General features: G+C 43.3%; 7 protein-coding genes, 1 long non-coding RNA gene and 3 pseudogenes across 16 annotated transcripts; 4 read left to right on the forward strand and 7 right to left on the reverse strand.

Moving 5' to 3' along the window:
* Positions 1–6,643: 6,643 nt before the first annotated feature.
* LOC133908605 (uncharacterized) lies at positions 6,644–9,736 on the reverse strand. The gene is made up of 8 exons (XM_062350710.1): positions 9,432–9,736; positions 9,278–9,336; positions 8,647–8,815; positions 8,451–8,539; positions 8,014–8,146; positions 7,633–7,725; positions 7,429–7,531; positions 6,644–7,160 (listed from the first exon to the last, which is right to left on the reverse strand). Exons 1-8 carry the CDS (start codon positions 9,573–9,575, stop codon positions 6,787–6,789), a joined length of 1,164 nt encoding a protein of 387 aa, XP_062206694.1. The 5' UTR covers positions 9,576–9,736; the 3' UTR covers positions 6,644–6,786.
* Positions 9,737–15,081: 5,345 nt separating this feature from the next.
* LOC133906416 (uncharacterized) lies at positions 15,082–27,676 on the forward strand (annotated as a pseudogene).
* A 1,671-nt stretch (positions 27,677–29,347) lies between these two features.
* Positions 29,348–31,904, forward strand: LOC133906444 (F-box/FBD/LRR-repeat protein At3g26920-like). Its single transcript, XM_062348358.1, has 3 exons — positions 29,348–30,413; positions 31,387–31,554; positions 31,647–31,904. Exons 1-3 carry the CDS (start codon positions 29,406–29,408, stop codon positions 31,902–31,904), a joined length of 1,434 nt encoding a protein of 477 aa, XP_062204342.1. The 5' UTR covers positions 29,348–29,405.
* A 14,561-nt stretch (positions 31,905–46,465) lies between these two features.
* On the forward strand, positions 46,466–60,351 carry LOC133908600 (alpha-amylase 3, chloroplastic-like). Its single transcript, XM_062350705.1, has 13 exons — positions 46,466–46,842; positions 46,938–47,071; positions 47,855–47,909; positions 48,128–48,247; positions 48,596–48,713; positions 50,179–50,519; positions 51,470–52,101; positions 53,247–53,436; positions 56,943–57,049; positions 57,645–57,894; positions 58,694–58,816; positions 59,413–59,580; positions 59,685–60,351. The coding sequence occupies exons 1-13, from the start codon at positions 46,594–46,596 to the stop codon at positions 59,841–59,843; spliced, it is 2,646 nt and encodes an 881-aa protein (XP_062206689.1). The 5' UTR covers positions 46,466–46,593; the 3' UTR covers positions 59,844–60,351.
* Positions 60,237–65,250, reverse strand: LOC133908601 (uncharacterized). 9 transcript variants are annotated; one of them, XR_009908236.1, is made up of 8 exons: positions 63,914–65,250; positions 63,192–63,577; positions 62,682–62,773; positions 61,937–62,301; positions 61,279–61,426; positions 61,133–61,198; positions 60,885–60,947; positions 60,237–60,694 (listed from the first exon to the last, which is right to left on the reverse strand). It is a non-coding gene; the product is annotated as an uncharacterized LOC133908601 (long non-coding RNA). The 9 variants fall into 9 exon arrangements; XR_009908238.1 differs by having other exon boundaries at positions 60,237–61,198; positions 63,914–64,603; positions 64,962–65,250; XR_009908240.1 differs by having other exon boundaries at positions 60,237–61,198; positions 63,914–64,169; positions 64,439–65,250.
* A 2,683-nt stretch (positions 65,251–67,933) lies between these two features.
* Positions 67,934–71,162, reverse strand: LOC133908602 (mitochondrial outer membrane protein porin 4-like). Its single transcript, XM_062350706.1, has 6 exons — positions 71,010–71,162; positions 70,802–70,869; positions 69,361–69,471; positions 69,147–69,236; positions 68,855–69,063; positions 67,934–68,617 (listed from the first exon to the last, which is right to left on the reverse strand). Exons 1-6 carry the CDS (start codon positions 71,050–71,052, stop codon positions 68,311–68,313), a joined length of 828 nt encoding a protein of 275 aa, XP_062206690.1. The 5' UTR covers positions 71,053–71,162; the 3' UTR covers positions 67,934–68,310.
* Positions 71,163–72,683: 1,521 nt separating this feature from the next.
* Positions 72,684–75,253, reverse strand: LOC133908603 (probable auxin efflux carrier component 8). The gene is made up of 6 exons (XM_062350707.1): positions 74,706–75,253; positions 73,533–73,716; positions 73,357–73,442; positions 73,103–73,260; positions 72,925–73,001; positions 72,684–72,837 (listed from the first exon to the last, which is right to left on the reverse strand). The coding sequence occupies exons 1-6, from the start codon at positions 75,211–75,213 to the stop codon at positions 72,762–72,764; spliced, it is 1,089 nt and encodes a 362-aa protein (XP_062206691.1). The 5' UTR covers positions 75,214–75,253; the 3' UTR covers positions 72,684–72,761.
* An 18,144-nt stretch (positions 75,254–93,397) lies between these two features.
* LOC133908604 (putative pentatricopeptide repeat-containing protein At5g40405) lies at positions 93,398–95,317 on the forward strand. Its single transcript, XM_062350709.1, has one exon. The coding sequence runs from the start codon at positions 93,398–93,400 to the stop codon at positions 95,264–95,266; it is 1,869 nt and encodes a 622-aa protein (XP_062206693.1). The 3' UTR covers positions 95,267–95,317.
* A 900-nt stretch (positions 95,318–96,217) lies between these two features.
* On the reverse strand, positions 96,218–97,773 carry LOC133908606 (uncharacterized). The gene is made up of 3 exons (XM_062350711.1): positions 97,287–97,773; positions 96,906–97,131; positions 96,218–96,369 (listed from the first exon to the last, which is right to left on the reverse strand). The coding sequence occupies exons 1-2, from the start codon at positions 97,668–97,670 to the stop codon at positions 96,907–96,909; spliced, it is 609 nt and encodes a 202-aa protein (XP_062206695.1). The 5' UTR covers positions 97,671–97,773; the 3' UTR covers positions 96,218–96,369; position 96,906.
* Positions 97,774–98,250: 477 nt separating this feature from the next.
* On the reverse strand, positions 98,251–106,744 carry LOC133908607 (pentatricopeptide repeat-containing protein At1g08070, chloroplastic-like; annotated as a pseudogene).
* A 3,400-nt stretch (positions 106,745–110,144) lies between these two features.
* LOC133906451 (uncharacterized) lies at positions 110,145–112,049 on the reverse strand (annotated as a pseudogene).
* Positions 112,050–116,516: the final 4,467 nt, after the last annotated feature.

The following is a 116,516-nucleotide window of genomic DNA, read 5'->3' on the forward strand; positions in this document are numbered from 1 at the left end:
ACACAAATATATATTTAATCACACTTATAGAGGTGTATGTTCACATTTAGAGTGAACAACAATCTCAAAGAGTGTTATCCTCCTTTGTGATCACTCTACTGCCAATGCTATGCAATGCAAAATAAGTGCATGAAAGTAAACACGAGTGCACATTATATGACATGTGAATGCATAGTATGAAATAAATCTATCTTTTCATATTACTTCCCTTCTCAAGCTTCTTCATGGTGAACCCAACAACATGCCTTGAGAAAAACAAGGAGACCAGCATCTCAAGAAAAACTCATGTTCACCACTATCTTAAGAAAGTTAGACAAGAACCTATCATGAATACATCTATATGATAAGGCATCACATGACGTTTGAAGCATCTATTACATTCAACTCACTTCACAATCTACAAAATGTGGCTTCATCTGGAGATTTTATGAAGAAGTCTGTCAATTGATCTTCCAACCTTACACGAGTTAGAGAAATATCATTTTTAACCACATGGTCTCCACATGGTCTCTAAGAAAGTGATGGTGAATATCAATGTGCTTTGTGCGAGAGTGTTGAACGATATTGTTTGCAAGTTTTATAACACTCTTGTTGTCACAAAGGAGTGAAACTTTCTCTAAATGAATACCAAAGTCTAACAAGATTTGCTCCATACAAAGAATTTGAGCACAACATGCTCCTGCAGCTATGTATTCGGCTTCCGCGGTCAACAAGGCTACGGAATATTGCTTTTTGGAACATTATGAAACTAGAGATCACCCTAGCAAGTGGCACCCACCCGAAGTACTCTTACGATCCACACGACATCCGGCAAAGTTCGAATCCGAGTAACCCAATAGTAGAAAACTAGCATCTTTGGAGTACCACAAGCTTATACTAGGTGTATGATTTAGGTATCTAAGGATCCTCTTAACCGCACTAAGAAGCGACTCCTTAGGATTATCTTGAAAACGAGCATACATGCATACACTAAACATAATATCGGGCCTAGATATGATAAGGTAAAAAAGTAACACAATGATAGAATGATAAAGTTTTTGGTCAATCGGTTTACCCGTTTCATCCATATCAAGATGTTCATTGGTATGCATTGGAGTCTTGATTGGCTTGCTATCATCCATCTTAAACTTCTTAAGAATGTCATTTGTGTACTTCTCTTGATAGATGAATGTCCCTTCCTTCAATTGCTTGATTTGAAATTCAAGAAAGTAGTTGAGTTCACCAATCATCGACATCTCAAACTCCCTAGACATCATGTTACCAAATTCCTTGCAAATTTTTTGTTAGTTGAACCAAAGATAATATCATTAACATAAATTTAACACAAGAAAAGTTCATTGTCGATGATCTTTCTGAACAATATGGTGTCCACTCTCCTGATCTTGAATCCTTGATTGATGAGGAAGTCATGTAAGTGTTCATACCAAGCTCTTGGAGCTTTCTTGAGTCTATAAATCATCTTATATAACCTATAAACATGATTAGGATATCTAGGATCTTCGAAACTGGGTTGTTCTTCAACATAAACAAGTTCATTGATGCAGCCATTTAATAACGAACTCTTTACATCTATTTCATAAAGCTTAATATTATGATGTGAAGCAAATACAAGGATACGGTTGACTTCAAGCCTTGCCACGAGAGCAAATGTTTCGTAAAAATCAAATCCTTCAACTTGTGCAAATCCTTGCGCGACGAGTCTTGCCTTGTTACGTACTACTACACCATATTCATCTTGCTTGTTGTGGAAAACCCACTTAGTTTCAATGACGTTCTCATCTTGAGGTTTCTTTGCAAGAATCCATACTTCATTGTAGGTGAAGTTGTTGAGTTCTTCTTGCATAGCAATCACCCAATCCGAATCTTTAAGAGCCTCATCTACATATGTGCGTTCAAAACAAGAGACAAACGAGTAATATTCACAAACATCTACTCCCCTAGATTGACTCCTAATGATCAATTAAATAGGGTGATCCTTGAAAATATGTGTTTGCTTCACTTGTGATTCTTGAAATGTATCTTGAGGTGGCCCAACATCTTGAGCTTGAGCTTTCTCTTGAGAGATGTGTACATCATGTGATGAAAGTGGTTGATCATCCTTCTCATCATCTTGATCAACTTGGGACATCATGGAGGTGTGTGGACTGAAAGTAGAAGGTACATCTTCATCATCCTCCTTCGGCTTGATATCCTTAATTGTCATCTTCTTCATTGTATCTCTCAAGGATTCATCGTCTGCATCATCACAAGAAATATCTTCTCCTTATGAGCCATTAGATTCATCAAATTTAACATCACATGTTTCATCAACAAAACTGGTGGTATTGTTGAATACTCGATATGCTTTGGAGTTATATGCATAACCAATAAGAAAACCAATATCACAACAACACTCAAACTTTCCTAAACGTTCTCTTTTCTTTAAGATAAAACACTTACACCTAAACACCATGAAGTATGAGATATTGGGTTTTCTCCTAATGAGAAGCTCATATGGTGTCTTCTTCAATAGTCGGTAGAGATACACTCGATTGGATGCACGACACGCTATGTTGATTGCTTCAGCCTAAAACTTCTCCGGTGTTTCATACTCATCTAATATTGCTATTGTAAAAGTGATTAATGTCTTGTTCTTTCTCTCCACTATGTTATTTTGTTGAGGTGTATAGATTGATGAGAACTCATACTTGATGCCTCTATCATCACAAAATTCTTCAACTTGAATGTTCTTAAACTCCGTCCCATTGTCACTCCGGATCTTCACAAGTGTGACCTCAAACTCATTTTGAGCCCTCTTTGTGAACTTTTTGAAGATCTCAGAGGTCTTGCTCTTATCATCTAAAAAGAAAGTTTAAGTGTATCTTGTATAATCATCAACAATTACAAGTCAATAGAACCCACTAAAACTTTTGTAGGTAGTTGATCCGAAGAGATCCATATGTAAAAACTCCAAAGGTCTTGATATAGACATCATTGACTTATATAGATATGAGCTTGCAACTTGCTTCCCTGCTTAGCAAGCACTACGCAACTTGTCCTTCTCGAATATCACATCCTTCAAACCAAATATCATTCCATTCTTGAACACCTTCTTGAATTGACTCATTCTACATTTGCAAGTCGACGATGCCAAAGTCAACCCATAGATATTTTAGTGAAAAGACATGTAGTCAAGTTAGCTTCATTAGAGAAAAAATCTAAAAGATATATATGTCCACATCTAAAACTTTTAAAGATTAGATCATTATACTTCTTTCTAGTTATGATAACATCAACATCACTAAATAAACATGTGAAACCTAGGTCACATAGTTGAGCTATAGAAAACAAATTAAAACTAAGAGACTGACACCTTACCCAAACCTACCATATTTGTCTTAGAATTATCATCAAATGTAACTTTATCATGATCGTCCACTTCATCTTCTAGTGAGGTGAACATCTTTATATTGTCGGTCATATATTGTGTATATCCACTATCAAGCACCCAATGCTTACCACCTGCTTTGTAGTTCATCTACACAAAAGAGATCAAGCTTGGAACTCATCATGACTAGAACTAAGCTTAGCATTAGCATTTTCAAGAAATTTGATTTTAGCTTTTTGCTTCTTGATGATAGTATTATAGGCATTCATGAGATTAGATAGATCGTTAGACGAAAGACCATCATCATCACTATTATCATCTTCCTCACTACTCACTTTGTTGTTTATCTTTTGCCATGAGACACATAGGTGGTGAAGGTAGTGATAGATCATCATTGGTGATGGCGAGGTCCGCAAAGTTGTTGTCTTCATCATCATTTGAACTCTCACTAGAGACCAATTCACCAATAATATAGGTCTTGCAGCCTCCGCCTTTCTTGTTGAACAGCTTCTTCTTCTTCTTCTTATCTTGATCAATTTTCTTGTATTTGTCCTTATTCTCACGTGTATCAATCTTCTTACTCTTGTTCTTTTTTGTCTTATTGGGATGAGGGCAATCATATGACACGTGGTTATAGTCATCACAATTGTAGCACTTCTTCTTGTTTCCACCACCGGACTTGTCAAATTTCTTTGAGTAAAATTTGTTCTTTTTGGAACATAGTTGTAGCCCTTCTTACCCTACTTGGATATCATCCTTGTGGTTCTTCTCATGAAGAGGGAAAGCTCGGTGTCAGAGTCATCGTCTTCATCCCTCTCAATTGATGATAGAAGCTTCATCTTCTTCTACTTCTTCTTGTCAAACATCTTAGCCTTAAGAACAAGATTCTTCTTGGATGAAGATTGATCACCTTGATTTCCAAACAAGAATATCTCATGAGCACAAATCTTCCCAACTGCATCAATGACAGTCATGTCATTGATGTCCCTTTCATGAAGAAAGACGATAATATTGTATTGTGACTTAGAAAGCATCATCAAGATCCTACAAATAATGTCTCTTGAGATAATTGAGTAATCTCATGTGAATTAATTTTCTCAACAAACATATTCATGTAAGAACATATCATTGCATAATTTATTGAAAAATATCTTAAATTGATTAAAAGCATTTATAAGAATATGATATATTTCCTTTAAGACTTCCCTAAAACCCTCATGAATTTCACAAAGAGCGGTTTAAATATCACGAGCAAATTCCTTGCTTCTTACTCTAGAGAAAATATGTTCACTAATTTCCTCAAATATAATATTTTTAGCTTTAATATTTCATCTAACTCGTTGTTCGGTAAAAGATGATCACACCGGATAATCTGATGATAAAGATAGAGTATACACTAGATAGTTCGTTAACAGGTGATACACAGGTATCGATGGACAGCCCGTTTTGACCCCCTTTTGTGGGATAAGAGCACTTGGAAGGGTTCCCACACAGAGGAAGAAAGGTAAGCAGGGTAGGAGCTCTAAATTGTAGCTTCCTCCTCCTCCTGCTAGTTACACGTATCTATATAAGATGATTAACACCGAGTTTGTTCTTGAATTGAAAAGAGTCTACTTAGGAGCATATGACGAAGAGGAAGCAGCAGCAAAGGCTTAAGACTTTGCTGCACTAAAGTACTGGGGACCTACTACCTACACGAATTTTCCGGTATGAGGGTTTTGTAGTTTTACTACTGATAAGCATTTGCTACTTTCTATGTAGGATATGGAAAATTGAAGTGTTGGAGGATGAAATAGTGTGATGTCTTCTGTTGCTTACTATAAGCAACCAATGTTTTTTTTTTTCAAAAGCCACCAGCAGTGGACAAGCAAATGTTATACCTATATGGCTACTGAATTTGAATTAGTAATGTCAATTCATCTGATATCTTTCGGTTCATGGACTATGAGAAGGAACCGAAGATAATGGAGAACCTCACAAAGGAAGAGTACCTTGCATCATTAAGAAGGTGAAGAATTATTTGGAACATTCAGATTCCATCTGTATAATGCCTACTTATATTTGCTAACTGTCACATAAATACCAGAAAGAGCAGTGGTTTCTCAAGAGGTGTTTCTAAGTTCCGGGGGGTTGCAAGGTAAAACCAACAAAATATTTCAAATTTATCCATCAGGAGTTTCAAAAATATTTATAAACTGAAGATGAGAAACGCAAAACTGTAGGCATCATCACAATGGAAGATGGGAAGCAAGAATAGGGCCTCAGGGAACAAGTATCTCTACCTTGGCACTTACGGTGAGTATAAAAAAAAACTTAACCAACCTAGGAGGAACTAAATGGTATTATAAATAAGAAGAAATAAACACCTAAATTTGAATTGAAGATGACTCAAACCTAGATGGTGAGAGTGTACATCCACACCTCCCACCAACTGTGCTGGACTCACTTCCTGCACTTACAGTGAGTATATCAGTAAAGTTTCCACTTCTGACTCATCAATCATAAATCTCTACATCAGTTATCAAATCTCTCAAATATATATCACAACTTGATAACTCAGATTCCAATCACGTCATTTGTAAATTTTGCTACAGGCACACAAGAAGAGGCTGCACGTGCATACGACATTGCTGCAGTAGTGTATAGTGGCATAAACGCAGTTACTAATTTTGACCTGAGATCATACATCACATGGCTAAAGCCAAGTGCACCTCCAAATGCTGAAGTTCATGCAATACCAACACCTACTGGGAAGCTAATGACTATAACAGCCTTTTCCATGGAGGTACTTCAGACATGTTGGGCATGTTCCCGCCTACTGGAGGTTACAGTGATAACATCGGATTTCAAGAGAATATTCCGTATAATAAGAACAGTGAGAGAATGACTTGGAATGATCTCGCAAGCACTCCAGATTTACAATAATGGCATCAAATGATGCAACGAACGCAGAATAGCAACCGAAGTAAAAGCCTGTTTTTCCATAGAACAAATTTCCTTTTCATTACTTAACTTTTGTTTTGTACATCCCATTGTTCTGGCAAACAAAGAATGGTTCATGAAAATTATTATTGCAATCAGCAATTATTATCTCATAACAGTTTATGCAGCTGTTTTTATCACTTGACTCAAGATCCAATAGAAATATTTCTCATTATCTTTTGTTAGAAAAAAAACTCCGCCTATGTTGTACCAACATAGTTGGTCTCAAGCCCAGGTTAAAGAGGAGGGTTGTGATAGGCTTGGCGAGCCAACGTAAAAAAAATCCAGCCACTCTTATGGAGATAAAACCCATCTTTTGATTAAAAAAATAGAATATGGCAACTATATTCACGGGACGTATTAAGCAGAAAATATGTAGCAGGTATTCCACATGACTACAGTAAAAATTAATGTATAATTTTAACTGCTCACAGTTTTCATTTTCCTAAAGTAGCCTTTCTTTTTGGGCATGTTTGTCTATTATGTCCCTTTTCTGAGCAGAAACTACATGAATAAATACCTGAGTTAGGATCATTAACTTTGCTAACCACATAACCTGAAGCACCAAACTCCACGTCAGTGGATCTGGGGCAATTACGCCTGTTGTGTCCCTTTTCACCGCATTGGCTGCAGTGCCGAGGCTTCCGTTGCTCCTTTTCTGACTTTGGCCTTCCACATGTTCGGCTATTATGCCCCTTGCCCCCACATAACCGGCATCTGAACTGCACTCTGCCTGAAACTTTCCTCGCTGTTGGACAATAGAAGCTTCTATGTCCTTCTTGTCCACATTTGCTGCAGTAAAATTTCACCCCTGCCAAACATCATGTTTTAATGTTTCTTAGCATATATGATGTCCTCCTTTGGTGGAATTAAAATAATGCAGTAAAAAAGGGACGATGACGTAACCTACAAACAATCCTGGTGCTAATACTTCAACTCAGAACAAAGAGGGCAATCACACACACTAACTAAGAACGTAAGGACAACACCTAGCTGGCTAAAGGAACAACTGATTTATGTAAAACTTACCTAACTTTGATGTACAAATTTGTGAGTAAAAGATAAGGTATTTAGTTCACCTTTCATGGCAATGCTTCTTTTGAGACGATTCTCAGGATTTCTGAAGAATGCCTTTTGAGTTTCAGAAGCATGCATTCTTGCAGCAGTCATTCCTTTTGTTCTCTTCATGTTCAATAGCAGAGACAAAAAAAAAATGAGCATGCCAGATCAGCTGCTGTACTTAACAAGAACATACAGTTACACCAATTCTCATGGCATATTACCTTGATTGCAGCAACTCTTTCAGCATGCAGTTTGGGGTCTTGGTGTATAATCTTCATGCGCTTAGTAAACAATCCTGTTTTAGCATTCAGACTCTGCAATTATTATTAAGCTATTTAAAAGTCACAAGCAAAGAAAGCAATAAAAAAAGCAATTCCACAAAGGTGGAATGTTTCAGTATCAAAATAAAGAAACAGGGCTATGAACATATGTACTTCTTTTTACTGGTGCATGTAAATGTTGTCGACCTATCAGGTGTGGATGAATGATTGCATTGGAAACGAAGTTTGTTGACAGGAAACGTATAGTCTCATGTGTGCACTGCATTAATTGCAAGGAGGCTATAACATGTGTTTTTCAACACATAAGAACACAGCACTTACTCTTAAAGATCGGCTAATCTTCATGGCAACTTCTGGTGATGGTGATGGATAAGTACGTTTCGATCTTTTCGGAGTGTTGATCTTTATCTCTAACCTGTCGACTTCATCATCTTCCTTTACTTTCAAGGGAGAACTGCAAAAGCAAGGATGGATGACATTGTATGTACATGAATCTAAATGGATATTTTTGCCCTCATCGAGTGAAACAACCATATCGTGTATCATCATTTCAATCATCAGTACTGGTAAGTTTTTCTTTATACTTAGAACACTTAAGTGCCAATGGGCTATAGAAAATTGAAGCCATAGTGAAGTTTCAATTTAACCTTCACGAAACTTTATTGGCAACAACCTTTTCTGCAGTCAGTGTGACGGGAGAAGCAGATGACTACAGTGGACTAGGTGATAAGCGTAACAGATACAATAAAAAAGGATACCTTGACCGAACTTTCTCCCAGGGCTGTTCATCAATAGATTCTTGCCATATCACACATTCTCCACCGCATTGCACACACACCCTAATGCCCTGATAGAAACGCGAAACAAAAAACTGATAAGTTTTTGAAAGTTACATGTATTTAGGATTATCATTTTCTCTTTCACAACGACTCACAAGATATCTGGAAGGTTCACCTTGCCATTACACATAGGGCAGTCCAAACTTGATCTATCTATTCCGCATTCGTTGCATGGAGTGTAACCTCTACACCTACAGCTAGGGCAGGGCAGCTCGCGATAGTATTGCCCATTTGGACCGACCCAGGACCTCAGTTTACCCTTCTCTGCAACCGGAGCTGTATTCCTGCAGCCAAAAGTCAATTCTACCAGGGTGTCAAAATCTCCACATCTTCTTTTTAAGGAATCAAAATCTACAGTTCTCAAAGGCTTTGATGTTATGCACTACAAATGTCCAAACTCGGTTGGAAGTTTGGCATTTCCCATGGACAAAATTTGACCCTCACCAAAGCCACAGTTATATGCAAAACATCTACCATGACACACCTAAATCAATTAAAACAACTCGTAAGCAGTTAAGTTAAAGTTTGATGCTTAGTGTACAGATTAGTCTACAAGATATTATGGCAAATCACCTAATGGTGAAATCGAGTGATTTTTCCACAGTTCATACACAGAATTGTGTGTGCCATCTTCAAGACCAGTGCACCGCTCATCTGCAATCTGAATTCTACTATCACCTGACGCGCACGAACAGTCGAACACACACAGGCAAGCACATGCGGAACAAAGGGGGGGAAACACGTACTGTGAGCGTGAGGGGCTGTTGTCCAGGCCGAGGAGGTCGGCCAAAGGGTCGTACTGGAGCTGCAGCCGTAGCACAAGAACGAATGGCTCCAAGAGTCAGATCAAGGAATTACGAGAGAACAGGAACTTCGAAGCGCAAGCGGAGTTCTGTATACCGGAGAGCTCGGAGTGCCGGCGCCGTCGGCCGAGAAAGCGGCAGCGTGCCCGCGGCGGAGCCGCGTCGCCGGCCGCGCCCGCCCCGGCGGCCTCCACCGGGCGGTGGACGGCGCGGGGTGGGCGCTCGTTAGTCGCAGCAGCATCCCAGGTGAGGCTCGTGGAGGACGGGGCGCGGCGGTCGGCCTGCGTGTCCGTTGGTCCGTCTGCCACGAGTGCGGGGAGGGAGGTGGGTTGCGGCGGCGGCGGCGGCGGCGTGGGCTGGTGGGTGATTGCTCTTCTCGGTCGTGGGGTTTGTGGCTGTGAGTTTTTTTATTTTTATATTTTTTAAAAAATTTAAATAAATAGATTTCCGGCGAAATCAATAACGGTGGTGGAATCGCTGCACTCTCAGAGCCTATGCTACTGTAGCTGTGGGCCCTGTATATGTATATATGTGTATATGTGTGTATATGTGTACATATATACATATATACATACGTGCATATATATATACACGAATATATATGTAATTTTCTTTTTCAAGAAATTCTAGAAAAATGATTAAATGAATATTAGTTACATTAATAAATCGGCTGAAAAAATCTAAAATACAAAGAAAAATATCTAAAACTCAAAAAAATATGAAACAAATGTTTTTAGGTTTGTATTACTTTCACTACATGTTAAAACTATGTGCATGCATAAAAGTACTATTGTTTTCTCTATAATTAATTTAATGTGTTTAATATTAATAATTTCATAAATAAATATTAAAATGTATAAATTTTGTGAACTTAATTTTTTAGTCTTCTTTTGTCGTACTCTACACAGCAAAATAAAAATGGACGCGACATAGACGCGCCAATCAAACTAGTATTTGTAAAACTAGGCGCCTGCAGCCCTCTAAGAGGGCGGTTACGGGGCCTAACCGCCCCTTGAGAGGGCAGTAGGCCTAACCGCCCCCTCAGAAGGCGGGTAGGGCCTTCCCGCCCGGGCCGGAGCCTTACCGCCCCCTGAGGGGGCGGGTAGAGGTCCTTACCACCCTCTTAGGGGGCGGTAAGGGGTCCTCCCCGCCCGCCGCGCCGCACCGCCCGCCCGGCGCCCTTTGCTATAAAAAGGTCGAAAATTGGCCAAAAAATCATAAAAATCCGAAAAAAAAGGAAAAGTTGAGAAGAGAGATGAGAAGAGAGGAGAGGAGAGGGGAGGAAGAGAGGTCGGCGAAGCCCTGCTGCATTTGGGCCGCGGATTTGAAGGAAAATTTCGGGTAAATCTTTTTTTCCTTTTTATTGTTGTTAATTAGTGCAGTAGTAGTATATGACATAGATTGTAGACATTTATGACCTAGGGTTTAGAAAATTGTCAAATTTAGTTAGAAAATGGTACGATAGCAGTTCAATATAGAATATTATTTTTAGTATATTATTTTCAGTATGTTATTTGTAGTATATTATTTTTAGTATATTATTTGTACCTGCGGATGTAGGAGGCAACAGTAGATGATAATTTGCGAACCTAGGGTAGCATTTAAAAATTATTTTATCTGATAACCAGAAATATAGTTTGTTGTCTTAACATGAGTTATGTTTGCGGGTATTTTCAGGAATGGCAGATAAATTAATTTTTCAGATATATTATGGTGAGGGTGAATTTAGGTACGGTCTCAACGGTGTAGATCTGTCTGGATTTCGTCATGTCATGAAGGGGCTTAGTAAAGCTAATGAGAGGACTATTGTGGGTGTGTGCAAATGGCTCATGCGATTTTTCCAACTGGATCCGCAGCAATATGAGCTGAAGTTGAAAGCTGTCCTGAGCCGTGCTAGTCATGGATACTTTGGTGAGCTTGTTCCCATCGAAGCTACATCAACTTAGAGGCAGTATATAGATATATGCTGTGAACGTGGCATGCCGCTTGTTTTGTTAGCTGAGGCGTACCTGAAAGATCAAAATGAGGTAAACTCTGCAGAATCAGTAGCAGGACCAAGTGAGGCAGTGGAAGATGAGTCAGAGGCGGCTAATGTAGGGTCCAGGGAGGAGGTTGGTGATGTTCCAGAGCTGCAACCGATGGGTGTAGCTGATGAAGGGGAGCACATCCCTAGCATCATTGAAGATATAGATTTGGAGGATAAAGAGTTGGAGGAAGGCCTTGCCGATGGGGATTCTTCTGATGAGGAGGGTAATGCTCCAGTTCCTGCAGAGTGGCGGGATCATGAATTTTCAAAGTTGGTGGTTAGCGAGGCTGACCAGACACCGTGGCAGTACCATGAGAATGAGGTGTCACAGGGTGCTATGTATCCTACAAAAGAGGTTATTGATGTAGTGAAATTCTGGTCGTTGTCTTTTCGTAGGCAATTCAAGGTTGTTAAATCAAGTAAAAGAGAGTATGATGTGAAGTGCTTGGTGCCTCAGTGCCCTTGGCAGGTGCACGCATTCAGAGGAAAATAGGCAGACTACTGGTAATGCTCAATAGAAATTGTCACATTGAGGAAATAGAGTTCGCCCACCGGAACCTGTCTTTAGCTTTCATTGCAAATATTATGTACGGAGAGATTGTGGACAACCTAAGGTATGAGCCACGATCAATAATCCGTGCCATTGAGCAAAGGTTACAGTACACAATAAACTATGCGAAGGCATGGAGGGCGAAACAAAAGGCTATTGAGATGAGGTTCGGTACATATGAAGATTCGTATCACAATCTACCTCGTCAATTAGCCACAATTTGTGCAAGAAATCCAGGCAGCTACTATGATATCAAGCATTACCCCTTTACTGATGTGGAGTACAGCAGAAAAAGAGTGTTGCAGCATGCTTTCTTTGCATTCGCTGCAACTATCAAAGCATTATTGCCGACCCATCATATGCCTAGATCGAACATTCCTGACTGGGAAGTACAAAGGGCAGATTTTGTCTGCAATAGGGGTCGACGGTAACAATCAAGTCCTGCCACTAGGGTTTGCGTTCGTGGAGAGTGAGAACAGGGACAGCTGGTATTGGTTCCTAGAGCGGGTTAAATATGCAATTGTTCTTGAGCGACCAGATGTGTATCTCATTCATGATAGACATGCAGGATTGTTGCAGGCTTTGCTGGATATGCAACATGGTAGCGTGCGACGGGGTGTACCAGTATAGTGGCCCGATCTCAAAAGCAAGTGGTGCATGCACCATATGGGTGCGAACTTCTACAGACAGTTTAAAAATAAAGAGTTAATGAAGCTCTTCAAGAAGTTGTGCAGTCAGAACCAGCAACGTAAGTTCAATGCATTATGGGCAAGACTTGATGAACTGACTCTAAAACAAACTGCGGAGCCTGCATCTAATAGTGATTATTTGTTCATAGGCGCCTCCAGCCAATACACATGAATACCTGCCGAGCCTTCACAGTCCTCCTACCCTAGTCAGGAGGATGAGGCTGGCCCCGACACCGCATACGACATCGTCCGTGACTTCTTCGGAGGCACACCTGACTACGACATCCTTCAGCGGTCCCAGGTTTCCAGTGCTCCCCTTCGGACACAACCCACGCGGGACGAGCCCTCAACACCGGTGGTCCCTACTAGGCCTACCAGACACGTCGGTCTACCCGACCCCCTCACCTACTCTAGGGGTCACGTGAGGGTTAACCAGCTGTATCGAGACAATGATGGGGCACACGGGCAACGGCAACGAGGGAGGCATGAGTAGCATTTTACATTTTATGTAACTAACATATGCATATTCGCTTCGTGATGTACTCCTATATATTAAGACACATTTACTTTGTATGGTCGACTTAGCATTTCATAAATGCATTTCATATTCAGACACGTTCAACGAAGAAGTGACCACAACACTAAACTTTAACCATGACTTGACAACACATGCCTCCTGCCGCAGGCTTTAAACAAGATGTGACAACACTACCCAGCTTTTACCAATCAGTAAATGCCAACACGGGTACCAACAAACGTCGAATCTCTGACCATGGGCAATGACACAACTTTCCCATTCTTCAAGATTGAATCCGATGTTCCTCCCACCAGCTACGCCCATGTCCTCACTCCTTTCTTCACGAGCGAATCCAATGCTCCTGCCTCCCCCAACTATAAATAGCCGAACCTCCTTGCGGTGAAGCATCGCTCATTTCTCATATCTCTCAAGTGCAATGTCTTCCTCAGCTCCATCGAGCCCACCAAAGAAACATTGGGGGACTACCATACCTGAAGGTCTCGAATCACTAATGTGCTTCTGTGGTGACCTTTGTAAGCTCCGCGAGTCGCTGGACATCTCATACACCTATGGGCCGCGCTTCTTCATGTGTGCCAACTACGAGTATGACAAGCCTCACCATGCAAAAACTGGTTATCGACCGGTACGGTAACAGATATCCGCCTCATCTCTTCCGATTTTGCACCCTCTTTTACTAACCGCTCATCTTGTTCCATTTGTTCAATCCCCTCCACCGCTCTGTGATTTTATTCAGTGGCTCAACAATGAGCAAAATGACTCACAGAAGCAGTGAGTCGACATGAACATGAGGTGAAGAAGGGAAGCGTACGCACGTCGGGAGTACGGGCAACAGCAAGAGGAACTTCGCCTCAAGCGGGAGGAAGAAGAGCGCGTGAGGAAGGCGACGTATGACCGTACCGTGGCTCAGGCTCGAGAGGCTGAGAGGGAAAGGAAGCGGGAGAGAGCTCGCCGTGCTAAGGCGGCAGGTCCCGATGCCCTCCGAAAGGGAAATTATCATAGATGCACGCAGTAGAGAGTACCTAATGTAACTCGACATATTTTCCCTCCCTAAGGCATGCTATGATTAGGATCGGCGCACTAATAAGTAGGTCTTAGTGCGAATCGTACATGCCACCTTTGTTTCTTCATCGTGTCGTCGCGGTTACAGTGTATTGTAATATTTTCACCCTATATTTAATACTATATTTGTTCTCGTTCGCACCACATACCCACGTAAAATGTTGCGACTACTAATTACTGATTTTTTTCTCCCACTATTACATAACCTACTCCAATTTTAAATTCTTAATTTCCTTATACCCCTTCCTTTTTATTTCTTTAATTAAAAAAAATACATTTTTAGAGGACAAAATGGAAAAAAAACATTTTTAAGGAAAAAATGCCCCTAACTGCCCTCTCAGAGGGATGCAGAGAGGGCTGCAAGCGCTAGTTTTGCAAATACCTTCGCCGGGAATCTATTTATTTAAATTTAACTAAAAAAATAAAAAAAAAACTCTGTGGCTGTGGCGTTGCTCGCAAGGAGTCAGCTCGGCTGGAGTGGGCCACACCACGCGCGCGCCCACGTTTGAGTTCGGATTGGGCCGAACGACCCACGACTCGGCCTACAAACTTATCGTTCGTGCGCGTGCCGGCGATCCATTCCCAACACGGCAACACGCGGGGAGGTGCCCACGATGAACACGCAGCGTCGCAGCCGGCGATCCATTCCCAACACGGCAACACTCGATAGCATGCATGTCGAGTCCTCGCGCCGCCGCACGCGCTGGGTGTTACTTTCCCTGTGCAAATAGCGCGAATTCTGCGCGATCCGGCGGGGAAACGCAGCGTCCGTCGACAGAAAACCCGCCGTTCCTTCACGGCTCCATCGCCCAACCGCACACGCACGCACGTCGCGCGCGCCTGTACGTGTACCCACGAAGGCGAATTGAAGCGGCTTCCATAGAGATGGAGCAAGCGGCCCGGCCGGCGAAGAAGGCGAGGTCCTCGCCAGCGCGATCCGACGCCGCGGCCGCGGGCGACTGCGAGGACAGGTTTAGCGCGACGACGACACCCTCCGCGAGATCCTCGCGCGGCTCCCTCTCCGCGACGCCGCGGCAACCACCGCGCTCTCCGGCCGCTGGCCCCGCGTCTTCGCCACGCTCCCGCGCCTCCGCCTCGAATCCACCACCTTCAACGCTCGCGCCTCCCTCGAGCTCGTCTACTGCGACGACAACGGCCGCTGGGTGGACGCCCTCGACTGCGTCCTTGCCGGCCGCCAGGAGCCGATCGTCGCCTTCGAGGTCGACGTCGACATCGATCTCCTGGAGGGATACCACAACTGGTTCTACTGCTTCTTCCGCGAGGTCTGCCGGGGCGGCGGCCTGCGGGAGCTCAGGGTCGTGAACAATCACATCTACGAGTGCTACCTCTGCCCTCACCGGTGTACGCCTGCGAGACGCTCACCTCGCTGGAGCTCGACTTGTGCCGGCTCCGGGTACCCGGCAAGCTCACTGGCCTGCGCGCCGTCCGGTCGCTCCTGCCCACAAGGTCGTCGCCGAGGACGCCGAGCTCCGGCGCGTGATCTCGCGGTGCCGGGCCCTACAGCGCCTCGTGCTCAAGGCCTGCCACAGGGCGCGAAACGTGGTGATCCGCGGGCCGAGCCTGAAGGAGCTGGAGATCCGCTCGTACTGCCCGCTCCGCGTCGCGGTGAAGACGCCGCCGCGCCTAGAGTCGGTGAAGCTGACCCTCAGCTACGCCTTCCCCGACTGTTTCTGGTGCCAGTATGGCAACTCCGACGGCGAGATTGCCCGTAAGAGCGCAGACGGTAACGCAGTCCAGGAGTTGTTCGATTTCGAGGCGACGCAGAAACGGGAGCACGAGAAGACGGATGAGGCGACGAACATCGTGACGTTTCTCAGCGGAATCGGCTGCGCCAAAAGGAGCTCTTTTTGTACTTGTCGTATAAGTTTGCCAAGGTCAGTACTTTCCCCTTCAGAAATCAGGTTTAGCAGGTCATTTCTTGGTTACCCGTGTCACCGATTTCTTGGTTAGCCTATTTGGTTCACACTATGCAAATACGGCAAATGTTTGCAAGCTTGCATTACCAAATTTTGGTCATAAAAGTTCCTGGACTAAGATTTGACAAAAAAAAGTGAACTAGAGGCGAGGAAATATTATCAACTTTTGGCCACGAACGAAATAGGCTGCCAATCTGACAAAAGTTAGCAACCAAATACTTCAAAGCTAACACCGGACCCCTGATTGTCACGCAAGAAGCTTTCATATGTTACTGATGTACCTTGATCAGATTGAGTCATTTGACTTGAGTGAACTGTTATTCTTAAAATCATCTACTTCACGTACTAAAATGATCATAAGTTTGGACCATGATTAAATCAATCCACTATTAACTGAATTCGGTGCTCTGTCGTGCTAGTTTTCAAAATCTTTAAAAACGATAGCTTCAATTTATTGATCTATTGAGACACAGTACTAGAAAAGCACATCATCTCAGCATAATGATTTTTTAAAGGATTTTCCTATTCATTCTTTTCCGGATTGAGGATCACCTGTCATTCACTGCTCAAACTAATCTACTCCATTTATAAGCCGGAGGTGTGTGGATTTTTTTTTCTCGAAAAGACAGCTAGAATTGTCAAACATTTCATAGAAGAATAGAATTGACCGAGTTAAGAGAAACTATATCCGAAAACTATACAATCGCACGATTAATTATGGAAAAAACGGTCATAACCCGTAACTATGGGGACACCATGACTCCTAAAAATAAGAAGACCCACTACAGCACACCAATACAACAGAAACAACTTCTAACATTCTAAGTTTTAGTATTTTAGAAAATAGTAAAATTCACTTCTGTTTAAAAAAATTCTAATTATTAAACCAATATAAAATCAAAGAAAGATATATTTGATGTATATATACCCGTATGTATATATTCAAATATATTATTTTGGTTGGTATTTCAAAGAGCACCAAATTAATTTCTAAATTAACCCCTGCAATAAATTAAGCATATGCATTTTTGGTTTAATTGCTTTTATGGTTATTTGTGTGAAGATTTGAATTTTAATGTCTCTCAAATTCAAATCTAATTCTTAGATTCAATTCAGCTCAAATCCAAATTAAATCCAATTCTTTTGAATTCAAACCTATCAAATCTCGAGGTTTCCCATTCAAATCTTTTTCTTAATTCAAATACCCCTATTTGAATTAATGCCAAACTCCATTTCAAATCCAACTTCAATTATTCTTTTTCAATCAACCTCAAATCCAAAACCTAGTTCAAATAAACCTATTTGAATTAGTACCAAATCATATCAAAAGCTGGATTCATTCAAATTGTCGCCAATTTCGTAGTTGAATGCAATTCGAATCATTCAACGTATATTCAGATGATTTCCAGTTCAATCGCCACGTGATTCATTTCAATTCGATCTAAAATCCTGATTCAAGTTCGAATTCATATTTAAATCCTCATTCTAAAATTATGTCAATTCAAACTCATTTTGATTTACTCCAATCGAATTCAATTCAAGTTATTAAAATTGAATTATCATGAATCCCATTTCAATTCAAATCCAATTTGAATTGCCACCAAACCATTTTGAATTTGAATACTTTTATTTTGAATCATCATACATCCAGTCACAATTCAATTACATCAAATTGAATTGGCATTCAAATCTTTTCTCCCAGTTCTCTCTCTCTCTCACACACACACAGCTAGCCAAACCATTTTCTCCTTCCCCCTCAGATCTTTCTCTCCCTCCCGCTCTCTTCACTCTCACATGCACGGCACCCAAGACGATCACCTAACACCACGACTTCCAGGTCGCCGCTCTGATCACTGGCCAAAATCACCGTTGCCACTCTCCTCCTACATTCACACCCCCTCTCAGATCTTTTCACCAAAGGCAACATCAAACTTCCCCTCCTCCTTTCTTCCTTCACAGGCCTACACATGAGCATACATACACACAAGCATCCAAAACCGAAAGTACTCACAGTGAACACATCACACATAGTCGAGAGCATGCACAACCAGTTGCGTTGTCCAGCCCACCGGTCCTTTGCCCCATGTGCGCACCGTCTCGGGTTGGCCTCCTGCTCCAGCGCACTGGCCCACGTTGTCCAGGCCATCGTCGTCGTGTATTGCTCTTCCCCGTCGTGTGTGCCATCACCGTACACGTTGAGCCATGTGTGCCGTCATTGTACTCACCGCCGCTTCTCCACCTGTGTGTCTTCACAGTGCACGCCACTGCTGAGCACGCTGCCACCACGTCGAGCCGTGCCGTGCCCATCATCTCTCGTGCTATCGCCGTCCATCCACGGTGAGCACTGCACAACCATCCCCCTTCCGCTCCTTCAAGTCGTCCTCTGTGAGCTGCACCGTCCCATCCGTGCCGCCGCTGGTCCGTCCTCATGTCGTTGGCCCTTGCCACCATGCGTTGACGGACGTGCTTTGCCCGGTCTCACCGCCGCACCATCTCTCGCCATGTCCTTCACCGCTCGTGCTTGGTCGTCGAGCCGCTTGGCCCGTTTTAACTCTGTTTTCAGCTATTCTTTCACCAATATTCCTCTAAAATCACAATCTCTCCATGCCAGTTTTGTAATTTTTGGGGTTTATTTTATTTTCTCATCTGGTATTTATTTTTGTGTCGTCGTGTTTAATATAGAGTTAGTTTTGTCTTTATTAATTAAATTTGAGTTTAGATAATTCAATAACCATGTTTAGTTGTAGTCGTAGCTTAGTCGCCTATGATAATCTAGCTTAAAGTGTAGGTTTAATCCCTATCTTAATTAGAGAATAGTTTTTAGAATAAACTAAAGAATTAATCTTTTATTTAATGCTTAGAATATATTATTAATTCATGCTTTAATCCATAAGATTTAACCTTAGCGTAATTAAGGTAATAAATTAACCAGTGTAGAATGTAATAGAATAACTTAATGTTAGTAATTAAATATTCATTACTCTTTTAACAATTAATTAATTAGATTAATGTAGTAAATTAACCTAGTTAATTAATTACATAAATGTTTTTACCATAGCAATAAAATATAGCTTAATTAGAGTGGCAACTAAGCAACACTAGGTAATTAGGATTAATTACTAGATAACCTTAGTTTAGTGTTATAGCCTAGATTAATTAATGGACACTTGAGCACATATAGTTTTAATCATTTAGAGTTATACTTACGTATATATGTATACATGCTCACATACACATAGACATATGTATCGGTACACGTGCACTCACCTATACGTAAAAACCTTAATTGTAGTTTTTTGGCAGTTAAGCTAATAGACGCTCATCTAGTTGTTGATGGCTTGATTAGGTTTTCTCTTAGGTTTATAAAACAACTATGTTAACAACTTAACCTAGCCTTGCTAGATAACCTCATTAGACTTTGTATGATAGCTCTGCTTAGCTAAGAGTTGTCGATTGTCTTCTCGCTAAGTTAGCTTTCGTCGTTTTCTCAGTCATTCTTCTTCGCTTTGGTGTTTCCTTTAGGTTTGTTCTGGTGTTCCGTTGCTTAGTTGTTGTGCGCTTTTCGTTGTTAATCTTCGTAGGCTTAAAGTCAAGGATCTAAGCAAGAACGCGAGGAAGGAATTGAAGGCAAGACCCTATAATGAAAAACCCGTGAGACTCGAACGACAAGATCAATTGTGAATTGACCTTTATGAAGGCAAGTCATATATCCTTGATCATATTGAACCTGTGTTTTCAAATAATCTATATGATCAACTACAAATAATCTATATGATCAACTAAAAACTGAACTTATTATCGCATGTACTATGTATTGTGTTTTACAACTACTTATGGTAGTTAATCCTATTAAATAATTGTCATGTATTAAATATTATCATCTAGAATACATATCACCCTAAGATTTATCTGTCGTTATCTATATTAATGTTGGACAATGCCTTGATATCTAGCATGCTTATGATTGAATATGTCTCCCCGGAGACGTCATTTTCAAAATACGTCCCTTTGGAGACATCGCTTGATCGTTATCAATGTTAACTCATATATCATGAATCCTTGATGGCTGTGAATTCTTTGATGGTGGTGAGATCCTTGATGTCATGTGAGATATGGTGGGTGGTGTGTAGAAATGGGTGAAAATTATTTTGGTGGGGGCAGGTAGAGTAGTACTCTGGACAGGGATGCTCTTGGAGGTTTGAGTTACCTTTGTGGTATTCATAGGTAGAAGATGTATGCTCTGGCCACTTAAGGACCGAGTCATTTCATCGCCATGCTCAAGTCACTCCAGTGCAACCATACATCCTGTATGGGAATGACTTGACTTTTCTATCACCGGACTGGGTTGGGTATCATACTAGGACGCTGAGAGCAAAGAGAAGTCAAGTGACTATATGTCCCTCTGTTTGAATGTGCAGAGATCGACAAGTGCTTAAAATGAAACATGACATTTAGTATAAGGCCTCTAGTACTTAGGGTGTCTCGTAGAAAAGCCCGGCAGGAAAAGTGATTGAAGTGTCTCGGTATGATTCGCTCCTACACTTGCAACGGCCGGAGGCTAAGTATATCGTGTGGATACAAGTACAACATCTGCAGATTGTAAACCTATTCGAATAGCAGTGTACACAGTCATGGACATGCAAAGGCATAACCTTTTTGACTAGACTCAGGGTGTGTGTATCTTGATGAGTATGTGTGTGGATTAGATGTCCATAAAATGAGGTTGCTAGTTAAATTCGTCAGGATCTGTGTGGTATTAGAGGTACACCAAATATGATGATAGGAACTGTGGAGTGAGGTGTAGCCCCTTCTAGGACCGAAAAACCCCATAAATACTTGTTACTTAGTTTTTCTTATTCAAACTATTTTAAAGGTTAACAGTAGAGAACCCATTACCTGCATAAAACTGTTTTATGCTTAAACTATACCGTAAAGCCCTATCTTTGAATCATCCATTATGCATCTATCAACACCTTGAATTAGTATAGAACTTGTTGAGTACCTTCCATACTTAGTCATATTGCTTTCAGACTGTTGAGATGGAGATCAACATCAACCGAGATGAAGTTAAAGAGAAGAAGTCTAAAGTCGTGTCCGTACCTGAGTCACTTGTTACATTGGGTTGCACCGTTTGTTTTGCTCCGCTCTGCTGTATGCTCTTCTGCCTGGCTGGTCTGCTATGGATCCTTATCCATGAGACCATCTTTCACCCCCTTTTAATTAATTATTTTATTCAAGGTATGTTTTTGATACTGTTTTGTTGAATTCTGTACGTATTAGCTACTTGATCCAGGGACTGATACAGGAGGCACAGGGGAACCCGATGTCGGGTCCTGACACAATTGACGGAGTCCGACGTGAGTCATCATTGCCGAGCTCGCCATACTCGCGGCAACGCAGCAGCTTTGAATTCTCAAAGTGGACCTCAGTCACTACCTCAAAGCCGACACGCCTCTACCCAAGACCAAACACCGAAAATGCAAGAGAAAGCACGACTTCGTGTCATCGTTGCCAAGCTCATCAAACCCCTCAATGCAACAGCTCTGACTCCACCTCAGCACGGTCAACCAAGTGTGTTCTAGTCTTCTGCTAAGAGTTCGAGGCATAGCCTCAGCGAGGTAGAAGACTCACCATAACATGCCCCCAAACCGAGGCCAGGTGTGTGCAAAAATCACCGCCAATCGAAACCACACTGCACTCCAGCCATTAGCCGCAATGAGGGACCTCCACAACGATGCCTCCATGGAGGACGCGGTGCCAAATGCACCGCCATCACCGGTACAAGACTGGGTTTTCACCTGGAGAGTCCAAATCTGAGCGGGATGGGAGGAGGGAGTGTGAGGAACCGTCCAAATAATATTCTAATCAACAACCAGAAGGATCATTATTCATAATCACAACCTCGATGATTAACCAGAATATCATCCCGGTAGTCCTGACACGTGTTTTGTGTTCAAGATCAAAACGCATGCCTTCTAACATTTAGCATCACAACATAGCTTAAAAAAGAGCAAGTAATTAACATTTATATTATAAGTTTTTAACATGCAACCATTTTCAATAATTTACATCAAAAGGTAACAACAACTGTGCAGCGGAAACATAAACCTATACAACAAAAGTGAGTGGTGCCACATGCCCTTAGGCTCCACCCCAAAAGCACGACCTCTGAGAGTAGGATGCACTACTCTTGCCCGTCACCCTGATCAACAGGCACGAAGTAGCCAAACACCGGCTCTTCCTCACCAGCAGCACCTGAAAACGTATGCATGAGTACGAAGGTACTCGCAAGACTTAAACCATATAGAGCACATATACATAGCTTGACTCCAAGGATTATACATTGAGCCATTAGCAAGGAAAAGCCACATAATTAAGTTAAACATAAACGGTAAGCAACCTAGACATATAGGTTTAAGCAACTAACTTAACCAACAATAACATAACTCTACACTGCCATAACCAACTGAACATAAATAACTGGAACCATTATGAACATACATGTAACAAAGACCAACTCAATCATCTCCCACATATCCAACCATCAACCACAATGCAAAACTCTATGATCAATGCAGATGGACAGAAGCATGCTCATAACCGAGAGCGCGGTATTTCGAAATATTTTTACATTCTGCAGGGGATACTCCTGGACCCACACAACTTGAGGACCATACGGCTTGCATGACCACACAGATCCATACAAGGGGTACTCATGTTAACATTTCCCAATAAGCTTCAACCATTTGGATCATGCATCGCTCGACATGGAGGTACTAGAACTACTCCCGGAGAAAACTAGCACCTCTTATAAGCCCGCCCGCTTATACCGTCGATGTTCACGTCCAAATGATCACAGCTACTGAGGTATTCAGCTTGCCTTACCATTAGATTAGCATATGGTGAACAAGGTAAGTGCTAAAGTCAACTACACCGACGATCAGTGCTTAAACGACGCAAGCGGTTTAAGGTGTCCGGTTTCCTCTTCCGACCTACCTAGGGGAACTCCACATCCGAGCAGGATAAACACCTCCTAGCATCGCCCACGTCTCGTCTCATACTCACCACTCATACAATCATCATCAACCCATATCCAAAATTGTGATCATTACGAAAGTAAATAACACCTATGCTCGCGAACGATGAAACAATTCACCGCTCGACTTCTACCGAATGACCTATGCATTGCTAAGCATTTCGATTTAACTTGTAATCTAGACACCAACAACATACTCAAGGCGACAAGGAAAGGATGAACAATAATTCAAGGTAGAAGTAATGCATTCAACATAGGATCTACCCACTTGTACCTGATCTCGACTCGACACATGCAAACATACATAACCATAGTTTATCAATTTTAGACTTCATTTAATTGAACAAAGACGCAATATGCTTAGTTGCTTGCCTTGCTGCTCTGGTGACTGCCTAAAATTACCCAAACAACACTCGCAGAAATCCGGTAGGTTGGCGTCGTTTTCAACCACAGGCGTCTCCCGCTTCGGCTCCTTGTTCACTAAAGAAGAGCGCATGCAATGATGAGCATGAGTGAATGCAACAAGGTATGCCACAATGCTTAACAACATGCTAGAAGTATAAGACATGCGAATCAATGCAATACTAAATGATCTAAATGAAATCTAAAAAATAACAGCCACCCAGAGTATCCGGGTTGGTCCAGAGTATCCGGGTCTGGACCCTCCGGGTGAACCTCCGGAAGAGGCGCTCGGTTACTACCTTTTTATTTGATTGGTTCAGAGTATCCGGGTTCCGGAGCCTCCGGGCCATCCTCCGGTGAAGGTGCTCAGTTAGCCCCTTTTCTAACTAAACCCGGAACCTCCGGGCTGGTCCGAACTATCCGGGCTATGCCAGACACTCCGGGTGAGGCTCTGGGAGAGGCTCTCGGTTAATTGTTAACGCAATTACTCGGAGTCTCCGGGTTTACCAGGATTATCCGGGTGAGGTAGACTTAGGTTTTTCCACAAATTTTTTTTCGGTCGATTCGACTCACTTTACAAATCTGTGCTACACAAACTTGTATATGCCATATCCAAAGGATTCTAAACCCATCTTTCACTATAAACCCTAACAAATTTTGAACACAATTCGATGGACGATTTCTGCTAAACCCGGAGTATCCGGGTGAGGCCGGAGTATCCGGGTCAGCCAGAAAAGCTGTTCTCGAGTGGATTTTTGGTCGATTCGAGTTGCAATCTTCTCCAAGCTTAAAGGGAACATGTTAAGGATAGTCCATGGGTCCTAGAACTCACTCATCAACTAGCAACATGACTCTATAGCTCAAATTTGTCTAAAACTCCATTTTTGCTCCAAAAAGCTCAAAAACTTCAAGAACTAATCGATTCTTCCATGAAAACAAAAATGAATTAGATAGATGAGTAGCTCATGAGCTAGAGAATGCATAGATACCAGATGCTTACCTCAAATCCCTTTGTTGAGGTGAGATTTTGGAAGAGAAAGAGAGAGAGAGAGCTTGAGTGGGAGAGTGAGAGTGGGCCTCTCCTTGCCCTGGGCTAGTTGGAGGAGAGAGGGAGGGCGTGGGGGAGTGGGAAGGAGAGAGAGGGAGCAGTGGTGCTGCCCCTTTTGGTGGTTGGGATGGTGGGGCCACTTGGTTGGGATGGTGGGGCCACTTGTGGGGCCCACGTGTTGGAGAAAAGGGGTAATTTCGATACGATTTTTATTCTTTTCTTTCCCAAATTTTTTTCTCTTATCCAAATAATTTTAAACAAATTGCTTATAATTTTAAAACAAAATCACACAAAATTAAACATAATACTTAAAAAGCATATTTATGCTTAATTATGTAATTACGAATTTTGGGACGTGACAGGGAGCACTTCAACAGACGCTTCCATGGAGAAGAACGACGCCTGAGGGTGTCTCCATCGTGGGCACCGGTAGAAGCCAGTCTAGGCTTTCGCCCTGGCCTCCACCGACCCACTCGTTGCAATAGTAGCCCAACAAAGGCAGTGCTGCCACCGCTACAGCCACCAACCACACGAGCACCCACCGCCCCAAAGCCCCCGAGCGCCATAGATCTCCCCACAGGCTAGATCTAGGGGAAGATAGATCCAGCAAGGGGAAGAGACCGAGCGCCAGGGAGCTAGAGTGACCGCACAACAAGGGAGCCTGGCAGCCGCAACAGTGCGTGGCAGAGGCTGTTCAATGCGCATGCTGGCCGTGAAGTACGACCAGGAAGGTCACACTGGGGGCCAAGGCCACCAGCACAAACCCCGTCGGAACCCAGGCGTTCACCACGTGTAGTAGCACGTCACGCGCGCCACAAGCCCTGAGGTTCAATCCTTAGGCTCGAACGCAGAGGCCGCCTAGAAGCAGCACCGCACGTCGGCGGTGGGCAGCTCGACAGAAACTGCGTCGCACGCCCAACGACGAGCCAACAACCTCCACGCACCCATAAGCACAAAGCTGAGTCGTACAGGACGACCCATGGGAGCCTCATGCACCAAGTAGCATCCATGCTGGCCAAAACACCCAAATCTAGTCGCAACCACATGGATCCACACAAAAAACGACAGATCCAGCTATACCTCAACCCAATCTGCTGGATCTCAACAGCGTCCCACCGGAGAGGAGAGGGAAGGAAGAAGGAAAGGGAACGATAGGAGAAGGGTGGGAGCTGACGCAACGGCAACCGCTTGGTGCCATCGCCGGCCGCCGCCGCCTCCATCGCCGTTATCGGCCGATGGTGGTGGCAGCAGTAGCGGCCGCAGTAGGTTGTGATGGTGGGGAGTCTTGGCGGCGGTGGTGGTATCACCCCCGTGTCACCTCCTATTAGGAATTATGTTATCCTCGCATTTACTAGTTTTCTAGGGAAAAAATCTGTGATTTGACCTCAAGGACATAAGTTGGCACTTCAAGGCTCTCAGTTATGTGATTCTGTAAGCTGTCATCTGAATAGTAATCGTAGTAGTATGACTTTTCTCTCATCGATGCATCATATTCAAGTTGCTGAATTTCGTTCGACTGCAAGCTGTACTCTGCTTAGCATGATCTACCAATAGTTACATTAATGATTATATCTGTAGGTTTGTGTGACGAATATAGTGATGAATTTTGATTTCTATTATTTGCCTTGACTATACACATTCTGCTGGAGTACTATTGTCAACCATTAGTAAACTCTTGATCTTACGAATACAGGAATGAAGTAAGGATATTTTCTTTAGCCAAATCGTACGCCAAAAAATAGAGATTTATATAGGTTCATGCCTTCCGAAGGATAATAGCTATACGTCCTGTGGTTTTGTATTAATCTTCGAAACATATTACAATAAGGATCTTAGCTAATCTAGATGGTATCTAAATCTAGTCGATGGCTCATTGCATGTAGTCTCAACGAGACATAGATGTAGATTACGAGTATAGAAGGTTTGGGGCTCGTGGAGTGCTTAGGGCTTATGTTGGCTTGTTGTTGGTTCGATGGACTTGTCTTTCGCATGGTTCTCTGGCTTTGTATATATATTAGGTTACCGTTTAGCTTTTGGAGTCCTTTTAAGTAGGATTATGTTATTCTCAGATATATACTTTTCTGTTTATAAGATACTTAATTATATGTGAGCAGTTTTCATATATCTAAGGATTTATTTACCAGACATGAACATATACTATGAGAATATAGGAAACCCTAGTGGATCTCTATATCTATAGGACACTTGTATACGGTAGTTTTATACTACCTATTGTCAACTATAGTTTATACGGCAATAATCAAAGTATAAACTTCTATTTGTTTTTGCAATTTAACAAGGTTTTAAGCAAGACAAGCAACTCAATGCCAATGATTTTGCCCAAAAAAATGCTATTTGAAAGGGTTGCTGAAGCTGTCCCTTGTCCTGGACCACAACGACAGAAGCCTTGCTAAAGTGGTATCATGCCTGCTAAATAGCTCCCCAAACCTCAGCGATCTTGATATCCACGTAAGCCACAACGTGGATAAAGTTTTCCGGTTTCATGTTCAGAGTGAAGTGAAATTCTACATTGCATTGCTTCTAACTCTTACTCTGGCTCTCTATTCTCAGGATCCTTACGATGAATGTCGTGCAAGCTCTGTTGCGCCAGAAGTATGGGAGAAGCACGCAAGCACACAGTGTTTTCCAAATCACTTGGCAAATGTCTCCTTCTACATGTCCAGCAAGAGCATAAAGAAGTGCTCTTACATCGGCTTCTCCAAGTTCCTGGTGATGCACGCGTGGGCTCTCGAAAGATTGAGCACATCAAGTACCAACGCTCCAAGGACCAGCAGCATCTCTATGCAGCCGAGCTTGGGAGGGTCCGAGGGGAGCTACGGCAATGGCCAAGGGCTTCTCTGGGTGCCCTGGTGGAAATTTCTGCCGCTGATCGCCTCCCGTGGTTTTAGATGTGGAGGAGCTAGTGTGAGAAGGGCAGCTTTCGTTGCACGCTAAACATGAAGGAAAATGGAGAAAAGGGCCAGGCCAATAGGTAAAGAAGCCGACTCAACATTTAGTTAGCATTTAGGTGTTAAAAGTCAGTAGCAGATATCTTTCGAAAAAAATCAGCAAAAGGAGCCTCCGCCCCCTATGTTATTGCCATTGATGAACGCTATCTATGTTCTATGGTCCTACTTCTATTATCAGCTTGTGACCGGTTATATTGTCTTTTGCAAATGTTTGTTCAGTAAGACAGTAACTTGCGCGACCACCGTCTGGTTTGAAGAAAATTTTGCATAAGGGCGTGTGCTGGTTTATAACAGGTATGTCAGATGTCGTTGCTTGAGACCTCAGTAACCGGTAAGCTAAACGTATTGGCCTTTTTTTTTCCTCAAGGGGTGCGTAGGGCAAACCACTGACAATGTCACTTGGCAGCTAATGAGTGACGATCAGGGCCGGTCTGGAGAGGGGTCGAGCGGTGCGACTGCCTCGGACCCCTAAAATCCAAATGCCCTGTATGTATATCGGTTCAAAAGTAAACTGAAAAAATTAGATCTGTACGATTTATATTTAATAATGAAGCTCCATTTTTAATCTCGTCTCGGATCACCGAAATATCAAGATCGGGTCTGGTGATGACCTCCGAATACAGAAAGAATACAATATTTGGGTGTTTTTGGTGACCAAAACTTGGAGGGGGAAGGGGCGGCATCGTGGTGACGGTAGTCATGCCACCGACCGTGGGATCGGAGGAGAGCGATGGTAGCGAGCTGCACGAGGACCATGCATGATGAGTTAGGGTAGGCAGGCAAGGGGTCGACGATGGGGAAGAGGCAGCAGGTGATGAAAATGGCCGACAGGAAGCACTGTAGATATCCGTGATGATGATGACGGCACAGCTGCGAGGTGGTTCGTCGGGCTAGGATGGCGCCGGCGGCACGCACAGACCACCAGCCACGGAGAAGATAATGAGTCCCGGATAATAAGCCGAATGAAGGAATGAGTATTGGCACTAAGAAGTTCACCCGTTATGATCCCTTACCATAAACTAGTTTGGTCATTTGGATCAAATTTGGCCTTGCACAGCAAACTCGAATATATTTCATGGAGTAATCAATCATATCCATTGAAAAAAATTTGCGCATCAAGCTTTGTTGCTCAAAAATTATTGTTGTGTAGATATTCTGTAGGGAAGTAAGGGTTGATATGCCCGTCGATTAAATGATGGGAAGATCTGGATTTTTTTTAAAAAATAAACAAACAAAACGGTGAGTGTCAAGTTAACTAACTGGTGAATATTTTTGCTTAATGAAAAAGAGGAAAAAAATTTAGTGCAAACTAGCAAATAAGTGCAAATATGTAAATAGTAAATACCGTTCATACTATCTCTATCCGAAAGCTACGGTTAATCCGATCATCCTACCGGTGAAATGAGTTATTTCACGATATTTTACGACCCTAAGGTTTTTTTTTCTGCAAATCAGCACCAAAGATTTTTCCAATGATAAAATCAAACTTTTCAGCTTCGAATGTTAAATCCTAAGTAAGTTAAATCATAGCATTTCATCTTTTCAAGAAATGAATTCATCACCCGTACCCATCCAGCAAATGATACAAAAATCCACAAAGAAACGATTTGACAATTCGTAGATCCCTGCCACGGCCCACGGACACGGAGGCGCCAGTCAGAAGAGAGAGAAATAGAGGGGAAAGCTACCCGCGTTTCCTTCCCTGAAGAAAAAGGCGCGCTTTTGCACAATCTGGCGGGAAAACTACACCCATCGACAACAAAACCCTCTCCCATTCCTCGCGCTAACAAATCGCAAGCTCATCGCTGAACACTCCCATGGAGCAGACACAACCGGAAGCGAAGAGGGCAAGGCCCCCTTCTCCGCAAGCCCAAGCCGGTGAGCCCGAGGAGGACCGGCTCAGCGCGCTCGACGACGCCACCCTCCACGCCATCCTCGCCCGCCTCCCGCTACGCGACGCCGCAGCCACGACCGCGCTCTCACGCCGCTGGCCCCGCGTCTTCGCCACGCTGCCCCGCCTCAGCCTCACCTGCGCCACCTTCAACCGCCGCGAGACCCTCTACGAGTACAGGGACGGCGACGAGTACTGCGACGACACGAACCGCTGGACCTACGCCATCGACGGCATCCTCGACGGCCGCGCCGCTCCGATCGCCTCCTTTGAGGTCCAGATCGATTTCATGGACGCGTACGACGACTGGTTCTACGACTTGTTCCGCGAGATCTGCCGGAGCGGCGGTCTCCGGGAGCTCTCCATCTGGAACACCAACTCCACCGACTGCTACAAGGTGCCTTCCCCGGTGTACAACTGCCCGACGCTCACCTCGCTGGAGCTCTACTCCTGCAGGCTCCGGGTGCCAGGCAGTCTCCGCGGCCTGCGCGCCGTGCGGTCGCTCCAGCTCCACGAAGTGGTCGCTACGGACGCCGACATCCGGCGAATGATCTCGCGGTGCCGGGACGTGGAGCGGCTGGTGATCAGCGACATCCGCAAGGCTAGGAACATCGTTATACGCGCGTCGAACCTCGAAAAGCTGGAGATTTGCTCGTATCGCCCGCTATGCATCTCGGTAAAGAAGGCGCTGCGCCTTGACTCTGTAAAGCTGAGCCTCTCCTACGGCTGCGCTGAGCTCAATTGGAGCGTCCACGACAATGAGGACACCGATGGAGACCACTCAATTTCCGAGATTGAAGAAATGTTTGGGTTTGAGGGGATGGAGGAGAGGGAGCACGAGCAGACGGACGAGATAGCGAACATGGTGACGTTTCTCGGTGGACTCGGTAGCGCCAAGACACTCTCGTTGAACTTGGAGACTGAATATTCCAAGGTCTGTGTGTGTTTGCTCAATGTTCATGTGTTCTTCTCCGGGGTACTGACACTGCACATATTCGTATCAATTTTTTACGAAATTATTCGTATCATATTCAACAGTTTTAGGTGATTCTTGATGAAATGATCGTAGGCTGCAGCTGCCCTGATAAGATCAGAACAACAGCAAAATATTTATTTGTCCATAATTCATCTCTTAACAAAATTTCTCAATTTGTATTTTGTAGATATGTTGCACTTCATTTCACCGTGTAATGAGTGTAGACAATCCCTTCCAATCAGTGGCGATTGTTGTGCATTCTCATATTAAATCGATAGTTTATAACTCGAGGACACCTTCAGTAGAACAAACTCCCAAGTGATGTTTCTTTTTTGTTGTTGCTATGGAGATATGCTAGATTAAAATCTGCATGTGCTGTGCGGAAGAAAGGAGAAATGACATTTAATGAATGGTTATTTGCATAACATCGTTCAAATGTTTATTTGTGTGCATCCATGAACTAGCTAAATCGATCTTTATAATGTTCATATTCCTGAAAAAAATATTGTTGATGTTAGTAATGGTACCATTTGTCTAGTCTGTACGGATTTGGATTTGATCATGCAGAGAAATCAGATAGGCTTTGTGGTTGTCCCATTATGATTCTAAATCAAATACGTACATCGCAAATACAGGGGGCTTTGCTTTGATGCACACGGATTACAGTTCAAATTGCTTATTCTTCACTTGGTCTTCTAGACAGCTTATCATGATACAAAAACATAATGAACAAAATGTTTAGGTTAGTCAGTTTGTTCTTTTGAAAGAAATTACTAGGCTAAATCTCAATTTACTTTTACGTGATTGCAATTGAGTAATGCTATGATATCACTCCCTGAGAAGACAATCAAACGATATTGATTAATAGCAATCTAGTTTCGTTTTAAGGGAAAAGATGTATAATTTTGTCCTCTTTTTGCATTTTGATTAGGTCTTGAGCAAGGCCAAAAGTACAATGCCGAAGAGGTTGCTCAAGAAATGCCAATTGCTTGGATTGCAGAAGCTTACTCTTACTATGGATCACAATCATGAAGCCGTTGCCACACTAGTTTCATGCCTTTTCAACAGTTCTCCCAACATTAAGGATCTGGAGATCATTGTAAGCACCTAAGTAGATATTTAATTATTGAAGTTCTTTCAACAAAACTCTACTTTGCTGCCTCTAATACGGTTTTGTCTTTGTGCTATTAGGATCCTCTTGATATCCGCTATTCTGACCCCTTAGCTGCAAAGTTTTGGGAGAAGCAGATAAATGCAGAATGTGTTCAGAATCACTTGTCAAGTGTCACCTTCTTCATGTCAATATCGCTCTTCAAAGGTCGCCCTTGCTTGGGCCTTCCTCAGTTTCTAGTGATGAACGCGAGGGTTCTGAAGAGAATGAGCATCAAGTATCATCGGTCCAATGACAAGCCTAAGCATGCAGACTTGCTTGAAACAGTCCGAGAGTGAATAGTCGTCTCAACATTTTCTTACGAAATAGATGGTTTTCTTCTATTTTTAATCACTTAACGCACCTCAAAGCTTGAGCGGAAGTAAAATACTCAGATAGACAAACCGAGATGAAAAGTTTCAAGACAATATGACTCTACAGATTGAATATGAACCATAGGTTTCATTCAAAATCATTCTACGTGTCTTTGTGCCTAAAAGCTCATAACTTTGAAGATGAACAAAACGGAGATGAGATCATCAGACAAGTAAACTCTCCAAGATGATCTAAAGGCAAATGAATTCAAGACACTATCACATATGCATGTGTATGTAATTCTATGTTTCTAGCATCAAGAAGATTAACTTCTCAAAGTGCTGAAATTACAGCTCAAAAAGAAAAACGAAAATCAACACCAAAACAACAAAAACTTACAAACTTGCAAAGGAACCAACAGAAGGAAATTAGAAGTAGAGGAATTCAAGCATATGCAAAAACTTAAACTTCATTACTCAAAGAGTTTAACTCTATTTTAGACAGATTACAAAAATTTCTCTATTAAAACTCTCACCTATTACAAAGCCAAGCACTCCTCTCACTCTCCTCTAAAATCATAATATAAAGCTCTCATATGGATGGCTCAAAAGGATGGTTTCCCAACTAGCCAAACCCCTCTATTTATAGCATAGGAAACTTAACCCCCAAGTTTTCTTGATTGTTCCAAAAATACCCATCTCTTATAGTATATTCCTACCTACCACCGAGGGTATTTTGATCTATTTTCTCCTCCATCCATTAAACGACCGTGGCGCCTTAACAATTTAGCTTCGCCTCGAAGTAAGCTTCACGATGATGCCACGTGCACTCCATCGGCCCACAGTTTTGTGGCTAAACCGGGAAACCGACTCGCACGCTTCTTAAAGCGTGACATCTGCTTGCTTTGAACTTAAGCAATTCTTTCGATATTGACGCGTGTCCTCCATCTTGCGATCTTGACCACCGGCAAGTCTCTCCCGCTCCCGATCCCTCGGGCCGCCTTGTCACTTGCACCAGCATCCTCTTCGTTTGACTTTGTCAACACACCGTCTTTATCTATCTTCATCTCTTGCCTTGCTTGACATCCACGTGTACCGGTAGGATCATCCTTGATCGTCCGGCATCAAGCACCCCGCTTATCCCTAATCACTCATTGTCGAACATCAAGTTGCATCCATCACCTACACATCATGAAACCAGCAAATATGCATCTCCAGAACCATATAACATCATCACATGTTAGTCCAAATCGGAATCAAGATGAAAAAGATCAGACGAAACAAAAAATATGAACATTAGATGGTCCGACGTTCACACCAGTGCAACACCGGACCATCCAGTGAGTACAACTCCACTGGAACTCGGATTGCATTCCTCTCTGAAAAAATTAGTCCGGTGATCACAAAATCCTAACACCAGACAATCCTGTGAACACCTCAACATATGCCTCATAACTGAAAAGCTCTAGTGATACTCTCCGGTGTTCACACGCCTATTACCGGACCATCTAATGAGTACATCTTCACTGGAATTTAGTTTTTCATCCTCTCTGGAAATCTTTGTCCAGTGAAGCCTCCAGTGATCACCCATGCACACACCAGACCATCCGGTGAGGCTACCGCACCAGACTTCTATATCTGCACCCTTCTCTGGAAAAATTAGTTCGGTGCACACTCTCACCCACATTGGACCTTCCAGTGAATGAATTTATCTCTGCCTCTGCGCTAAAAAGCTTCGATGCTCACATCTACCACACACCGGACTATCCGGTGAAGTAAAAAACTCTCACACCGGATTATCCGGTGAGTGCAAACTTCATACACCAAGACACCGATATAAATTCCAATTCTTTTCAATTTTGGTTAGACAAAATCAATAATGCAGTAGATAACCATACATATGCTAACCAACAAAAGCCACATAAACATCAATCACTTATCACACAAGATAAACCAAGACACATCTCAACTTGGTCTCTCAATCTCCCCCCTTGATAAGTGTATTGACAACATCATAAAGAACAAAGAAAAGTTTGAAAATCGCACAAGAAGCTCATCCAAGTGACAAAAACTCGAGAAAGAGAAAGAACATGTTTGAAACGCACTTTCAAGTTCTCATCTAGCAACTGAGATACAGAGAGAAGATTGTATCATAGATGCTCCACCAAAGCCACGTCTTTGATATTAAAACTCTCACTCATCCTTACCATATCTTTGGCTTTTACCCTTCCTTTTCGATCATCCTCAAAAGTGATGTACTCGTGCCGCTTCGTCAGGGCGAGACTGGAGAACCATGATGCATCTTCGGTCATATGGCACGAACAAGCAAAGTCAACAAGCCTTGTTCTCCAGGCCTCCGCTTTCCACCTACATGCGAGAAGAGTAGTAGGTGGATAACTCAGTACTGGGGTTAGTCATAAACTTCTTGGAAATCCAGTACTAGGTCATCCGCCCTGAGGTAGTAAAAGCGGGTGCATTCAAATCACTCCTAGCACTACCACGCTGGGGGCGAGTACCACGTTGAGGAGAGCATGGTCCGCCAAAGCACTGCGACTCAAAGCCTTTTACACATGAACCAAAACCATATTAGTCATGGTAGGATCCACGCCGGGCAACACCTCTAGGCAGAGACTGAAAAGCGCTAGAGACTCGTGAGTGGAAGCGAGAAAAAAGCTCATGTATACCAACAGAGAGGCGGTACATGTCCCAGGTGCTTCACTCCCACTCACGTCACTCATCTCTCCTACGGTGAAAACAAAACCAAACCAAGTGACCCTCTCGCTAGCAGTAGGTGTAGTGGTAGCATCTCTCGGGAACTCGACTGCCGGTCACTCGGGGCTCTCTCATCTTGGGTCGTGGAGCTCTCTTGGGTTGTGATGCAGGCTTCTTCTTTGTGGGTTGTGGAATGGGTTTCTTGATGGTTTGTGGTGTGGTATTGATTTTGGACTTCTCAGCTTCTAGAGTAGCAGGTGTGATGAACACAATCTTACTCTCCCCATTGTAAGCCACCCTCACGAAACCCAACCCAAGAGCAAAACCCGCTTTATCGACACACATCTTGGTCTTGGCCAAGATCAAATTCATTTTGCCTTTGCCTTATGAGCATTTCACCACTAGAGAAAGGAGATACTCATTCTCAACCAAAAATTTCTCAACTTGCCCTCTAACCCAGCTGAGTTTGTCCTGAAAGATAATGTAGGTAGAACAATTTGGCTGCACATCCTTCAAACTCATATCACTCTCCATTCTAGATTCTAATTCCTTAATGTGCTTGGCTTTCAGTTCAACATCCTTTACAAGCAAAGGACAATTCTTACAAGCACCTAAGAAAGTGGACTTAGACTCCTCCTCAAGAGCCTTCTTCTCAGCAGTCTCAAGTCGACTAGAAACTTGAGCATGCAAAGCCTGAAGCTCGGCAAGTTCTGTTGTAACCACCAAACAACTCTCACACTCTTCATCATCACGCCTAGACCTAAGCAATGCAAGCTCAAAAGAAACAGAACTCATACTTAGACCTAAGCTCCTTCAACTCATGCATAGCTTTCTTAAGTAATCTATCTTAGCTAACGAGAGAATCATTCAAGGTATCGATTTGGATGGAAAGCTGATCGTAGGAAGGTAATACCTCGGAGGGATCAAGCTTGGACTCTTTGTCTTTGTTGTCACCTGCCATGAAGCAGAGGCATGTGAGGTCCTTAGCTTTCTTCTTACTCTTCATTTGCGGTTCATCCTCCTCCTCGCTCTCCTCCTCGCTTGAAGAGGTGTCGATGTCGCTGAGAGCTGCCAAGAACGACCTAGAAGCTACCTTGACTGTCTTCTTGGCCATCTTATCGTAGTTCTTCTTGAAGAATGGTTTCTTGTTTTTCTTCTTGTGCTTGTTGTAGTCATAGTCACAGTCTTCCTTCTTCTTGAGTTTTGAGTAGTCTGCCCTGAAGTGGGTAGTGTCACCACACTCAAAGCAGGCATGAGAACTGCCACTCCTCCGGTCTCGACGGTTGTTGTAGAAGCGAGTGAATTTCTTCACGATCAGTGTAAGATCCTCATCATCAAGCATATCCACCTGCTCCTCTATGATAGAGACCAAGGAAGACAAAACAAAACCACCAGATAAAATGTTATCACAAGAAACACCAATACCAGTCCGATTGCCATCGCTAGGTCCGAAAACCAACGCCATATTCTGAGACAAGGGGTTTCCGAGACCAATTCGAGCCGCCTTGGCTATCTCGGTGGACTTAAGGTTACTAAAGAGTTCATCACAAGTTAACGAATCGTAACTTGATGACTCTTCAATGCTCGAGATCTTCACTTTTCATATGCTACGATCTAGAGTATAGAGAAGCTTGATCGCTCTCTCGTGGTCAGAATAGGGCAAAACACCAGTTGATCGAAGATTGCTAACAATTCCATCAAAGCGAGCAAACATGACATCCAAAGACTCTCAAGGGCCTTGCACAAATTCTTTATATTCTTGGTTGTATGTGCTTTGGCGTCTGGCCTTAATCTGATTAGTGCATTCATGAAAGACACTCAAAGTAGTCTAGATCTCCTAGGCAGTACGGAAGTGCTAAACCCTGTCAAACTCATTTTGATTCAGGCTTGTGAACAAAATATTTCTGGTTATGTTATTGGTCTCATACTGTTTAATTTAAAGTTGAGTCGTGCAAGTAGTAGAGATCTCGTAGTTGGAACCAACTATCTTTCAAATTGCACTTTCTTGACTTAAGGGATAAACCTCCATGCGCACATTCCAATACCAAAAATCACTACCATCAAACAGCAGAATTTTTCCACTTCTCTCCATATCACATACGGATCACAAAGCCGGTAAACTCAATATGTGATCAAACTGGCTCGATACCAATTGTAGGATAGAAAATGGTGAGTAGAGGGGGTGAATAGGTGTCTCAACAATTTCTTATGAAATAGATGGCTTCCTCCTATTTTTAATCACCCACCGTACCTCAAAACTTGAGCGGAAGCAAAATACTCAGAGAGACAAACCGAGATGAAAAGTTTCAAGACAATATAACTCCACGGATGAAATATGAATCATAGGTTCTATTCAAAACCATTACATATGTCTTTGTGCTAAAAGATCGTAACTTTGAAAATGAACAAAACGAAGACGAGATCATCGGACAAGTAAACTCTCTAAGATGATGATCTAGAGACAAAAGAATTTAAGACTCCATCACATATGTATGTGTATGTGAATTCTATGCCTCTAGCATCAAGAAGATCAATTTCTCAAGGTGTTGAAATTACAGCTCAAAAAGAAAAACAAAAATCAACAACAAAACACTAAGAACTTGCAAACTTGCAAGGGAGCCAATAGAAAGAAACTAGAATGAGGGGAATTCTAAGTATATGCAAAAACTTAAACTTCATTACTCAAATAGATCAACCCCATTTAAAGCGGATTACAAATATTTATCTCTCAAAACTCCCACCTATTACAAAGGCTAAGCACTCATCTCTCTCTCCTCTAAAACCCTAACACAAAGCTCTCATATGGATGACTCAAAGATGTGGTTTCCCAACTAGTCAAACCCCTCTATTTATAGCCTAGGAAACTTGACCGCTAAGTTTTCTTGATTGTTCCCAAAATATCCTTCTCTTGTAGCACATTTCTACCTACTACTAAGGGTATTTTGGTCTATTTTCTCATCTATCCATCGAACGACCACGACACCTTCATGACTTAGCTTCGTCTCGATGCAAGCTTTGCGATGATGCCACGTGCACTCTATTTTCCCGTGGTTTTGTGGCTAAACCGGGAAACCGACTCGCACGCTTCTTAAGGTGTGACTCGCAGCTGTTTGCTTTGACCTCAAGCAAGTCTTCCGATGTTGACATGTGTCTTCTGTCTTGCAATTTTGACCGTCGGCAAGTCTCTCCCACTTCCGATCCCTCGGGCCGCCTTGTCACTTGCATCGGTATCCCCTTTGCTTGACTTATCAACACGTCGCCTTCATTAATATCCATCTCTTTCCTTGCTTGACATCCACGTGTACCGTTAGGATCATCCTTGACTCCGCTCGGCCTACTTGATCATCCGACACCAAGCACCCCGCTTAGCCTCGATCACTCGCCATCTACCGCCAAGTTGCATCTATCATCTACACACCATGAGACCAGCAAACATGCATCTCCACACCATATAATATCATCACATGTTAGTCCAAATCGAAATCAAGATGAAAAAAATCAGACGAAACAAAAATGTGAACACCGGATGATCCGACGTTCACACTAGTGTAACACCGGACCATCCGGTGAGTACAATTCCACTGGAACCTGGTTTGCATTCCTTTCTGTAAAAATTAGTCCGGTGATCACAAAATCCTAACACCGAACAATCATGTGAACACCTCAACATATGCCTTAGAACTGAAAAGCTTCGGTGATACTCTCTGGTATTCACACACCTACCATCGGACCATCCGGTGAGTATATCTTCATGGTGATCACCCGTGTACATACCAGACCATTCGGTGAGGCTACCTCATTAGACTTCCATATTTGCACCCTTCTTTGGAAAAATTAGTCTGGTGCACACTCTCATCCACACCGGACCTTCCGGTGAATGAATTTATCCCTGTCTCTGCGCTAAAAGCTCCGGTGCTCACATCTACCATACACCAGACTATCTGGTAAGGTAAAAGAACCCTCACACCGGATTATCCGATGAGTGCAAACTTCCTGCATCAAGACAACGATACAAACTCCAATTCTTTTCAATTTTGGTTTAAAAAAATCAAAAATACAATAAATAACTATACATATGTTAACCAATAAAGACTATATAAATATCAATCACTCATCGTATAAGATACAAACTTCAATTCTTTTCAATTTTGGTTAGAAAAATCAACAATGCAATAAATAACTATACATATTTTAACCAACAAAGACTATATAAATATCAATCACTCATCGTATAAGATAAACTAAGACATATCTTAACTTAGTTTTTTAATTTTTTTTCTAATTATTCTAATGGAAGTGCCTAACCCCATCTTAACTTAGTTTCTTACTTTCTTCTGATTATTCTAATGGAAGTGCCTAACTCTAAACCGGCCTCATCAAGCACGTTTAGTTGCTTTAGTTGATTACGGCGCGTGCTTGTTGTTCGTCGCTTTTGGGCCAACTAGTCCATTTCCTTCGAAGGATTTGCACGCAGGCTCCCTTCGCCACGGCCACTCGCACCTGATTCTAGTACCAATCTAGCCTTAAACCATTTACTACTGTTATCGACACTATTGCCTACTACTGTCGTTCGATACCAGCCCGTTCTGTGATACCATCGACATCCACCCTTCCTCTGTCTTTTTTGAGGGGAACCATGAGATTTATAGATTAAGGAGAACTATTGCACTCCAGAACAACTAGTTGGGCAATACAAGAGGGCACTTGCCTCAACCAGACAGCCGAATGTACATTCCTTGTAGCCAACTGAGCTAAGACATACGCCGCTGAATTTCGCTCACGATTTACCTGAACGAACTGCACCTCTTGAAGCAAATGTACCAGTTCTTTGCCTTCTCTGATCTGGAACGCAATCTCAGACCTGTCCTCCATCGTGCTTTTAAAAGCTTTGACCACTCTTGAGCAGTCGGATTCTAGCAAAACCGGTAGATGAACCCATTGAGACGCAAGCCTCAACCCTTCAACACAGGCTCGAGCTTCCGCTTCGACAGGACCCGAACAGTGGAACAGGACATGCCAAGCAGAAAAACAGACCGTACCTGTATGATCTCTAGCCAGCATACCAATCCCAGCCTCCCCAGTTTGCTCAATATACGCGCCATCAACATTTACTTTTACCCATCCATGCTTTGGGGGTATCCATGCGTTCCTAGAGAAGGCCACCAAAGGTTTGTGCATCAGAAGAAGATTTCCCCCTGAAATCCAAGCTAAACCTTTACCTTTCACATCCTGGGAGACGTTATATTGGCTGATATTCATTAGAGATTCCCGATACGACAGCAGGGAACGGACTGAACTATAAACTGAAGTAGGACCAGAGTTATGCACAATATTGTTGTGAACTGTCCAAGCTTTCCAGAATAAAAGTCTGAGCAGATCACGTTGTTCAACCGACACATTTTGGAGGAGTAAAAGAAGCCAATCAGGGCCCGAGGAGTTGAACAGCTCTTCATCCGGCAATGGCCAAAGCCCCCTCAAAGCCTGCCGGAGTGCATGCGCCCTAGGACAACGGACAACAGCATGGTGACTATCTTCAATTGCAGTACCACATAGATTACAGATACTATCCACTTCTAACCTTCTTTTATATTTGTTCTGCTTCGTTGGAAGGGCATCTCGAGAGAGTTTCCAAGCAAAAATTTTGATTTTCTGTGGTAAGTGGCCGGACCAGACATGGTGCCACAACTTTCGATCACCAGCAACTGCAGAAGTGGAACTCCCAGCCATGGAGGCCGCATTGCGTAGCTGTAGGCCCAGATTATAAGCACTGCGAACTGTGAAAATACCCGTTCTTTCCATATGCCAAGCAATGAAATCTTCATATCGCCTTTGTGGGAGAATAATTTTTGAGATAGCCTCAATATCAGCCGGGTTAAAATATGCAGTAAGGCGGTCCTTATCCCAGTCTGTTCCATTTGAATCCATCAGCTCGGAAACCCAGTGAAGTCTGCATCTCCGTCTTGTTGTTGTGACCCGAAGAGTATATTTCCTTGGGATCCAGGGGTCACGCCATATTCGAACCTGAGATCCAGAACCAATGCGCCATATGACTCCTTTTTTCAGTAATTCAAGTCCATGAATAACAGCCTGCCAAGTACTTGAAGCATTTGATCTGAAGGCTGTGTCGATTAAGGAGCCTCGAGGATAATACTTGGCCTTTAGAAGTCTTGCACACAAGCTGTCCGGAAAGTGAATAAGATGCCATGCCTGTCTTGCAAGCAGAGCTTGATTAATCAATCTTAGGTCTTTGAAACCAAGTCCACCACAACACTTCTTCTGAATCATACGATCCCATGCTACCCATGGCAATTTCCTACGGCCATTTTGTGTCCCCCACCAGAAGTTTCGGACTACACATGTTAACTCATCACAAAGACCTTCTGGGATATGGAACACAGACATGATGTAAGTTGGTAGGGCTTGTGCTACTGATTTGATCAAAACCTCCTTTGCTCCACTTGACATGCACTTCTCGGAATAGTCATTGAGTCTCTTATCAAGACATTGTTTGATAGATTGAAATGTAACCTTTTTCATGCGCCCTGAAGGAGTGGGAAGGCCTAAATATTTTGCTTCAAAAGAAGATATCTGCACCTTTAAGATTTGTTTAACCTGTTCCTGAAGCACCGTATCACCGTGTTGATTAAACATGATAGAACATTTGGTCGGATTAACCAACTGACCAGTGCACCTAACAAAGGTGTCTAGCACTTGCTTCACCATCAAAGCTTGTTCTGAGTTAGCTTTGAAGAATAAAAGAGTGTCATCCGCAAATAAAAGGTGAGAAATACCCGGCGCACCGCGACATATTTGAAGCTCCTGTAAGGCTCTCTCTTGGATTTTCTTATGCAGAATAGTAGTTAACCCATCAGCCACGAAGAGGAATAAAAACGGAGACAGAGGATCACCCTGGCGTAGACCACGGGTTGGAGTAAAGGATGCCGTCGGCACCCCATTGAAGTGAACTGTGTAACGAACTGAGGAAATGCATGACATTACCCTCTGAACCCATTGACCTTGAAAGCCCAGCTTCAACAACACTTTTTCTAAAAAACTCCAATCCACACGATCATAAGCTTTGGATAGATCCAACTTGTAAGCACAAAACTGACTTCTTTCATCTCGGGTAGTATGAATTGTATGTATGCATTCAAAAGCAATAAGGGCATTGTCTGTAATCAAGCGACCCGGAATAAAGGCACTCTGATTTTGGGAAATAATGTCCTGCAACAACGGCCTAAGTCGATTGACTATGCATTTAGAAACCACCTTATAAATAACATTGCATAAACTTATCGGCCGGAAATCCTTCAAGCTCTCTGGAAACACCACCTTTGGTATTAGCACAATGGCCGTATCATTAACACCCGGAGGCATGACTCCAGTGTGGAAGAAATCTTTGACCGAATTAACAATATCATCCTTCATGATCTCCCAGTTAGTTTGGAAGAAACGAGCAGGGAACCCATCAGGGCCCGGGGCCTTAATTGGTCCGATTTGGAATAGAGCATCACTAATTTCTTCATTGGAGTAAGGTTTAGCTAAGGACAAATTCATATCCTCTGTTACCTTTGATTGAAACAGGGCGATCAGCTCCTCAGGTTGAACGCTCTCATCCCGAGTAAACAGCTCACAAAAATATTTTTGTGTCATGTTTCTCATTTCAGATTGATCTTCACACTAGGAGCCATCATCTTTCTTCAACTTCCTTATTCTATTTTTTCTTGAACGCCAAAGAGCTTTCCTGTGAAAATAATGTGTGTTTCGATCACCTTCTTTCAACCATGAAATTCTTGAACGCTGCTTCCACATCATTTCCTCTCTATAGAGTAGCTCATCTAGTTTGAAAATTGTATCTCGAATGCTATCTCGGTTGCCCACCGGGTCTGCTCTTTCCAAATGAGCTAGCTGAACTTTCAATTGAGCAATCTGTTTTGTGACGTGACCAAAATTGACACGACTCCAGTTGCGCAAAGCACCCATCATTGATTTCAGATTCTGTGCCAACACACCTAGATCAGTACCTGGGTTTCGGCGCTCCCAGGAATGCTCCACCTCCGTTGCCAGAGAAGTAGACCGTTCCCACATAATTTCGTACCGAAATATTCTAGAGTGGTGAGAAGTATTTTGCTCTTGTTTCATCCGTACTAGCAGCGGCTTGTGATCAGAACGGGATGAAACCAAATGCTGAACTCTCGCTTCTGGAAACAAATTAATCCAACCTGTATCTGCAACACACCTATCAACACGCACTCTTACATTCCTCCGTCCCGGTTGATTATTATTACATGTCCATGGAATCCCAACAAAACCCAGATCATGCAAATCACAGTGACTCAAGACCTCTCTGAAATTCGTCATCTGACGCTCCGCCCGAGGAGTTTCAGAGAATGTTCATATTGCCACATCGCTTCATTGAAATCTCCAATCACCATCCATGGTTCCGGCCCGACCCCCCTAAGTCTTCTCACCAGGTCCCACATATGTTTGCGGTTCTCTACTCTTGGCTCACCATAGACAAAGGTAGCCCGCCACCAAACCTGAGTAGGGTCCTCACGAATCATGACGTCAATGTATCTTTCCCCTAACGTCAGCAGATTGACAGAAATGCTCTCATCCCAAAATAAAGCCAGACCACCACTAAGACCATTGCTGCTGACAGCTAAACAATTATGCAGGTCCAACCTCCACTTTAAATTCTTAACACGACTTTCACTCATCCTCGTCTCCGAAAGGAAGACGACCTTGGGGTTTTGGGACCTAACAAGGCCCAACAGCTCCTGAACTGTCCGGGGATTCCCCACCCCCCGGCAGTTCCAACATAGGAGATTCATTGCTCCTGACGGGGCTCATCATGAGGCCCCGTCAGTTCCTCGGTTTGATGAGCCCTGTCAGTTCCTCGGTTTGACCCATCAGTGCTTCTGTGTTCAGAATTACCAACCTCTTCTTGTTTTGATTACTAACATGTACTCCCTGTTCAGCCTCCATTTTCCTCTTTCCCCCTTCCTGAGCATGTAGAGGAGGGTTGCCTGTACCGAGTTGTCTCACTATTTTCTTATATGTTCTTACAAAGTGTTTTTCCTTTCCCAAATTCAGAGTGTTATTTTGGTTCAGGTAAACGCTTTGCTCCTTCAGGTGCAGGGTATTAACAGCATTGTCCCCTGGGCCAAAATTCTCTACCTCCATTGGTTCCACCTGCACATTATCATTTGACATAATGAGACTTGTCTTGTTTTGTTCCCTCTTTGCCACCCATGTTTTATTATCCCTGACATTTGGACCCACATTTTTACAGATTGGTTCGTTTGCTTTGTCCTCTTCGCACAAACCAGCCGAAGATTTATGCTCCGACTCCTGTACTGAGCCACCTGTGCCATTAATCCTCCCATCGTCATCTCTCTCCAAAGGCCAAGATCTTCCTGAAATAGTATGCTCTGTCCCCACCTTGGGTTGGAATGAATGAATTCCCGTTGTCCCATTAGAGTGCTTATTTACCTCATTCCTACGCCAAACACCATCAGCCTTGCTCCTAATATTATCACCCTTTTGACCCCAAGTTCTCCCGCCTTCAGTCCAGCCCGACCTTCCATCACTGCTCGTCGGCATTGGAGCACTTTGTCGACTGAAACTTTCAGGAGGTCGCCGGTGAGCAGGTGAAACACGCAGTTCATTGCTGTAGAGCTTTTCTTTGTTCTTCCAATCTTGCAGTTCGCAATCACGGTCAATGTGGCCGAGGATTCCGCACCCATGACAAAAATTTGGAAGGAAATCGTACATGAGGGGGCACCAGATGCTTCTGCTCTCTCCCGCATCCTCTCCTTCAACCACCATCGTAACACCTCGAAGCAGGGGAACTCGGACATCTATCCGAACCTTGATTCTAAGGAAGCGCCCAACCGCCAATTGCATCCGCGTCCACCTCCAAGGTTTTCCTCACATGATCTCCGATCTGCTGGCCCGTGACCTTGTTCATCATTCCAAGCGGCAAACCTTTCACTCGGATCCACACCGGAATCGACGTGAACTCGAAATCCTCCACCCTCTTCGATCCCTGATAATTGGTGACCACAAGAAGATCAGATCTGAACTCCCACGATCCATCCTCAAGGGCACGCCTGAATCCCCCAACACTTGGAAAAGTGAAAAGGAAAATATTGTCACCCAAATCCTTGCATAATAAATCCTTCCCTGGACACCAGGCTCCGCTTAGAGCTTGAGCTATCCCGTCTGCAAAACCTGGTTTGCCTGCATATAGCTTACCCACCACCTGGAAGACCGCGGCCTTCTTGCTCCCTTCTGGCATCTTCCCCACCCGAATCTCCTGCCGTTCTGCTTCAGAGAGACGGAGGTTGCCCAAAAGACCATTGAGGCTTGACTCCCCATCCATTCTTGACTTCTCCTCCAAAGGGAAATCACAGGGAAAAACCGCGCTTCAAAGATAGATCTCGATAAAGAAGAAACTCTTAGAGACTTCGAACAGATTACTCAGCTCTTCCACCTCTATGTACTTTTTTATTTTCTTTTTTCCAGCTTTTGTTTTTTCTTGTTTTTTTCCTTCTTTTTTATTTTTCCGGTCCATTGTACCCCCGGTGCCGCCGTGGAAGGCGGCGAGGACAGCGGAAGCTCAGCCTGATGAGGTCACGCCGAATAGAGAGCTAGGCGGGCATTAGAAAAGCGAGAAGCGAGGAGAACGATGAAAAAGGGGAAAGACGAAAATGACCGGCTCTGAGTCGCTTGGGAACCGCCCAGTCGCCAGACACAAATCGTGAAACGGAACTCCGCTCACGCACGTTGATTTCACCCTTCCCTTCCCTTCCCTTCCTCTGTCTAAAGCCCTAATCCCATGAAACCCAACTACAGTGACTTTTGGGTCATCATGCGGAGATGAAAATCGCACGAAGAAGGTGGGTCACCTCATTCACTCTACTCTTTCTAGATTGCCGGTCTCTGAACCATTGAAACTACTGTTACAACTTCAAACTAAACTCGTCAAACTTCTTGGCAAAGTTTAATTTCGAAATCTGCATGCTCATCCTCTAGCATTAGCTTGAATAAAGGGCAAGCTAGGAGACTAAGGATGTGATTGGTTATTTGTGCATGGCTTTATCCGTCATATATACAGGCTGAGGGAAAATAGTTGAGTGGAGTCATATTAGTTGAAAAGAAAAGTAATTAGTTGATTATGTCTGTTTGAACATGTTAAGAATAATTTCTATTTAATTGGCCGAAACTAAAACTATATAAAAGGTTGAATGTGCTGATATTATGTTATCTACAAGAGACTGTATGTTTGGTTCTATATATGTGGATATGATACAATTATATCTGTTGGGCTGATTTAAGAGTGAAGCTCGATGTCGCTATCACTCTAAAACTAAAACGAGGATATAGATTTGCAGTATCATATCAGACCGAAACAATATAGCTAACAAACTTATCAACGTGAATCAGCATAGAACTTGTTCTGGCGACCAATCGCACCATGTCCCGTACTCTCCCATTCCTTCCTGATAGAACCATCACCAGACAGCTTCGCATCCTTCCCGAACCACGAGCAGCCCGTTTAGGACAAGTTAAGGACACGTGGCGACAGACACCATCCCCGCGCGTCCCTAGACGCGCCTTTTTGTCTTCCCACGTCTTCTCCTCCCGCTAACCAACGGATGCGGTTAATTCCCCCCGCCCCCGGGACCCGGCGACTGCCCCACCGGCCCTCGTTATCGCCAATGACGCGTGGGCCCGAGAACCAATCTTCGCACGTCCCTTTCGTCTTTCCTGCCACGTAATCCGGACCGTGGATATCTCGCACCTTTTCCGAGCCATTTCTTATTCCCAACTCATTACGCTCTGCTTTTTCCTCTCCTCTTCCTTCCGTTCCCTTCCCATTCCTCCTTCCCCCGCACAGCTTCCGCTCCTTCACACACAAGCACGCAGAGTAGCAGAGAGAGAGAGAGAGAGAGTCATGTCGGTGGGTAGCTGGTGCATTCCGGCGATCCCGCAGGCGGCACCGCCGGCGAGGTGTGGGCGGCTCGGGGGCGCCTTCCTGGTGGCTGAGCGGCCGCGGGCGGGGCGGTGCCGCGCCACGCACGGACGCTTGAGGCTCGGCGGCCGCGTCGTGACCCGCGCCGGCGCGGCGGAGACGCCGGTGGCTGGTTCCGAGGACGCTGGGGTGGTGTTCTCCGAGAAGTTCCCCTTGCGCCGATGCCGAAATGTAACTTGCTCTACTTCCCGTTGCGTGATCCGAGCTAAGACGGTGTTTTTTTTTGGTTGTGGGGTTGGTGATGGTGGGTTTGTGGTGAAACGCAGATGGAAGGGAAGGCATGGGTGAGGGTGGACGCGGAGCCGGATGGGGACGGCAAGTGCAAGGTCGTGGTCGGATGCGATGTGGAGGGGAAGTGGGTGCTGCACTGGGGAGTCTCTTACGATGGTGAACAGGGAAGGTAATATCGTTTTCTTCTTTTGCTCCTTTTCTTTTTGGATCGCGCACAATGATTTATGCATCATTAAGAGCAGCAGATGGGATCAGCAATGGGGTCGGACTGGTACGTATGCCCACATTTCAGTGAGGTTCAGCTTACGGTATATGCATGACTCCAAGTTGAACGCATGAACAGTCGTGACTTGGTTGTCCATGCAACAATGTAATTTAGGTTCGGGTTCATTATGGGAATCCGTGAGTACGTTCACTTCAAAAAAAAAAAATTAACATGCGAGTGTGCCGGTGGAACTATGCCACCTGGAGGGCGCGAGACTTTTTAAAAAGTTTTTTGGATCGGTTAAGGGGTTGGTGTTGGAGCAGTTTCTGTTGGTGCGTAAGTGATCCAGTCGTAAATGCCTTAAATTACGTGTTTGTTTTTTCAGAATTTGGAATAGCATCTAAGCACAACCAATGGCTTCATAACATGTAGAAAACTGGGAGAAGTTTTCATAATCTGATTTTGTGATTTTAGGTTAGTGGTTGCTATGTTTCCTTGACTTTGACTCCTTCAGAATAGTCTAGATATCCTGACTTTCTATCAATTTATCAAAGAAGGAATTTGTCATGGCGCATTCATTAAGATTTATCATTTCTTTCGTTCCTTTTGTATGTTATCAAGCTTAAAAAAGGCCTTGCATTCTAGAAAAGGAAATGAAATAATTGGTTGTTTTTCTCTCTTCTTTTTTTTTTTTTTTTACTTCAATTGCGGCCTTCAGATCCTACTTTGTTATCTATGTATTTTCAGAGAATGGGATCAGCCTCCTTTGGAAATGAGACCGCCCGGATCAGTTCCAATCAAGGTTGTTTTACCATTGTGAACACTGCTCAAGCACTTAGAATAGGTTGCAGCTATTGTCACTTGCATGTGTGTATCAGTGTGATAAAAACATGCCAGGAATCTCCAATTTATTTTGGATATCTGAGACAGTCAAAACCTCATGCCTTTCTTATTTATCCTTTTCCCATTAACACTACTCATTTAGGTTTCCAATTGCTGGACAATATTTGAAATTTCCAGGACTACGCAATTGAAACACCATTGGAGATTTTACCCAATTTGGAAGGGCAGATGCTTTGTGAAGTGCAGATCAAATTTGATAAGGACACTCCGATTGCTGCTATCAATTTTGTCCTAAAGGTTCCAGCTTTCTCATAGCTTCCATTGTTATTTCCTAGATGACGTTGTGCTTCTAGACTCTTGTACTCTATAGGTGATGCCAATTGAAACAGTATCTGAACTCGCCTAAATTGAATTTTTTTGTTCACATGCTCTAGTTGTCTAGGAAAATGATAACATGCACAACGGACATGCATATCTGCACACAATAGGCAATACGGAACACATGCATCATCTGAGCTGAATATTTTGATAGATTCATAGTTTCATACGTTATTTAAATCCTGTGTTCCTTTGTCTCGTATAGCATTTAAGGGCTGTTTATTCAGCTTGCAATTTAACTGTCTCACTTCATTGTTGCTTTGTTAGGACGAGGAAACAGGTGCATGGTTTCAACATGAGGGCAGGGATTTCAGAATATCCTTAAGCGGGTCCTTTGATGGTGGAGTTCCATTAGGAGTAAAACAAGATATTTGTACCTGGCCAGGTTATTAAGAATTTCAATATCTATTACGTTCTTTTAGATCATTACAGTGCCTTGCCACTAAGTGATATGCACTTCCTTATGGTTTCAAACATTAAACTATTTTACAGGAGGTTTAGAATGCAACCATTAGTTATCTATGAGTGAACAACGCTGCACTGACAATTTGCTCCATTCTACAACCTTCAGTATTTTCATAGAAACAATATTTTATGGAAGTATCTTGCATCACGGATGCATGCACTACATGTTATAGCATCTAATTCTTCTCTGGGTTCTAATTCTTCTCTGGGTTTATTTAACATGTACAACTATGGATTTCCAGTAACACAAAGCCATAAACCGAAGAAATCTTCCTTTGAGCAATCATAATTGCAACTTGCAAGGAATTGTTATAAAAATTTCCAACATATATGATTTGTTACTCCGTATCATTCTATTTTCCCTTTCCCTGAAGACTAATGTTGTCTATGCTGATGACCTGTTTTGTTCCTTGAAGCCAGCTTCTGTCTTGATTACATATGTTCTTCTCTAAAAGACTAATACTTATGCATTGCTGTAGCATTCTCATGGAAGTACTACCTCCTTTCTCAAATGGATGTCGTTTTAGGAGCTTAGTTTTGTTCTTATATAGATGTCGTTTTATGTTTTCTAGGTGGTGTTTTCCCAAATAGCCCCTATTAAAAGCTATTGGAAGTAGGGATGTCAATGGGAACCCGATCCCCGATTCCCCGCGGGGAATTCCCCGCGGGGAATTCCCCTATTAGGGGACGGGGATGGGGAGACTTTATCCCCCGTGAACTCATATGGGGACGGAGACGGGAAGGCGCTCCCCGTCCCCGCTCTCCGCTATATCCCCGATATCACATATATACATATTTTTCTTATTATATAAATGTACAAACATTACATTACGTAGAGTAAATAATAAATTACTCTTATTCTTTTTTGTCTAACCTATAATATTTAATCAATCTTATATTAATTACCCTCGTATACATCAATAAATTACTTATTTATACAACATACATATTATTAATATATAAAAATAATCAAATATCATTCAATTTTATATCCCCGTTGGGGACCCGATCCCCGCAAATTCCCCGCGGGGATGGGGATGGGAGAAATCTTTCCCCCGATAGCTAAATGGGGACGGGGATGGGGAAGCATTCCCCGCGGGGATTAGCCCCGTTGCCATCCCTAATTGGAAGTTAGAGTTGAATTGAATGAGCATGGTGGATTGTGCGGTTTTGGTGCTATTAATTGGAAATGAGAGTAATGAAGAGGGGTAGACATGTGAAAGGTGGGTGTATTGATTGCCACCTTGTTCTATGTGCTAGAGCTAAAACGACATCTAAATAAGAATGGAGGTAGTTCATGACTGTCGGCATTTCGAAGTTGAGAATTCTAACCTTTTTGGGTGTCTAGGAAAGTTATCTAACATGTTAAATGTCTGATTTCTTAGGAGCTTTAGGGCATGTGTTGAACAAACTTGAAGGATCTAGTGCTCAGCCACAAGAAACTGCACCTGGGGATAAAAGTTTGAGTGGAAAGCATATTTCCGGGTTCTATGAGGAATACCCCATCTTAAAATCAGAGTACGTCCAGAATTTTGTGACTGTTACTGTGAGGAAAGATAGCGAAGCACATAAAAGGCTTGTGGAATTTGACACTGACATTCCTGGAGAAGTTATCATTCATTGGGGAATTTGTAAAGACAATACCATGGCATGGCAGATCCCTCCAGAACCACATCCACCAGCAACGAGAATCTTCCGACAGAAAGCTCTTCAGACCTTGCTACAGGTACGAGATTGAGGTTTAGCTCTTGAATGATCCAAAGGGATGAAATTGAGTTTTATTTATTTAAAAGAATAGACAAAATGTACTAGCATGTTGTGCTCTATTATAATTAACAAGCAAAGGAGTTTTGAAGTAGGATTACATGAAGCCCCACTTGCAGTTTCGGAATATATGATACCAACTTTAATCTCGAAATTTGGAACTATACCATTTGCATTTATGAAATTATATGAACTAGAATTCATCTCCGCCATAGACTAAAATTGTAAATTATGATGGTTGGATGCCCAAAGGAAATCAATTGGGTAGATTTGATAATTTTAAAGTGCATGAATTTTAAGTTTCAAGTACACATGAGAATTTGAGAAACTGAAATGTAAAGGTGGGTTTATGATTATTTATTATTCCACAAGCTTGTGTTGTCTCTTAAACATTTTCTTGAAAGAAAATTGGTTTCTTAGAATTATACTGTCCTGTGATCTGTGATATTATTCCGTTGTTAAGAGGGTTAGTTCTTTCGGCGCCCCTTTTACCAGAAAAATTGTGCAAAGCAAGTTCAGTTCTTTAAAATCTGAAGGAATTTCGGAAACTTTAAATTTACTTAAAATATAAACGTGGCGGTTTGTGCAATTCTCTGTTTTTGTACCCGGACTGCGTTATCCATGAGGTTGCCTTCTTTTTAGGATCATGTCTTCTGGTTAGTCAAGTGAGGACCAACTCCTATATACAGATACAATTGGTCGTCTTTCAATTTAAAGTATATCTCAATGTACACGCAAGTTTCGATTTTTGTTCTTTTGACATAAGCTCTGCTGGTGCTGCCAAAAAATTGCCTTTCTTATTACTTCTGTATTTCGTTGGCCAATTATATATTTCTCCTTGATGATTCAATGATTTAAGTGGTATGAATTCAGTGAAGCATTCCTCATCGCACATCTTATATAATGCTGCAGCAAAAAGCTGATGGGACTGGCAGCTCTGTATCCTTCTTACTAGATGCAGAGTATTCTGGTCTGTTTTTCGTGCTCAAACTTGATGAGTATACTTGGTTGAGAAATGTGGAGAATGGATCCGATTTCTGCATTCCTTTTACAAAAGTGGACCAGCGCAGAAGCACCCAAGATGCTGATAAGGTTGAGGCACAGAAAGTTGATGATAAGTCTGTACAAGCAGATGGTTTAATAAGTGATATAAGAAATCTGGTGGTTGGCTTGTCGTCTAGAAGAGGTCAGAGAGTTAAGAATAAAGTTCTGCAAGAGGGTATCCTGCAAGAAATTGAAAGGCTAGCAGCAGAAGCTTATAGCATTTTTAGGAGCCCCACAATTGATCCTGTAGAGGAGCTTGTTTACCTCGATGTCCCATCAAGTGCAAAGCCAGTTTGTTCTGGCACTGGATCTGGCTTTGAAATATTATGCCAAGGATTTAACTGGGAATCTCATAAGTCAGGGAAATGGTATGTTGAACTTGGTACAAAGGTCAACGAGTTGTCATCCCTGGGTTTTACCATTATTTGGTCACCACCACCTACTGATTCTGTATCACCTGAGGGATACATGCCAAGTGATTTATATAACCTAAACTCCAGGTATATTTATTCTGTGCAGAATTATTCCTTTAAGATTTGATAAATATAGTACTGTTAGTCCTTATTTGTTTGTCTTTTATATGATAGTACCTCCTTTGAGGCCTCTTATACTGGATATGATATATAGTCTATAAATGTGCAAACTAGAGGCACCTTTCCTTATTTTGAGCTTGATACTGATAAGTACATTTGATTAACAAAACTCACATGTTGCATGTCCTTGTACAATTTTGCGCAACATGCAAAATGTTGATGTGAGCAGTCATCCTTAAGATATGATCTTTTAGTTGTCTATGCTTTATTGTATAATGCCTTTTCAGAACTTGATTGGCGCTCAAGCTAGAAACTTATGGCTATTGGACCACTCCATTCGTACTAAATATGCGAAACCTTCCTTTCCTCCTGAGTTAAATGCAAACACTGCCATGATATTGTTCCCTGTGGGAGTCATTCTTTATTCTTCTGGCTAGAAGTTTGGCAAACCTAGGTTTCATATGCTTACAACCGAGCATATTATGATTTTTCTTAGTGTGATATGATTTTGCTCACAAAAAAGGAAGAAACATGGTTATTGCCAAGTAACCGACAAACGTATCAGCAACATTTCTTCTTGATGAAAGAACTAGGAAGGTCTTATTAGATAACTGATGTAGCTATGTAGTTATGTTGCATTACCAAAGAGAACATTCCTTTTGATGAAATAGCTGGGCGGGAGATATGGAGTGCTTAGATAACAGATGTTGCAGATCAATGATGGACCATACCCTTTCATATGCTTGGTCTAGAATGTCTTTGTGCATTGTAGTGAGACATTGTAGGTTGTAAACATCGTGACTCTTTGGTGTGTAGAGTTCTGAAGGTTTTGCTACAATTTTTTGTGTGCAGAAACATAACAAAGCTATTGTTTGCAGTTGGGGATAATAAACTATCCTCAGTTTACTTTATCCAGATATCTATAGCTCAATTTACTTGACTTTGGCTTACCTTAGAAACCTTGTTATTTTACTGTTTACCTTGCATAAAGGTCAATGATCTTCAGAGGGAAAATCGTGGAACTTGGAGAGTCCATTTTCTTAAACAGTATATATCATGAACCAATGGTGCAAGATGATGCCATTCATTAACATGATAAACCAATGTTTCAGATATGGGACCATGGATGAGTTGAAGGAGCTTGTGAAAAAATTTCATGAAGCTGGCATCAAAGTTCTTGGTGATGCTGTTCTAAACCACAGGTGTGCTCAGTTTCAGAACAACAATGGTGTCTGGAATATTTTTGGTGGGCATCTTAACTGGGACGATCGAGCGGTTGTCGCTGATGATCCACATTTCCAGGTAAGGCCTTTTCTTCCAAATTATATTCATTTAGAAGACTTAGAATATGATTCTCCAAAAACATTTTAAAAAGTTCAACAGTGGGCTAAAATTGTTAAGAAGACTATGGGCTTATTTGGCAGAGCTCCCAGAGCAACTTCCCGGCTGGAATCAGGGGAGCTCTACCAAACAACAGCTTTTAACTTTTAGCTCCCTGAGTAGAATCCGTGGGAGTGATTATCTGAAATGAACTAGAAACTGGGGAGCTGAAAAAAAACAGCTTCCCCTGATTCACTTCCCACACAGAATCACTTCCTTCATATAGTTTATTCTAGAGAATCACTTTCAGCCATATAATCACTTCCTCCGGAGAATCACTCTCCGTAGAGAATTTGAATCAGGGAGAACTCTACTAAACATGCCCTATATTGGACCAGTAGTTTTGGCACGCACGCGGGGGGAGGGGGAGGGGGGCTCTGGTCAGGTCTCAACACCGTTCATGCTAGTAAAATTTCTTTATACCAGTGATAACGCGGTTGAATCTGCTGGTTTCACACTGAACCAACACTAGACTGGGACTGGTTGGACCGTGTTATGGAGGTATCTTCGGCAGAAGGATAGAGATTCAATTAGATAATAGAGTTTGTTAGCTTAGTTAGATCGGTTAGTTAGTTGGAGATAAGAATTGTTAGCTTGAAGATTATATTTATTATTCAGTTTAGTTGGAGATAGAGTTGTTAGATGGATTGTAAGCGTCGGCTCTATTTAATGACCTAGGACTATTCGACATAGTCAAGTAATGAATCGAGTTTAGTCCACGCAACTAACCGCCAGAGCCTCCTTGAGAGGGCGAGTACATTCCACCAGTTATCCCTACCGATCCAGTCAACTAAGCCATATCATCTTTGGTATCAGAGACCTATCGCTCTTGCGTGCCTTCTGTCTACATGCTGTTGTCTTCCACATGCATCCGCACTCCATCGGCCAGCCATACAAATCAATGTTCCGTTTGTGCTGTGTGGATCTGGCTGCCCCCGTCACCTTGCTTGGATCCGCCTCCAACACATACGTCGGTCGCCTCCGTGCTCCCGCGCCGCTCGACGCTCGGTCACCCCCAACCCGCGTTGGGCCACCGTCTCGCACTGAGCGCAGATCCGGCTATCGACCGTCCTCTCCGCATCGTTTGCCTAGCCCGACATTGTCCACCCCTGCACCGCCCGGCCGCCCGGTGTCGCCCACCCCGAACCCACGCGGATCCGCCCGGTTTTGACGTCGGACGACCATTCTCCCGACTCTGCGCGGGATCTAGCCTCCGGCATCATTCTTGGGCCGTCGACCTTCTTCCTAGGCCGAGCTGCCCCATCCCCTTCCGCCTGTGGTTCCGCCTCCAAACCCGTCTGCCACACGTCCTCACTGTCGGCATCCTTCGCCGGCCGCCTCAGGCCGTCGCGCGCTCAGCTATTCGTGTGCGCCCAAGCGTCCCCTGACTAGAGCCGCTTCGTCACGCATGCACGACAGCATCAGTCATGTGGGACCCTATGACCATGTACGATCTCACATCCAAGCTCGATCGAATCTTGATCGTCGTCAAACGCAAAAACAAGGACATCGCACACCTTCAAACACAGTTCTCCTCCCCAACGTGGTTGTCTACCAGCTACTAAGCAAGCAGCTTGCGCTCGAGCCCGGCAGCTACGGCCTTGGTAACACCGGAGATTCTGCGCCACCACCGTCGAAGGCTGTTGTGGTGATGCGGCTGTCTACTGTGGAAGAAGCATCTATGGCCAACACCAAGGGCGTGGATAGTGAGATGGAGACGACTGAAGTCCATGACAAGGAGGAGCACCAAATCCAGCTCTTGCACACGGATATCAGCATCTGCGCCAACCATCGGGAGATCCCATCCATCATCGACAATCAGGTTGTGCTTCCCCATGTTGGCACCGACATCCACATCGATAGTTCACCGCCGATGACCTGTGCACGTTTGTCGGGATGACTTCGGTGTTCGCCTCGCCGCCGGCCGATAACATGCCTTACGATTACTTAATATCATGATGACAACTGCAACCAACACCATCATCATCCTAGTTGTGACACTCCAATGCTTGCTTGCGAGCCTCACATCCATTCGGAATCAACACGATCTTCAGCCTTAGCCTCCGCCTAGCAGCTCGAGGACGAGCTGCAAGTCACCGGGGGGGGGGGGGGGGGGGTGCAGTGTTATGGAGGTATTTTCAGTAGAAGGATAGAGGTTCAGTTAGAGATAGAGTTTGTTAGCTTAGTTAGATCGGTTGGTTAGTTGGAGATAAGAATTGTTAGCTTGCAGCTTAGATTAGCTTAGTTAGATCGGTTAGTTTGTTGGAGATAAGAATTGTTAGCTTGCAGATTAGATTTATTATTAAGTTTATTTGGAGATAGAGTTGTTGGATGGACTGTAAGCGTCGGCTCTATTTAAAGAGCTGGGACTATTCGGCATAGTCAAGTAAAGAATAAACAAGTTTAGTCCACATAAATTAGCTGCTCAAAGCCTTCTTGAGAAGGCAAGTACGCTCCGCCGGTTATCCCTACCGATCCAGTAAACTAAGCCATATCATATCGAGTCCACTCCTTACACATGAAAAATTAACTAGGCACGCGAGGGTCCAAACTTGGAACTTAAGACGAGTGAGAGAAGTGCCCAGGCAGCCAAATTAACCAGCCGGGCATTATTAGCCAACATTATTTTACTATATTTTTCCAAACTTAAATAAACTAGACCAAACTAGGAGGAACTAGGTGGCTTTTTATTGAGAAGAAATATGCACTCAAATTCGCGTCGAAAAGGACTCGAACTTAGGTGGTCTAAGCATACATCCATACTCTAAAACAACTCGAGCTTGGGTGATTGGACCAGTGAACCAATGGTCCAACTAGTAAACCAATAAAAAGAGTAACTCATTGATTCAACTACTGGTACGGTTATTAAGTATATGGTTAAATGCCCATGTGAACTCAATTTATCAAGAACAGTACATTAAGCATCCCTGTGAACAGGTACCTTAGATACATTAAGAAGAATTAGGCAGTACAGTGCTGGCATCCCTGTGAACAGGCACCTTGGATAATACCCTGTGAACTCACTAGTTGAACTCCAGTCATTCTCTTCTGGGTCGTCCTTTGCCCTGCAATAATTTCTTGCAAGATTAACACATGAATTGGGTCAATTTATTCCCCCGCATGAACTAGGAGTTTCAGTTCACCAATATGTAACCCTAATGGGGCTTATTGAATCTTCATTTTTATACTTGCATATATTTAATATTGGTGGCAAAATGCTCTTAATATCCATACTTAGTTGCATAAAGAACTTCAGAGAACTTGACCTTAGTTTCAAAAGGGTAAAAGGAAATAACATATTCAACTTCAGCAGCCATTGAATATTCAACATCGTACTACATATTTTGTCATTAATTTCACATAAAGCTGTGCAAATGTGATATTCTATCCTCCCATTTTATTTTGGGGTAAAACTATTGTCCCTGCAGGGAAGAGGAAACAAGAGCAGTGGAGATAATTTCCATGCAGCACCTAACATTGATCACTCACAAGAGTTCGTGAGGAATGATCTTAAAGAATGGCTTTGCTGGATGAGGTCCGTTATTCTGTCATTTCTTGGTCAAAGCTCCTGCCGTTACTCGTGCTTCATATTTTGTTACTGTAGGCATTACCTATGCAAATGTTCTATGCTGCAGCATCCCCGTAGAACGAGTAAATGAAGTCCATGTACATGCATAGTTTGTGGAGTTTGTGGACCTAATTTTCTTCGGAGTGCCAGTTTTCCCTTGCCTCACATCACTTTGTTATGAAAGCCTTTTGGTTAATGTATAAGATTTATACTGTAGCCTGCTTAGCTCCTACAATAAATTGGAATGAACGGATGATACACTAGAAACCCTGCAAATTCTTCTCAGCTTACCATCAGTTTTTTTACATAGTTGGGAAAAATATAAGTGCTTGAGTCTGCTTAGCTCCTACACGAAATTGGAATGAATGAATGATGCGCTAGAAACTCTGCAAATTCTTGTCTCGTATGAGAACAGTATATTCTAATATGAGAACAGCAACTTATATATTCTAATGTGGCTTGTATATTTTTCATAGCTGGACGAGATGAATTGGATTGTATGGTGATAGACTTGAGTGTTGCACAGCATCACATGTTTTACCCATAGCCGTTCTGCTTGCAGAAAGGAAGTTGGATATGATGGATGGAGGCTCGACTTCGTTCGTGGTTTCTGGGGTGGATATGTCAAAGACTATTTGGAAGCAAGTGAACCATACTTTGCTGTAGGAGAGTACTGGGACTCCCTCAGTTACACTTATGGTGAAATGGACTACAATCAAGATGCCCACAGACAGAGAATTGTTGACTGGATAAATGCTACAACTGGAGCTGCTGGTGCATTTGACGTCACCACTAAAGGAATACTTCATGCTGTAAGATTTCAGCTTACAGTTTTTAAAGTTTTACGATATTGCTTATGGGTTGGGTTTCGAAACCATCTTTCAAAAGTTTCCTGCAGCCTGGCTGGGAGCCAATTACTGGCCAGTTACTGGTCCAATCCCGGTGACGTTTCATTTCGGTTCAAACTTCTAGTAACATATAATTAGCAACTAGTGTTCAAAACACCATTTGGAAAACGCTCAAAATGGCATAGTCTCATTAGAATCGCTTGTTCCCAGTATCCACCAAGATTTCTGGCTCCTGGCAGTACCGGAATTTGGAATCCGTCTTATGAATGATGTGGGTAACTCCAAATTTCTATACCAAATATTCTAGCAATCAATTATGTTCTTCTATGTTGCATGTATTATAAAGCAATTACCTACCTGTTTGGTTGGGTCATAGTGTCATGCCTTCTTTTTTTTCTCATTCTTGGGAGGAGGATCATATAATGTTATCAATTGACACTTCAAAATTTCTCTACAAGCATTTAATGCTTTAACAACTATTCTGCGGGATTCAACATATGAAACCATCATGATGTCAATTGATTTTAGTTTGCATCTTGCGTAGTTAAATTGCCATTGTCTGACGATCCCTGAATGTTGATTGTCTATTGTGAAGTGGTTTGCTGATAAGCTTAACTCATCTTAGAATGAAATGACCAGCATTCCCCATCTTTTGGGAAAGATGCTATTGTAGTCTAGTGGTGTGACCGAATGCACTTTCCTACCTAGTGTTTTCCTTATTTTTTCCTGCATCTGTAATATGGAATTTACTTTTGCTACACAGGCACTTGAAAGATCTGAGTATTGGCGCTTGTCTGATGAAAAAGGAAAACCCCCTGGAGTATTAGGTTGGTGGCCGTCACGAGCAGTCACGTTTATAGAGAATCATGATACTGGTTCTACTCAGGTACAATAAAGTTAGCATCCTCTCTTGAAACTACTATTGCTCAGCACTCTGCACAAGTGGACATGTCCCTAGTTTAGTTGTATTTGCATAGAAGTAGCAAGAAATGCATAGACCTGCGCGCTGAATAACCTGATCATTCTGATGCATTTATTCTCACAATGATAAGACTCTAGATGCTTGATCCTTATTGATTCAGCATTGCTTAGTTTCAGTGGTGTAGCCAGGATTTTGAGTGACCCGGGGTAAAAAGAATTTGTTAAAATGTTGGACGCGGTGTAATTAAACATTGAACGTAAATAATCATTAAACATAGGCTCAAGCTATCATGTTTTAACTATCATGATTGAACAAATAGGAAATAAAATAAAAAGGATTCATATGGAGTACAGATTAGGAGTCAAAGGATGAAGTTTGCCTACTCTGTATTGGCATTAGGAATAATATTTGAATGAATTTGGGAGGTAAAAAAAATGCTTGCTGAGTCATACGTGGTGCCTTAATGATGCACTGCACACTGTTCGCCGCGCTCGTCCAGTGCCCGCCGCATGGCTGCATCTCCTGACCTGGATACGCCCCCAAATTCTCAATCTCTGTAGGGTCATTGGAGATTCCCCCGTGGTAAGGAGTTGCAAGGATATGCCTACATCCTGACGCACCCTGGCACTCCTGAAGTCTTCTATGATCACATTTTTTCGCACTTACAACCCGAGATCGCTAAATTTATCTCCATTAGACGACGTCTGAAGATTCATTGCCGCAGCAAGGTAAAATGTGCCCCGTCTTTTGCCCCCTTCTATCGTATTTTTGTTGCCATTGGCAATATTTTCTTATGCCTTGAATTGTTAGTGATATAATGCATATCTTACAGATCAAGATACTCAAGGCGGAAAGGAGTTTATACGCCGCTGAGGTCGATGAGAAGTTAACAATGAAAATCGGCTCACAGCATTTTGAGCCAAGCGGTCCCCTAAACTGGATCGTTTCTGCCGAGGGACAGGATTACAAAATCTGGGAAGTGTCATCATAGACCAGCTGTGACGCTACTTGCGTAACTGTTAAAAGACCAGGTATCCAGGATAGCTATTAGGGCATATTTGGGTTGGGGGATTGAGATCTAAACCCCTAGGATTTTGTTCAAATGTGAATTAAATACTAGAATTTCCAAGAGCAATCTGCCTCTTCCAAATGAGCTTGGAGAAATATTGGATACCATAATGCTAGGAAATGGCGTCAGAATGGTCAACTGACTAGTAATGCTGCTCCCGACACCTGACAAGCAAGAAAGGAGCATTTGCCGTACAGAGGATTCGCCTTGAGGCTTACGCATGCTGACCTCGTGGGGTGGCCCTTGAGTTTTGAGGCTGGCATGTTGTCAATGACACAAATTATAATATCAATCATTATGGATAGACACTCTACATAATGGGGATATTAGTTAAGTTACATAACTTGTAAATGTAGCAATTCAGATACTACGGAACTTAATTATATTACATGAAGCCTACATGCAGTACTTGCATACTAAGTTAACATTATACATAGCTAGCTTGTCATTCGATTATATTGTGTAGAACCTAGTGGATATTTAGCCTGCAAAATAGTAATTATGGTTAGTTTAATCTTCCACACGGATTTAGCATTTGGATTGAAGCAACTCTGTATGGTGCACTTTAAACTGGTGGTGATTCGAGGGATCCAGTTGCTTGCCCATCAATTTCCAATCGGATTGGGGGCTAGGAGGAATTGGGGATTAAAAAAGTATGGGGCCTTCATATTCGTCAAATTTCTATTTAACACGGAGTATAGCATAGTTGCATCTTTATTGCCCTCATTAGCCTTTTGGGAGTCATTCAGATATGAATCAGTATCATCTGTTCCCTGAAGAAAAATATAGCTTAGTTTAACAGGTTGCTGCAGGAGAACTCGATATGTTTTGAAGTAGGAAATACTTGGGGCTTATGTTTAAACATGGATAGGATATCTGGGTGTATCTAATTGTTAAACAGCATGATAAAAAACCAACATAAGAAATTGTTGCCATGTAATTATGTCTTTCCTTCCATTTTACCTTTCTTCATCAGGTCTTTGCATTTTTCTTAGCCTTTGGGTGATCTCATCTTGATAAAGACATCTAGATATAAGCCAGGGAATTTAGTGCGATGTGTTATGTTTGATAAAATTAAATATACACATCCCTAATACCGGCTGCTACTGATCATACCAGTAACTTCCAGCTATATGAACTGTGCTGGACAACTAGAGTGCTGTAGGAGCAAGTCCAACAGCATTCTGGAAATTTACTTAAGTTTTAGTTACCTTTTGACGTTGTAAAGCTTTCAGTTGTGAGAGGGACCATTTGTATGGATGATCATAGATGAAAATCTGACACATTAGATCCGTATCATGAGAAACTGAAATATTAAACTATGTAAAATATAAAAAAACTTTGATAATATACATACTTCGATAATAATGACAGAATGAGTTTTGTCTCATGACAGAAACAGTTATGTCTCATGACAGAAACAGTTCTCTCACATCTTCTATACACACCTTCGATGCTATTAATACCCATGCCATCAATAATGTCCCTCTCAGCTGCAATGGAACCTGCAAACAGGGGCATAAATTAAATTCAGGCCGTTGGAAAAGAGAAAATGAAAGAAGCTGAATACAATGTAGCCTGCCCACCAAAGCCCAAAAAATTCAGGAAAAATACAATGCTTGGTCACATAACCGTTCAGGTGTTTTAAGCATAAGACCCTGTTTAGTGCCATCTATTATGGGGAAGCATCCCATTTCCCTATAATTTATGGTATGCACGTGCTCACCCTCAATTGTTAACGCTCGTGTTGGCAGTCTCGTTTAATAATACATATCCCGTGTATTTATTATGTAGTGTAACTAACCTTAGTATTGTCTGGAATTACGCTTGTTACCTGTAATATAAGGCCTAGTATTACAAACTCGTATGTAATTCTAATATGGGTTAGCGTTGATAACTTGCTATACTTGCACATATCATAAAAAATAATAGAACTATAATAGGTACCTGTCGTGATATTAAAGAATATATTACAGCAGTAGATAATTAAGTGATGTACATAGAACTATAGGTACCTGTCGTGATAGTACCCAGCTCCTTTGATGGTTGTCGTGAGATCAAATTCAGCTTCCTATTAGGTATTGAGAAATTGTTGATCAAACCTTATAAATGCTTTGTAAACAGGAGCTAGCAGTGGCCATAACCCATAGGAACATGACGATGCAAACCAAAACTTGGGTAATTTGGTCCAAAAAATGCCTTGATCATATTCAGTTTCTTCATCCTCACTAACAGCACTCTTGTTCTTGCGACCTACCACCCGTATATTGTTACATTGCCTTTTGAAGAACAAGCTAACAACTGATGTTGCTAACTTAGGCAAACTCAATGACTGTAGTGCTACTTCATTCGTGTTTATGCTCTCATTCCTTCTCGTACTCTGTAAGTAGCAATGCTTTTAATATTTATTAGGAGAAGAAGCAGAAAGAGAACAAAATTAATTTCAAAATATGTGTAACTATTAATATATAGTTCTGACATATCTAACTAATGTAGAGAAGGAAGCACCAAAAGAACAACTTGGAAATTAAGTTTCTGATAAATGTATTAAAATTGAATTCATAAAAAAAAAGGGGCAATAGGACTAACTGACAACTATTTGTTATGATAATTTATGGAACATGCTAACAAAAGAAGGTAAAAATATGTCCAGGTATACCATAGTACGTGCAGATGCAAAATAGGCCTACAAGATGTGGATGGGAAAATAGTTATGAAATGGAATAATTAAAGACAGATAGATAATCTAATAAAGCATACTTCTTAGCTGCTAACACCCCCAACAGCACCACAAACTCTTGCTTGGGATTTCTTTTGAGAGAATGTATACTTTGCGCTTGAGAAGAATCAACCTGCATAGAACAACTAAAAATTTGAGGGAGAGTCTCAAGTCTTAAAATTGAAGCATCCTACAATTTATTTTTTACATGTTCTTAAAAATTTGCTTGTGCACAAGCATGAGTGCATCATAGTCAAAGGAAATCAGCAGCAAATCAATGTGCCCATGTTTCAGACATGGAGAGAACAGATTTTGTAACAATTACATACCAAATCTAACAGAAAGCATGTCTATCATTGACAAATCAAGGAAAATATAGCTTACAATCTAATTCTTTCCCTAAAATCAAGCTGGCTCAAAGCAGCAACCATCTATCATGCCTTAGATTCTGAACCACGAATCCACATACAGCAGATAATCACAAATAGCAACAAGCCCAATTAAACGAAATAAACGGAGAGGAAAAAATCAAAGAGTTAGGGTTTAATCACCTCCAATCTCAAGCAGCCTAGCTAGAGATGGGACCAGAGGCGACAGGGATGAATGTGGCCATGTTGGGGTCACCGAGGGTTATCTCATGAAGAGAAAAAAAAAATCAGCTGATATACCACTAAGATTTTGTAGCCATTGTCTTTCAAATGGCGTATTCTGCATTTCTCTAGTGTCACAACATCATCGTCTAAGAAAAGAATCCTCGCTAACAACCTTGAAAATATAAAAGTTAATTTCAGTCATAGCAATTTAATCCGTGTTAAGAAACTCTATAGTTATTGGTTATTGGTCGATAATAGGAAACCTCTCCTCCCGTCAACACAGCCATATCATACAGATTAACCCTTATGTTATCACCAAATTCAGGAGCTTTGACAGCACATACCTACATTTGAAGACTGGTAATCAGTTGAAGAATTTACATAAATAAGCTTCACCATGACAACAGTTAAGACATAGTTGCGATTTGCGAAGGAGAAGAAGCACTACACAGGAAACTGCTCTTTGATACAACAAGGAGAAAGAAGACAAAGAAAAGGACTTGCTTCCATGCAAGAGTACAGTACGGCGATGAAAATATCTTTCAGTAATCGATGCTTGCATTTCTTATCATACAACCAAGTTTTTCTACACGGCATCAGCTCTACTATGTGCCACCTCCATTTCTGGTTTCCCAGCAACTAAACTATCAGGCAGAGAAGGAGAAAAGGTGGTGGATTACCTCGACGTCGTACTTGTTAGCGATGCCGGCGAGCGTGTCCACCCTGGAGACCGGGCCATGCTCGACCCGATGCTATCAGATATTCCTCCTAGTACAGAGGTGATGTTCACTATGGTACCCTGCAAGGACCATGGCGAGGCAACATGGAAAAAATGACTAAGGAAATAACCAAACAACTACTAGTTACTGGCTGAGTGGTTGCAGCAGCATATAAATAACCAAACTTTGCTGCATTGCATCCAATCCATGCGTAGATCTGCATGAAAACGGAAAACAGCTCAAATCTGACAACTCATAAAGACCCTGTACACACCAATTGGAGCATGAGAACATAGCATGTTGTAAACAAAGCTGAGGGGATTCAAACGAAATATACATAAAAAATACAATGAATGAAGAGAACATAGGAATAGATCAAATTTTGTGCAGTCAAATTGAAGATTTTAAGTCAATGATTAGAAGTACAGCAAGCATTTTTCTCCTATCACAATCCTGGTATATAATAATCATTGGACCTTAGCTCACCAGGACAATGTGGAACGTCCAAATGCTTAAACCGACATGCTTTCATGTCATAACAAGATATACAGGTATAGGCTTAGAACTTTCGAGTCCAAATTTACTTGCTTTTCTAAATGAAAGTAGATATACAACTGGCAGGACTTCCTCTTCTTCTTTGTACCAAGTTGCCTACCATAGAGAAAACAACAATGATTAGAAGTGTTGCGAGCATTTTTCTATCACAATCATGACATAACAAACACTATGCTAAGCAAGCTTAGTTAATGGGGCCAACGTGGAAGGTGGAACGACCAAATGCTTGGATGAGCATGCTTTCATGTCACAAAAAGTATATATGATATGCTTAGAACTTCAGAGGAGGGTGCTATCCGCATCCGGCGCTGCAACGCGGCCACCTCTTGAAATCGGCGTTGTCTCCGCCGCTCTCCGCCACCAAGTCCTTCGCATCTTTAACCCACCAACAAATCTGAATTTTTTTGCTACATGGAGATCTAGGGTAGAGATTGTTACCGTCGTTTAGACTGACCTGGCGGTAGCTCCTAGATCCAGATGGGGGTTAGGGTTCGCGCACATCGATTGTGGCACTGCCGACGGCGGGGACAGCAGGCAGAGCGGAAGGTGGTGGCGGCAGCGGACAGAGGTGGTGGTGACGATAGCGGGGGCAACGCACAGGGCTGAAGGTGGTGGCGAGGGCGGGGACGGCTGACAGGCGACGGACGAAGACATTGGCGAGAACGGGGACGACGGGCAGGCGACAGACGAAGACAGTGACGAGGGCGGGGGACAGACATGGACGAAGTCGCTGGCGAGGTCGGGGACGCTGGAGAGAACATGTAGGCCGATAACGACGATAGGCGACTTACCAAAATTTTTTTTGCAATGGATGATTTTATCATCCAACATATTTTAAAAATTAATAGCAAAAAGTAAAAACAGAGAATCAAACTATTAAGAAAATATTAAAAAACACATGGCTATTGTGAATGTATTAAACTCTAGTTTTTATTAAAACTTATCTCACAGGTTATTGCTACAAGCAACTTGAGGAAAGATACTTCGAAGTAAAGAAAAGATCACCGATAAAAGAAATTATTCAAATTCATGATCATAAGGGAATTCGAGACTCACTTGTGTATATATGTATAAAATTTTTATATCTCTAGTAAGAAGAATAACTTCTTAAGTTGAAAATGTTTCAATCCAAAAACCAAAACGAAAATCTCATTCAAAAAGAAAAAACTTGCAACAAAACAACGAAGCTAATAGAAGAAAACTAGAAGAAGATGAATACGAGCCGAAAGAAACATACTTCATTTCTTCAAGAGGTCAACCTTATTTTAAACAGATTACAAAGTATTTTTCTTATAAAAAACTCTCACATATTAAAAAAAAAAAGCTAGACTCTCATCTCTCCCTCTCTAAAAACTCAATCACACAGCTCTCTGCGGCTAGCTCCCCCTCTCCCTACATCCCTACCCCTATATTTGTAGGCCTTATGAGCTTTCTTGAAAACCTAATTTATTTATTTTCAAAATATTTATCTCTTGTAGTACATTTCTACTTAACATCGAGGGTATTTTAGTCTATTTTTCACTTCATCTATTCAATTGGCGTGGCTTCTTCACGACTTAGCTTCGTCTTGACGCTAGCTTTGTGATAATGGCACGTGCACTCCGTCTATCCACGGTTTTGAGACCAAACAACAAAACAGTCGTGCATGCTTCTTAAAACGTGACTCATTGTTGCTTGCTTTGATCTCAAGCAAGCATCCCCACTGCCGACGCGTGTACTTTGTCTTGCGATCTTGACCGCCGGCAAGTCTCTCCCACTCTCAATCCTTTGGACCGCCTTATCACTTGCACCAATATCCCATTCACTTGACTTTATCAACACGCTGTTTTTATCCATCTTCTCAAGTTTTGTTTGACCTCCATGTATACAGCTAGGATTACCCTTGACTCCGTCTGATCTCCTCGATCGTCCGGCACCAAGCATCTCTCTTGGCCCTAATCATCTTGTCGTCAGCCGCCAAGTTGCATCCATCACCTGCATAACATCAAACAAGCACACATGTTTCACAACTCCATCTGTGGTTAGTTCAAAATCCGAAATCTCAGTTCAAAGCAGAACTCAGAGAAAAACGTGAACGCCGGATAATCTGGCGCACATTCCTTCTGAGCGTCGGACCATCCGGCATGTGCAACTCAGCAGAGCCCTTTGTCTGGAATACTCTTTGCAATAAATAGTCCGGCGTGCATTCATATCCATCGCTAGATCATCCGGCATGTTTAAGTCCGTTAAAAAGCTAGTTTGCAACCTCTCTGAAAGAAATGCTCTGGCGTTCACTTTACCCCAACACCAGACCATCCGACATGTACTTCAAGTTTTGCCTCTGTCTTAAAATACTCCGATGTATACTTGATCCAAACGCCAGACCATCCAGCATGTTCAACTTCCAAAGTGTTGGATCATCCGGCGTGTACATTTTTCTTGGACTCAGAAACAAACACGCATGCCAGACGAGCGCATGCCAGACGGTGCGCCGGCAGGTGGGATTGACCGACAGCCAATTCATTAGCTGCTTCTCCGAGACGATAAGGAAGGAGTGAGACGCATACCCGTAACTAGCTTCGGCGGCGGCTCGATTGAGAATGTTCCGATGCATAGCCGAGGGGGGACGTGATGACCCCTCAAAATCATGCGCGGTGATAGCCTCAACGATCGCGGTTCTATCGCGCTCTAATGTAAAGAGATACTCCATCCGTTTACAAATACTTAACAACTATGATTTTACTATTCATACTTTGATTAACTCTAATTTTTTAAATATTTAGTTGATTGATATAACATAAGTATCACTTAATATGCTATCAAAAGTACTTTCATGACATCATACACTTATAAATGTTTGCTCATGTATTTATGAAAAAAAATCAATGATCAAACTTAAAATCGTAAAGTTAAAGTTGTCAATTATTTGCAAAACCACCTGCTGTGGATTATTTGTGGGCACATTGGAGAGCAGATAATTCGCGCGCAAGGTAACTCCCCCCCATAACCCATTCTTTCCTTTTTTGAAAACTTTTTTCTTCCATATTTCCTTTTTTAAACTTTTCTAGCTTAAAAGTTTTGAGAAATTTTTTACCAAGAAATAGTTTCGAGAAAAAAATATTGAAAATTTTCTTTTAAAAAATTTATAGAAAAAAGTTACCAAGATAATAGTAGACTCCGGACTGTCTCTAGTGAGTTCCTGTAGGCCACGACTTGGCTGTCAGTGTGGTGCACGAGCGGGCTTCTGAGCTCACGCACTGAACAGTATTTTCGGGCACATTGCCCATTCATTTAGCTTTGTGTCATGCCTATTTGCACTTCCGCAGATGTATGCCTCCACTGTGTTGGAGTGATGCAAGATCTTATACACAGTTGCAGTGAAGTACAATTTCTTGTAGACCTTATATTCTACGTGTCATTGTGCATCAAGATATGGAACTTCGAGCATTCTTTTGTAGGCAGAAACAATTCTGATGAGCTTTTGCGGATAATAGGATATTGAAACCAAAAACATTGAAAGGGTTACGCTGAAGACGGGACAATTATTTAGACAAGATGGCAGCGCGAGATTAGAACAAACGCATGCATAGACCGATAAACTGGATCACTGACAATCTCGTTCACTGATTCAGTTTCAACATCTAAAACAAGCTAGGGGCGACTACTAACACTCAGGATGACACTATCGAAGAGCAAGTCTGCAGAATCAAGATGCCATGATACCAAAGTTGAGCTAGAGAGATGTCCCAGAATTATTTCACTCGACCTCAGGTGCTGATAAGGAAATCTACCATCCTAGAACCAAAAAGGGATCGGCATCATCATCAGGGCTTAAGAACCAGCGACAGCCCGACCTTGGAGCTCTTCTCGAACGCATTGGTGTCGACCTCAGTGGAGAGGGTGAAGAGTGACTTGGGCCTCCACTCGTGCTGGATGAGAGCGCTGGCCATGCCATGGTTGTTGTAGCGTGCCTTCACAGTGGTTTGAGGGTCCAGGGTATGCTGCGTCCCGAAGGTGATGGTGTTCTTATTGCTTGAGAAGCTGTGGGTCAGCTCCACTCCAACAGCTGTGTTGTTCTCCGTGTTCACCAAGTGGTAGTAGGACGCAGTGAGGCTGTCACATTTGTTGTTCCTGAAAAGGGAAAGCATCCACTAATAACTTCGCGTACTCAGGCCATGAAATTCATGCAGTGATATAACAAGGGAAAATAGTCATTGAAGTAACGCCCTTGAACCATTTCAATTAAACTTCCCCTACAAGTTTCAAAGAAACAAGTTTAAGAGAAAACTACCCACCCAGTAACACTGGAAATGTTCGTATTAGTTTGTTGAGTGGTTTACGTTGGACTGGTTAGTAGAAACTACTTACAAGGTCACAGCAGCAATGAGATCTGCATTGGTCAGACTCACTCCAGCATTGTACTTGGTGAAATTCCCAGTAGCTGTATCATATGCAACATCAGCACCAACAGCAATAGCTTTGTTGCCAAACACACCAGAAAGGTTAACCAAAGGTTTTGAGTTCAAGCCAACACTGGCACTGATACCAGCATAATCATGCAAGTACTGGACTTCAGCCTGCAACCACAAGGTAGATAATCAATAAAAAATCAATGAGCTAGATGAGATTCAACCAATCTGGAAAAGATGAAGAAATGTACCTTTCCAGCTGTTTGATATGGAAAAGGAATGGTTACAATCTTTTTCAAGCCTGGTACACCAAGATCCTCAGTTGTGATTGTAGCTAACAGCTGAAGAAAACAAACAGAAATCAATCATTTGCATACAACAATTGGTTTGATTTCAGGCAGTTGACTGAGAACCTTAACATAATAAGGCTTGAATGAGATAAGGACAAATCCAGAAAAAACTTGCCAGAGACTCTGAAGTTGCTTTCACATCCAATGTGAAATTCTTCTGCTTCAGTTGGGTCTGGATCTCACTAAAGATAGCCTCATTTTTCTTTGTGCTTGCAGCTGTTATCGCCTATAGACAGACCCAAAAAGGAAAAGGTGGATGATCAGATTTTCAACATCAGTGAAAAATTGAAAAATCGAAAAATCCACACAGTAGAAGCTCAACCAATGAAGTTTGCAGAATTTAAAGCATATGATGATAAGACAAGTGGTTGCATGAACAAAACTTAAAATGGTCCCACATAATAATTTCCAGCATGTCAGCACAACAGTTGCAGTCAGACTGATATTATAGCAATAAGATAGATGTACGAGACAATAGTCAAAATCATGCATATGTAACTGCATATTCACTTGAAACCTATCAACAAAATAATTCTAACCCGAAGATGAACCTATTGCACAGTACACAGGTTAACTTGGAGCAACTACAGGTGGCAACATCAAACATACAAACAGGCTCAAGCCTATAAGATAACCGATTTGAATCGCTCAACTGAATTCCCAGTATATTTACAACAGTCGATGTTACAAACTAACACAATAGGAATAAGATAGATGTAAACGGAAATAAACAGAAAAATTGTAACTGCACATTCACTTCGAACTGCAATTAACACTCCAAATTCAATATCTTAAACACAATTATGCCAACCCAAAGATGAACTTACTACACAGCACACATGTTACCCTGCAGCAACTACAGATGGCAACATCAAACATGAACAAGCTCAAAACTACAAGATTATCACTGTGAATCGCTCAACTGAAACCTCAGCTTATTAACAAAACAACTCCCAGTACTCTAGTACGACACAGAAAATACAAGAATAGCACCAATACATAAACGCAATATATAAACATAAGCCTCAAGCTCCACTGATCATCCATCACATTGACTGAACAAAAAATAGTTAACTCATGCTTCCATTACCCCATTCCTCTTAACATCACCCCACCAAAACACCTCCATACATGCCAAAATATCCATTCATTCACTAACTATTCGTGAAATGATCCTAAATCTTCTTCTACTCTCCAGGATTCCAAACCATCCCAAAATCTAAGCAACCACAAACGCTAGCACGCTAATGGTTTCAAATCTTCTTCCAGTCTCAATGGTTCCTAACCAAACCAAAAACTAACCAATTCGCAAACCCTAGCACACTAATCAATCCAAAGTACAATGCCACAAGCACAGACACCCAATCCCCTCGGACAGATAACCACAGACCTTCTCCAGCCCCCACGAACCACCGCATCCCAAACCTAAACCCCAACCAGCTATCCAGAATCCAACTCAAAACCATAGAAATAACTGGAACACTAACAATCATATCATGCAAACCAAGAATCGCGCAAGAAACCACTAAGAGCGAGAAGAAACCAGCGTTACTCACGGCTCCATTCGCGGCGTAGGTGGTCAGGGTAAACTTCTGGTCCGTCTGGAAATCCCTGTAGAGGAGATCTGCGAGCCCACCACCAACAACAACATCAGCGAACCAGTAATCAGTCGCTTGCAAAGATCAAATCAAGATCCATCCATGGCCACCAAAACCCCAGGATTCCCCAAAAAGGAAAAAAAAGGAAACAAGCGCTCGTGCTTACCCCTGGCCTTCTTGCCAATGTCGGAGTAGAGCCCGGGACCCATTGCGGGATGAGCGGTTCGGCTCGAGGACCAGACGGCGGCGGAGGGAAGATGAGCGCGGAGGAATGCGGTGATGGTTTTGGGGTTTTGCCGTGAGGAGGGAGGAGGGAGAGAGGCTGCTTTTATAAATATAAAGGCGGGGAGGAGGAACCGCTGGATGGCGCCAGTTGTGAGATGGACGACCTGGATCCCCCCTCGCGGGGTGTTCGTTGTCTTTTTCTTCAAGAGAAAGATGAAGGCTGCAGGGTTGCGCTTTCTTGGGGAAAGGATTGGTGACGGGAGGACTGGACATGGACTTCGAGTTGATCCATATGTTGAATTTTCTTGTCTCTTTTTTTTTGAACCAATTTGGAAATTGCACTAATTTTTCATTTATGTTTATCGATAATTGCTAGCCACGCATTCATTTTTTTAATAAGGAAAATTTAGAATTTGCCACTCATTTAGTTGGCACTTTCTAATTTCCATGTGCCAACAACACAATGAATGGTATATTCTAAAACCTAATGTATAGGTTGTTCATCGGTTGTTGCTTGGGCCAGGTGACATTTGAAACTGATTCTACGAGCCGCATCTCTACATTAGCTCGTTCAGGCTCTGATCGTTCGAGATTTGCTGCTATCATCAAGGAGATGTGTTGGAGAAACTCAATGTCAAGAAAACGAAGAGGCACCAAAATATGGTTGCTCGTGAACCAGCAAAACATGCTATGAGAGCAAATAGCTCGGCAGTGTGGATAGCAAGGATTCCTTCATGTATCGAGCATTTGGTGCTCAAAGATTGTAACTCCTCCACTCTTTAATATATGAAGCCTCTGTTTATCGCAAAAACAAATGTATGGAGTGACAAATCCTAAGTTTTCTTATCATTTCCATGTTCTTTTTGATATATATTTTTTTGAAAGGAAAACGTCCCCTCGTCGCAATATACATTTTAAGGTTAGAGAACAATCCCTAAAAAAGGTTAGAAAATAAAACAGTTCTGGCCTGCTCATGCCTGGAACGGATACCAGTGATCCTGGATATAGCTGGGCCTGACCCATCTAGGCCGAACTGGGCCCATCATAGTGTTCCAAGGCCCAAAAGAGCTCATTGTAGTGTTTCAACCCCGAAAGAATTCTGTGCGAAGTGCTCCACTGGAACATCCTGCCTCAGCTACTTGCGCTGTCAGGCCATTACCTTTAACCGTTCGAAGGTGACGCCGCATGCCATTTCCCTTACTCGGGTGCAGGGACTACAAGCAGCATGAATATTACATATGCTGGGCTTCATGCGCATGAGTTCCATGGCTAGTGGTTACTGTGTTGCTGTGCCAAGGTGATCTAGATGTTTGTTCTTACTCACATATCAGTCTGCCAGCAAGGTGTTCGGCAGAATGCCGCACCGGGTTGGGTGCAAGGCTGCAGACAGAAGCGGTTCAAGAGCAGGCACACCATCTGCTCGACGGAATGCCTAGCAGGAGCAAGGCACGCCAGGTGAGTTTTCTTTTTAACATCCTTGCTGGTCAAAGAATTGAAATGACATGAAAACTGCATGATCATAGCACACAGATTGGTTATCTTTATCTTGGGTTACCACAAATCATATCCAAGGCACAAATATTTACATTCTGGCAAAACATTCACACTCATGGCTTAATGCATCCTTTACATTGCAATGCTACTGTTTTCTGAAGTGAAAATATTCGAATCTATTTTTGCAAATAGGGATGGTCTAGAGTTTGGGATAATCGACAACAAAGTAGTAACCCAGCGCCACAGGAACTGCAACCATCATGCCGGCAATTATCCTGCCAGAAGAGAGGATAGCAAAGTTAGTTCTTCCACAATAACTGTTTCTTAATAGATCAGCATAGGATGGTCGGAGATGTACTCACGCAGTGCTCAGGATATCCGCATGCACATTATACTCCTTCGCAAACACAAATGGCACTATTCCTTGAGGTAGCGCTGCCTGTGCAGAATCTTATGAGATCAAGCATAATGTTAATCTTTGAATTGCACACGCTTATTATGAATGTTAGCATGCGCATACAAATGAAAACAAAAACATACCTGTACAGTAGCCACCTTCAGCAAAGTTCCATGCATCCCGATAGCGTAGGAAGGGATCACCATCAGGGCTGGTCCTAGGAAGAACCTGATGCCTAGTGCTAGTAGCATCTTTTTGGTTCCACAGGCTATAATTTTAGTTTGTAGAGCAGTGTAAAGGCCTGCAATAGAAATAGTTAGAAGGTATAGTTACATAACTGGTTTTCGCGAAGTTTATCTACATATGTTACTTTTAGGCTTGCTGTTGTAATACACACCTAGGCTGAACATTGCCATTCCTAGCCCTCCATCTGAAAGTATTCTTATGGAGTTGCTGACAATTAACGGTAACTGTATTCGCCACCTGTAGGATATTTTATGCAGTTGCATGAGATGACTTTCTGCATTCCAGATTGAAACCAGAAACTCAGTTCATGTAAACTCATGTTCATACCTGAAGCTGATCAATGCCCAGATTAGGCCAATTAAGCTTGCATACATGTTGGGATTCATTACTAGCTTCCTACCGACCACCAACAAAAAGCGAAAAGCACGATAACATCTTGCTAATATTCCTTTTTGTTGGCTCTCTTCATAACTTTGCTGTGTAGGTCCTGAAGTACCTGATTCTGCTTCAACTTTGAAGCATGACATGGGATAAGAACAGTTCAACTAATTCTGTAAAATACGTTGAAACCTCAGAAGCTAAGTTGAAGTTACTTACTGTAATGGTGGACATCGAAATTTAAAACCTCAGAAGTTAATGGTGGACATCGAAATTTAAAACCTTAGAAGTTGAAATTGAGTACAATATGGTTTTAATGTGGCATAATTCAGAAAAAGTTCGTACACACTGTTTTAGAGCTGCATTACAATAAACAAGCCTCAAGTATATTGTGCTAATAAATCTTTTGATGGAGTTGTACTACTTTGTATTCCTCCTTTTCTATCTGAAATGTAATGTTAGATGTTACAAGACATCCCTAGAAAATAACTGCAACACTGATGATTTATTTTATGAAAGACACCTTCAAGAGTTGCATCATGTTATCATTTGCAGGTACAGAGAGGATTGATGCAACTAGAACAGTGTTTTACGATAAACATATATTTTTGGATCAGACAGGTAAGCTATGTTCTATTTGGTTAGTTGTAGTATCTTTAGAAGAATACAGTAGCCTGACATAGCATGGTTATTTTCATTCCACTGGCAGCTGACATTTGGTTGGCTACTCGGCTTCCTTTGAAATAGTAAGATCTATTTCTTGCAAAAGGAACATAAGAAATAATAAGATCTGTAACATTTGTGGAGCAAATATTGAGTGCAATTTGTTTACGTTTGCACTATATGAAGGTTAAAGCACACACAAATGAAGGGAAAAAGGGGGGAAGGAATACCCTTAGAAATTTGGGAAATGAAACTATAAAAGCATGTATTATTTGCCAAAACTTGAAAGCATGCTGAAATATTTGTCACCACTTGCGTTATTTTATTTCAAGCTGGAGTAAGGGTACCTTCCATTTTTAATCTTGAATAAAAACGTAAATATTTTTAAGTAATTCACACTGTACAGCAGAAGAAACTTCAAACATCATTCTTCAAAATGCAGTGAGTTCAGGTTCTTACCTGTAATTTCAGATGATGTTGTGGTAGCCGCTCCTTTAGCAGCCCGAAACTCAAACAAAAACAGCAGAAGTGTGTACCAAATTAGGCTCTGTAAGGCAACTATCTGACTTAGCAGCTTCACAGCTTCATCTCCATACATTCCCTTCAGCAATGGGATACCAACAATCAGCGTATTGGGCAGTGTTGATAAAGAAAAACCTGTAATCAGCCAATCAAACTTCTCCATACAACATGCTTTCGAGATAACTGCAAACCCCAGCAAGGCGAGCGACTTCTGTATGACATCTGAGAATATGAGCTTGAGGTTCATGTCATAAGGATTGTTTGTAGAAAGGACCTGGAAAGAGAGCAAAGGGATGGAAAACTTCGCCACAATCTTGTTGATCCCAGAGCACTGCTCTGGGGTGAACAGCTTCCACCATGTTATGGATAGGTAGGCCAGTATCATAGCTACATACAAGGGCACTGTGTTTTCAAGAACATGGTAGATGGTTATCCAAGAGATCATAATGGAGGGACCTGAAGAACACTCCAAATGTCCTGCCCAATTTGGGTCTGTAAGGTTTCTGAGAGCACTGTAGCTGTTTTATATAGACATAGACAGAAGCCAGGTATTATGCAAACTTTTGCAGACATGTTTTAGCTTTAGCAGAACCTTTGAATTGTCCAAATTACCCATTCTGGTTAGATGCCAGTTGCATTCCTCTTATTAACTGGACTGAACATCTGAACCTCATTGTGTGCAGGACTCCTCTTTGAGTGAACAATGACAACCAATTAATCATATTCATATGGAAACATAAGAAAAGCAAAATGATTACTTGGACCAAATATCTTTCCATACCGTGAGATACATCTTTTTCAACCTGATAAAGTCCCGTAGTGTTTTGTCTATATGCTTAACTATAATAATAGAGAAAGTGCAATCCAGAATATTGGCTAAGTGTGTGACCTTTTGATATCTTAACTTTATCTTTTTTTTAAGGTATATCTTACCTTTATCTTGTTGACTGAGTGGCTCTCATGAACTTTTAATCTTTCCAGTGATCTTGAGCTAGATCTGCAGAAAAGGGACTGTTCTGTTTCGTTGTTTTTTCAGGGCAAAGAGGACTGTTTTATGTGGATTTTTCATAACATTATCTGTCTCATTGTCAGTCTGAACTCGGATATCGCTGTCAAAGATGTCTCAAATGAAGTGTGAAATCAAGCCGTGTTTAATGGGCTGTGTTCTTCTGCAACCATTTGTTTTGATATGTTATTAGTATGACTATGAGACATTAGGATACATTCTAAGCAGTAAAATGACCAAGGCATGTGCCCCAACAGTTTAAAGCAGAATAACATTTCTTTCGTCTCCTCTTTTTGTTCATGGTTAGTGGAATTAATCTTTGGAGAAAGAAATTGTGCGACAATTCCAGCAAATGATACAGAAGCGTTGGCATAGCTTGTCGGGTTGGTGTTTCACTGATTAACAGCGTTAATTTCTTCTAGTAGCATGGTGGTCCACGCTTGGCCATGAACAGCACTCACTTGAACTTCTGTTTTGACACATGTGAAAGTACAATGACCTCGTTTAGAGGAGGTGAATAGGTGTTTTAAAAAAAACTTCGCTTTTTTTACTATTTGTCTTAAACTTGCAGCGAAAATAAGTTAACATATTTTTTATAGTGAAAAACTTAAATATGTTAGGCTCAATTAGTGTATAAACACCCTAAACTAATATGAAGCTTATAATCCTAGGGTGAGATAAAGATTATTCAAATCAAGGAAGATAACTCTAATATAAAATTCTGAAATTACTGTTCATCAGAAGTTTCGATCAACTCAAAACAACAGATTTTAGAATCACGAAATTAACTCTATGCACATAAAAAAAATATACAAGCATGGATATCAAAGTAATGCACAAGAGTAAGTATACACGGAGACAAATAATTTGTTACCGAAATTCGGATATCCACCGATATCCTACGTCTCCGTTGAGGAAGCTCGATCACACTTGAGTTGGATCTTTTTTAACTATTTTTCTCACGAGGTTGCACACATACACTCCTCGTCTCCACTATGGTAAACTTTTCCTCCACTCCAGAGATGGTGAGTTCCGCAATTACTTTCGAGTCTCATCACAATCTTCACTTGAGGATATTGCCGGCAATCACACCACCGAGCCGTCTAGGAGACGATGGTCTCCAGGAGTAACAAACTCCCGAACTCGCGCACGATCAACACCGAATGCTCAAACACATGTAACCTATGCGGCAATCCGTGTGCTACTAAAGCACCACACCCACTCATACACCTCTCTACTCACTAAGCCACCAAAGCTTGATTTTCACCCTTGTTAGAGAGGGAAGGGGAGCACTCAGTTTAAAATACCTCACAAGAGCAGCACAAAGCCCTCTAAGCAACCAACCCCGTGAAATGAGGCCAAGGGGTATGAATACCCCACTTTGAAAATCTAGTCATTGGACAAATTCTGTACTGATCGGAACTTCCGATCCCAAAAATCCCAACGGTCAAAAACTAGCCATTACAACCTTTCTCAAGCACACATAGGATGTTCCGATATCCACATCAAAACTTCGGATCAGTTCAAAACAACAGATTTGAACAACACAGACCAACTTAGATACGGGAAAACACACACATCGGAACTTCCGATTAAACCTTTATCCAAACCCGAGAGCCCTGATACTTCTGAACATCGGATAGTCCGACTTATACCGGAACTTCCGACCAAAATATCGGAACTTCCGATTCAAACGACAACTTCCCGAGAGCTTGGAATTTTAAGACATCGGATATTCGATTGACATCAGAACTTCCGATTCTATGATTGGAACTTCCAATTTTAGCACAACAGACTCTTTGAAAATGGCGATAACTTTTTACTCTAATGTCTGATTTCGATGATTTTGGACCCTATAGAAAGCTTATTTAGAGTGATACACATCCCTACTGAATTCATTATCTCAAACACATTAGATCAAACTAGGAACACTCCAAAACCCGATTCAGACACTTCCACACTTTCGACACCAGACTACTAAAGCGAACTCTCAATACAAACCGATCTCGCACTAAGCATATGGTTTGAGCACTCGACACAATAATTGAGCAATGCTTTCGGCAATCCCTCTTGATAGTATGATTAGTAATCCTATAACCCGGTCTCCCACTAAACTCCTTAAGACTGGTAAAACTAGAAAATCTATTCTAGTTATACCTTTGTCTTGAGCAATCTCACGGATTTGACGAACACATCATCTTAGTCCCAACTCTTCTCATAGCTCTTCAAGGCTTGCCATCTACTCTTCACTTAAGCTTGATGATGATATCATCCTCGCTTCTATTTTGATCTTCAGAAAGTTTGATGAAGTTTACTTGATTGCTTCCCATGCACCAAGCATGAATATCTCTTTTCATCATCTTCATACGGTTCACCACTTAGGCATGAACCGCGAGCATCAAGCACACAAGTTATCCACTAAGATTGTCTTGATCTTACTTCTTCCAACTTGACATATTGAATATCTCAATTCAACTCATATCTTCTTATGGAACCTAACCCTAACTCACCCTAAAGCACAAAGAATATAGGTTAGTCCATAAAACCTAATTGATAACTTTATACTTTAAGTCACTTGATCTTCACAAATAACTTGGCATTCACTCTTTATTATCAATCTTCTTGAGCTTCTCATTCATCTCATGAGCATCACTAAGAGCTCAAAGACAGCGATGCATTCTCATGGCATTATTCAACGAATCCATACTTCATGCATCTCCTATGAAATAATACTAATAACAATTCTCAACATAATTGTTAGTCCATAGATATTATCATCACTTACCCGAGCATCACTTAGAGATCATTCATCTTGATGCATATCTCTCTTCTATGCATCACCTATGGAACAACCTATTAACAATTCTCAACATTATTGTTAGTTCATTTGTATTGTCATTAATTACCAAAACCACACTTAAGGCTAGATGCACTTTCAATCTCCTGTATTTTGGTAATTGATGACAATCTTACTAGATAATTATATTTGAAAATTTTAAAGTTAACTATACATCTAATCCGAAAATTAAATATATATTAAGAACAAGTTTTGGAAACATCAAACATCACAAAGATATTTGAGGTTACCAAAACTAGCTTTACTAGCATCAATCACTATAAAGATTCTGATATTAATAAAAACCAACATGTGTATATAGTGAACTCCCCCGCAATCTATGTATATGTGAATGAATCTTGAATATTATTACATATACTGTCTATCTCAAATTTTAGATGGAGTTTCCTTTATACATATGAAGCAATCATGATAGTGTATATATCAAAAGTGAATATGTAATGCAAAGCATACAAATTCCAAAAAAGAGTTGCATGGTTTTACTTTTAAATACTCCCCCATTTGACATCCTCTTTACAAACATAACATCTATTACAAATTCTCCTCCATAAGTAAATTCTCCTCTATGAGTAAAACACTCTTACAAAATATAACGTCTAGTCCAAATTCTCTTTTAATTGACATCAATGCCAAAATAGAATCATCAAAACGAATTCCCCCCCAATTGATGTCAACTTGGCAAGAAATTTGAAGGACTTTACCAAAAAGAGAAATTTTCCTCCAAAGCACATTAGCTCTATCCCACAAAAGGAATCATCAAAGGCTAATGCATTACCATGTATAGTGTATCTCCTCATGATATGTGTATTTCTCATAATTTGAGTGAAACCAAATACATTTATCCAATTATGAACTATATAAGGAGATCATGCTATACAATGGATCAAAAGGGGTTTAAAGAGATGCCAAAAGAGGTTAAAGGGATACCAATTTAAGAAGATATCAAATAGAATTGTAAAAGGTACCAATTTAAAATTCCAAAATATATCAATTGAATATCCACATGAGATACCAATTGAAAATCTCCATCAACAAGATGATATATTGGATATGCCTTGTAATTGAGTATGCCTTAGATTTTCATATGAAAGAGATGTCAATTGAAATAGATATCAATTTAAACAACTTCAATTAAAGACAAGTTAAGCATGAGTCCGAAATAAATATCTAAAACATATCAATTGGATACCTTTAAGAGAATGCACTTGTGTTTTGGATCAGGCTCCAAGTTGAACATAACAAAATAGTTGACATTATAACGAATATCTTGTTTATCACAAAGTGTCAATATCTCATAAAGCTACATATTCAATAAAGCCATTTAAAACAGACTAAAAACCTCAAGCAAAGGAGTTTGCAATTTTTTATTAATCAATATTGTATATAGGAGCAACTAAGCATTTGAAATGAATTCTTTTGCATATTTGAGACTGTATGAATCATAAACATGATTATAGAGTTCCAAAAAAATATGCTACTTCAAATTGCTCATATTTGTAATATAGAGATTTTTAAGCACTTGCATGAAAAATAAATTTTCACAAGTCATTTTCATGCTATGATACAATCTACACAAGATTGAATCTTTGACATTTAAATACATGAATTAAGAACAAGTTACTTAATTTCGGTGACTTGTTCATCTCGGTAACTTGTTCATCCTTACTAGCCACTACTTTGATATGATACTTCCTTTTGATTCCAATTGAAATTGAAGAAGACGATCTTCTTTATAAATACCAATTGAGATAGATACTTTCTTCATGAAAGTCCAATTGAAATGATCTTCTATTTAGAAGAACCTTCATTATGATTAGCCCAAGTATTCAATGTATCTCCATTGTACCTAAAACTCATTTAAGTACAATTTGGTTCTCAAACTCATTAGGTCTGAAGAGGTTGACAAAAATCTCAACACAAAGAGTAAACTCTCCTATAAACGGTGCATATTAATAAGAAATTAATACCAATTGAAATCCGTACCAATTGATAGATTGAAAGCATTGAAACCATATATCAATTGAAGTCAAATGAAAACTCTATGCACCTTTTAGCCATTTAGAGCTCTTGAAAGAGGTTTACTATATATGTTGGATCAAAGAAAACAAACATTCTATGAATATTAACAATTACATTTAACAAGCATATTTATCACATCAAGATCTAATAAAGATACAATTTTAAAAAAAATAGCAAATAAGCCATAAAGATACCAATTTAGAGATAAATATTATAAATGGTTTCCAAATTACATCTAAGATAAAAGATCAACAAATGATCACTTCACAAAGTTCAACAAATAAACTAAGAAAAGATAATAAACATAGAGCAAACAAATTGCATATTTGCTCAAAAACTTATCTCAAGCAAATATATAGATAATGATTCAAGCATTGAGATAGAAAGCTTCCATAAACTTATTTTCTTGCCTTTTGGAGTTAAAGAAAATCTTTCACAAATAAAGAAATCACTAGAAACAAAAATTGAAAGGAAGATGATCAACAAATACTATCACTTGTATCACTACCAATTGTAAGGACACAATGGTATATACGAATATCACAAGATGATATTTCAAAAATGGCATAGCTCAACTTTCTTTCAAAGAAGCATGTGAAGGATGTTTAGAAATTAAGCACCATGTTTTAAAAGCATTCTTCGCAAAATCAACTATCATAAGTAAACACATAAAAATCATAGTTGAATTGATCTCATTCGGATCAAATAAGATCTTGAGATTAAATAGATCACTAAATAAGTACCAAGAATCTCAAATTTCAATTAAAATCAAATGTGGATCAATTAATGGATATTTACGAGATTGAGCTTTATATGAGCTTGAAAAACCACATAGATTCTAGATAAACAATTATATCAATTCTAAATGGTATTGCTCAAATATTCATATTTTATGTGAATTTAAGATGCACAAAGTATAATACTCCCCTATTATGTGATAATCCATTATTTTCTCCAAAGAGCCAAATAGCATTTAATAAAGACGAGTAAGATCGAATAAGGCTCCAAAACCACACAATCAACAAATTAATGCGCAATGCATCCTACCCATACTAGTTATATGACTATACATACTAGTCAGTAAAAAAAGCTAGATGCGCTACAAACAAAATATAGCACATTTAGCAAGCAATCATGCATGGATATAAAAAGAGCAAGCATAGAAAAATTGCAATAAAGTATACACATGCTAGTATAAGCACAAACTCTAAAACAAGCATAGATACAAAGCCTACACATACAAAAGGGCTATGAACCTTCAATGTTTCTGGACATATAGGATGTTTCGATGTACCAATCGGATATTCCGATCAATGTAAAATACCAGGTTTTAGGGTAACTTAAAGATAAGATCGGATGTTCTGATATTTCAATCGGATGTTCTGATATATGTAAATTACCAGGTATGCTACAGCCCAAAACAAATCGGATGTTCCGATACAAATATCGGATATTCCATTTATCAGATGTTTTGATACAAGGATCGGATATTCCGATATATGGAAAATTCCAAAAATTGTGTAGAATAATGAATCTAACACAATGATGAAGGATATAAATTTAAGGCATCATGATAGAAAGTTACCTTCATAGAGTGACATTGGATAGATAATAATTATAATTTCACATAACTTGGCTCTTTAATCAATTAGATAAATTTTTAAACAATTTGCTAAGTCTCCAATACCCTCTATTTCACTTATTGATAAATTTTGAGATTTTTGGTCCCCAATATTGTTGAGTCCTAAGACATTAATCACAATAGGCTTGGTAACCCAAATGACCTTTTTATTCTTCAAGCCACATAGAGTACCAATAAATTTGGCAAACATATTGCCAATTTCATCATTTCTAAGCAAATAATTTTTATTGACAATGAGAGGCATAGAATGAGTACCTTGGGGACATGATGAAGATAAATGTCTCTTCTTACGGCATGTGTAGCATATTTTGCCGCCAAGCCTCTTTACTTAAGGCTTCTTATCTTGATGACCATTTATTTGACCCCTTTGCTTGTATGATCTTGAAATATCTTGGGGCCTCTTCTTTTAATGTTGGTCATTTTGATGAGAACTTGATCTCTTGATGATGAAGGAGCTTCTTCCTTCATAGACTTCTTGTCTTATTGTTTCTTGATCAAAGCTCTTTTCTTCTTCTTCTTCTTCTTCTTCAAAGGGCACTCTCTAATATGATGACCTAATTTTTTGCACTTGAAGCAAGTGATGAGTGCGTGATCTTCTTTTGACCTTGACTCTTCTTTTTCGCATTGTTGGACTTGCTCTTCTTGCTATAATTGAATCCAAGTCCACTTTTATCTTATGGATGCATTCGGTCTTTAAGCATCTCATCTAAAGTGGTCTTCCCTTTGAAGCACATAATCACATCTTTCTTCAAAGAAGTGACTTGGTCTTCAGCTCCTTTATTTCCTACACAAAATTAAACTCATAAGTGAAACTAGAGGATACATTAATGTTAGAGCAATAAGAAATAATAGATAATTCATCATGGGATATAGAATCCACATGAGGTTTATAGGATTTTACCTTTGTGAGAATTACCTCATGAACTATTTCTAGCTTGGTATGAGAAGCTATAAGATTTTTATGAGTGCACGAGAGCTCATCATAATCCTTTTGTAGTTCTACATACTTGCTAGTTAACTTTTCTAGTTAAGCCCTTATCTCAATATCTTCTTTCTCCATAGATGCTACATGAGAAATAGAGTTAGAAGCATAAACATCATTAATAGGAGAAATAGTGGATTTATCCTTAGATAAACCATTGCAATTAGGACAAGATTTTTCTAAATCCACTAGAGGCATAGCATCTAATTTATCAATCAAAGAAATATACTTACTTTAAGATCCCCATAAAGAATAGATAAAGAACTATGAGATTCTTTAAGTTCTTCATATTTCTCATTTAAGGCATTAAGTTCTTCTATTTTTCTCAATGAGCTATTCCTCTTGCCTCTCGAGGTTTTTCTCTTTGCCTTCTATTATGTTCATGAGCTTGATCATTTTAGGTATATGATTTGTTCTCAAAAGATCAAACCCAAGTTTATCACTATCACTAGTATTAAAACTAGCATTGATATTATTAACCTCACTTACTACTTTCTTTTTACCTTTTTCCATAAGACATATTTGTGCATCAGAGTGAGACGATGAGCATCTTGAGGAAGTTGAAGCTTCACTTCCAAGTTGAGGACAATCCATACTATAATGTTCATATTGACGACATGTATAGCAAATCTTGTTTGTCCTTGATCTTCTCTTAGGTGGACATATCTTCTTGATTTTTCTTGATGCCTTTCCAGCTAAGCCTTGTCTCAAGTAAGCTTCTATTTCTTTCAAAATATTAGTTTCACAAATACTAATAGAAATAGATGCATTACAATGAGGACAATTAACTATATCATCATGATATATAGGCAATTTTGCACTATATGATATGAAAGGATTAACAACATAAGTGGATATGGAATTTTCACTACTAGTGTTGTTAAAGTCCAAAAGAAGATTTGAGCACTTACTAATCCCACTTACCATATCATTACCTTACTCGAATATGTCAATCGGTGAATTGGATGACAAAATGACATCCTCTTAGACAAAGGAGGAAATCATTTGGTGCTCTTCATGAGGTGATGATGAAGTAGAGAACTCTCCAAATGACGTCTCCAGAAGAAGAACCTTCTCATCCCATTTGGGCTTGTCGTATCTTTCTTTAAGCGTTGTCCAAATGATATGAGCATCCTCAAGCGGCATGGTCATTTTAAATACATCTTCGCTCAAAGCATTAAATAAAGTATTAGTAGCTGAGCATTGAGATTTATGCATTTCTCTTCCTCATCAAATGATAAGAGTTTATCACTAGGAGCAGAAATGCTCACATCTACAACTCGCTCTATTTAAGAACCTATAGGCCTAAAAATATTAAGCAAGTGAGTACTCCATTTGAAATAATTAGAGTCATCTAATAGGAGTGGATTTATATACACTAATCAAATAGTTAACATCTTTACTCTCTATGCGGTAAAGCCTAAAAAAGAGAGACTTGACTTTGATACCAATTGAAAGGACAATGATGTTACCTAGAGGGGAGTGAATATACGTTTTAACAAAAACTTCACCCTTTTTACTATTTGGCCTAAACTTGTAACGGAAATAAACTAACAAATTTTTTACAAGTGAAAAATGTAAATATACTAGGCTCAATTAGTGTACAAACACATTAAACCAATATGAAGCTTACAATCGTAGGGTGAGACAAAGATTATTCAAATCAAACAAGATAACTCTAATCTTAAAACAACATATTTCAGAATCACGAAATTAACTCTATGCACATACAAACAAATATACAAGCATGGATATCAAAGTAATGCACAAGAGTAAGTAAACACGAAGACAAATAGTTTGTTACCAAAGTTCGGATATACACCAATATACTATGTCTCTATTGAGGAAGCTCGGTCACACTTGAGCTGAGTCTTTTTCAACCATTTTCCCCACGAAGTTGCACATATGTACTCCTTGTCTCCACTATGGTCAATTCTTCCTCCGCTCTGAAGATGGTGAGTTTCACAACCACTTTTGGGCCTTATCACAATCTTCACTTGAGGAGATCGTCGACAATCACACCACCGAGCCGTCTAGGAGACGATGGTCTCCAAGAGTAACAAACTCCCAAACTTGAGCACGATCAATACCAAATGCTCAAACACATGCAACCTATGCAACAATCCGTAGGCTACCAGAGCACCACACACCTCTCTCTACTCACTAAGCTACCAAGACTTGATTTTCACCGAATCTTGTTAGAGAGAGAATGGGAGCACTTAAGGTGGAACACTAAGTTCAAAACACCTCAAAAAGCAACACAAAGCCCTCTAAGCAACCAGCCCCACGAAATGAGACCAAGGGGTGTAAATACTCACTCTGAAAAACTAGCCGTTGGACAGATTTTGTCCTAATCAGAACTTCTGATCCCTAGATCGGAATTTCCAATCCCAAGAATCCAAATGGTCAAAAGCTAGCCATTGCAGCCTTTTTCAAGCACGCATCAGATGTTCCGATATCCACATCGAAACTTCCTATTAGTTCAAAATAACAGATTTGAACAACACAAACCAACCTAGATGTAGGAAAAAACACACATCGGAACTTCCGATTGCCAAATCAGAACTTTCGATTAAACATTTATCCAAACCCGAGAGCCCCGACACTTCTGAACATCAGAAAGTCCGACTCGTATCGGAACTTCCAACAAAAATATCGGAACTTCCGATTCAAACAACAACTTCTCGAGAGCTTGAAATTTTAAAACACCGGTTATTTTGACTGACATTGGAACTTCCGATTCTAGGATCGGAACTTCCGATTTCAACATAGCAGACCCTCTTAAAACGGCGATAACTTTTTACTCCGATGTCCGATTTTGACGATTTTGAATTCTACAAAAAGCTTATTCAGAGAGCTACATATCCCTACTGAATTCATAAACTCAAACACATTTGATCAAATTAGGAACACTCCAAAACCCAATTTGGACACTTTCACACTTTCGACACCGGACTCCTAAAGCGAACTCTCAATACAAACCCATCCCGCACTAAACACGTGGTTTGAGCACTCGACACAACAATCGAGCAACACTTTCAGCAGTCCCTCTTGATAGTACATCTATCAATCCTATAACCCGGTCTCCAACTAAACTCCTTGAGATCGGCAAAACTAGAAAACCTATTCTAATTATACCTTTGTCTTGAGCAATCCTGCGGACTTGACGAACACATCATCCTAGTCCCGACTCTTCTCATAGCTCTTCAAGGCTTACCATCTACTCTTTACTTAAGCTTGATAACGATGATCATTCTTACTTTCATTTTAATCTTCACTTGATCTTCCGAAAGCTTGATAAAGTTTACTTGATTGCTTCCCATGCATCAAGCATAGAAGACTTCTATCTTTTCATCATCTTCATACGGTTCACTACTTAGGCATGAACCACAAGATTTAAGCACACAAGTTATCCACTAAATTTGTCTTGATTTTATTTTTTCCAACTTGGCATATTGAATATCTCAATTCAATTCATAACTTCTTATAGAACCTAACCCTAACTCACCCTCAAGCACAAAGCACATGAGTTAGTCCATAAAATCTAATTGATAATTTTATACCTTAAGTCATTTGATCTTCACAAGTAACTTGGCATTTACTCTTTATTATCAATCTTTTTAAGCTTCTCATTCATCTCATGAACATCATTAAGAGCTCAATGACAACGATGCATTCTTATGGCACTCTTCAACGAATCAATGCTTCATTTCTTATGCATCTTCTATGAAATAATTTTAATAAAAATTCTCAATATAATTGTTAGTCTATAGGTATTGTCATCACTTACCCGAGTATCACTTAGAGATCATTCGTCTTGATGCATATCTCTACCGTGCATCATCTATAGAACAACTTATTAATAATTCTTGATATCATTGTTAGTCCATATATATTATCATTAATTATTAAAATCACACTTAAAACTAGATATACTTTCAACGTAAAAATATCCCGGTTATCTGCTCGTTTCTTTCCGGACATTGTCTGAACTGTTTACACCCGAGCGAAAAATGGCGATCTTTCTACTAGGAATTATGTACGCCCGGTATTTTAATACCATATTTTGCAATTCACAATGAGTTGCACTAACATATACTACTACCCAAATCCCAATTCATCAGCATTTATTTGTGTCCTTTCAGGTTTGATGTCATTTTCTTGGGAAAAGAAACTTTGCTGCAGCTTCCTGCAATTCTGCAATGCAATGCACCGTTCCTACGAAGCTGATAAGTAGAAGGCAAGAATAAAGAAGTTAATTGTGGAGCAAGCAACGAAGAGACGGTTGGTACATGAACAGTGCATCGGATTTGCCTTGCTTCTTCAATTTTGGGCCAAAAGTCGGAATGAGTGCTTCGGTGAAACTTGCTTTGAGACCATGGCATTTTTTTCCATAATTAGCAGCGGTGCATCTTCTTTGCCAAAGGCCTTCGGTTTACTGCATCTCTTTATGCTCTTCACCAGATGTCCTCTCCCTGTGAAAGAAAGAAGCTGAGGTTTCCAACCCTTGCAAGCAAGCAGGTAGCCATTCTGTAGCAGGCAGAGTGCCCCCAGGCTGTTCTCCTTTTATCTTTACCACAGCTCACGCAATCTTGTTTGCATGGATCAAACTGAAGTCTTCAGTTAAGATGCTCGTTTTTCTCGAACAAGAGAACTACATGATACTGCATTACAAGTTAGGATGCTGGTAAAGGATACTCTAAAAAAGATGCCAGTAAAAAGGAGACAATGTAATTTTGTCTAAAAATATTCGGAGATGCTAATGTTTGAGGACCCGTGATAAAATGGTGCAGTTTTCTATGATGCGATTGTTCTTTGATTTTATGATGCGTTTTGGATGAGAATCTAGCATGTTTACTGGACTTGTGTGTACTATACTGTTTGGGCTAGTGTGTACGTACTACGCTGTTTCTGTTTTGTTCAGAGATGCACTTCAAGTGGGCTTAACCCTACAGGAAAACAACTTTGTCGGACTTATGTCAGTGCTGTTTTTCGCCCTGCAGATGTAGCTGGCAGTCCTTGCAAGTTTGCAGGTAACACATTATGATCTTGATCTTGCAGGGAGCCAGGGATTCAGAGAGCATCTCCTTTGGCCTTACACCCTCATGCTCTTCCTTGCATGTTTGCAAACTTTATTTTTTCCTGAAACCCTGATGCATGTCTATAAACTTGGTCCCTTCCAGGAGGTCTTGTACAAAAAGAACACGATCCATAGGCTAAAGCGTGCGGCAGTTTACAATGTGAAATGGACATGCTAGCCCTGCAGAGTCTTGTCCGGTAATGCACCGGATTCCACTGTTCTTTCATCGGTGAAGCACAGGAATAATCGTGCACCTGACGAGCCCATTTGCGGCATCTCTGACACGGTGAAAGTCATGGTAACACCTGTGCATGAACAGAAACCCTCTAAGCCAGAGCATTGGCGTTAGAAACGGATGGCGTTAGAAACCGAAGGAAAGAATCTATTTTACTCTTCGAACTATTCTATGGTCTAAATAACTCTTTAAATGTCAAATCATTTATTTTATTTCCCGAAATTTTAATACTGGATCATTTAACCTCTGAAGTGGTTTCACTAAGTAGTTTTGATGATGTGGACACCACGTCACCTGATTTTTTTGCCACATGACGACCACCTCATCATCTTCCTTCTCACACTCTCTCCCTCTACTCCTTGCCCACGCCCTCCTGTGCCGCCGATGTCGCCTCCGGTGCGTCCTCCCGTGCGACCTCCCTTGTTGACCCTCTCGGCACGGGCAATCACGAGCGCGCCACGCCGCTCAGCAGGTCCAGCCAGTCGGTCTCGCCCATGCGCCTCGTCGCCCGCAAACGCGTCGCCGCCAAGCTGACCCGACTAGCCTCCTTCCTCTACGGCGCTGCTTCCCCTCTCTGCTCTCCCTTCTGCTGTCCCGATAGCCCAAGATCGCGCCACCGCTGGCCTGCCGCCTCGAGCCGCAGCCTCGACCACCCCCGTGGCGATCACGACCACGACCACGCCCCGACCACCTCCGCGGGCCCCAACCACGCTGCCCTCGCCCTCTGCGCCACCCTTGGTGAGCACATACACCACCCGTACCCCTCCTCTCCCCTCTCCATTTCCCCTTCCCCTCCGACCCAGGCCGCTACTGTGTGTGCCACCTCCTGCCGAGGAAAGCCCACCTCAGGCTCCCTCCGAGCCCCCTCGGTAAGGGCATCACCTCCCCTCATCGAGGCGGTGCTCGTGCGCGTGCCGCCTCAATCGAGGAAGTGCCAGAGCGGGGAGGCCACCGACGGCCCAAGGCTTTGCCCCACCGTTCAAGCCGCGAGCTCATGCGCGCGTGGGTGTGGCCTCACCGTCGGGTACCATCCCCTTCCCGAGCTCTGGGGAGCCTACACCAGGCATCCCCTCCTCTGCGCGCCTTCGGCCGCCGCCCAGCTGAGCCACCGCTTTTACCTCTCTCTGCTTCGGTGGAGAAAGGAAAAAAAAAAGAAAGAGAAGGAAAGAAGAGAAGAGAAAAGAGAAAAAGAAAGAAAAGAAAAGAAAAGAAAAGGAGGGCTGACGTGGCAAAAAACCAAGCGACATGACATCTACGTCATCAAGAAATCACTCCAAGGGGTTAAGTGATCCGGTATTGAAACTTCAGAGAAGTAAAATGGATGGTTTGAAAATTCAGAAGTTATCTACACCATTAATATAGTTCAAGAAAGTAAAATGGATTTTTTCCGAAACAGAATTTTGTGAAGTTAAACACACCTGAGCACCAAAAGCATCATATCTTTTTCTGGGACTGACAAGGCATCAAGCCATCTTCTACAACGCCAATACACGCTGTCGAGGACATGGCCAGTAGTAGAGGCCGAGCAGGGCCGAGAACACAAGGAGCCCGACGTTCAGTACATCACCAAGGACGTAGCCACGCAGGTGCAGGCAGGCGATCAGGCAGCGAGATGTCCTTGATCACGATCACAGCAGGGGAACACCAGCACGGTGGTAGCAACGACGCCGATCGCGCAGACGCCGGTGCTTCCGGATGCGGCGGGATGCCTGCCCGGCATCCACCGGCGCGAGGGGCAGCAACAACAGGCGCATGTGGGATGTGGCGTACGACGAGCATCGCGGACGAGCAGTACGCGCTTCAGGAGACTACAGCAGCGGCAGCCGCCACTCTGTCACACCAGGTTTTCAAGGGAACAAACCGGATGTATTCCACATGTATGCCAGGATCAAGTTTCCATACATGCAGTGACATCATCAGTGATAACATAAACTGTGTCATTAATAACGAAAACATTCCTTACAAAAGGACCCGCAGGTCTAAAAGAAAACACTAATAGATCTTCAAGCGGCAGCAGGACTTTCATCCATCCACAGGCGTTGTCCGGGGGAATGCCAGCCTATAATATGGTGTTCAGAGCGACACCTTCCTTCACCTAGAACTCAGCACCATCGTCCGGAAGGTCTTCGAAAGCTTCGCTTTCTGAGCAGCATCCAAAAGTTAGGAGAAGGCAAGCGTGAGTACACAGAGTACTCAGCAAGTGAGGGAAAAACATGACATACATGCTTTATGACAAGGAAAAGCTTGATTCGGGATAACTGCAATTATACCAAACTAAACTAGGACTCAAAAGACTTAGCAACCTAATTACTAGGTTGTGACTCCAACAATAAAGGAACATAACTCATCGGATTCCATCCGACTACCAGACTCACCAAATATCACATATCCGGCTACTGACTCATCGGGGGTTCCACCACCCGACTACCCAAACCAGCCACTTAGGATCCCCACTAATTATGAAGAAGTTCAAGCCCGCTATTAACCGTGAGCACGGCTGATCGATCAGTTTTATTACTCTGCAGAGTTTGCACACTTTACCCACGAGTCGCGATTCTCGTTTTGCTTTACACTTCTGGGGTGTGGAGCCGGGGTCTCACTACAAGGCTGTTACAAAGCGCCACCGAATCTATATGCATCCATTAAGGTTTCACTGCTAACAAGGATTTCATCCACTACAGAGGCTCTCTCTTATGCCACTTAACCGTCCACTGGTGCGTACAAAATATGAAGAGCAACTAATTATTTGGTCAGGCCGTACCCATATAGGTCTCGTGGTTGTGCTGTTATGTCGGATAACAGGCTTCACAAATCGGTCCTTAGGATCCCACACAGGAACAAACACAACCCTGCTGTGCAGCTACACCTCAAACTAGCCATCCAGTTAGTATCCCTATTCCATGTTACTACAAGATTATCATACCCAATTTATTGTTACATAAACATTAATCAAGATTGATATTTACTTCAACCCAGACAGCACTAGCATAGCTACCCATTTTATTTTCCATGACCCTTCAAAGGCTACAAGGAAATGTCACACAAATTCTAGTAAAACCCTAACCATGGGATTCAATATTAAACAAGCATGCATCTAGGGAAAATAAAACTACAATATCCTACAATGGTGTCAAAGTGGTCAAGAACACTTGCCTTCAAATGCAGGTTGATCAAAGTCTTCGAATGCCTGATCTTGTAAGCTGACACACTGCTCGTCTCCTAAAGCAATTGCGCACACCGGAAAGTAAATAAACACAACAGCTAATTACAGCACACAAAACAGAGGCAAATCACTCTAAAAAGGTTACTAATGGACAATACACGCTGCTACGATCTCGTGAGCGCAAAAATCTCCTAAATCAGAGCTCGTATGAAAAAGTTATGATAGTTTTAATCAGCAGGGGCTTTTTTTTGAAAGATTACATGGACTAAATTGTAAAAATAGAAAACTCTAGGGACCTATATGTAAAATTCAGAGATCTATTTGTAATTATCCAGAAATTCAGGGGCCTAAAAGCATAAAACAGAACTAACCAGGGGCATATTTATGAAAACAGAAAAGTTCGGGGGCCAAAATGCAATATTACCTATTTTCTGGGAATAACGGAATTATTTTTTACTGGAAAATCTATTTATTGCGTCAATAGACTGACTGAGCTCGGTGGCTGATGTGTCAGTTTACGCGGCTGCTGACTCAGCGCAAATGCCGACGTGGCGTCTTCGGGGCTGCTAACCGGGCGGTGGACCAGTACCAAAGACTGGGTTCACGGGTCTACGGTGAACCGAAGGGGTACGGGGTTCAGCCGATCTAATCTGGGGCGACGATGTGGGATCCAACGGTTCTAGTCATTTGGGGAGGGAGGGGCGGTGACAGGGGCTGGCGGACGCGGCACCGCCGCGGGTTTCGTCGGAGCATTGTCGGCGAGGCTCGATCTACCGCTACAGTCTACCGAACTCAACGATTTTTGGCGCAATAGAATGAGACGGCGACGGGGAGTCTCACCAGTGGGTTCTCGACGGTCGGCGGGGCCTCTGCGGTGGTCGGCGACGGAGAAGAACGGTGGCGGAGGTCGGAGCTTGGAGAGAAATGGCTACGGCGACGGAGGAACGAAACCGACGGCCGGAGAAGCTTCCTGGGGAGCATGTGGTGCCAGAAAGAGGGTCAATTTGCTGCAGGGAGCTTCGGTTAACGCTATCGACAGTGAGGTGGCGGCGGGCCTTACCGATGCTCGGCGAAACGGCGACTCCGGCGGCGGGGAGGCGTCGGCGAGCGGTGAAATGGATCCCTCGTGCTTCAGCGAAGCTGGTGACGGCCTTAGACGCGAAGGGGGAAGCTCGGGTGCGGCGGATGGTGCTCGGCGAGCTCGGTGGCAGCAGCAATGGAGTCCGGGAACTGGCTGAGGGGGCGCGGGGCGGAGAAAACGCAGGGTTGCGACGCATCTTAAATCATCGGGACGTGCAAACCATTGCGGAGATCGTAGGCACGGGTGGCTGGACGCGTGCCGGCGAAATCGGGTGAGGTGGGGCGATGGTTGCGGGCGCTGGTGCGAGGTTGAAGCTGACGGGTAGGGTCCGGCTGTCAGCGAGAGCGAGGAGGAGCGGGCTGGGCTGCGCTGGGGTTGGGTCGTGACTGAGATTTTGGGCTGAGCGGCACAAATTCAAACGGGCGTGACACACACCCGCGCGGCCAGAGCGCGCGTTGGATTCAGACCCGGCACTCTGGCACGGCAGCCCCTTCCCGTTGGCCCAACTCTCCGAGCGCTTCAAAACGGGAACGCGCGCGCGTCCGGCACCACAAACCCAACCCGATGCTGCCGCTGCTCCGCGACCCGGCCACGCTGCTCCCGTCCCTCGCCGCGGCGTCCCAACTCCGCGCGCTCCACGCGCACCTCCTCGTCTCGGGCTGCCTCGCCTCCCCGTCCCACCACGCAGCCTTCCTCGCCTCGCTCGCCTCCTCCTCGCCCACCCACCTCTCCTACGCGCGCCTCATCCTTCCCAAATGCCCCGCGACGCTGCTCGCCCACAATGCCCTCCTCCGCTCGCTCGCCCGCGGGCCGCGCCCTCACCTCGCCTTCTCCGCCTTCCGCGACCTCCCGCTCCCGCCCGACCACTACTCCCTCACCTTCCTCGTACGCGCTGCCACCGCCCTGGCCACGGCCGCGGCGGCGGCAGCGAGGCCCGTGTCGCCCGAGCTGGGGCTGGACGCGAGGCTGCTCGCGGTGTCCGCGCACGGGGCCGCGGTCGGCCAGGGGCACGCGGTGGACCCGCACGTGCAGAGCGGGGTCGTCTCGATGTACGCTGCGCTCGGGGATGTCACCGCCGCGCGGGCCGCCTTCGCGGAGATCGCGAGCCCGGACGTCGTGTGCGTCACGGCGATGGTGGGAGCGCTTGCTGCCGGCGGCGACGTGGACGCCGCGCGCGACCTGTTCGACGGAATGCCGCGGCGGGACCATGTCGCGTGGAACGCCATGATCGCGGGGTACGTGCACGTGGGCAGGTCGAGGGAGGCGCTGAGGCTGTTTGATGAAATGCTGAAGGCTGGCGCTGCCGTCGGGGAGGCCACTCTTGTGTCTGTGCTCACTGCCTGTGCGCAGATGGGCGCATTGGAACGCGGCAAGTGGGTGCATTGGTATGTGCGCAGCCGTGGGATGCGGGTGTCTGTCACGCTGGGCACCGCCTTCGTGGATATGTATTCCAAGTGCGGTGCAGTTGCGACTGCCATGGAGGTGTTTGAGAACATGAGCGAAAGGAATGTGTACACTTGGACCAGTGCTGTCAGTGGCCTTGCGATGAACGGCATGGGTATGGAGTGCCTTGAGCTGTTCAAGCGCATGCAGAGTGCAGGGATCCAGCCTAACGGTGTCACCTTCGTCGCTGTGCTCCGTGGATGCTCCATGGCTGGGTTGGTAGAAGAGGGACGGGCATGCTTCGACTCAATGAAGTGCAAGCATGGAGTTGATCCTTGGTTTGAACACTACGGCTGCATGGTTGATCTCTATGGTCGAGCAGGGCGTTTAGATGATGCTGTCAATTTCATCAACGCCATGCCAGTGCAGCCTCACGAAGGTGTGTGGGGAGCACTGCTCAACGCTTCTCGGATTCACAATAACATTGAGTTGGGCAAATATGCAATGGACAAGCTGGTGGCAATTGAGTCCAAAAACGATGCGGCTCATGTCTTGCTGTCTAACATCTATGCGGAATCACAGGACTGGAAGGGTGTCAGCAGAACTCGGGGCGTGATGAAGGCCAAGGGAGTCAAGAAGGTGCCAGGGTGGAGTGCCATAGAGGTTGATGGCAAGGTGCATGAGTTCTTTGTTGGAGGCAAGTCACACCCAAGGTACAAGGAGATCGAGATGATGCTTGCTGAGATGATTCGAAGGCTGAGACTACATGGGTACGCTGCAAACACAAAGGAGGTGCTGTTTGATATCGAGGAAGAGGAGAAAGAGGGTGCAATCTCCTTGCATAGTGAGAAGCTGGCACTTGCCTTTGGCTTGATCGCGTTGCCGGAAGGTGTGGAAATTAGGATTGTGAAGAACCTGAGAGTATGCAAGGACTGCCATGATTATACCAAGTTGATATCTAAGGTCTTCAACAGGGAGATTGTTATGAGAGATAGGAATAGGTTTCACCATTTCAAGAATGGAGCGTGTTCCTGTAAGGATTACTGGTGATATTTTTTTTCTGTTCCCGTTCAATTTTGATGGTCCATTCACATTTAGGTAGCAAGATTGATACATTAGAATACAGAAATACATATCAAATGGTGCATCTGCCCAAGTAAAATGCTCCATCCGTTTCAAAATACAAGATGCATTAGGATTTAAAAAGAGTCAAACTTCGTCAAATTGTGTGTATGTACAAAAGATATATCAATAGATTCGTATTTCACATATCTTCTAATAAGATATTGCTTTCGTATATTGTAAGAGAAATTAGTGGTCAAATAATACTTTGAAATACTCCCAAATCCTAGTACACCCTGTAAAAAGAAATTATGCGCCTGCATAAGAATCAACAAGACTCTTTTTGTGGGGTACTTGCAAAGATGCAGACTGAGTTTTGAGCTAATGAACTATCCTGCCAGTGCACGGATTGCCAGGGAATTGGGTGATATATTTCAATCATCAAAGGATGGGTGACGAACCCCTGCACTGCAGGATCACTTGCTATTTTGCTATCAGTTAACTGAAATTCCTACCATTGTTTGTTTTGATGACCTAGCAATTTAGCACTGATAGGCAGAGCAGCAACAAATCTAAGCAGATTCACGATACAAGTTAAGGGAGATAGATTCTGATATCTGCAACTCTATGAAATTAGTATGCTATACACATTGAAGCGTATTGCCACATGATCAATAAATATTTTTCGCAGTTTTCTGATCTGCTGGAAAAGCATCAACGGCACACGAAGGAACGTGTTATATGTAAACTGATGCTCCGAGTCTGAACATGAGGTTACCTGCAGCAGGTAAAGAATTGCAGGACAGCCTTCAAAAACCAACCAGGACAGATAATTTGCAAGGAAGAGGAACAGATACTGACTTGGTCTCTATTCTTATTCGTGCTGTCCTGCACACCTCATACAATTAGAAGGGGGGGGGGGGGGCAACATTGAGTACATGTTCAACACAAGGTCAACTCAATTCTCTTTAAGATGCATTCATTCTCCACAAATAAAAAGACATCAATATTACATGTGAATATCCCCTATATTGATGACATTGGAATGAGCAGACAGAAGCACAGCGTGCTAGCCATCAACACTAGACAGCCTGCAGAAAATTTAATTACAGCTCAAGTCAAAATTCAATAACCAAGAGATGAACGAAGTCGGAAGTTGTGGGTTCCTTTTCAAGGCTGCAGCACATCGCATGACATGCTTATATCCAGATACAGACAGTCTAGAAGCTTTTACGGGAAAATATCAGCGTCATGATTCATGAATAATGCTCTGACTTCTGATTAATCTTATTCTTAACATGAAGTTTTGTAATAGTATATAGTATTTCAAACAGTAACTTAATATAAATAGGTAGTATTTTATTCTTATCAAAACTATTGATTATTGCCTTGTACCAGAGATAACAGAGCCACCAAAACACAGATAGCTATGCCTATAATTTATAGTAGAAACTTATATCACACTTTTAAAGCACTATTATAAAATTTTTGTCACGGTCTATCAGCTATAAGTTGCACCTATTACAATTCACTTGAATTCTTGAGAGTAACATTGAGTCTAGACAGAATACTCAACGAATTCCTTGTTCCAATCAGAATCCCAAATTAAAGGTGAAGCTGTTGCTACCTCATGAAGCCAAGCCAAACTTTTTCATGACATCCTTGGTTCTCTTCCGGAGCCTCATGAACACGATGACCATGCAAGCCAGCACCCATGGTGGGAAGTTTACGGTGCCGAGCCTGGACGCCTGAAGCCACTCGGGCATCTTCGCCTCCTTCAATAACACTGCAGCTACTGCCGTCATAGCAGCGACCCCAATCATCACCTTTGTTATGGGTTTCAGCAAAGAATCCTAAACCATAAAAGAGGCAAATGCATCGTATGAGACCTCCTAATGCTAACCTTGTAGACAACAAGGTACGCAAAGCAATTGTTAGATCAAGATGCAAGTAAAATGAAGGGGAATTGATGTGCGGTGGTGTTGGGGGGTGCTACTCCTATGAATACCTTGGGCTCGCCGTCGAGGAAGATGGTGGAGCCGGGGGCGTAGGTGAGGAGGGACCGGCCGTTGCGGGGGTGGAAGCGGATGGCGACGCCGCGGGTGCGGGCGGCGGGGTCGAAGGCGAAGACGGACTTGAGGCCGTGCTGCTCCAGGATGTCGCCGACCTCCAGCTGGTCCTGCGTCCACCCGCCTAGCCGCGACCGGAACACGGCCACCGGCCCGCGCCCCTGCCGGAACAGTTGCACCTCCACCTCCGGTGAGGCCGCCACACCCGATCCGGGCTTCCCGTCCGGGCCAGGGGTCGGGGCTGGGGACTCCTCTTGGATTGCATCGTCGCTGGCCTCCGCGGCTGCTGCCGGCGCCGCAGCCTTGTCCGCTTCCGGCTCCATTGGTTCGGTCGATCAGGTTCGGGGGCTGAAGGAATCTGGTGTTCTGGTCGTGTCGTGCTGTATCGAAGGAAGAACTGGGCTGCTTAAGAGACAGGTGCAAAGCGAAGTTCTTCACTTCACTGGGTTAGGCCTAAAATTACCTAAGGCCCAATAATCTAACAATTTAACCAAAATTGCTATAATCGAATCAATGGATATGTTCCTCTCAAAAGATAATAAATTCTATGGATACCTTTTTTTTAGGTAAATCTATGGATATATCTTAGGCAGGAAACTTAGAAACTATTCATTTGAACTTCTGTTTTTAGATTTTCTAAAAAAACTGTACTTTTTATTTATTAAAAAACTATTTTTAGAAATAGACCGTTGGTTTCTACAATAAATTTTTAGTTTGTCAGAGCGAATTTTTCAACTTTAGAACTGGTTTGTTTGGCCTTCTACTTTTAGACTTTTTTGAAAATTTGTGCTTTTAACTGATTAAAAAACTATTTTTGAAAATAGACGATTGACTTCTATAATAAATTTTTAACTTCTTAGCACATAGTTTCTCACAAAATCATTTCTTAGCGAGCTTCCCAGCTTTAGTTTATCTTTCTTAGAAACAATCTTCTGGCTTCTCCAAAATCTTGTTTGTTTTAGCTTTTAGCTTCTGACAGCAGCAGAAGTAGAAAATAAATAGAGCAGTTTATTTTCTTTAGAAACAGATTTCTAGTTTCTTTAAAAACCATTTCTCTAAAACTCTATCTGTTCTAACTTATAGCTCCTAGTAAAAAAAAACAGAAAACAAACAGACCTTACATACACATGGCTTCAACACTAGTGTTCCAACCTATGCAAAGTACAAAACTGCATCTGCATTGATGTCTTGTGATTGATGGTAATTTGATTAGCACACCTCCGAAACTAATTCAGGATCAGACACAACTCGGTCCAGCTGCAAGCCCAGACCGTCCACAACGTCCTAAATCTCAGCTGACCTCGGGTTCGGGTGATATGTATCCTGCACCAGGAACCTGTGCCCCTCGCCGTCGAGCTCCATCCAACTGTAAGCCGACAGCTTCTGCACGTTTTTGCTCCTCATCGGGTCCCTGATCTCCCACACGTCGCCCCAGAGACCGGCGTCTGCGTAGATGTTGGACAGGAGGACGTAGATCGACGAGCTCTCGGGCTCCAGGGCCAGGAGCTTGCCCGCGGCGAGCTCGACGTCCGCGTGCGCTCTGCAGGCGCTGAGCAGCGTGGTCCAGATCACCGCGTTCGGCTCGACCTCCATGTCGCAGATGAACTTGTAGGCTGCCCACAGCCTGCCGGACTTGCAGAGGAGGTCTACCAAGCATGCGCAGTGCTCCACTTGAGGACAGACATGGTGTTTCCTTTTCATCGCTTCGAAGAACGCCATGCCTTGGTCCACCAAGTCAGCTGTGCATGCTGTCAATAGCGTGATGAAGGTGATCTCGTTGGGCTGAACACCATCGGCTACCATCATTTCGTACAAGGCAATCGCGTCTTCTGCGAAGCCATTCAGTGCAAGGCCTCTGATCATGGAGTTCCAAGCGATGACCACCTTCTGTTCCATCCGGTTGAAGACACTGCGAGCTCTGCCAACGTGCCCGCGCTTGGTGTACATGTCGATCAGAGCTGATCCGAGATAGCTGGTAAGAGGCAGACTCTGGCTCTCCATGTAATCACAATCTGTTCTCCGAGTTCATCAGAACCCAACTGAGCACATGCAGACAATACACCAACAAGAGTAACTTCATTCGGCTTGCAATTGGTTTCCTTCATCCTCTCAAACAGCTCTAGAGACTCATGTGGTCTCCCATTCTGTGCACCACCAGCAATCATAGTGCTCCATGCTACGACATCCCTCTGCAGCATCCGATCAAACTCCCAACATGCCTCGTCAATAGCCCGACACTTGACGTACATTTCCATCAAAGCAGTGTGCACTATCACATTCTGCAAATCCTCTTCCCCGATCAACGCCCTTACCCGCTTTCCAATATCAAGATCACCAGTTTTGGCGCATATGGACAACACTGTTGTGATAGTGATAGCATTTGGCTTTGCACCCTCACTCCCGATCAAACAATGTCAATGCTTCTCGGAATTCCCCACCGTGCGCATAGCAGGTGATCATCGAATTCCATGAAGCGGATGTCCTCCTAGGGATACTCTCAAACAGCCTTCTTGCTTTCTCCACATCCCCGGACTTGGAATACCCGTGCTTTCTCCACATCCCCGGACTTGGAATACCCGGTGATCAAACAATTCATTGGTATCGGGTCCTTCACCGGCATCTCCTGGAAGACCCTCACAGCAGACTCCATATCCCTGTTCTTGGCGTAGAAATTCACCAGAGCAGTCTGCACGAACACATCCCGTAGCATCCCACGGACAAGGGCGTGGCAATGCACCTGCCTGCCTGGCAGGGCGCGGCCGAGAGCGCGCACGGCTTGACGACAAGCGGGACGCAACCCGGCGGGACTCCGGCGCCCCTGCAGTGCAGAGAGGATACGGCCACGAGGAGCTCCAGGTGCAGAGAGAGCTTGAAGAGGCCGGAGAGGAGGGCGCTGCAGAGTGTCACAAATCAAATCAAACAGAGATCGAATTGGGCAAAAATGGTGAGAAAATGGGGAAAGGTGGAAGAACTCGAGGAACAGGGCAAGAACAGCGCTAGAGCTGGGCTATTCCATTACGAAAACTAACGAGTTCTGTTACAAGTCTCAACAAAAATGGATGCCTCCACTGGACCACACCTCCCAGGTTTAATACTCTGAACGGATTACAGCTCCATTGAGCGTTTACCCGCCAGGGTAACAGTAAAAACAAAGTCTTAAAATGTAAAGGTAAACGGTAGCGCCGACGGCCTCCAAGACATGATGTAGACCGTCCATTCGCCCGCGAAGATGGAGCAGAACATCTTGGTCGTTGATTCTTCTAAGGCAGCCGGGTTGTGACAATTCCCCCTCCATAAGCAGGCACTTGACCTCAAGTGTCCTGGTAGTGCACAGCCGTCAGAGCCCGCGACGGTGGTTTAGTAGCTTCAGCGGGACTGTCTGGCCACCACTCAGTGATAGTTTGCTCATAGAAACTAGGGAATGTAGTGCGGATAAATCCCTTATCTTCCCATGTAGCATCTGCTTGAGGAGAGTTCTCCCACTGTATGAGCCACTGTGTCACTAACTCATCATTCCTCGGCAAACACCTGGTATCCAGTACCTTGACAGGAGATGTTTTGAGCCGGCCATTGTCATCCACCAGGGGAAGATTCTTAGCAGGAATAGCATTTGGTCCAATGTGTTTTTTGAGTTGGCTCACATGGAAGACAGGGTGAATCAGAGCATCTTGTGGTAACTGCAGTTTATATGCTACTGGTCCAATTTTTTTGAGAATGAGAAATGGCCCATAGTATTTTGTTGTCAATTTGAATGAATTTCTCAGCCCAAAGGCAGCCATTCTGTAAGGCTGAAGCTTGAGGTAGACAAAATCTCCTTCCTGGAAGGTTCGTTCAGACCTCTTCATATCTGCATATTTCTTCATTCTTGCTTGAGCCTTAATCAAGTGATCCTTTAACTGAGAGATCATACTGCTTTTGTGAGCCAAATAGTCTCTAGCAGGGCACTCAGGACCAGGAATCATGACTTCACTGATCAAAGGAGGTGGTTGGCCATAAAGTGCCTGAAATGGAGTGCATTTGAGAGATGTGTGATAATTACTGTTATACCACCATTCAGCAAGAGGTAACCAGGAACTCCATCTCTTTGGTTCAGAAAAAGACATACATCGCAAATAATTCTCAAGACACTGATTTACTCGTTCAGTTTGCCCATCACTCTGAGGGTGGTATGCTGAACTGAACCTCAGTGAAACCTTCAATTGCTTGAATAATGCTTGCCAAAAATCACTGGTGAATAATCTGTCTCTGTCAGAAATTATGGCAGTGGGCAAACCATGAAGTTTGTAGATGTTGTCCATGAAAGCATGAGCTACTGTCTGAGCAGTAAGTGGGTGGGAAAGTGGAATGAAGTGAGCATATTTAGTGAGTCTATCCACAATTACAAAGATTATATCCTTCCCATTGGATTTGGGCAAACCCTCTATAAAGTCCATGGAGATGTGACTCCATGCCATATCAGGGATTGGTAAAGGTTCAAGAAGTCCAGGGTAGTGGCACTGCTCACCTTTAGCTCGCTGGCAAGTTGGACAAGCTGACACAAAGTTTTCTACAGATTTCTTCAAGCCATTCCAGTGGAAAACTCTTTTGATTCTTTGATAGGTTGCAGCTATACCAGAGTGTCCTCCCAATGCTGATGAGTGGAGAGCTGAAATGATATTCTTTTGCACAGCAGTGTCTTGTCCTAGGTGAATTCTCCCCTTGTATCTGAGGACTTCAGAGTGTAGGGAATAATTTGGGTTGGAATCAGGAGATATAGCAAGCTGGGCAATAAGCTGCTGACAGGCAGCATCATGAGCATAACTTTTTAAGACCTCAGAAATCCAATTGGGTTGCACCACAGAGATTGCTTGACACTCCACATCTCTTCTTGATAATGCATCAGCAGCCTTGTTTTCACTACCCTTTTTATACTCAATTTTGTAATCAAGTTGTAATAGCCTTAAGAGGAGCTTATGTTGGATCCCTTCTGTCAACCTCTGTTCAGCAAGGTACTTCAGACTTTGCTGATCTGTTCTGATGATCAACTGAGATCCCAGCAGGTAGTGCTTCCATTTTTTGACAGACTCAAGAATTGCCAAAGCCTCTTTATCATAGATGGACTGTGACTGGGCTCTCTTGCTAATTGATTTGCTAAAGTAGGCAATAGGCTATCCTTGCTGCATGAGAACAGCACCAATACCTGTTGCACAAGCATCTGTTTCCAAAATAAATGGAAGGTTGAAATTTGGAAGAGTGAGGACAGGTGCTGTGATTAGTCTCGTTTTGAGTTCTTCAAATGCTTCTGTTTGGGCTGGTCCCCAACAGAAAGAGTTTTTCTTAAGCATATCATGTAATGGTCTGCAAATCAGGCCAAATCCCTTAACAAATCTTCTGTAATACCCAACTAGTCCCAAAAAACTTCTCAGCTGGGTTATTGACTTTGGAATTGGCCAAACCTTCACTGCTTCAATTTTTGCAGGGTCTGTAGAGAGTCCATTGCTGCTGATGATGTGGCCCAAGTACTCAATTTTCTGCACAGCAAATGAACACTTGCTTCTTTTGGCATAGAGACTATTTTCCAATAGTGTTTGCAAGACCATTGTCAGATGGAGCTTATGTTCTTCCAAGGTTTTGCTATAAACAAGTATGTCATCGAAAAATATGAGAACAAACTTCCTTAAATAGGCAGCAAAAACCTTGTTCATCATGGACTGGAAGGTAGCAGGTGCATTTGTTAAGCCAAAAGGCATGACAAGAAATTCAAAGTGGCCAAAGTGAGTGGTGAAAGCTGTTTTAGGAATGTCAGAGTCATGCATTAAAATCTGATGGAAGCCTGATCTCAAATCTAATTTTGAAAAATAAGTGGCTCCACATAACTCATCAAACAAATCATCAACAATTGGAATGGGAAACTTATTTTTGATGGTAAGATCATTTAACTCCCTGTAATCCACACAAAATCGCCAACTGCCATCTTTTTTTCTTGCCAAAATGGAAGGAGAGGAGAAGGGACTTTCACTTGGCTGTATCAGCCCTTGTTCCAACAGTTGCTTCACCAATTTCTCCACTTCATTCTTCTGGTAGTGTGGAATCCTATATTGCCTCAGATTAGGAGGGATGCTGCCTGGCTTCAATGGTATAGAGTGGGTGCAGTTCCTGGAAGGAGGTAAACCAGAAGGTTCAACAAAGACAGCCTCAAATTTAGTCAGGATTGCTTCTATATCAGCATCATAATTGGATTCCTGTAGTTCTGAATTGGAAGTAATCTTTAAGTGGAGAAGATAGCCTTGGGCACCCTTGCAAACCAATTTGTCAAATTTGGGGGGATCCATGATCAAACACAGTTGTGGAGAAGTACAGTCACTGAATGTGATTGTTTGAAGACCCTCTTTGCGAATAGTCAATGTCCTGAGCTTCAGATCGATGGCAACAGGGCTGTGAAGGAATAACCAATCACACCCAAGTATCAAGTCATAGCTCTTCAATTCCAGGAGTTGGAAAGGGTTGTCAAACCTTTCCTTGTAAATCTGATAGACACAAGACTGAACATAACCTCCAGTGTGCAATTCACCACCCCCAGCTACTTTAACTGACTTCAAGACAGTATGTTGTATTGAGCAACCAGCTTTAGATGCAAATGTTACATCGATGAAGCTATGAGTGCTACCACTATCTACTAATGCCATACCTCTCTTTCCTCCCAAAATGACAGGTAGATGGAAAGTGGTAGTGTTGGTAGTACCTTTAAGAGCTTGCTGAGAGATGTGCATGAGGGATTGTTCAGTTTGATGATTGCAATCTACTGCCTCTCTATGGGACTCATCATCATCGTCCTGACATTGTATTTCTTCAGGTTCCAGAGTAATTGCATGGGCAGCATTTTGATAGAATTTACATTTCTGCTTGTGTCTAGGGGTCCAAGGAGCTGCACACTTCCAGCAGGTTCCGGGCTCTTTTGGCTTAACTGCAATAGGAGCTAACTTGTCTGGCCTTGGAACAGTGTCCAGTTTAGGAGCTTGGTTGACCAGCTGTGCATGTTTGTGAGGGGCATTTGTAGAGGCATATGGACTCTTGTGTGCAGAAGGGACATAAGCATTTTGCTTCTTGCTCAGGACTGCTTTCTCCAGATCCTTGGCAATCCAATAAGCTTCATCCAGAGTATATGGTTTGTGAGGCTTCAAATAGTGTTTGATTTGTTCTTTTAGTCCTCTGACAAAACATCTAACATAATATTCTTCCTGCAACCCTGGGTGCTGCCTTTGCATAGATGCCATCAATTCTTCAAATTTATCAATATAATTGGAGACAGAAGTATCTTGGATAAGGGAGTGGAACATTTCAACCACATCATACATGCTGTGTTCTGAGAATCTGTTACAGACCATTTGGCAAAATTGCAACCACCTGATTTGTTTTGATGAAATTCGCAGGCCAGTCCACCAATTCTCAGCCCTCCCTGTGCAATGCAAGGTTGCCATGGAGACCCACATGTCCTGAGGCACTGAGGCTAGGTCAAAATATTTTTCGCATTGGCGTGTCCAGCCACTAGGATTATCCCCCTGGAAAGATGGGAACTCTAGCTTTGGTCTAGAAATTGATAAACTGAAAGAGGGTTCAGCATTTTTGGATGACCATTTATCCTGACCATAATGTGTGGTTTGGCGACCGAGGTCAGTAATTCTAGCATGAGGAGGGACATATGTTGTTGTAGGAGGGAATCTATGGACAATAGGGTGGGCATTCATGGGTTGGGATTTGTCAAAAACATGATCTGGGTGAGTGTGTATACCATCAGCTACATGAGCAGGGTGAGCAGACCTGACTGGAACATCAGTAAAAACTACTCCATATGCAGAATTGAGACTGGATGAGGCATGAGCACCAAATAGTTCAGTTGTACCTTCCCTTTGGAGTTTATCAGACCTCTCCCCCAATTCTCCACCGTGTGCTTTATCCAATTCCTGATCTGTTGGCTTGGTAAGAGTTGGTACAGCAGGCATGCCATGGGCTTGGGGTAGTTTCATCAGAATAGCTTGCATGGAGCCCAACTGATCGAGTACCTGAGATAGTTGCATCTCCACGCCTCCAACCCGAGATCTCAGATCCACCATCTCTTCCTGAATGGTCTCCGCAAACCCCAAGCTAGAACCGTCTGCATCATCAGTATTCAGAATGCTAGAGTGAGCATTCGTCGCTGCCGACGATGCTGCCGCTGCTTTAGCTGCAGTGCGAGTCATCTTCTTCTTCTCCGGGCAAATCGGTTCGGACTTGTCCTCCCCGTGAAGATTTGCGCCGGCTGTCTACCGCCGCCTGGGTTGGAGGAACACGATCGAGGGATTTTACTCCCAGACGAACTGAGAAACCCAAATCGTGGTCCAATCCCCCTCCGTCAACTCCGCGACTCCGATTCAGCACCGATTCTCGGGATTTTACGCTCGGACAAGGGCCGGGCAACCATCATCGGAAGCCGAATCCATCGCTAATAGGCCGAGATTCGATAAGCTCTGACACCAATTTGTCACAAATCAAATCAAACAGAGATCGAATTGGGCAAAAATGGTGAGAAAATGGGGAAAGGTGGAAGAACTCGAGGAACAGGGCAAGAACAGCGCTAGAGCTGGGCTATTCCATTACGAAAACTAACGAGTTCTGTTACAAGTCTCAACAAAAATGGATGCCTCCACTGGACCACACCTCCCAGGTTTAATACTCTGAACGGATTACAGCTCCATTGAGCGTTTACCCGCCAGGGTAACAGTAAAAACAAAGTCTTAAAATGTAAAGGTAAACGGTAGCGCCGACGGCCTCCAAGACATGATGTAGACCGTCCATTCGCCCGCGAAGATGGAGCAGAACATCTTGGTCGTTGATTCTTCTAAGGCAGCCGGGTTGTGACACAGAGGGCGGCTGTCGGGCGGGGCACCGCGTCGAACAGGTGGCGTGCGGCGCGGGAGGTGGCTGGGTCGGATAGGAGGGCGTGAAGCGGTCGGGTCTTGAGGAGGCGGGCGAGGTCGGGAGGCAGATGGGAGCGGAGGAGGCGGGGCTCCATCGGCGGCGGTGGGTAGGGTTCGGCGGGGCGCGGCTGACGGGCCGGGCGCCAGCGGCGTGGCAAGCGCTTCGGTTGCTGGCAGTGCAGGTGCAATCGTTGCGGCCGGCCTTGCGTTTGGTAGGCGCTTCGGTTGTGGCCTGAACGCTGCAATTGGGCAATCGCAGTTTTGCACGGTGCGGGTTCAACAGTAAACACTGGTTTCAGATGACTTTTGTAGGGATTTCACTAAAATTTCTGTAGAAATTTTGAGAAAATCGGGGCCTCATTTTCAGGCAATATATAGTAGTTAACACAGTGACAGTGACAAAAAGCCACAGGGTAAAAAACATGGAGAAGTGGGGAGAAACGCACTATGCATTTTATCAGATGTTTAGGGTCTCATTAAAACACGAGAAGTTCACATGAAACAGTTCAATCAATGAAAACTCATATGTACATGAGCCCAACATATAGTATATCCGTTCTTTTTTAGTTGTCCTTATTGATTTATCACAGTATTCGAAACATAGCTTTGACTGTAGCTTTTTATAACTTTATATCAATATACACTACTCTTTCCCTTCAAGAATGCAATGCGTATTTTATTTTTAAAAAAATCTTCAAAGTTATACTTTGATCATTGTTTTATCACAAAATATATAGTTTATAGCTAAAAACCAATGTACTGTGAAAAAATTTTGAAATATGAATCTAGTTATATAATTTTATACACTAAACATATTTATAATTTAACTAATTGTTGATCAAAATATATAAAATTTGAATTTTTTTAAAAACAAAATACGTCTTATATTCTTGAACGGAAGGAGTAATAAATTTGTATTTTTATTGAAGCATTTGTGAAGACAAATCTAATAATATAATTTTCATATACTCAATCTTAAAAACTTTAAACATATTAATAGCTAAATATTTATAACTTTATATCAATATACACTACTCTTTCCATTCAAAAATGCAAGGTGCATTTTATTTTAAAAAAAAATCTTCAAAGTTATACTTTGATCATTGTTTCATCATAAAATATATAGTTTATAGCTACAAAACCAACATAGTGTGAAAGAGTTTTAAAATATGAATCTAGTTATATAATTTTATACACTAAATATATTTATAATTTAACTAATTGTTGATCAAAATATATAAAATTTGATTTTTTTCAAACAAAATACATCTTACATTCTTAAACGGAGGGAGTAATAAATTTGTATTTTTATTGAAGCATTTGTGAAGACAAATGTAATAATATAATTTTCATATACTCAATCTTAAAAACTTTAAACATATTAATAGCTAAATATTTATAACTTTATATCAATATACACTACTCTTTCCATTCAAAAATGCAAGGTGCATTTTATTTTAAAAAAAATCTTCAAAGTTATACTTTGATCATTGTTTCATCATAAAATATATAGTTTATAGCTATAAAACCAATATAGTGTGAAAGAGTTTTAAAATATGAATCTAGTTATATAATTTTATACACTAAATATATTTATAATTTAACTAATTGTTGAGCAAAATATATAAAATTTGATTTTTTTTCAAACAAAATACATCTTACATTCTTAAACGGAGGGAGTAATAAATTTGTATTTTTATTGAAGCATTTGTGAAGACAAATGTAATAATATAATTTTCATATACTCAATCTTAAAAACTTTAAACATATTAATAGCTAAATATTTATAAGTTTAACCGCACATGTCCTAAAATAGCAAATAAAGAAACACAGGTACAAGGCATGCGGGACACCCAGTTACGACATTTCATGGTACAAAAGGTTCTGCGGCTCTCGGTTGCAAGAGTCATCACTCATTAGCACAGAAAGCAAAGCGATGTTCAGTTCCGAATGAGGTTTTTTGATTAATGCGCTCCTAACAGTAGCCCGCATAACAGGCAGAGTTTCTTCGACCAGAAATCGAAACAAGCCCGAGAGAACTGACTATACACCTATGTTTCACCGATGCGTCACGGATGTTGTTGTATATACAACAAGATACAATGATACGGTGCGATACGACTATCAAGAAGTATCAGGGGATTACGATTTAGATATAATTTTATTTAATGTTTTTGATACATGGTGATACCTCCAGCCGATACATTTGGCGGAGGAGGCAACGTCTGGCAAGGTGCGCGGCGAGCTTGCAGGCATGGTCCAGGGGCAGGACACGAAGGACCTAGTCCTTGAGGACCTGGATGATGTAGGTGCCCGGCAGCGGCACCAGAGGGAGGCGGAAGGATGGGTGCGACAGTGTCGTCTCTGTAGGCGTCGTGGCAGCGTTCATGTTCGCTTGTTGATCGGGGGCATCAAGGCGGGGAGGAGGTGGGCGGTGGCATAGGGTGGACGCGGTTGACCATGGAGAGAGCGAGAGGCTTCTTTGTGGAAGGAAACAAGTAACCATTCACTGACCTCCATAGGACAAGAGAAAGCTCAGCATCTCCTAGTGCGCAAGTTGCTGCTAGCCGACCTCCTGAATTTGAAGTGATGATAACTGAAGATGAAGGATCTTCAGCGTGAAGAGGTGATCTGGATAAAACAACCCTCATATTTAGCTCTTGTGGAGCAATTATATTTGGCCTTTGCGCCTTATATCCTTACCTAATGTGATGCACTAACGTCGTAATATTTTAGCCTTTGAACTTGAATAATTTTATTGTGTTATGTTGCTTCTGTGAACACATGCAATTTTATATCAATCTCATTCTCTAACATATTCAGTTATTTACATTTGGAAAAAGTCCATTTTACTCCTCCAAACCATGTCAGTGGTCTAGATAACCCTTGAACTTTTAAACTGTCCATTTTACTCCCCTAAATTTCAATATCGAATCACTTAACCCCCTAGAGTGGTTTTCCTAAGTGGTATTGATGACGTGAACACTACGTCACCTGGTTTTTTTTACCACATAACGGCCACCTCATCATCTTCCTCCTCACTCTCTTTCCTCTACTCCTCGCCCACGCCCTCCTCTGCTCTTGTGTCGCCGATGTCACCACCGATGCGTCCTCCCGTTCGACCTCCCCCGCTGACCCGCTTGGCACGCACAGCGACGAGCGCGCCGCGCCGCTCAGCAGGCCCAGCCAATTGGTCTCGCCCCCGCGCCGCGCTACCATGCCTGCGAGCCGCGCTGCCGCGCCGCCAGCCAACGCGTTGTCGCCGAGCCGACCTGGCTGGCCTCCTTCCTCTGCAGTGCCACTTCCCCTCTTTGCTCTCCTTTTTGCCGTCCCGACAGCCTAAGGCTACGCCACCGCTGGCCTGTGTCGTCCCGCCTTGAGCCGCCGCCCCGACCACCCTTGTGGCGCCCTGACCACGAGCGTGTCGTGCCGTGACCACCTCCGCGACCTCCTCTGCTTCGTCGACCACCTCCGTGACACCACCGACCATGCCACCCTCTCCCTCCGCGCCGCCCCCAGTGAGCACCTACGCCACCTGCACCCCTCCTCTCCCTCCTCCCTTTCCCTTTCCCCTCCAGCTTGGGCCACCACCATGCGCGTCGCCTCTTGCCGAGGGCAGCCCACCTCGGGCTCCCTCTGAGCCCCCTCAGTAAGGACATCGCCTTCTCTCACCGAGGTGGTGCTCATGCGCTCGCCGCCTCGACTGGGGAAGCGCTAGAGCGGGGTGGCCACCGACAGCCCAAGGCTCCGCCCCACCGTGCAAGTTGCGAGCTCGCGCGAGCGGGTGCGGCCTCGCCGTTGGGTGTCATCCCCCTTCCCGAGCTCCAGGGAGCCCACCTCGGGCATCCCCTCCCCTGTGCGCCTCCGGCCGAGCCGTCGCCTCCCCCTCTCTCTGCTTTGGTGGAGAAAGGAAAAGAGAGAGAAGGAAAGAAGAGAAGAGAAAAGAGAAAAAGAAAGAAAAGAAAAGAAAAGGGAGTCTGACGTGGCAAAAAAACCTGGCAACATGGCGTCCACGTCATCAAAATAGCTTAGGAAACCGCTCTAGAGGGTTAAATGATCCGGTATTAAAACTTCAGAGGAGTAAAATGAACGATTTAAAAGTTCATAGAATTATCCGGACCACTGACGGCAAAAATTAAATATATATTTATATATACTCACCATATCAACGTATATTTATTTTTGGACAATCGCCGTATCACCGTACCCGTATCAGCTATCGGTCAAACTTAGTTATACACACAAGGCACAAGGCATGGCACATGAACCTACAGAAAATTGAACCAAAGGCACCCATCACAAGGTTGTTCAGTACAGGGAGAACATCTCTTTACAACGCAGGGAAAATAAAAAGGGACGAACAGCAGTAGAGCTCATCCGGTAGAGATTCAGAGCATTACACTATTTAGGTCCAAGTCCAGTCGCCTCTTCAGCGCCTCCATTCAGCTTTGATTCCTCTACCTGAAGATGTTGAAAATAATACAAATGAAAAGGAATATCAAAAAACAGAAGCAAACGCTTTAGTTCAGACTTCTGAGCTCAATACTATAAACTATTCAAGCTACGAATCTTTCAGCACATAGCTGATGGCTAAAAAGGTACTAGTACATATCGTCCTTCCTTCAAGCCTCTAATGTTTGTAACACAAGAAAGTGAGAATATATATAGACATGAAAGAAACCACTCAATTAATTCAGGATAACAGAACAATACCATTAGCCTTTTATTTTCCTATAGATGGTGGTAATATCTACCACTTTCTCATACCCAAAACACGAGTATATATTATATATCTGCAGATAGCTAAATGAATTGCATAAATTGATGTACTAATGCTCTTTTTAATTCTTACCGTTTGCATCAATTGATGAAAGCATGTATCTATCACTTTTTTACACCATCCCTACTACTACATGGTATGGGTCTCTGTGACCACGTTGAGTGAGCTCAGACTTACTGTTTGTACTGGAAGGAATGGAGTGGTAGCGGGTGAAGCCATTCTTCTCTGCTGATGAATCAGAATCCAGCCTGGGTGAATTCTGTGCTCGCAATTTTGCCTTCACAGACTCTGTTGCAGCCATCTAGCTTGGCTGCCTTGGCTGAACGGGAGCAGTATGCGTTCCATTTTCCATATATTCTGATTTGTTGGAGAACGAAGACATTCTCTTGCTAGTTTTAAGGTTTCCATTAGACATATGTTCTTCCTTGGACCTTGCTTCCTCTTTCTTCCCTAAAACATTGTCTTCATTATGTTCTGCAGCGGCATAACTTCAACTGCTGCAGCAACAATAGTGGGCTCATCAACATTTTCCCCTATACAAACCGAATTGAGCGGAGTTTCCTGTTCGCTTTTCAAACCAGGTACCAAGTCGAAGTTATATATATTTGAATATTCCAATAGATGATCATTGTCAGAGTACTCTTGTGTTTCAAGAGGCAATGAAGCCTCCCGTGTATTATGTAGTGACTTTTGTTGGAAATTAGGTGCGCTTTCAACTCACAGGAACCTTAGAAATCACACAGTAGTTTGGTGCTGCAATTTTTGCTACAGCTTTTCTGTGTTCTCTCACTTTATTTATATCTTGATCAGAGATCCTACAAAGAAGGAAATCAGGCCGTAGTGGCCTCCTAAACTCTAGCACACAACCAACACTTGCCGTGGCCTCTACTCCTACAAACCAGGACACTTTTGACTGAAAACAAACTGACTGTATCTAACAGACTCAAAGGAAAAGCTACTGACTCGACTCCACACTAACCTGAAGACATGACTTACAGGCAACAATTCACCCCCTAAGTCTTGTACTTCAGCTTGGATTTTATCTGGACCATGCCAATCCTTGCACGCAGCTCCTGGAATCTCACTCGCCCTAATGCCTTCGTTCCAATGTCAGCGAGCTGGTCCTTTGTGCTGACAAATTCAGCACACACACTCCCATCTTCCACGCACTGCCTGACATAATGATACCGCACACGAATGTGCTTACTGCGCTCATGGAAGACAGGGTTCTTCATCAGAGCTAAAGCAGACTTATTGTCCACTTTCAGCTCCACTGGCCTGGCCTCTTCTCCTTTCAGATCAGCAAGCAACCAAGCCAGCCAGACTCCCTGAGTCGCTGCTGACGTCGCGGCAACATACTCTGCTTCACACGATGACATAGCCACAATGCGCTGCTTGAGTGAATGCCAGCTTACCAAGCTCGACCCGAGGAAGAACAACACTCCGGAGGTGCTGTGACTGTTGTCAATGTCGCCAGCGTAGTCGCTGTCGCTGTACCCAATCAACTGAGCTCGTCCTGAGCCTCGCCGATAGAAACAGCCGTAGTCGATCGTGCCGGCGATGTAGCGGAGGACTTTCTTCAGCGCCACCATGTGTTCCGCCGTGGGCCGCTGCATAAAGCGACTGAGGTAGCCGACGGAGTAGATGATATCCGGCCTGGTGTGAACTAGGTAGCGAAGGCTGCCAACGAGCTTGCGGTACTGCGTCGAGTCGACCTCCTCCGCCTCACTGTTCCGGCTCAATTTGAGCCGCTCCTCCATCGGTGTGTGCGTGGAGTTGCATCCCCGCATGCCCGCAGTCTCCAGGATCCGCACTGCGTAATGCGCTTGGCACATCGCGATGCCACCTGTGCTCTGCTGCACCTCGAGCCCGAGGTAGAAGGTGAGCAGGCCCAGGTCAGTCATCTTGAACTGGGTCTTCATCTCCTTCTTGAACTTCTCGATCTCCGCAGGCGATGTCCCGGTGATGACGAGATCGTCAACATACACCCCGACGAGGAGCCGCCCGCCATTACTTGCTCTGCAATAGATGGCGTGCTCGTGCTTGCTCTGCAGGAAGCCCAGCTTCCGCAGAGTGATGTCCAACTTCTCGTTCCAAGCTCGCGGGGCCTGGCGCAGTCCGTAGAGCGCCCTCCTGAGACGCAGCACCTTGTGCTCTGCACCAGCAACAACAAAACCTGGGGGCTGCTGAACGTATACCTCCTCTGCCAGCTCGCCATTGAGAAAGGCGGTCTTCACATCCATGTGATGAACCTCCCAGCCCTCGTTTGCAGCGAGAGCCAGGACCAGACGGATTGATTCCATCCGGGCAACAGGCGCAAAGACCTCGTCGAAGTCGATGCCGGCCTGCTGCACATATCCTTTGGCCACCAGCCGCGCCTTGTACTTGATCACCGCGTCGGATTCGTCCTTCTTGAGCTTGTAGACCCACTTGAGGCCAATGGCGCGATGTCCGCAAGGCAGCACCGACAGCTCCCAGGTGCCATTATCCTCAATTGTGGCGATCTCCTCTTTCATGGCCTCACACCACGCCCTGCTGAGCTTTGCCTCTGCAAATGTGCCAGGCTCTCCCTCTGCAGCGAGGTGGAGCTCCTCCATGACACGCCGAGCGAGCCCAGGAACCGCCTCGCCACCACCAAGGACATGATCAATGTTGCGGTAGCGTACTGGCGATTCGTCGTGGTACGCGTCGAGGCGATCGTCGTCGTTCTGCAGAGGCGTCACGAACTCAGGGGATGGTGGAGCTTGAAGTTGAGGCGATGGTACAGGGCTCGGTGCTGGAGAAGCCGCACCCCCTGCATCTGCAGGTTCTTCGTCGTTGACGGCCGCGGCATGCCTGGTGACAAACCTTACGGTGAAGTCACGCGGCACGGCTGGCTCGTCATCATGCTCCACGGAGCTCCAGTCCCAACCTCTGCTCTCGTCGAAGATTACATCTCGCGAGACATGGACGCGCCCTGTAACCGGATCCAGCAGCCTGTACGCCTTGGTACCCTCAGAGTAACCAATGAACACCATGGGTGCGCTCCGATCAGCCAGCTTCCTCAGCCCAGGACGAGTGTTCTTGACAAATGCAAGGCATCCAAAGGTCCTCAGAAAGCTGACTGCAGGTTTCCGGCCATGGTAGGCCTCGAACGGCGTCATATTCTCCAAGGACTTGGTCGGCGCGCGGTTGAGCAGGTACACTGCTGTGCTCACTGCTTCTCCCCAATACAGCGCCGGCATCCCCCTCTCCTTCAGCAAGGCGCGCGCTGTGGCTAACACAGACTGATTTCTTCTCTCCACCACCCCATTCTGCTGTGGTGCATAAGGGGCAGAGAAATGGCGCTGGACTCCGGCATCTGCACAGTAGTCGGCAAACTCCCTGGCTGTGAATTCTCCACCATTGTCAGTGCGCAACACACGCAGCTGACGCCCGACTTCAGCTTCTGCCTCTGCCTTGATCTTCTTGATCGCTGATGCCGCATCACCTTTCACCGACAGGAGCGACAGCCACATGTAGCGGGTTGCATCATCAACGAGGAGGAAATACTTGCGGTCGCCTGGGGTTGCTGGCGTGACGGGGCCGCATAGATCACCATGGACTAGGTCGAGCGGGCCGACGGCGCGGTACTTGGCATGTGCTGAGAACGGGGCCCGACGGTGCTTGGTGACGATGCAGGTGTCGCACATGCGCTCGTTGTGGTCGATTGGCGGCAGGCCGGTGACCATGTCCCGGCGGCTCAGCTGGCGCAATGCATCATAGCCGATGTGGCCAAAACGTGCATGCCAGCGCTGAGCCATGTCCTCGTTATCCTGGCGCACGGCGAGGCAGGTGCCGCGCACGACATCAATCTTCATCACGTACAGCCGGTTTGAGCCACGGAACACCTTGGCGAGGAGGCGATGGCGACGGTCCCAGATGCGGAGCACGCCTTCCTCGATCAACACCCTGCACCCGGCTTCATCCAGTTGCCCGACGGAGATGATGCAGTTCCTCAGCCGCAGGATGTACAGCACGCCCGCAAGCTTGATCAGCTCTCCCGTCTTCCCGGCGAACGTGACGGTGCCGCGCCCCTTGATCTCGACCAGCGAGCCATCCCCGAAGCGCACAGTGCCCTGCACCGCGCGGTTGAGATCGGAGAAGGCATCAGCTCTCCCGGTCATGTGGCTTGTCGCGCCTGTGTCGAGGTACCAGCCCTCGATGTGCTTGCTGCCGCCGTCTGTCCCGAGGTGCACCTGAGCGCGTGATTCGTCGAGGTGCAGACCTCCTGGAGGCGCTGCCTCCGGCTCATCATTCAGGGCACAGATCTGGGCCATGAGGAGCGACTCTTCACTGTCATCTTCCCGGGTCAGATTCGCCTGCTGCTTGCGCGGCGCACGACAATCCTTGGCCCAGTGCCCGTTTCGGCCGCAGTTGAGGCACTTGTCTCGGTCATTGGCGCGCGACGGATCCTTGGCGGACCCACCGCCGCCAGAACCTCCAGCAGGGCCACCATCGCCCTTTCTCTTGCGCGGGCCACGGGGACGGCGATGGCCGCCGCCATTTTTCCCGGGCCTGGAGCTGCCCTCACCCCCTTGCCGCTCCTTGAAGCGGGCGAGCCACTGCTCCTCCGTGAACAGCAGCTTGGCCGGAGCAGGAGAGTTGTCGGGATCACGACCTTCCGCCGCCTTGAGCCGCCCAGTCACATCCTCTATAGACAAAGTCGACAAGTCGAGCAAAGTTTCAATGGAAACTGCAATGTGGGCCAACCTCTTGGGCACGACGCGCAGGTACTTGGCGACGACTTTTTCCTGACTTTCTGGATCGCCGAGGACCTCCAGCTGGTGCACGATCTTGTCAAGGCGCAGCGCAAAGTCGTCGATCGATTCACCGTCATGGAAGGCGATGTTTTCGTACTGGATCCTCACGTTCTGCGCCGACGCCTTGCGCACGCGGTCAGAGCCGAGGCGCGATGTCGCCAGCGAGTCCCAGGCCTGCTTGGCCGTCGGCTTGGTGGCGAGGGAAGATGCCATCTCCAGCGGTACGCCGCGGAGGATGGCCTCCATGGCCATCTGGTCCTCAACCTCGTCGTGGGTGCCGCGCTCGATCGCCGGCCAGAGGCCGCGAGCGCGCAGCATCACCTTCATCATCAGGGCCCAATCCGCATAGTTGGTCTTCGTGAGGAGCGGAAATTGGCCGCTCACTTCCCTCACCACACGCTGCGGCGCGACGCTGCGATCGTGATCGTCACGGCGTCCGCGCGCACGGCGGCGTGCAGGGGATGGCGAGGGGCGCCTCCTGGGTGGTGTCCGCGATTGGCGCGGGATCTCACTCCAGTCTTCTGCGGCTGCGGCGGCGGCGGCTTCAGCGGCGGCTGCTTCTTCAGCGGCGGCGGCGGCGGCTGTGCCAACAGGTGGAGGAGACACCATGGCTCAGGATCACACTAAACGAAGGCTCTGAATACCAATTGTTGGAAATTAGGTGCGCTTTCAACT

This window comes from Phragmites australis, chromosome 2 (assembly GCF_958298935.1).
Source record: "Phragmites australis chromosome 2, lpPhrAust1.1, whole genome shotgun sequence".
Taxonomy (NCBI): domain Eukaryota; kingdom Viridiplantae; phylum Streptophyta; class Magnoliopsida; order Poales; family Poaceae; genus Phragmites; species Phragmites australis.

Excerpts from the sequence above, each read along its gene's own strand:
- LOC133908600 (XM_062350705.1), top strand. The coding sequence starts at position 46,594 with ATGTCGGTGGGTAGCTGGTGCATTCCGGCGATCCCGCAGGCGGCACCG. Across the intron at positions 47,072-47,854 it reads TACGATGGTGAACAGGGAAG|AGAATGGGATCAGCCTCCTT; the intron begins GTAATATCGTTT and ends ATGTATTTTCAG. Across the intron at positions 52,102-53,246 it reads TTATATAACCTAAACTCCAG|ATATGGGACCATGGATGAGT; the intron begins GTATATTTATTC and ends CCAATGTTTCAG.
- LOC133908605 (XM_062350710.1), bottom strand. The coding sequence starts at position 9,575 with ATGCTGCTGCGACTAACGAGCGCCCACCCCGCGCCGTCCACCGCCCGG. Across the intron at positions 9,337-9,431 it reads CCGGCACTCCGAGCTCTCCG|CTCCAGTACGACCCTTTGGC; the intron begins GTATACAGAACT and ends CTACGGCTGCAG. Across the intron at positions 8,540-8,646 it reads GCCCTATGTGTAATGGCAAG|GGCATTAGGGTGTGTGTGCA; the intron begins GTGAACCTTCCA and ends CGTTTCTATCAG.
- LOC133908602 (XM_062350706.1), bottom strand. The coding sequence starts at position 71,052 with ATGGGTCCCGGGCTCTACTCCGACATTGGCAAGAAGGCCAGGG. Across the intron at positions 69,472-70,801 it reads CCTACGCCGCGAATGGAGCC|GCGATAACAGCTGCAAGCAC; the intron begins GTGAGTAACGCT and ends GTCTGTCTATAG. Across the intron at positions 69,064-69,146 it reads CATATCAAACAGCTGGAAAG|GCTGAAGTCCAGTACTTGCA; the intron begins GTACATTTCTTC and ends TTGTGGTTGCAG.
- LOC133908603 (XM_062350707.1), bottom strand. The coding sequence starts at position 75,213 with ATGATCTCTTGGATAACCATCTACCATGTTCTTGAAAACACAGTGCCC. Across the intron at positions 73,443-73,532 it reads TGGGCATTGATCAGCTTCAG|GTGGCGAATACAGTTACCGT; the intron begins GTATGAACATGA and ends AATATCCTACAG. Across the intron at positions 73,002-73,102 it reads TGAAGGTGGCTACTGTACAG|GCAGCGCTACCTCAAGGAAT; the intron begins GTATGTTTTTGT and ends GATTCTGCACAG.
- LOC133908604 (XM_062350709.1), top strand. The coding sequence starts at position 93,398 with ATGCTGCCGCTGCTCCGCGACCCGGCCACGCTGCTCCCGTCCCTCGCC.
- LOC133906444 (XM_062348358.1), top strand. The coding sequence starts at position 29,406 with ATGGAGCAGACACAACCGGAAGCGAAGAGGGCAAGGCCCCCTTCTCCG. Across the intron at positions 30,414-31,386 it reads TGGAGACTGAATATTCCAAG|GTCTTGAGCAAGGCCAAAAG; the intron begins GTCTGTGTGTGT and ends CATTTTGATTAG. Across the intron at positions 31,555-31,646 it reads TTAAGGATCTGGAGATCATT|GATCCTCTTGATATCCGCTA; the intron begins GTAAGCACCTAA and ends TTGTGCTATTAG.
- LOC133908606 (XM_062350711.1), bottom strand. The coding sequence starts at position 97,670 with ATGGAGCCGGAAGCGGACAAGGCTGCGGCGCCGGCAGCAGCCGCGGAG. Across the intron at positions 97,132-97,286 it reads TCCTCGACGGCGAGCCCAAG|GATTCTTTGCTGAAACCCAT; the intron begins GTATTCATAGGA and ends TTTATGGTTTAG.